This window comes from Hibiscus syriacus, unplaced genomic scaffold (genome assembly GCF_006381635.1).
Source record: "Hibiscus syriacus cultivar Baekdansim isolate YM2019G1 unplaced genomic scaffold, ASM638163v2 tig00116954_pilon, whole genome shotgun sequence".
NCBI lineage: Eukaryota > Viridiplantae > Streptophyta > Magnoliopsida > Malvales > Malvaceae > Hibiscus > Hibiscus syriacus.
Genome location: NW_024063483.1, coordinates 375,528 through 516,571, shown reverse-complemented (window position 1 = coordinate 516,571; position 141,044 = coordinate 375,528). Strand labels below are relative to the sequence as shown.

Below are 141,044 nucleotides of genomic sequence, written 5' to 3'. Positions count from 1 at the left end.
AGCAAAATCGTAACTGATAATTTGAGAAAATAAAAATGAAGATAAAAGAGACACAAAATTTACGTGGAAAACCCCTAAAAAATTTAGGGTGAAAAAAAACGGGCAACGGCAACGGTAGAAGAATTTCACTAGAGAAAATAGGAATTACAACCTCTCTCGATCTACCAAGGAGGAAACAATGATAATTCTCTGATAAAAAAAAAGGAGAAAACAACTCTCAAGAAACTCTCTAAATCTCTCTAGTATTGGAAGAAAGCTAGAAGCTTGGGATGGTTTGAAGCTAAATGAGCTAGGGTATTTATAGTTGAAACTTAAGGATTAATCTTATAAATACCCTAAAGTTTAGTGACTAAAGTTTATAATTTACCCATTTAATTTTCAAACATTATTACACCTAATTTTGACATTGTTGCACCTAATTTTGACATTGCATATTAGGTGCCTAACTTGAACCAATTTTCTGCCGCCCAAGCTTTGACATTCAACAATCTCCCATTGAAGATTTGATTGGAACATCATATCTTCACACCATTCTTTCTACCTTGTACCATCATGTTGCTACGTCTCTGACAGACCACAGAGGATCGACACCAGGTAAATTTATCAACGTTGATCGCCTTCGTCATGAAATCTGCTATGTTGTCTTTGGTATGGATCTTCTGTATATCTACCGTTCCTCTTCCTTTCACGAATGAAATGGTACTAACTGTATGTGCTTAGTCCTGAATGAAATGATGGATTCCTGCTAATGCAAGGCGCTTTGACTGTCACAAAACAGAGACTACTCTGATTGTGCCCAAGCTCCTCCAATAGCATCTTCAACCAAATTGCTTCTTTACTGGCTTGTGTAGCTGCTACATATTCTGCTTCTGTTGTGGACGTAGCCACAACTGACTGCAATTTTGAAAACCAGCTTACAGCTCCACCAGCAACTTTGAACACATATCCTGTAGTAGATTTGCTTTTATCCAAATCCCCTGCATAATCAGAATCTACATACCCAATTAGTAAGTTTGATCCTCCGTAACATAATGCAACATTTGAGGTCCCTTTGATGTATCTTAGGATCCTCTTTACAATATTCCAATGCTTTGCATGGATTCGCCATGTACCGACTAACCACTCCCATTGCTTGTGCATGTCTGGTCTTGTGCATATCATAGCGAACATTAAACTTCCCACTGCTGATGCATACGGTACTCGAGACATCTCCATCCTCTCTTCACTGCTAGGACTCATACTGGAGGATATTTGAAGTTATAGGAAGAGGGGTAGAAATTGGCTTACAATCTTGCATGCTAAATCGTGACAAGATTTTCTCAGTATTCTTTGTGAAAGACAAATCTTCCTATTACTTCTGTCTCGGTGAATTTGTATCCCTAGAATCTTGTTTGCTGATCCCAAGTCCTTCATTTCAAATTCCCTAGCCAGTTGTGCCTTCAATTCTTCAATATGATCTTTGTTGCCCTACAACCAACATGTCATCCACAAACAGCAATATAACAAAATCGTTATCACCAGACCTCTTGAAATAAGCACAAGGGTCTGCATTAAGTCTGTTGTATCCAAGGCACATAATGAAGGAATCAAATCTCTTATACCAACACCTCGGCGCCTGCTTTAGACCGTACAGAGATTTGTTCAACCTGCAAACCAAGTTCTTCTTTTCATTTTCTTCAAAACCTTCAGGCTGGAGCATGTAAATCTCTCTTCAAGATTTCCATGAAGAAAAGTTGTTTTAACATCTAGCTGCTCTAGATGTAAGTTCAATGTAGCACACATTGCCAAAACTACTCGAACTGTTGTTAGTCGAACCACAGGAGAAAATATTTCATTAAAATCAATACTTTCTTTTTGAGCATATCCTTTGACCACCAGTCTTGCACGATACTCTCAACTTGATCGTCACCATTTCGCTTGATTTTGAAGACCCATTTTTACCAATTGGCTTCATTCCTTGTGGTAGTGGCACAAGGTCCATGTATTATTTTTATGAAGGCTTCGATTTCTTCTTGCATCGCCATCATCCACAGTGAAGCATCTGAGCTGTTTATTGCCTCCTGGTATGTTGATGGCTCACCGTCCTCTGTTAAAAGACAGTATGCAATATTACCTTCTATAACATAATCTGAGTGCCAATTGGGACGTCTTCTCACACGATATGATTGACGAGTTGTTGGAGCTTCATAATTATCTGGTTCTTGTTCATCATGTGCTGGTTCTGCTTCAGAAGAATCTCCTTCTTCAAACTCTTTTTCCACATGTATCTGTATAGTCTCTGACTTTTCAGTGCTATCATCGTTTCTTTCTTTGTAGCTTATCTTCTACAAAGATGAATCCTGCTGATGATCACTTTACGGCAGTGGGATCCCACAAGCGATACCCCTTTACTCCATCAGCATACCCCAAGAATTTGCATTTCCTGGATTTTGGATCTAGCTTTGAGATTTCTTGGGAGTTGTACATCACGTACACAATACTTCCAAATATATGGAGGTTTGAATAATCAGCTGGTTTACCAGTCCACATCTCCATTGGTGTTTTCAGCTCTATTGCAGTTGATGGAGCTCGATTCACCAAATAACAGGCGGTATTGACTGCTTCTGCCCTGAATGATTTTTCTAGGCCTGCATCCCTCAACATTGCTCTTGTTCTTTCTAACAAGGTTCTGTTCATCCGCTCTGCCACTCCATTTTGTTGAGGAGTGTTCGCCACTGTGAACTGTCTTTTGATGCCTTCTTTCCTGCAAAAGTCATCAAATTCTTCACTTGTGTATTCTCCTCCATTATCTGTTCTGAAACACTTGATCTATTTCCATAATCAAGTTCCACCGCGCTTTGAGTTTTTGAAAGTTGAAAACACGTCTGACTTCTTCTTAATAGGGTACACCCAACATCTCCTGGAGTAGTCATCAATAAATGAGACAAAGTATTTTGCTCCACCTAGGGACGTTACCGGTGCTTGCCATACGTCAGAGTGAACCAATTCTAGAACACTTTTGCCTCTAGAATTTGATGTGTTGACCGGTGCTGCCTACTTGTTATGCAATGCTCACACAAAGGAAGTGATACCTTTGTTAAGCCTGAAAGTAGCTTTTGCTCCACAAGGACTTTCATTCCTTGTTCTGACATGTGTCCAAGTTTCTGATGCCATAGCATTGCCGAATCTGAACTACATGAGGCAACAGAGGCTTCTGCTTCTACCAAAGTCTCTCCCTTCAGCATGTACAAGTTTGCAACTATTTTTCGCCTTTCAGTACCACAAGCGCTCCACGTAACACTTTCATGATTCCTTTCCGTGTTTCAATCTTGCTTGCATTATTATCCAACAATCCGTAGGATAATAAATTTTTCTTTAGGCCTTTCACGTGCCGCACATCTCGAACAACTTTAATTGTTCCGTCATACATCTTTAATTTGATGGTTCCCACGGCAACGATCTCTAAGGCATGATCATTGCAACTATAAACAGATCCTCCTGAGACATGTTCATATTGATGGAACCATTCTCTTCTTGAGGTCATGTGATATGTTGCTCCTGAATCAATGAGTCATATATCTGCAAATCTTTTTCTTCCTTCCACGGTGGTTGACGCTTCACAGCATAGAACATCTCCATCATCTGAAGTGTTGCGGTATTACCTTGTGGATTGGAATTTTTATTTAGACTCCAATAATCCTTCTTCAAGTGACCCTTCTTTCCACAGTGGTAGCACTTTAAATTCTTCTTGCTCCTCGACTTCGATCTACCATGTTTATGACTGATGCTTTGACCACGTTCTGTTGATCTCCCTCTCATCGTTGTCAACGCTTTTGCTTGTTGCAGATTTACTTGTCTGTCTTCCTTGTGCTTGCGTCGATTTTCTTCTTGTAGGACAACAGCTGCAACGTCATCGAAGACTAGACTGGTGACATTACTGTTTGTCAAGTTGATGATGAGTTGATCATACGAATCCGGTAGACTTTGAAGTAGAAGTTCAGCACGTTCTTGTTCTCCTATTTTACAGCTTAAGGATGTAAGCTGAGAAAATAAGGTGTTCAGTATATTTAAGTGCTCCGTCACTGAAGTAGATTCTGGCATACGGAGAGTGTACAATTTCCTCTTAAGGAAAATTTTATTGTGCAACGATGTGGCCTCGTATAATTTGGTGAGATGATCTCATATCTCCTTAGCTGTCTTTTTCTCCTCGATGCTTGACAATACTTCATCTGCTAATGCTAGATGAAAGTTTTCCATAGCATTCCCGTCCATCTCGTTCCATTTGATGTCATATGCGAAATCCACCGGCCTTTCATTGATAGCCGCTAGACACCCGTCTTTCCTTAGGATGGCCTTCATCTTTAATTTCCACAATGAGAAATTTCTCCCATTGAACTTTTCAATGTCAAATTTTATTGTCATAGCTTCTATTATTGATAGCTCCCACTATTTTACTATTGTGAATAGTTCTCTAGAACCTCAAAGAATGGGTGATAACTTCTTATTTTCTAATGTTTGAGGATCCACCTTTTAGTGGCAACCACAAAGATAATAAGCAGATATTACATACTCAAATCTGGCTCTGATACCAATTGTTGCAGAAGACGGCTATCGGATAGAGCAAAATCGCAACTGATAATTTGAGAAAATAAAAATGAAGATAAAAGAGACACAAAATTTACGTGGAAAACCCCTAAAAAATTTAGGGTAAAAAAACCACGGGCAACAGTAGAAGAATTTCACTATGAGAAAATACGAATTACAACCTCTCTCGATCTACCAAGGAGAAAACAATGATAATTCTCTCTTGATAAAAAAAGGAGAAAACAACTCTCAAGAAACTCTCTAAATTCTCTCTAGTATTTGAAGAAAGCTAGAATGTTTTGGGATGGTTTTGAAGCTAAATGAGCTAGGGTATTTATAGTTGAAACTTAAGGATTAATCTTATAAATACCCTAAAGTTTAGTGACTAAAGTTTATAATTTACCTATTTAATTTTCAAACATTATTACACCTAATTTTGACATTGTTGCACCTAATTTTGATATTGTAATATTATGTGCCTAACTTGAACCAATTTTCTGCCGCTCAAGCTTTGACATTTCAACATTCTTTTCCCGTTCTTTGAAGTTTCACATCTCGGACTGCAATTTTCATCACAAATCTCCATTTCTTCTTCGCGTCGTGCATCATTTACTCTGCCTATTTTGTCACAAAACGAAATGATTAGTTTTAAATTTTTGGGTTTTAGAAAATAGTGTAGAGAGCGTAATAAAAAACATATAAATATAAAACTTATGAATTAAAAATCTCAATAGAAAAAATGCTTAGTTATAGTGGAAAAACAGTACTTGAGGTGAAGAGGAGAACGATGACAAGAATGTAAAATACTTGGATGAATTTAGCCATTTTTTTTCAAATTTTGTTTTCAATTTTCAACAAGTTTGGTAGAATATCTTTTTATACGCAAAATATAATTGTGATATTAAATAAAAAATAATAATAATTTTTTGGAATTTAGTTAATATTGAGTGACCTCAATAATAAAAGAGAATGTTATTCTCATTAGAGGACCCGAGTTAAGTAGCGTGTCTGCTGGATACGTTGTCAATTGATTAAGAAATTTCTAAACATTTACTCTCTTTTAATCATCATAGACTAGATAAACCTATTAAGTGAGCTTTAAATGATTCATAAATGAATTTAATGTTTGGATTTGATTAAATCCAAAACAAAAAAAATGCAAAAGATTTAATATATCTAGTTATATATAAAATTGATAGGGACTTAATAAGTATTTAAATCAAAAAGATGAGAGGATCCAAAGATTAATTTGCTAAACTTCAACATTGATAGGTTCCTTAGAAAGAATTAAACCAAAATTTCAACATGTAATGTAGTTTGTTCATAATTTTTTGGGTAAACTATGTATATAAGTCACTCAACTATTTCCACAATTCCATTTTAGCCACCCAACTTTTTTTTCAAAATCATCACTAAACTTACGTTTTATTCCGTTTTGGTCACCATACGTCAAAAAATAAACAGAATTATTGATGTGACATTTTTTTCATTGATGGCATGACATTACCTATGGTGACACATTAACATCACCGTTAATTTTTTAAAGATTGGTGACCAAAACAAAACAAAAACGTAACATTGATGATTTGGAAAAAGAATAGTTGGATGATCAAAATGAAACCGCAAGAATAGTTGAGTGACTAAATAAGTAGAGTACCTTATTTCTTTTTAACATTTTAATACGATTACAAGATAACGTCTCGTGTCCAATTTTGAATGAGTAAACTCACGCACACCTACACACAAAATTACTTGAACTCGAATAACCTAAGGAGAACAACACCCACATCCCCGTTGAGACCACTTCCTGAATTTATAATAATTTGAAACATTTACGAATAATTCATTCAACACTAATTTTATTCGATTGTAAACAGGGAATTACAAAACAAAATCTAGATATGCTTTGTTTCTAACAATTATAATAGCAAACACATTGATTTGAAATAGGTATCCCAACAACACCAATGCAAACGCCATACCCATCCATAGGGTCCGGGCATTTCGCTGCACAATTTTGGTTACAGCAGACATCATTGCAACGCTCACTGCATGTTCCAATTGCCACACTGCATTTTTTGTTTTCCGGCTACGGATTTTCGTCGTCGTTACCGTTGCCATTACCACTGTCGTATAAGCATTTGCATGTTCCCACCTCATTCGACGACGACTTCTCACATTCTCCTTTCCCATTCCTTGAAGCTTCACATCTCGAACTACAATTTTCATTACAGATCTTCACATCTCGAAATATCAATATGCTTGGTTTTATGGGGAAATAGTACCTGAGGTGAATAGGAGGAGGAGGACAAGAATATAAAATATTTGGAAGAATTTAGTCATTTTTTCCTGGAATTTTTAGTTAATTTTGTTTTTAGTTGTGTTGGTAATGATCTTTTTATATGGAAAAAAAGAATTGTGGTCCTAAATGAAAAAAATAATATTGTTTGGAGTTTAGTGGTAAACACTAAATCTTCTCTTTAATTGTATTTATTAATACGAAATCTATTTGAAAATTGTATTTATTATCATTGCATAAAATGATATTTTCTCACGATACTACATAAACTAATTTTGGATAATTTTATCTAGCATAATAATACCTTCAATAAATAAGATAAGGCATACCTATAAAAATTAAATAAGAGTGTTTAATCCTTGATTATATAATGAAACCAATTCAAAGGAGTCATGGGTCGGTCAAGTTGGATTTTTGGTCCATCCGAACTGAAATATTAAACTTCTCAACATACATTCGATTTGATTCAGGTTTAGGAGGATCCAACTCGATCTGAAACTGACCCAATTTTTAAGTTAAAATTCACATCTAATCCGATCCGACCCAAACCATATATATACATGTAAAATTTATTTTTATTAGGTAAAATATTGGAAAATATAATATAAAGATGAATATTATTACAATTGTCCCTAAATATATAAGAGATAATTATAATATTTTCTTGAGTCGAGTCGAATTTTTTCACCCTAAACCTAAATTTGACCCAATCTCACTCTTTAAAAAACCTCGACTGACCTGAACCCAAATATTTTAATGTCAAAATCCATCATATTCGAGTTAAATACAAATCCCAATATATAATAAAACTGTCTTAGTTAAGTAATGAGTCATTTTATGATGATAACAAGAGCCACCAATCGTGATAAACCACTAATAACACCTTATATTTGGAATTTTTTTATAAAAAAAAACTAAATTTAGTTAGCAATGGCATACCTTGTGGTGAATCCTTATAATATAGTTTCCCTACTTTGTTAATTATCATCATAAACCAATCCCTTTCTCATTCTATCTTCTCTCTTATCCTCAATAATTTCTTTGATTCCATATCATCCATGGAATCAAAGCTTAAGCCATCGGAGCTGATGGCGATTTCGGTGTTGTTAGCATTGTTGAGCCTGCAAAATTGGGCAAATGCAACTCCCCAAGTGCCATGTTACTTCATATTCGGGGACTCGTTATCGGATAGCGGGAACAATAATAAACTCTTGACGTCAGCTAAAGTAAACTATCCACCTTACGGGTTTGATTTTCCCCAAGGACCGACCGGAAGGTTTACCGATGGTCGAACCATACATGATTTTATTGGTATGACATTTCTCTCTTCTCCATCTCGATATGTTCTCGAAGTTTTTTTAATGATTGTTTATCGATGTTTTGTTCGAAATGTTTATGATGATAGTTAAGCGTTTGGGGTTCAAAGATTATATGCCTCCTTTCGCCGATTCGGAAGGGAAGAACATTCTCAACGGTGTCAACTATGCGTCCGGTGCCGCAGGCATTCTTGACGCAACTGGATATCATCGGGTAAATTCAAAAAGCCATCCATCATCAGATACTGGTACAACGAACTCGATCCAGCCCGAGTTTCGAATATATGATTCGACATTCTTATTATTGCATATAATGATATAATTTCTGATGTGTCCTGCAGGGTGGTCGGATACCTTTTAATGAACAGATAAAAAATCACAAAATTATAATCTCGAGAATTACAGATTTAATGCGAAATGATTCGGCGACGAAATTGCATCTAAGCCGATGCATTTACTCGGTTCAAATCGGAAGCAATGATTACATCAACAACTATTTCAAGTCGGCGTTGTACCACAGCGGCCGACGCTACACTACGCAGGAATTTGCTAATGTACTCATTGAGCAATTCTCTGTTCAACTTAAGGTAATCAACATTTAAGCATTTAATATATGCGTGTATTGAAATTTAAATATGAACCAATTTCTCCATATACTATACCAGACTTTGTACGATACCGGTGCAAGAAAGTTCGCCGTGTACGGGCTGGGGCTGATCGGTTGCACTCCGGATGCACTCTCGGTGTACAGACCTGATGGAATGCCTTGTGTGCAGAAATTAAATGATGGTGCAACCCCTTTTAATGAAAGACTCAAGCCACTTCTCGATGAATTCAACCGCAATCTAACCGATGCTAAATTCACCTATCTCAATCCTTCCGGAAATCCGGCCGGTCTCGGTAAACATCACTAGCTTTGCCTCTAGTAGGAATTTCGGTAATCGGATGGATGATTTAATTAACTTGTTTCGGATTTCGGTTGCATGTTGTTCATGGCATTCAGTGACGAATAGTTCATGCTGCCAAACCGGGGGTGGTGACGGTGAGCTCTGTCATCCCAATTCGAAGCCGTGCCGTAACCCGAGGCAGTACTTATTTTGGGACGGTGCCCATCCGACCGAAGTTTGGAACGAGATGATCGCGAAAAGTGCTTACGACTCCGAGAAACCCGAGGAAGCTAATCCATTTAACATTCGAAAACTAGCAATGCAAGTCATGCCCTTAAGCTTTGAGAAGCATCGATTGTAAATTTGAGAGGGGAATTCAATCATTTACTGAGTAAAGAATAAGAAAGGGGATGAAGTAAAGAAATATATGTATTGTCGTTCGTATTATTTTTGTGTTTAAAGTATTAAAAATCACATCTTTATATATTAATAATCCTGAGTATTTATGTCATGTTAATGAATTTCATGTAGCTTACTTTGAACATTAGTTTCTCATGAATCATTTTGAATATATTATACATTGTTTAGGTCACGTTGAGTAGAATATAAATTATAATTTTATTATTCCAACATCCAATTTTATCAACTAATAGCATATCTCAAAGTTGAAAAAAATTCATTATTTTTCAATAAAAACAACACTTACCTACACTATTTGTGTCCTCGTCGTCTTCGTTGTCCTTATTAAGCTTTATTTCTCTGCTAATTGTTGAATGTTAAAAGGAGAAGCTTCGAGGGGGGACTTGGAGCTATAAGCACTTTCGGCGATGATCTGATTCCAAGCCTCGGCTGGATGGACGCCATCCCAAAATACGTATCGCCTTGGCTTATTGCACGGTTTGGAATTACGAAGGCAAAGCTCTCCGCCACCTCCTCCGATTTTGCAGCACAGACCATTTGTCACTAAATGTCCCAACAACATGCAACCAAAATACAACACCACCTTTAATTTGTTTTTCATTAAAAAAATTAAAATAGAAATTTTATATTTTCATCCTTGTGTCACATCGACGCTGCAATTATCATTATCTAGAGTCTTCTCTAATCACTCAACATATCGATGAACTCGCCTTATTATCTACTACCACTCTATCAATTCTGATTTTACCTAAATCACTTTAAACTCAACCCTAAACCCAAAACTCATAAAACCCCAAACCAATCTAATATATAATATCCACCATTTGATCAATGTATAATTAATATATACAATTCACTTCCTCCTTCTCCATCTCCTCACCATTGAAATTTGGAATAAGATGTTTCATTATCGAGAGATCAAAGGAAATTTGAAGCTATGAGTTTTTTTTCTCAAAATAATGAAGAAAATTTTGAGATCATTTTATAATTTTGAAAAGAAAAATATCCAATCATAGCAATGTTCAGTATTTGACGGTTAATTGACCAAAACATGAGCAAATTGAAAAATTTTAAATTTTAGTAATCAAAATAAGAGTAAGAAGAAAGTTGAGTGATGAAATTTACAATTTACTCTGAAGATAAAATTGATTCGGCTAATGGGTATTTGAATTCAAACCTATTATTTGCAAAGGTAGGTTTGGATAAGGGACATTCTAGGGTAGAGATGGATACGAGATTTTATATTAGGAAATGCATATTTGTAAGAAGTTATATTAAAAATTTAGAGGGTGAAAAATTACAAAAAAAATCAGAGATACAAAATTATAATCAACAAAAAAAAATTCTTAAATGATATGTGAATTTAAAATTTCTAAGGATGTAAATATCTACAAATATCCGAATTCATACTAGAGGCAAAGCTAGTGATGTTTACCGAAACCAGCTGGACTTCCGGAAGGATTAAGATAAGTTACTTTAGCATCGGTTAGGTTCTTGTTAAGTTGATTGACCAGTGGCTTGAGCCTATCATTGAAATAGGTTGCACCCTCATTTAATTTCACTACACAATCTGACCCATTGGTTCCGTACACCGAAATTGCATACGGGGTGCAACCGATCTCTCCTATCCCGTACACAGCAAACTTCCTTGCACCATGATCGTACAAAGCCTGGCATTTACTTCCTTTGATTAGTCTTAATTTGATTAGAAAAACAGGAGAAAATTTAATACTAATCACCTTAAGTTGAAGTGAAAGTTTTTGAACGAGCAGCGTAGCGTACTCTGGCAGAGTGTAGAGTCGGCTGCTGTTGTAAAATTCGGGGTTGAAATAATTGTTGAGGTAGTCGTTGCTTCCGATTTGAACCGAATAAATGCATTGGCTCAGAAGCGAATTCATCGTTGAATCATTTCGCGTTAACCTCGTCAGCATTGAGATTATAGTTTTGTGATTTTTTATCTGCTGGATGAGAGGTATCCGAGCACCCTGCACAAGAATATGTTCAAGTGTTGGGTTAAATTTTAGGTGTTTAAAGGTGGAATTGAATCAAAACTATCGAGAATTTACCAAATGTTTTCCGCTTTCGTCGAGAATGCCGGAAGAACCCGACGCATAGTTCACACCGTTGGAAATGTTTTTCCGTCCTAACTTGGCAAAAGGAGGCATATAATCTTCAATTCCGAGTCGTTTAACTATCGTCACACAAAAAATTATAACTTCATCCCTGACCGTAATACTAACATATAATCGTAAAATTTGTGTATATAAAGAAACGGGAAAAAAGAAGGTTGTACCAATAAAATCTTGCATGTTTCGGCCGTTACTAAACCTTCCTGTTGGCCCTTGGGGGAAATCAATCCCATAAGGTGGATAGTTTACTTTGGCCAATGTTTCGAGGTTATTATTGTTCCCGTTATCCGATAACGAGTCCCCGAATATAAAGTAGCATGGCACTTCGGGCTTTGCATTCACCTTGTTCGGAAAACTCGACAGTGCTAACAACACCGAAATTGCCACCAGCGCTGATGGCTTAAGCTTAGATTCCATGGAAGATATAAAAAGAACGAAAAAAATGGAGTTTTTTTGTTTCACTAAAATGGGTGAGTTAAGGAAATATAAGGTTGGAAGATAATAACAAATTAAACAAAGAAACTATATAGGGAGAAACGAGTTTCGATGTTATTTAATCACTGGGACAATGAGATTATCGATTCCGTGTCAAAAATTTTAAATATATCTATCTATATATTAAACTCATGCATTGTGAATGAGTTCGGTTCAAAATTTTAATGAAGTGGAGAACTTGATCGTGCACGTTATAATCAATGGGGATGTTTTGTTTAATGTTTTTAGGAGTTTTTTTAATTGTTTTAAATAATTATTAAGGATACGTACTGGTTTAGAATTAAAAAAATATTTTATTGAAAAATAAATATCGAAATTATACCTTTTGGATGCTTAAAGGATGAGGACACAAGTCGTGTATGTAAGTGTTGTCTTAGCAGATGATTGAATTACCCTCTCAAAATTACAATTGATGCATCTCAAAGCTTGAGGGCACTATTGCATTGCTAGTTTATGAATATTAAACGGATGAGCTTCATCGGGTTTCTCGGAGTCGTATGCACTTTTCGCAACCATCTCGTTCCAAGCTTCGGTTGGATGGACACCGTCCCAAAATATGTACTGCATCGGGTTACCGCATGACTTCTAATCCGGAATGCAACCGATCAGCCCCAGCCCGTGCACGGCGAACTTTCTTGCACCGGTATCGTACAAAGTCTGGTGTACATGAAGCAATTGGTTAATGTTTAAATTTCAATACATGCATATATTAAATGTTTAAATGTTGATTACCTTAAGTTGAACCGAGAGTTGCTGAACGAGTATATTAGCAAACTCCTGCTAATTGTAGCGTGGGCCGGTTTGGTACGACGCGGACATGAAATAGTTGTTGATGTAGTCATTGCTTCGACTTGAACAGAGTAAATGCATCGGCTTAGATGTGATTTGGTCGACAAATCATTTCACATTAAAGCTGTAATTTTCGAGATTATAGTTTTGTGATTTTTTATCTTCTCATTTAAAGGCATCTGAGCACCCTGCAGGACACATCAGAAGTTATATTGTTATATGCAATAATAAGATTGCCGAATCATATATTCGAAAGTCAGGTTGGATCGAGTTCGTGTATAGTATCCGATTATGATGATTTCCAGTCACGTCAAGAATGTCACTGAATTAGGTTTTTCTTTCTCTGAATTAGGTCTTTTATAACAATTAATATTATTTTATAATTTACATTTATGTAATTGTATAATTACAGTTTATACATCAGCTATGACCTAAAGAACTAAGAATGTTCTTCCCTTTTGATTCGGCGAAAGAAGGCCAATCATCAACAGAACTTCGAAAATATATGGAAATGGAGAAAAAAGAATATCATACCGATAAAATCATGCATGGTTCAGCCATCGGTAAACCTTCCGGTTGGTCATTGGGAAAAATCAATCCCATAAGGTGGATAGTTTACTTCGGTCGACGTGGTAAGATTATTATTGTTCTCACTATCTGACATCGAGTCCCTGAATATAAAGTAGCACGGCACTTTGGGACTTGCATGTGCCCAGTTTTGCGAATTCAACAATTCTAACAACACGGAAATCGCCACCAGCCCCGATGGCTTAAGCTTTGATTCCATGGAAGATGAAGAACTAAAGAAATTAAAATAGTATAAAATTTTGAAAAGTTTTTTCTTTATAAATCGAGTTCACTGTTCATTGTCTCACCCAGTTATGATTCATATTTTAAATTTGTCCCTAAACTATGGTCTCATTCTTATATTAATTCTAAAACTTAAAAATGCTCTATATCAATCCTTAAAATGTTAGTATCATTCCATTTGATCGTACCGTTAATTTTATTGATTTTTTAAGGCCGTCGAAATTGAAGTTGTTACGTTCTGAACAGATAATTAGGATAAAAATTACATTTTGCTATCTAAATATATTTCGGGAATTAGAATTCAATATAATTACACAAAGAGTGTAATTATTATTAAACATTACTGCGTTGGTAATTTATGATTGCTAAATGGAAGACCCTAAATTAAGTTTAGGGGTTGATTTTTTTATTTAAAGGTGAAGAGGTGACCGTTGAATATATTTGGGTCTCTAATGTGTCTAAGTAAGCTTTAAACAGTCAACTATGCATTTTGTCACGACTGTTAAAGGCGAATAACGGCGAGTGACCAATTTGTAATAAATCGATAATATTAATGACCAATTTCTAACTTCTAAAACTTCAATGGGGAAAATGAAAACTCACTCAAACATTAATGATCATTTGTGTAGGTTACCCTATTTAAAAAGTATAGGTTAACATTGTTAGTAAATTAGTGCTAAAAACTAATTTATGCAACGACAATCATAAATGCAATTAGATATACAATAAAACTAAATGACTATAATTACAATTAATCTGTTGTGGAATTCGGGTTAATTTTCACAAATAATAACAAATTCACTTTGAAAACTATTATCAAGGTGACTAGTGTGAAAACGATTGTACTAAAAATCACCCCAAGGTAGATTCCCAGGAAAGAGGAGGGGTCACAATGGTCCCTCTTAAAATCCACTTTCCTTAGACAGAACTACCAAGACAAGTAATTTTAATAGGACAATAATTAACAACTATACCCGACAATAGCTATTAAATAGACATAAAGAGAACACCAAAATTTAACGAGGTTAGGCCAAAATTATGCCTACCTCGTCGAACACTACTAAAATAATATTTCACTAATAGAAGAAATATTACAAAGAGAGAAAGAGTACAAATAGCCTTTAATAGTGAAGAAGGCTTATATTTGTGGGATGCAAACTAAGGAGGATGAGGGCTCTATTATAACAAAAGAATTTTCACTCCTCCTTATACAAAACCAATGTGGGATATTTGCCAAAAACCAACAAATCTCCACCTTGGCAAATTCCACACATGTCTCTCAAAAAATCCAATCTTCAGTAGTGTCTGCAAATTCATCTTTCAATTTATAACAATATTGACCAAGTCTAAACAATGTTTAAACTTGATCGCAGTTACCACTTTTGTCAAGATATCAGCAAGATTCTCAGTGGTCTGAATCTTCTGGATTATGACTCCATCTTCTTCTAGAATCTCTCGTATAAAGTGATATCGAACATCGATGTGCTTCGTCCTTGCATGGTAAACTTGGTTCTTTGCTAAATAAATAGCACTCTGACTGTCACAGTGCACTTTGATGTGCTTTTGTTCCATTCCCAATTCACCAAACAACCCTTGAAGCCAAATTGCCTCCTTCACAGCCTCTGTAACTGCCATATACTCTGCCTCTGTAGTAGACAAAGCCACTGTTGACTGTAAGGTGGACTTCCAACTGACTGGTGCTTTTGTAAATGTAACACATAACCAGTAGTTGATCGACGCTTGTCCAAATCACCTGCATAGTCTGAATCACAATACCCAACTATACACTGACCATCTTGTTTGTCCTGCTGAAAGACCAAACCAACATCTACGGTGTTCAGAATATATCGCATAATCCATTTCACAGCTTCCCAATGCTCCTTTCCAGGATCATGCATATACCTGCTCACAACCCCAACTGCCTGTGAAATATCGGGTCTCGTACACATCATTGCATACATTCAGCTACCAATAACACTTGCATACGGAACCTTTGATATGTATTCCCGTTCTGCATCATCCTTAGGTGACATGGATGCACCGAGCTTGAAATGAGGAGGAAGAGGTGTACTAACTGGTTTTGACTTCTCATTCATGCCAAAACATTTTAGTACCTTCCTCAGATATTCTTTCTTAGACAAACAAAGCCTCCCCAATTTCTTATCCCTTGATATCTCCATGCCTAGAATCTTATTTGCTTCACCAAGATCCTTCATCTCAAACTCCATGTTCAATTAAGTCTTTAGTTTCGCAATTTATATCTGACTCCTGGAAGCTATCAGCATATCATCAACATAAAGAAGAAGATATATATAGGATCCGTCATGTAGCTTGCGTAAATACACACAATGATCATATTTTCTTTTTGTGTACTTCTGCCCTATCATAAACTTGTCAAATCGCTTGTACCATTGCCTTGGAAATTGCTTCAATCTGTATAGCGATTTTTCTAATTTGCACACCATCTCTTCTTTTTCAGTAACTTTGAATCTATCTGGCCGAGTCATGTAGATTTTTTCATCCAAGTCTCCATGTAAAAATGCAGTTTTTACATCCATCTGAACTAGTTCCAAATCCAACTGTGCTACCAAAGCCAACAAAATTCTGATGGAGGAATTTTTACAACTGGAGAAAATACTTCATTATAATCAACTCCCTCCGTTTGAGCGTAGCCTTTAGCCACCAATCTTACTTTGTAGCGGATGTTAGTTTTGTCAGGAAATCCATCTTTCTTTGCATATACCCACTTGCACCCAATTGCCTTCTTTCCCTTCGGAAGACTAGCTAGTTTCCACGTCTGATTCTTTTGAAGGGATTTACATTTCTTCATTCATGGCGATCTTCCACTTTTTATGTTCTGAACTTTGGAATGTTTCATTAAAAGTGGCAGGAACGTCATCAATTGCAATTGGTGATGCAAAAGAGACCATATCAGCATAACGAGCAGGTTGTCTAATGATCATCTTTCCCTTTCTAAGTGCAATTGATTCATGTTGTTGTGGAGGTTCTTGGGTCTGAACCTCTTCTTCATCTGACTCTTCTTCTACCATAGAAGAGTCAACATCAGTTTCTTTACTGGCTGAGTCAATTTTGCTTCCTTTAAACTCCACCTGTTTGGGAGTTCCATCTGTCTGCTCCAATTTTTCTAAAGTCACCTTTCTCAACATGGTAGATTCATCAAAGGTAACATCTCTGCTGAAGATTATTTTCTTTGTTTCTGGACACCAAAGACGATAACCTTTCACACCAGAGGTGATCCCCATAAAGATCACATTCTTTGCTCTTGGATCCAGCTTTGACTCCTTAACATGGTAGTATGAAGTAGAACCAAACACATGTAAGGAATCATAATCTGTAGCAGGTACTCCAAACCATTTCTCTAATGGTGTTTTACCACCAATAGTAGTCGATGGTAAACGGTTAACAAGGTGACAAGCATAGACCAAAGCCTCAACCCAAAATTCTTTGCCTAACCCAAGCATTAGACAACATACACCGAACCTTCTCCACTAATGTTCGGTTCATACGCTCTGCCACCCCATTCTGTTGTGGTGTACTTCTGACAGTGAAGTGTCTGACAATACCTTCTTCTTCACAGACTTTCAGAAATGGATCATTTTTGTACTCTCCACCATTGTCTGTACGAAGACGTTTGATTTTTCTGTCTGTTTGAGTCTCCACCATCTTTTCCCATTTAAGGAAAAATCCTAGCACCTCATCCTTTGTCTTCATTGTATACACCCAAACTCTCCGGGAAAAATCATCAACAAAGGTGACATAATAGTGTGTTCCTCCCAATGAAGTTGTCTTGGAAGGCCCCCATACATCTGAATGAACATAATCTAAAATACCTTTAGTATCATGGATTGTTGTTCCAAATTTCACCCTCATCTTCTTCCCTTTGATGCAATGCTCACAAAAAGCTAATTTGCAAGCCCGAGCACCCTTCAATAATCCTTGATCTATCAGCAATTTCAAGTATTTTTCACCAACATGCCCCAAGCGCATATGTCATAACCTGGTTGCTTCTGACTCCTGTTCATCAGTAGAAGCTGCCACTGCTGCTGTCCCAACAAATGTACTACCCAGAAAGTAATACACATTGTTTCTTTTCCGGATTCCCTTCATTATCACCAGTGCACCAGAGATAATCCTCATAATCCCATCTTTTGCCCTCACTTCTAAACCTTTTGACTCTAAGGTTCCCACAGAGATGAGATTTCTCATTAAATCTGGTACATAATGGACACCTGTTAAGGTTCTGATTGATCCATCCTGATTCCTCAAGCAAATTGAATCAATCCCAAGTGTGTCAAGAGGGGAATTATTTACTGTGTAGGCAATTTCACCTTTTAGTTCTTTAAAAATCAAAGAACCATTCTCTATTGGGGGTCATATGGTGGCTACAAGCTGAATCTAACAGCCATGAACTGGAACAGTTGGTTGACGGCGTAGCAGCGAATGCGAAATCTGAATCTGCATCATCATACTCGACCACATTTGATTCTGATACAGTCTTTCCCCTTTCAGGTTTGCCTTTGTTCTTTAGCCTGGGACATTCTTTCTTCCAGTGCCCTTTTTCTCGACAAAAGGCACATTCATCTTTGCTCAATCTGGACTTTGACTTCGATCTTCCTCTCCTTCCTTTATTCTGACTCTTCGAACGACCTCTAACAAAAAGAGCTTCTGCTTCGAAACTTATGTTTTCTTTTTTGTCTTTCTTTCTCAATTCATAACTATACAAGGCATGTAACATCCCCAAACTATGGGTTAGTGACCAAATTGTAAAGTTTTAGAATTTGGTGACTAAAGTAGAAGAATGGATTAGTTTAGTGATTTATTTGGAAGTATTTCCTAAAAGTTGTTAGTAATTATTAAAGGAACTAAAGGGTAAAATGGTCATTTGATCATTTAAGGAATTAAAAATGTGATAGTGGGGATATATATATTTTTACACGTGGGTGTGTAGGAAACCAAAAACAATGTTTCCAGAATTCTCTTCTCCTCCTTTCTTCTTTGTGCGTGAAGTTCCAGATCAAAGGTGAGTTTCTTAATTAGTTGGTTATTTGTTGAATTAAAAGTTGGGTTATTATTCTTAGGTGATACTTAAGCTTAAGGAAAGCTTAAGTTATCTTAAAATCAAAAGATAAATGAGTTAGGGAAGATTAAAGATTTGGAGTTCTTGAGTGAATTTCCGGAATGGAGTTGATAAGTTGAACTTGAAGCTAAATTTGACTTGTTATCAGCTTAATTAAGAAGTATTAAGTGTTAGAATTGGATTTGAAACATGTGGAAAATAGGGTATGATTCTTGATGTTCCTAAAGAGGAGAGGATATTAAGGTTAAAGATGAGATAAATGAATATTAATGAGTTTAAGTATGTATATGTAAGTTAGGAATATGAAAGGGGTTGAAATATGAAGGATTTAATCCAAAAAAATGAATTTTCGGGTTTAAAAAGGGGATTTTGGGCAGAGCGCATCGATGCATATTCATAGTGCACCGATGCATCAAGGTTAAAACCCATAAATTGTTTGAAGGTGTATCGATGCACTCTTTTAATCTAAAAACATCGAATGCAATTGGTGCATCGATGCATAAGGCATGCATCGATGCATCCCAGTAATAAACAAACATCGAATGTATTTTGTGCACCGATGCATAAGTAGTGCATCGATTCATCGGTAGGGAATGCATCGATACACTGTGCAGTGCATCGATGCATACCTTCATTAAAAGATGAAATGGGCTTTTCTTTTAGCCTAAGAAGTGACAATTTAGAAGATATCAATTAGTTTACTGATATGTATCAATGTATTTTTTATGATGTAGATATAGAATGAAGCTTGTTCCGGAACAATCTAAGAATTAAGATTGATTCAAAGCAAACAAGGCTAAGGTGAGTGCACATTCTCTAGTATATGAGGCTCAATGGAAAATAAGACTTGCGATAAGTCTATTTCCAATAGTGAAAAACATGAATTCATAGAAGTATGTATTTGTTATGATTTATATGTGTGCATGAGTATATGTGTTATTGATATGAATATGGTAAGTAAAAGGGATTAATGGTGATGATAAGAATAATAATAAGGATAATGAAATGATAGGTATATGTGAATATATGTATTGAGGTGTTTTTGTATGTATTGTAAGATTATATGTTTATGTGATAACATGATGAGATGACAGTGATTTACATATCATATGAACACATGAGAAATGTTATGAGCTATATGAAAGAGAAAGTACATGTGATACGTGAAGGTGAATCATATGTTTATATAAATATGAACTCATATGAGAATTGACATGAACTACGTGATTACATGTATATGTGAATGAAACCATGAGCTTATATGAATATATGATATGGTTACATGAATATGTAAAAGGATATAAAAGATAATGCCCATGTTATGTGTCATGAGAGCTAGGGGTATAGTTGGTATGCCAAAAGTTCGAGGGTCTATGTGGTCCTTCAGGACATATATATATTCTTTGGAATATGTGTGAAGTCTGGTGAGACACATACTTGATCCTTGGCATATGTATATGATTCTTAAGGAATGATATGCGGTCTTTCGGGACATATATGTATTCTTTGGAACATGTGTGAAGTCTGGTGAGACACATACTTGATCCCTAGTATATGTATATGATTCTTAAGGAATGATATGTGGTCCTTATGGACATTATTATATGGCACTACGGTGCAATTCTACGTGGCACTCCGGTGCAATTATATGTGGCACTTCGGTGCAATTATATGAGTTGTGGTGACAATATTAGTGCACAACCTCTATGTACTCGCATATCTTTAGTTCTCACATGTGTATCATGGGCTATTAAATAGATAATATTAATAAAAATGAGATGATTATAGTTGCCTGGGTGTACGTGTTTTATGATAGTATATATGGTATATGTTATATGATATACATGAGTACAGGTTAAGGTATATGTGAATATTATAGTTGCCTGGGTATACGTGTTTTATGATAGTATATATGGTATATGTTATATGATATACATGAGTACATGTTAAGGTATATGTGAATGAGTATAATTGATTGAAATGATGATATAATAATAAGTTTATAAGATATATGATATGGACATAAGAGATCATAGGAACATGAGATAAGAGATATGAATGATAATGACATATATATATGTATATATATTTGTTACATGTAAAAGTATGAGTTGTATGAAATGATAATAGTAATTGTTTATGTATGATTATTAGTTACCATTTACTTTATATGTTTATTGCCTCACTAAGTCTTTGACTTAGCGTGTAAGTGATTTACACGTAGGTTCCGATAAGAGTAAAGAGCAATGTGGAGCAAGACAGGTCAGTTCTCCTTACTAAAGGTCAGATCAGAAAAGAGGTGAATAATATGTATTTTAGTATATAAAGTTCTAGTTGGCATGTTTTCAAAAGAATGTATTGTTTAAGCTATGAACAATTTTATAAATGTTTTGAATAGTTATATGTAAATAAATAAGTGAAATATACACGCTCTGATTGGTTTTGTAATAATGAAAATGTCTTTTATGTAAATTAGTCATTTATATGTTATAAAAGTTTTAAATTACTCACTATTTTATACAAGTACATGTTTTAAAAGGTCAATGTGACACCTCGGATTCGTATCCGGGACCTCGGATTCGTATCCGGGTCGAATATGGGTTGGGGTGTTACAAGGTAACATTTACTTCACTGAGAGACACAACAACTTTCCCATGAAGTAGAGTCGTTTCAAGATACTCAAACTCATCAGGAAGTGATCCCATCAACATCAGAGCCAGATCTTCGTCTTCAAAAGTCACGTCCATATTCATCAGATCAGTCACCAACTGATTAAAGCTAGTAATGTGATCATTCATAGTGGTATCTGGTACATAGTTGAAGGGAATAATCTCTTTTTCATGTAGAGCTTGTTCTGACCGCTTTTCTTCAAAAATTTCTCCTCCAGTGCCTTCCACAATTTACTTGCAGAAGTTTCCTTAGAAAATGCATACTTCTGCTCTTTAGAAAGACACGATCGAATAGTACCACATGCCAATCTATTGATCCTCTTCCATTCTTTCTCCTCAACATCATCTGGTTTCTCTCCTTCAATAGCAATGTCTAGACCCTACTGAAATAGGGCATCTAGAACCTCACTTTGCCACATGCCGAAATGATCGGTGCCATCAAAAATCTCCACTGCAAATCTAACATTTGTCACAGCTATTGACGACGATGTGGATGTTTTTGTTGCGTCTGCCATTTCTGCTACAAATTCTATTTAATAGTTGTCAATGCGGAATGCCAATTATCCCAAGGAAATTTTTTCTGATGTGGAAGATCAGCCTAAGCCGCAACCACAGAGCATACTAAAATAAACCAAGAGCGCTGATACCAATTGTTGTGGAATTCGGGTTAATTTCCACCAATAATAACAAATTCACCTTGAAAACTATTATCTAGGTGACTAGTGTGAAAACGATTGTACTAAAAATCACCCCAATGTAGATTCCCAGGAAAGAGGAGGGGTCACAATGATCCCTCTTAAAATCCACTTTCCTTAGACAGAACTACTAAGACAAGTAATTTTAATAGGACAATAATTAACAACAACTATACCCGACAATAGTTATTAAATAGACATAAAGAGAACACTAAAATTTAACGAGGTTAGGCCAAAATTATGCCTACCTTCTCGAACACTACTAAAATAATATTTCACTAATAGAGGAAATATTACAAAGAGAGAAAGAGTACAAATAGCCTTTAATAGTGAAGAAAGTTTATATTTGTGGGATGCTAAACTAAGGAGGATGATGGCTCTATTTATAACAAAAGAATTTCCCTCCTCCTTATACAAAACCAATGTGGGATATTTGCCAAAAACCAACATAATCATTACATTCAAACCGATAATCAAAATTTATTCAGACCTAGACCAGAATAAATATGAACATATAGAAAGACTTAAACTAAAATAAATTTAAAGAAAACTCAGACATGATTTACACATGTTAAAACCCGAACATAGAACCTTATAGTTCCTACGACGACAACGTTATCATTAAACTAAAACCTCATCGGTAATAATACAAAACAATACTAAACCGATCTCCAAACTAAAATTATTATTAAATCAGAGCATTGCTAAATTATGAATGTTGTATGGAGAAGCACAAAGAGTAGAGTTGGAGCTATAAGCATTTTTGGCCATGATCTCCATTTGATACTCGGTAATATGGACTCCATCCCAAAATATGTGCTTCTTTGGGTCACTACATGGCTTTGAATTACGAACACAAAGTTCTCCGGCACCGCCTCCGGTTTTGCAGCATGCACCGATTTTCACTAAATGCCCACAACAACACCTTAATTAGTTTTTTCGATCGTATCATGTTGTTCGATCCATGAAAAAAATCTAATTGTAGTGATTATAAGAGAGGCAAAGCGATGGTTGTTTACCGAATTCCGCGATATCGACCGGAGCTCCGGGTGGATTAAGATAGGTAAATTTAGCTTTGATTAGAGTTCTGTTAAATTCACGGATGAGTTGTTGGAGTCTTTCATTGAAAAGGACTGCAGCCTGGTTCAGGATGTCTACACAAGGTGACCCATTGGTTCCATACAGCGAAATCGCATTCGGGGTGCAACCAATCGGCGGTACTCCGAACACGGCGAACTTTCTTGCACCGTTATCGTACAGAACCTGGTAGTATGTCGAAATTAGATCCGAAAATGAGTTGATAAATCAAAATAAATAAATAAAACATTGGTAAATAACCATAAGTTGGCGCGAAAGTTGTTGAACGAGCATTGTGGTATATGCCGATAGACTATAGCGTCGGCTGCTGTCGTAGAATTTCGGCAAGAAATAGTTGTTGATGAAGTCGTTGCTTCCGATTTCAATAGAATAAATACATTTGTTTAGAAGTTTTTTCGTAGCCGATAGATCGTATCGCATTTCCTTAGTAATCGAAGAAATTACAGCTTTGTGATTTTTCAAGATTTGCTCGTTCAAGGGTATTCGATCACCCTGCACGAGACATCAAAAGGGTATGTAATGTTATAATAAACATTGTTTCCATTTGAAAAATTATGTAACGGACGCATCTAAAATTACCATATTATATTTTCCGGTTTCATCGAGAATGCCCGCGGAACCGGACGCATAGTTCACGCCATTAAGCATTTCTTTTCCTTTCCCCACTGCTTGGGCAAAAGGTGGCATATAACTTTCGAACCCCAAAAGTTCAACTATCAGCATATACATATATAAATGAATAATAATACATAAACTTTGATTAATTAAATATGTAAACGGAGAAGAGTGGAGAACAAACCAATAAAATCTTGTAGGGTTCGGCCATTGGTAAACCTTCCGGTCGGTCCTCCAGGGAAATCAACCCCATACGGTGGATAGTTCACCTTGGCCAATGTCTTAAGGTTATTATTGTTTCCATTATCCGAAAGCGAGTCTCCGAATATAAAGTAGCATGGCACCTCGGGTTTTGCATTGGTCGAGTTTGTTTGATTTGCATTTGTCGAGTCTGTGTGATTTATTTTTGTCGAGTTAGAGGGCTTTGCATTTGTCGAGTTAGAGGGCTTTGCATTTGCCCAGTTTTGCAAACTCGACAATGCTAACAACACTGAGATCATCACCAGCTTCGATGGCTTAAAATGGGGATCCATGGACGATGAAGGAAAAACGAAGAAAAGAGGGTAACGTGGGAAGATTATAATTAACAAAGGAACGGAAGTATATATAGGGAGAAATAAATAGGCATATTTTTTACTTGGACTAGCGTTGATTCCTCGCTAACGCAAGGGGGATTTTTTTAAAATATATTATAAATTTTTAAAAATGTGGATGTGAAAAATGAAAACAATTTCATATCGCTTGTGGAAACAAGAGAAATAGTTCTTTATATCTATATAGAGTGTAACATCCTAAAATCCTTTTTTAGTCTTCTAATTGAAAGGTTCTTTAAAAGATTTAAATATTAACTTAAATCTTTAGAAAGGATATCATGTTCAATTGATGTTAGTTGGTTAAATCATTAGAAAGCAATAAATGAAAGTATAAGGACCAAATTGAAAAGAATACACTAGAAAAATTAAAAGCTTAAGGACTAACTTGTAAATTTCTTAAAAAGAGAGTCTTGCATGCCAAATTTTCCAATAGTTATATTAATGGGAATTTGATGAATATGTGCCCATCATTGAATGTTTAAACATTCATATGTGCCCATAGTTCTATAATTCCCTAGTGACTATCTATCATTTTAGTACCTTTCATCATAGTATCAAGGTTGGGTGAGCGAACCCTAAACCCTAATTGAAGTAAGGGATTCAACAATGTTAGTTTTAATGTTTGATTTTGGTTTTTGATGTTTTGAATTACCTTTGGCTGTGTTCTTGTCATTGAAGCTCAAGTGAATTTAGTGGAATCCTTCAAAGCTCGGGAAAATCGAAGGTTATCGAATAATCGACAATTCGAGGCATACTATAAACTCGGATTAGGTGAGTATAGCCTAAACCGAGTATGTAATTGTGTTTGATTTTAATTTATACAGGAATGCATGTTTAAAACTGTCTAAAATTTAAGTTCAATTCAATTCGAACAACTGTATAACACGTCACTTGCTAAGATATGCCTTGATATATTTCGTTATGTAGGTTCCATGTTTCGGTTTTTCTGAGTATGTTAGCAAATTTTGTAGAATTGATATCCATATGTTAACTTGTTAATTTTCTATGGTTCAATATGAAAATTAAGCTAAAAGCTTTATCCGAGAAACTATCATGAGCTATGTGCTAGTGATAATGTAAATGATAATTTCCAATATTTGACTATATGTTAAAGTGAGCCCCGGTTATCAGTTAGTTCCATTTGTAATTGGCATGTCATAGAGTTTATAGCGCTTACGGGTTAATTTAAGACTTCAGTCTTGACGAGATGAATAGATGTTATGTATTTGGACTATGTGTCCCGACGAGACGGAATGATGTCTATTAAATTTGTATGGTATAGATACTTGATAAGAAGAGAAGATTCAAGTATCCATAATTTACTAATAAGCCATCGAGCTAAAATAGATAACACTAACCCTGATTACTTTGCATACATGGATTTCTTGTTATGATAATGTGCTTATTGCTTATGCTTTAGTTAGATTGCATACATGGATAAATTAATTTGTTTTGCTTTGATATATTCGGATATAGATCGGAATAAATACAAATATTGTCGACACATAAAAAGATTAAAACTATAATACATTCAGAGAGAATTCATACATGATCTATGTAAGGTGAAATCCGAACATAAAATCTTAACGTTCCTACGATAATAACCTTATCATTAATCTAAGATCTCATCGGAAATTATTATTATATCAAAGCATTGCTAATTTATGAAGGTTAAATGGATTAGCACAAACAGGAGAGCTGCAGCTATAAGCATTGTTGGCCATGACCTGCATTTGATCCTCGGTAAGATGGACACCGTCCCAAAAAATGTGCTTCTTCGGGTTACTACATGGCTTCGAATTCCGAATACAAAGTTCTCCGGCACCGCCTCCGGTTTTGCAACATGTACCATTTTTCACTGAATGCCCACAACAACATCGTAATTAGTTTTTCGATCGTAATGTTCAGTCCATGAACAAGTCTAATTGTAATGATTATACCATGCAGAAGCAAAGAAAGGGTTGTTTACCGATTTCTGCGGGATCGATTGGAGACCCGGAAGGATTGAGATAGGTAAATTTAGCATGGGTTAGATTGTTGTTAAGTTGGTAGATAAGTGGCGTGAGTTTTTCATTGAAGATGACTGCAGCCTGGTTCAACTTGTCTACACAAGGTGACCCATTTGTGGTCCCATACAGCGAAATCGCATTCGGGGTGCAACCGATCGGCGGTAGTCCATACACGGCAAACTTCCTTGCACTGTTATCGTACAAAACCTGGTAGTATATCCAATAGTTAGGGTTTAATTTCTCAGTTTAACCGATCGATCCGGATTTTGCAATCGTACAAATTAACAGAAAATAAGTACTAATTACCTTAATTTGGTTTGAAAGTTGTTGAATGAGCAGGTCGGTAAATGCTGATAGACTATAACGTCGGCTGGTGTCATAGAATTTCGGTATGAAATAATTGTTGATGTAGTCATTGCTTCCGACTTGAATCGAATAAATGCATTTGTTTAGAAGCTTTTTTGCCGCTGGTAGATCGTTTTGCATTCCCTTAGTTATGTCTTGAATAATAATTTTGTGATTTTGTATAATCTGCTGGGTCAAGGGTATCCGAGCACCCTACACACGACATCAAAAGTGTATAGTGTTTCATAATATTAGAATAAACCTCATTCCACAAGACACAATATACGAGACAGATATATTGAATCAGAACGAATAATTAACTCATATAAATTTATAATACTCGAATTATGAACGATTTTTGAAATTACCACATTATATTTTCCGGTTTCGTCGAGAATGCCTGCAGAACCGGACGCATAGTTCACACCTCTAAGGATGTTTTTCCCGGTCTCTTTTACTTCGGAGAAAGAAGGTATATAATTTTTGAACCCCAAAAGCTCAACTATCATGATACACATACACATATACATACATAAATGAAATGTTAATTTTAAACGAGATAGTAATATACATAAACTTTGATTAAATGTGTAAATCGAAAATGGACAAACCGATAAAATCTTGTAGGTTTCGGCCATTGGTAAACCTTCCTGTTGGTCCCAAAGGAAAATCATTCCCGTACGGCGGATAATCTACCTTGGCCAATGTTTTAAGGTCATTGTTGTTTCCATTATCCGAAAACGAATCCCCGAAAATAAAGAAACAGGGCACTTCGGGCTTTGCATTTGCCCAGCTTCTCAACCTCAATAATACTAACAACACTGAAATCGCCATCAACTTCGAAAGCTTAAGATTAGAATCCATGGACGATAAAAAAAATAAAAACGAGGAAAGGAATGTAAGATAATTAAGCAAGCAACGAAACTATATATAAGACAAATAAACAATGTTAAAATGGGAAATATTTTTACTTGGAGAAGCGTTGATTACTCGCTAATGTTGGGGTATTATCAAACATAAAAACATATATTTAGTTAAATATCATTTGGGGATGATTGCTTGTCGGAGTCGCGTCATGTTCATCTGTTATTAAATAGTTTCAAAGGCTTCAGTATATGCTCGTTGCCCGTTCTTTGGATCCCTGGAGTGTTAACTAGTTAAGAATTATCACGGTTATTATCCTCTTCTTAGAAAATGTATAATGATAAAATTAACCTCGACATTCGTATAAATGATTATTTTAACTCATAACGTTCTAATTTTTTTATCAAAATAATTCATGTCGAATGAAAATTATTAGTTGACTAACGATCAACACTTGTTGTTGACATGACATTTTTATATACATTTAATTGATGATAGTTGACTAACGATAACATAATATTTTCACATGTATTTAATTGATGACATGACATTTGACACGTCATCAAAGTGATGATATGACATATGTCACATCACCCAAAATGATGATATAATATTTGTCACATCATCCATGTGATGATGTGACATTTATCATGTCAACCAAAATGACTGTGTGATATGTGTCACATCATTCAAAGCGATGATTTTGGATATACCACATCACCAGTTAAGCATATGTAAAAGTGTCACATTAGCAATAAGTGTTGATCATTGGTTAACTAACGATTTTGCATTTTGATCTTAATGTTATTTATGATTTTATTTTATTTAAGCACTTATATTGTTATGATACTTATTTTTGGGTATTTGCTTTTTTATTGTGTTTATATTTTTGTCATTATAGTTTAAACTTTCATCATCTAGCATGATTAATATAAATTGGATAAATTGGTTTAATTTCTTATTTTGGTCGAATCAAATTATCTAATTTCGAATTCTTAAGAGAAATTATTATATTCCTTTTATTTCAGTTGGAAAGAGAAATATTTTTCCTAAAGTATTTTAGGGATTATTTTCTCTTCAATTTGAAATATTAGAATATTTTTATTTATCTCTAGAATATTTCGTTAAATAAATCCAACATGGATTATTTTAACTAAAATTAAAATATAATGTCATCATGCCTTATATATATAATGACATTATTTTTACACTTCAAACCTTCTCATTTCCTCTAAAGGGAGGTTAATGCATTTCATCTTCCTCTTTTGACAATTTATCTCCTTTTAGAACATAAGATGTAATATTCTTCATCATTTAATTTTTTTCTAATTTATTAATTTATTGTAATGTGAATGTTGGACTGAATTATCACGCCGTCCTAACTTTAAATTAATATAAAAAAGTTTAATCATTATTTTAACAACAATAATTAATAATTTTAGACGAATTGTGATAAATTAATGTGAAAGAATTAAATTTTGAAATTCAATGTAAAACATAAATTTTAACATAGAAAATAGAGTGAATCTTATTTAAATCAATTAATAACAGTTTGAGACGACAATAAATATAAATATAAATATAAAATATAATATGAATAATAAAAATTAAAGTACATCGTTAACTATTAAAATTTATATAAATATAAAATGTTTTAAATAATATATAGAGTTTAGTTTAATGGGGAGAGTGAACAATTATTGCCTTTGCCTTTAAGAAAATAGAATCCAACTTTAGACTTGGCCACCCTGTCCGGGGTTGGCGGTGGTGGTCGGTGTAGGCGGCGCTGGCCTGACCGATGTGGTTGGACTTGGACCAATACAATACCGAGAAAAAATAGGAATTTCTATTTTCCATTTTCTTGTTTAAAATCTATATTACCGTTATACCCTTATTCTCCCTTTAAACTTTTCAAGTAAAGTGAGAGAAGACAGTATTCCTCGAGAAAGAAGGGTTTCACGAGATTAAGGCACCAAAGTAAAGTATACACATGAAATATCGATTATTATATATTATTTTATTTAATCTTCGATTATTAAATATTATAAAATAATATTTAATTATAAGATATTATTTTGTTAAGTATCTCGATTATTAAAAGTTATAAAATAGTAACTCGACTATTTTTATGTTTTAAACTTTTTTAAAATTGATTCGGCGACATAATATTTCAAGAATTGACACAACGACATAATGTAAATAGAGATTTGATCTATAAAATACAACTTAAACAGTTCTGAGATTAGATTTTATCATATCTTAATGAGTATGTTAACGTCTAACTCAAACAACCGTTAATATTTTTAAAAAAATGACGAATTTGGAACATATGAATAATTGGACGAATATTTTATAACTTTCAATAGTCGAATGACCATTTTATAACTTTTAATAATAAAAAGACTTAGCAAAACAATATCGTATAATTGAGACCATTTGTGCATTTTATACTAAAATCTTATTATTAGTATCCCGTTAAAAAATTTCTCAAATTAAAAAAATTAAACCTGGACTTGAGCCTTATTAGATATAATTGCCGTATATGATATTTATATATCAGACCTTAAATTATAATTAATTTTTTAAATTTTTAAATATTTTATAAATTATAATTGCCGTATAATTATTTTGTCATGTTGTTATTTTTTTTCTGTTACAAAATTTATTTTATCCATAATATGTTTATTTATTTTTTATTTGTAGTTTTTTAATAATATAAAATAATTACAAGATAACATATATTTAAATTTTTTCTTAATTTATTAATAACACACATAATATAAATATAATTACTTAAATTTAAGTATCTATATAGAACAACATTCTTTCTTAGAAGTTTTTCCATTTTTATTTTTATAGGTTTATAATTTATTTTTAAAAAAACAATATATATTTTATATTTATATTGTATTACATTTTTATAAGTTTTTACTCTCATTATATTTTAAATATTTCTTCTGTATTCTTTTGTTCAACGTCTAAAATTGCTCGATGTGAAAGTTTTTAGCATTTCTTGGACCGTTTCCTTTCAGTTTCTTAAAATATTTAAAAATCAAATGAAAATATTAAATTCAAATTGCCACGTGTTCTGTACTTGTCGAGCATTTAACCATAGTAAGAGATTTTTTTATTAATGTATGGTGTAACACCCCAACCCGTATCCGACCCGGATACGAGTCCGAAGTGTCACATTGACTTTTCAAACCTTGACTCTTAAGAAAAATCCCGGGAAATTTAAAACTTTATTTAAAACAAAATACAGACTTTATCAGAGTGCTCGTACTTAATGACTTATTACATGCCAACACTTTATACATAAACAAATACATACTTTGTCAAACATTTCTGATCTGATCTTTTGGTAAGGAAACTGACCTGTCTTGCTCCGCATCACTCTTTACTCTTCTCGAAACCTACGTGTGAAACAATCACACGCTAAGTCGAAGACTTAGTGAGGCATAACGACTTATAATACACTTTCAAACATATATCGATACATGCATGTTCTTTTCTATCATGTTATAGCAATTCCATGCATTCTTCGTATCATATAAAATCATATCAGATTAATTACAGTAAATACATACAGACACATAATTCATCATATGGTTCACGTAACACATTTCACATATACACTTTCATATCACATGCCATATAAGCTCATAGCTTCTTTCACATATACATGTAGTCACATAGCTTCTTTTCATATTCTCATAGGATCACATAGTTCATATCTTATACTTTGTTTTCTCATGTTCACATATATCATGTCGTATGGCTCATATCTTTCTCATGCAGTCACATAGTTCAGTTTCACATATGTTCATATATATACATTACATAGCACATACTTCTCGTAACATTACATTCAAAAGCATGTTAACACATATAATCATGCATACATACAATTCATGTCATTCATATACGTATAATCATATATTCATGCATTCTAACAGAGGAAATAGACTTGTCGCAAGTCCTGTTTCCATTTAGCACCATAAACTAATTAATATGCACTCACCTGGCCTCACTAGTCAATTCCAATCTCTTATCTTTCCCCTTGATCGATCTTACTTGCCAAACGTTCCGGAATTCTTTATGCGTAGAATCTACATAAATGTACATTTCGAGGTAATCATTAGATACCTACACCTTGTAATTGAATACTAGCAACTTAAACGAACTTATTAAACCAATATTAACATTTTTCTTTAGGGGGAATCGGTTCCCCCCTATGGGGTATCGATTCCCTCCAGACATTCTGGAATTCTGTCGTTTGAAGGGGTATCGGTTCCCCTTGAATGGGTACCGATTCCCCTTGCCCAGAAATCATATTTTCAACCCGAAAATTACTTCATTTCCTCTCAAACACTTCATATATCATCCCCTTTTCATTCTTAACTCTAGTACACATACTTAACCCAATCTATATTCATTTATTTCATCTTAAACCTCAAAATCCTATCTTCCATATGAGATTCAAAAATCATACCAAATTTTCAATATGTTCTAAATCCAATTATATCACTCCAAATCTCTTAATTTAACCATTGACAAGTCAAATTTAACTTCAAATTCTACTTATCAATTCTTTTCCAAAGTTTCATATAAAAACTCCAAATCTTTAATCTCTCATAACCCCTCCATCATTTGTTTTTAAGATGATTTAAGCTTTCCTTAAGCTTAGTTATCATCTAATAATCAAAACCCAACCTTAAAATCAACAATTCATTTACAAACAAAGAAACTTACCTTTTGTAGCTAGCCCCACGTGAAGAAGAGAAAGCAAGAAGAAGAAAGCTTCCAGATAGCTCTCTTCCCACGTTTTTCACTCTTATAAAAGGGGGAAGAATATATTTTAAAGGAAAAGACCATAATACCCTTAATTTCCTTTAATAATTACCAAATAACCTTCAATATATATATTCAAATAATCATTGAATTATTTCATTCTTCTACTTTAGTCATCAAATTCTGAAACTTTACAATTTGATCACTAACCCGGTATTGAGGATGTTACATATGGTGCATAGATAAGATGAAGAAGTTAATATGTACCAAGAAAAATAAAGAAATTAATTTTAAATTGAAAAAAAAATAAATTACCGTATAATGAATTAATATACATAATATATTATATTTTATCTTAAATATCTTATTTTTTATACTGATAAAAAATTGAATTTTAGATTATATTGTATTTTTATAATAATTTTACATTAATACAAAAAATAATAAATTTACAATAACCTAATACAACTTATACATGAAACAAAAGTTATTTATTAGCTAAAAATTAAATTATGAATTAATATTTTATTTCTGATGTGTGTGTATACATATACTATATACAAATTAAATATCGAGGTTCAATAATGGTGTTTTTGGGATTAAATTTTAAAATAATATTGTTTTATTATTATTTCACTAAACATTTTTTTACGATGAATTCAATTACGGTGATAACCGATATGTTTAATGTAATATTTAAAATTATTATTTTACGATTAATAAAACAAATTTTATAGAGGATAAACTTAATTATGATGAGAATCGAGTTTTTAAATATAATATCCAAAACAATGATTTATCATCACTAAATAAATTTAACTATGATATTAATCGTATTCTTTAATATATTTGTGAAGTATTCGACTATGATTATAATCGTATTTAAATAATAATGCTTCAATAAATTTTAGTTGCCTCTTAAGTTGAAACTACAAGAAATATTTTTCCATAAAAATTATATAAATTTAAATTTAATCAGAGTTAAATTTTCAATAAAAGGGACTATTATGAAAATAATAATAAAATGATTCTACATAAAATTATATGTAGTATATATTTTAAATTAATATATAAATGTTGAATTAAAAATAATCAATGAATTATCTATTATTAAAGCAAGTTAATCAATTTTTGTAAAAGAAACAAAGTACTATTCAATGTTCTTACCGAGCACAAAGATTCTGAGACATAAAACAAGGAAATATGTTTGTAAAACGATTAAAAAGCCGTCGAGAAAGGCAATAACCCTTTTTGATTTGCATATTCCATTTTTAATGTGAATTAATTGCTATTATCATATTTTTCCTGAGAAAATTTTAACTCTGTTGTCACTGTACTCTTAATTCATCTTTTAACTTTTTCTACTTGCATTATTAATTAATTAATTATTAATGAGATTTTACAGTTCATTTTGAGTATTTTTTTATAAATAATTTTGGTTGCCATTAGTGATAAGCACGACTGGCACTGGCAGTCATCATTCCCTTTCAATTCCCTCAACCCTTTTCTCTCTCTTTTGTTCCTTTCCCTATCTTCAGTTCATGCGTTGTTTCGCCGTCTAAAGCTTCCATTCCCCTTTCAATCTACTCCTTTTTGGGTTTGTTTTTTTACCCCCAAAACACTCTCATATGTTTTTTCTTTGATTTTTTTGGATCTGGGTTCTGCTTGCTTTCAGATTCTCATTTTCAACTTCAACACCAGGTAATTGTTATTTTTATCGTTTTTAATTTTTGTTCTGCTGGTTTTTGGTATCTGGGTATTTTGAATTGAAGTTCTATCTGCTAAATTCAAGAAGATATATTAGCTTCAATTGTGTATTTTCTGGACTGGGGAGTTTTTATAAAGTTGGAGCATTTTGGTGTTTAAAGATTTGATCTATTGGTTGATGGTGTGGTGGGGGTTTAAAAGAGCAGCTCATTTTTGATGAATTAGCTTCATTTATATGCCTGATTTTTGCTGAGTAGGAACTGATTTTAGGGAGCGTAATTTAGCTATGTTTTTATTTTCTTTTCTTTTGTGAATTTTCAATAAAAATATGACCTTTTTTTCATTTCCATGACACTGAATTTCGATATATGGGGAACTATAAAATCTAAAACACAGTGATGGAATGTTGGATTTCCCAAAAAAAAAGGAAATTCTTTTTTTTTTCCTGGGTTTGGGAAACATGGATCTAGAGGACTGAACAGTCAAACAAACGGTCTGCTTTATCAAATGGAATTCCATGACAGCCTAAGCTTGGTCTTAGCTGATTTATTTATGAATATCTTTGAGTTGATCGTATTCGAATGCTACCCAAGCTAAAATTAGCTCTATGGTTTAAAATGGGACTAAAAATTCCAATTAGAGCTGATAAAGAAAAGAGAAAGGGGGATTTATAGGCGTTGGAACTTGGGATTATGAGTCGTTAATGTCTGAACTAGTTCGACAGATTTAACTATTGTTACTCTTACCGGCCAGTAGCTATTTTGGGTCCATAATGAAGAATTTTGTAGATATTTCACCTTTTTCAGAAAAAAATAAAAAAAAGGAAAGAACAATGAAGCTACATGCTCGTCCTTTTGTGGCAATCAGATAAGAGATGTGGGTGGTTTCTGTTAATTTTTTATAAAGTGTTTGATGTGAAAGTGTAATACAGTGACAGATTCTGTACATTTAAGAATTGGCTTTGTAGAGTGGTACAAGACATTCTTCCACTTAATGAATAACTAATATGAATAGAGGATCCAAATTTAACTGATGCTTAAATTTTTTGCTTCTAAAATCATGTTGAAATCCCATTTATCATGATCGGATGTGGTGGGATATTTGGTCATTAGAAAACATTGCTTCCAACATAATCAGGAATCAAGTGTATCTGGATTCTATTATCTCCATGTTTGATTTTTTATTCAATAAATTTGATTACTTTTTCGATAGCAATACCATGAACAATGTCGTGAGAGAATGTTATTTTTTTCTTTTCCATATAATTAATGGTGAAAATTATGTTTCAGGTTAAATCTATTACTTCCTTCAAACTTAAGACCCAGAAGATCAAAACATAAATTTAAAGCTGCATAAGAAGTATGGCGGTTTCCATGAGAGATTTAGATCCTGCTTTTCAGGGAGTCGGGCAAAAAGCGTATCCTTTACTTTTGAAACTTGCTGTGTTACATGGATCATCATCCTGATTGTTTATTGTTATTTAGATCGATATTCAATATACATTTTTTGTTTAGGTTGTATGCTTAGTGTAGGGTTAGAGTTTATAGATAGCAATCTGCTGCTGTTTTAATCTTGGGTATATTTGCTTTTGAGTTGCTCTTCTTCATGAATTATTCTCCTTAACAGTGTGAAGCGGAATTGAAATCTGGCGCATTGAGAACTTCTGCCCTGTTTCAGTTCCGAAGTCATCTCATGGCAAATTTTTCACAGGCGATTCCTATGTTATTTTGAAGGCAAGTTATTTTGTTAGGAAGGATCGTATTAGATTTTAGATATTGCATGCTTCTATTGGCACCAAAATTTGAAGCTTTTGGACTCATTTTTATTTTTAATGCAACCACTAAAGGCAATGGTAATTCAGAAAACAATCTGTTGGAGGATTTTAATGACCATGTTATAAGCATTTGGCTAATGTTCTAGTTTCATTCCCATTGGGTTTATTTATAAAAACAAAGTACTCATATATACTTGAATATACTTGTAGTTTGAGGCTTTAATATGCATCTAAGTTTTCCTTATCAGATTAATGTTATTTTATTTTACTATTTTTTTCTTGGCCCAGACAACTGCCTTAAAAAGTGGTGCCTTGCGTCATGATATCCACTACTGGCTCGGTAAAGATACATCCCAGGTAAACCTTGTTCTCTCTAAAGTCATTTTTCTTGTTCAACTCTTGACATTTTAGTAAGTACGGATTGAATTTCAAAACTAAAAGGAAATAGTAGATAAATTTTTTGACCACAACTCGTTTAACATAGGATGAAGCAGGTGCCGCTGCAGTCAAGACTGTTGAACTTGATGCTGCCCTTGGAGGGCGTGCTGTTCAATATCGTGAAGTCCAGGGCCATGAAACTGAGAAGTTTCTTTCCTATTTTAAGCCATGTATCATACCCCAGGAAGGTGGAGTAGCATCTGGGTTCAAACATGTTCAGGAAGAGGAACATAAGATACGTTTGTTTGTCTGTAGAGGCAAACATGTTGTCCATGTAAAAGAGGCAAGTCTTTTGACCTCATTTATCTTCTAAGGACTAACGATGCTCTTTCTTGAGTGCAATTCAATACTTTTCTTTCAAGAAGTTGGATGACATGTGTCAAATGGCAGGTTCCATTTGCTCGATCCTCACTTAACCATGATGACATCTTTATACTGGATACAAAGTCTAAAATATTTCAATTTAATGGCTCCAATTCATCCATTCAAGAGAGAGCAAAAGCCCTAGAAGTTGTACAATACATTAAAGATACTTATCATGATGGGAAATGTGAGGTAGCTGCCATTGGTGAGTAAACCAACAGATACAGATCTTGAAGGAAGGGAATAATTAGATAAATGGAGTGAAAAGTGGATACTTGTATATAAACTAATAGATTCTGTCCTATTACTCGATGCAGAGGATGGAAAGTTGATGGCCGATGCTGAGACTGGAGAATTTTGGGGATTCTTTGGCGGCTTTGCTCCACTTCCAAGGAAGACTGCTAGTGATGAGGATAAACCTATTGAGGCTCATCCTGCCAAGCTACTTAGGTAATTTTTATTCTTGGTTTGGCGATGGTGATTATGGCCATTCAATGTTTGGTTGATTACCTCAACAAATGCAATTTTTTGCTTTCTCTAGATAGACCAACTAGTTATCTTTGAGTGAAAGAAAATAGGGCCTTCTTTTGGGTCCTATGATTTTGTAGTTTGAAAAATGCTCTCATTCTATCATGTTTGCTTTTCAAGTGTTGAGAAGGGGCAGGCAAAGCCTGTTGAAATTGATTCCTTGACGAGGGAGTTGTTGGACACAAATAAATGCTATGTTTTGGATTGTGGGTTCGAAGTGTTTGTATGGATGGGGAGAAATACTTCTCTTGATGAAAGAAAGAGCGCAAGTGGAGCAGCTGAGGTAGTAGCTGTCTAAGGTGATTTAGACTAACTTTTATTAGGATTTCTCATTCACTCCTTTTGCATTGTTGGTGTTACCGAGCAGGAGTTAATCCGTGGTTCTGATAGACCAAAATCCCAAATAATTCGTATAATTGAGGGGTTTGAGACTGTTTTATTTAAGTCAAAGTTTGAGTCCTGGCCCCAGACCACTAATGTTGCTGTTACTGAGGATGGTAGAAGCAAAGTTGCTGGTCAGTAACTGAAATATCTTGCAATTTTGTTGTTTTTGCAGTACAAACTGTACTTGCTTAATATTTTTACCATCTTAGTCATGACATAATAATTATGTTTCCACTTGAAACATCAACATATTTCAATGGTTTTTGTAGCACTTTTACGACGCCAAGGGCTGAATGTCAAGGGTCTAGCAAAAGCTGCTCCAGTGAAGGAAGAACCCCAACCGTATATTGATTGCACTGGAAATTTGCAGGTATGTTTATACTTATATTGTTTATGTATATTTTCCTATGTGCTGAATCTTTGTATGCATCGTGATCCTTTACTGCGATGCTTCCCAGAAAGTGGAGCTAGAAATTTTATCTTGGGGGGTGTTGCACTGACATTAAAGTAATACATACTTGAATATGATTGAAGTTAAAAATAAAAACTGAAAACAGTATTTTTTTTTGAAATAAAACTGAAAAAAGTAAATTCAGATATAAGGTAACATTTTTTGTTATTAACATTAGTAAGAAACTGTCTTCCTAAATATTTGTCATCAATTTGTTTATTTGATTTGATTGGAAAGAACAATTCATGATACGAATTAATGGTCATGTGCATTAATATTTATACTATACAAATGTAGAAAAAAAAGCTACCATTTGGTTGTTAGACTGAAGATCTGCCGCCATTCGAAGCTGTTGAAGAACATTACTAACTCATCTTTTTGGTTCTGATGAGGGGCTTATATCACTGTTAAGAGTTTTGTTTGTTCTGTCTTTAGGCATGTTATCTTGCTTAAACATACAGCAAGCTTAGTTCCTATGTAGCAGTTTCCCACCCTCCTGCATTTGGATTAATAAACATTTTACTTATCCAAAAAAGGTGAAAGAGGAAGTTAAATAATTATTTTTTTGAAGGAAAATGAAGTTGGTAATTGTGTATGACAAATTATGAATTACTATGTCAGTTACAAATTTCACATGAGCTTTGAATTTTCATACTGTGAAGTTGGGAATACATCTTGCTGAGTCTTCAAAAGATAAGGGGCAGGGTTGGCCCCCACCAACCCCTTGTATAGCCAAATGTCTTGTATAGCCAAATGAGTGATATTGGTATCTTATTTCATGGAAAATTACTGTTCTACTTTTGCAATGATCGATGGTTTTTTTGGACTGCATTTAATGGATAATCTCTCTTTCTTATATACTAACCATGATTAGATAATGGTTCAAAATGGTGCGGCTGGATTCGTAAATGTGTTACTACAGCTTCGGTGTCTGTTTTAGTTAATGGTGTCCCTACGGATGAATTTGCTATGGCTAGAGGTCTTAGGCAGGGCTGTCCCCTTTGTTGTTTAATGTTGTTGGAGAGCTCTTAAATTTACTGCTTGTAAAGGCAGTTGCTGAGGGTTTGTTTTCTGGTCTGGTGGTTGGCAAAGATGAGGCTTTTCTGAATTTATCTCATCTGCAATTCGCAGATGATCTTATAATTTTCTGTAATGCTTCGAAGACACAGATTCTTAATGTTAAGATTATTCGGGTTTTCGAAGTAATGTCAGGCCTTAGACTTAATCTCACTAAGAGCAAATTATTTGGTATTAATATCAGTGAGGATGAGTTAACGTAGTGGGCTAATGCTGTTGGGTGTTTAGTTGGGCACTTCCCTTCGGATTATCTGGGATTGCCGCTTGGTGCTAGGAGGAATTCTATTCTTTTGTGGGATCCGATCGTCCAGAAATTTTATAAAAAGTTAACCGGATGGAAGGCTAAGACTTTGTCTTTGGCAGGGAGAGTGGTTTTATTGAAGTCCGTCTTGTGCTCCCTACCCATCTATTTCATGTCCTTGTTCAAAATTCCTTCCTCGGTAGTTACAAAACTAAATTCCATCATGGCCAGTTTTTTATGGGGAGGAGGGGCAGTGGTTAAAATAATTCACTGGATTAATTGGTCTACAGTATGCTCTGCTAAAAAAGTTGGTGGTCTTGGCGTTTTGGATCTTAATCTTATGAATAGAGCCCTACTAGGTAAATGGTCGTGGAGGTTTGCAAATGATAGGGAGTCGGTGTGGAAGAAGGTAATCTGCAGTAAGTATAATCTGGACATTGGATCCCTGTTTTTCAAGGATAATCTCCCTTCTCATTCTTCTTGAATCTGGAAATCAGTAGATCATAACCATTTCAATGAGGATCAGTTTGGAGCCAGGCTTCGAAATCAGTTCAAAGTTCGAGTGGGGAATGGTGAGAGAATCAGTTTCTGGTTTGATAGTTGGGCGCTTGACTTCCCTTTAAAAGATGTTTTCCCGAGACTGTTTGTCCTCTCTTTAAACAGGGATGGGAAACTTAATGAGTATGGAGAGTTTCGATCATCTATTTGGTCTTGGCATGTTCAATTGAGAAGAAATTTGAGTGACTGGGAGCTGAGTCAGTTTACCGATTTATTGGCTATAATTCACAATATAACTCTTTCTTCTGAGTTGTCTGATGGGTTGGTTTGGAGAGGGAACAGAGAAGGAATTTATTCTGTTAAATCCAGTGTGAAGTCTTGCTGTCCTGTTTCGACATCAGACCCTTTTTGGATGAATAACATTTTGATGGGTTTGGTGCCTCCTAGGGTGGAGGTCTTCTTGTGGAAGGTGGTGCACAACAAACTGCCTGTTAAACAATAACTTCTAAGGAGAGGAGTCTCCTCTATTGTTGATGTTGCTTGTCCCTTTTGTAAAAAAGGAGGCCGAATCTTCTTCTCATTTATTTTTCACTTGTGTTGTGGCATGGACTCTTTGGAACAAGTTTTTGAAATTCTGGGGAGTGTGTTCGGCTTTGCAGGACAATGCTAAAAGTTTTATGGTTGCTTGGAAAGATATGGTGTTAGATTCTAAAATCTGGTCCTTCATTCCGGGAGTGGTTATATGGACTATTTGGAAAAGTAGAAATGACATTGTGTTTGATGGGGGAAGGGTAGATCAGACTGATCTGTTCTTTATGGCAAGGTGCAGATTGGCTAATTGGTTTTTAGCAAAATTTAATGATGTTTCTATTATGAAGGACTCTCTCATTTCTGATCCTACTCTTGGGGACTATTGCTTCTCTTCAAGGTCTTCGATCATCAAAACTGTGTCTTGGTCTCCTCCTCCAAATGGTTTTATAAAACTGAATGTGGATGCAGCAGTGAGTGGTGATTGGAGGAAAAGTGGTGTTGGTGGCATTCTTAGATTGGAGGATGGCTCGGTGAAGGGCTCTTTCCTAGAGGCTGCTGGTCCAGGTCCTCCGCTGTTGGTGGAGATTTTGGCAATTAAGAATGGCTTATCTTTCTTTGTCTCTTTTCTTCCGAGGGTTCAGGATCGTTTAATTGTTGAATCTGATAGTAAACGAGCAGTGGAGTGGGTCAAGAACTATGATCGATGTCCTGTTGTCTACAGAGTTTTAGTGAGAGATATTGGTCTTTTGCTAAGAGATTTAAATGGTATTATTAGATGGGTTCCTAGATCAGCTAATGTTGAGGCTGACAGTTTAGCTAAGGCCGGTATCGGTTAGTTCTCGTTTCTCTAGATTCTATTAGCCTTTGGGTTTATTATTGTAAGGGAGAGTTTTGTTGTTAAACATTATGTAACTTTTGATTATTTATGGTTATTAAGGCACTCTTTTCCTCCTTCCGCTGACTAATTAACGAGGCCTAACTTCTTATCAAAAAAAAAAACCATGATTAGATAAGGCGGCAGTGGTGCTTGTCTTTCCATGCTTGGGACATAATATATGTATCTCAGTGACTTTGGGTTTGAAGCCAGTTTAATGATGATAGTATTGATCTGTGGCTGTGCAGGTTTGGCGTGTGAATGGCCAGAAAAAAGTTCTCCTTCCAGCTTCTGATCAGTCAAAATTTTACAGCGGGGATTGCTATATTTTTCAATATTCTTATCCTGGAGAAGACAAAGAAGAGTATCTCATAGGAACATGGATTGGAAAGCAGAGTGTCGAGGTAATTAAGTATTCTTTGACTGTCTTTTGTCTCAATTTTCAAAACTGTTGAGTGCCATAATGCTTTCACTTCCTGTGACAAAACTATCTTTTGTCCAAAACAGGAAACACGCATATGTACCATGGATGATAATTTTCCTACTATAAATATATGTTATTTGCTGTGTGTTTGTCTTTATCATGATTCCTTTTCCTACAATGTTTGTGTTAGGGTTGTTACTCTTCTGATCACGAGTTTTTGCTTAACAGGGAGAAAGAGTTTCCGCAATCTCTTTAGCAACCAATATGGTTGAAGCATTGAAGTTCCAGGCTACCCAGGTAGCTTTCTTTTAAATAGAGCATTGTTCTTTTGCTGTATGTTTCTATTTTCCTTCTGATGTTATCTTAACTGATTAACAGGCTTGCATCCACGAAGGAAGTGAACCCATTCAATTCTTTTCTATCTTCCAGAGTTTTATTGTGTTCAAGGTTTGAGAAATTTTGATTCACAACTTTTACTTCCTTCAATAGATACTTATGTTTTTAGGTTTTCCCTAGATGATTCGGTTATGTAAAATTCATCAGGGTGGTCGTAGTGAGGGATACAAGAATTATATTTCTGAGAAGGAAATTCCAGATGGCACATACACAGAAGATGGTCTTGCACTGTTCCGGGTTCAGGGTTCTGGACCTGATAACATGCAAGCAATACAAGTCGAAGCAGTATGTCCAAATTTCATCTACTATCTTTGTTTCCTTAAGAACTTGTAATACTATGATCCTGATAGAACTAATTTTTATGGGAAGTGTAAAATCTCCACCTGACTACGGTTGGGTACTTGTTTTTATTGTTTTTTTAATTCTAAAAAAGGTGACTGTACCTTGTTTTGCCTTTTCCTTGACCGGACAATGTGAAAGCACAAGTCCCAAAACAGTTGCTATTATAAATGCAAAAATATAACCTGTTCTGCAGTATGTTAATTGTTTGTAGGATGGAACTTATGCTCTCTTCCGTTTTTTCTGTATTTGACTTCTATCAGGTCGCGTCATCTTTGAACTCCTCCTACTGTTACATATTACATAGTGATTCCACCATATTCACTTGGGCTGGAAACCTAACTTCCCCTGATGACCATGAGCTTGTTGAGAGAAAACTAGATATCATAAAGGTATGTTTTATATTTTGAACTTCCTTCCTGGAACTTCATTTTATTAGTGTGGGTAAATGGGTAGTTCCCCTTTATTGTTTTGAATGTTATGATTCACTTTGGGTTCAGTTATTTGAGTTTTTGATTTGATTAATGTTCATGTTTATTTCGTTGATATTCCTTGGGTTTTTTATTGGCTTATGCTACCCTTCTGATAATCTCCAGCCCAATTTACAATCCAAGCCACAAAAAGAAGGATCGGAATCTGAACAGTTTTGGGAGTTGCTCGGAGGAAAATCCGAATACCCGAGCCAAAAGATTGCAAGGGAACCTGAAGGTGATCCTCACCTATTTTCCTGCTCAAAAGGTATGGATAACTCTTTAATTGTTATATGGTTATTCATGGTATCTTAATTCTAGATAAGTAAAATGTTTATTCATATTATAATTTTCTAATTTCTTGTCTTTCTTCATTGCCATGTTTAATTGCAAATTGTACCTCAATCTGCAGGGAATCTTAAGGTGCGTATCTACGTCTCCACTACTTTCTAAACTTGCAGTATAAATCCTTATCCCAAAAAAACAATGCTAAAATATGGAAAACAATGTTGTACATTCTTGTCTTTTGTTTGCACCGTTGGCTTCAACTTAAATTTGTTTGCAGGTGACGGAGATATATAACTTCACCCAAGATGATTTAATGACTGAAGATATATTCATCCTAGATTGCCACTTGGATATCTTTGTCTGGGTCGGACAAGAGGTTGATACCAAGAATAAATTGCAGGCCTTGACCATTGGTCAGGTAAGATCAACTGATATATAGGTGGACTGTTGTTGCACTGTATTTTTTGAGTGCAACCACATATGCTTAAATCGTAAAACTTAAATCCTAATGTAAATAGACTTTTCCTTGGTCAGTTCATACAGTATCTTTTAGGAACTTGAAATAGATTGTGGCAGAGTATTGCCACGGGTGTTCTTACTTTTCCTTCTGTTGTTGCTCAGAAATTTCTTGAGCTGGATGTTCTCCTAGAAAATTTGTTCCATGAAGCTCCGATCTACATAATCATGGAAGGGAGCGAGCCACCCTTCTTCACACGTTTTTTTGCATGGGATTCTGCAAAGTCCGCGGTAAGTATATTTACCACTACTCCGGAAGTGCTCATGATTGATATAATATCTTTGCAAGGATCTTAGTGTTTTTACTTCCTTGCAGATGCATGGAAACTCGTTTCAAAGGAAACTTACCATTATGAAAACCGGCGGTACACCAGCAATTGATGTAAGACTTCACTTTAGTCTGTGTCATAGTAGTTGAAGTTTCACTGCTCTCAATACCGAGTGACCAGTATCCATGTTTCACTCTTCGTTTTCCTTGGAAGTATTCATGCTTGACACTCGTGTCCAAAGCGTATCCAGATATAGATATGGGAATATGAGTGTATGACTCTCAAGAGACTTTCTAATTACATGGGAAAACTTAAAAAAAAATAAACATACTCATATTCGACATTCACATTTAATGGAGTCCGAGTAACATAGCATGTTTGTACGTTTGTGTTCTTGTTACTACTTTAACAATTGTATTTGGAGTTAATTCTCTGATTACCATCATATTACATGTTTAGAAACCCAAGCGGAGAACACCTGTATCACATGGTGGAAGGTCTAGTAGTGTGCCAGATAGATCACAACGTTCGAGAAGTATGTCCTTCAGCCCTGAACGAGTTCGTGTGAGGGGAAGGTCTCCTGCTTTCAATGCACTAGCTGCTGCATTTGAGAATCCCAATGCTAGAAACCTTCCTACTCCACCCGTGGCTAAAAAACTGTATCCAAAATCTGTGACTCCAGATTCTGCAAAGAAATCTGCAGCGATAGAAGCTATTACTGCATCTTTCGAACGACCACCACCAGCTCGAGAGACCATCATACCTAGAGCCGTGAAAGGTATGCGATTTCTATGTTTGGAGATAAAATCATGTTATTTTCTTATTTGTACTCAAAACCGCTAGTATGTTTCTTGGTGAAGTGAGCCCACCAACACCCAAATCAACACCAGAGCCTAACTCTAAGGAGAATTCCATGAGCAGCAAACTAGAATCCCTTACTATACAAGAAGATGCCAAAGAGGGTGAGGCTGAAGACGAGGAAGGCCTTCCAATATACCCTTATGAACGTCTCAAAATAACATCGACTGATCCCATTTCTGAAATAGATGTGACCAAGCGAGAGGTATAGTTTTAAGATGGCATTATGTTCTAGGCATTTATGAATCATTTCTTCTCCAAGACTCATAGTCGAAATATGCACAGACGTACCTGTCATCCAAGGAGTTCAAGGAGAAGTTCGGGATGAAAAAGGATGCATTCTATAAGTTGCCTAAGTGGAAACAAAACAAGCTAAAAATGGCTCTTCAACTGTTCTAAGGCCCTTTTGATTCATCATCTATTTATCACAACTCCCTGCAAATGAGAGTGCAGGTGGAACAAAACATGCTTGCAAATTTGCACAAGTTCTTTTCATTTTTCATCAAGTTTGCTTCTTTTTTTTAATCTTAAATTGAATCCGCATATCACTCTAACTGCACCATTTTGTTCGGCAGCAGTGGGAAAAACCCGAACCCCGTTTTCGCAGGATCGAAAAAGTGGGACAGCATCAGTGCATATTTAGCTGCTTCTGCTCCCCTATGAAGCTTTTGGTTTTCTTTTTTGGTCATTGATAGACATATTTGGATTTCAACCCTTCCCCCCCCTCATGTGGTGGTTTGAATGTCTAGAAAATTCTTCCCTTTTTTTCATTTGTTGTCTCTGGTTGAGTTAGCTTATGGGTATTCTTTATGATTGTGAGGTTTGTATTTTTGCATTTTTTTAATTTATTTTTTTGGGTGTCCAAAATAATAAAAAAATAGAACAAATATTGGGAGTTTGCAAATGCCAGACAATTTAGGTTGTATTTTTGTAAACTTTGAGGATGAAAAGTTTGTACAGCAGAGTGTAAGAACCAAGAACTAGTTCATTGTCTTTTGTTTTGAATAATAAAAGTGTGCTTATTATTATTATTACTATTATTATTTAGATTTAAAGAATATATCTTTGGGAGGCCTTAAATTTCCCAATTTTAAACTTCTTTAAGAGAGAAATGTTGCATGTTTACTACTATGTTAATCTTGTTCATATATTCGAATTCGAGTCGCATAAAATCATCACATTTAGCTTAGTGGTCATTAAAATCAGGCTGAACCTCTGCATCCATAATGACACCAACCATAACTCGCACATGTTTTCCTCTTGGACTTCACACCTTTAACAGCAGAGCTCCTCCAACATAGCTCGAAACGAACAACTCGAACTGCTACAACGAATCATATTATACCTCTATTGACAGGCACCATGCCTAGCATGCGAGGGATCACCGCACATGTATCATTCATCTTCTTTCTGATGAGACTATCGTCCATGTTAAACTTTAAATTGTGTTCGAAAGTAGTCAATGGTAATACCTGCGTGCGAGAGACTTTTGAGCACGATTTGAAGTTTAATAATGTACCTAACACACGAGAAATCACCTGGCACGTGTAGTGTTCATCTTCTCTCTAAGATTGGATTTTAGAAGCATGAGACAATGGTGATAATGGGATTTTAGAAGCATGGGACATAGAATGATGGCCAGAGACCTTGGTATTAGGATGTTCTGATGGTGGCATCGAGGAAGAGTAAGAGAATTGATGGTGACTCGAGGTGTTAATGAAAGATGGCATAACAATGGAGTATTTGTAGATTAAATTGATAGTCTGTAAATAAAAGATTAAATTAATTGAATTATTTTTAATAAGGGTAAAATACACGTTTGGTAACTGAACTTTCTCCTATTTTACTCCTTGTACTTTCAATTTTTTTCATTTTACTCACTGAACTTTATAGATTGAATTTTTCTAGTCGCTCCGTCGTTAAATAATTAACCCGCGTTATGACACGAAGAATTGCATCAAAACGATGTCGTTTTGAATTCTTAAAAAAATTAAATTTTAGACTAAAACGATGTCGTTTTGATTAAAATACGACAATGTCATAACGAGGTTAATATTTTAACAGCAGAGTGACCAAAAAAATTCAATCTATAAAGTTTAGTGAGTAAATTGAAAAAAATAAAAGTACAATGAGTGAAATAGGAAAAAGAGTGAAGTTCAGTTACAAACGTGTAGTTTACCCTTTTATTAAAGATCAAATTAATCGTAAACAATAGGAATTAAATGTATTATTATATCAAGTTTAAAATCATGTCAATAATGAACAGTGATTTGATTGATATCAAAATAAAAATTGATGACTTAATTGATTATTATTTTTATTTAATGAAGAATAAAAACGACGTCGTAATCTAAATAAGTAATTTATCTTCAGCCAGAGTGGATTGGGTAGGCTGGGGTATTGGGCCAATGGTGGCCATTTAACAGTTCCGCCAAACCTCCATGGGTGGCGGCCAGTTGTGTAGTAGATTCAAAGCTTCGTCGTTATCGAGTAAAATTATAAATCAAGAAATTCAAGCAAAAAATAGTGTAAGAGCCAGAAGAGTAAAGCGTAAAGAAACAAGATTGACATAGTTGAAAATTTCCTGGCTTCCACTACTTAAATTCAACCAGTTCACAAGAAGGCAAACCACCAGACTTCGATTTTCTTTTTCAATTTCTCACCAGCAGAGATTCTATGTCGAGCGAGAGAGTAGCTGTTGAGTTGGCCAAGGGCGTTAATGGCCTCGATAAGATCATCCTCCGCAATACTCGTGGAAGCTCTGCCGAGGTAATTTTATAAGACTTTCGGTTTCTTTTTCTTCTTTTTTTTGGCAGATTTTATTTATTTATTTATGGATCTGTTCAATCTGATCTGCGTTAGTGTTTTTTTTCTTTCATTTCTTTGAATTTTTTTTTCATAGATCTTTCACTGTTTAATACTGTTTCGAGTTGCCTCTTAGGTGTATCTGTATGGAGGCCATGTGACATCTTGGAAGAATGACCATGGAGAGGAGTTGCTTTTCGTCAGTAGTAAGGTGCTTTTCAGTGACAGTAATTTTCTTGTCTAAATATGATGAATAGTGTTTATAATAAATTATTCAAGTCCTTTGAATCGATGCTTCATTTAGACCTAATCTTTTGTTTGTTCCAATGAAATTCCGCGTTTAATGCCTAATTGTTGATATTGCGAAAGAAAATCTTCATCTGTGGATTTATACTTTATTAACTTGTGAGTACTAGATTTAGGTGTAATGGTTCTAACGTCTCAGCCTCTCACGGATACTTATTTTTGTTAGTGCATTTATGGATATGATCTACTTCATCCTCTAATGGAAGCATATCTGCTTCCCCTGTTGCCTGTGGCAACTTGTGATCCGTCTATTTTTATTGTGGGCAATTGCAAAAGTTAGATAGAGTATGTATTTTATAGATTGTAAACATTTACGAACTATTTTTTAAAACATAAAGAGCTGATTCGTTGGTTATCGCAATAACATGAACCCATGGATTAACTGTTCAGAAAAACCAGATTACAGTAATGCAATGTTTAAAGAAATTGAATGAATTATATTACTTTCCTTGAAACTCCTTGCGCTATTATGAAATGAAGTGTTTCTGGAATTTTTAGGAAAACTTGCTGTTCAATAACTTATTTTGTTTGCTTGTCTTTCTTTTTCATTCCATTCAGTGACTATATAAGGTAGATGGGAGGAAGACATTTTTTGGTTTAATGAAATATAAAATGATAGTTGACTTTAAATTATTTTGGTGAATCTGCTTAACAAATAAGAAAAATGCATTAATCTATAGTTGCTGTTTAAAGTGATCACTTGCATGTGCAAATGCAAGTGTTTAAGAAGACAACAGTTGGAAGTTATGTGAATTTTTGTTTCTGATGTACTAAATACTTTTCTTCTGCAGACACTGTTCAAGCCTCCGAAGCCAATTCGTGGAGGAATTCCTTTGTGTTTCCCCCAAGTATGTGCAGATCTTGTATTGACCTACTTGTTTAGACCTTTATCATCCTGGTCATGAAAAAATGCTCTGTGTTTGCAGTTTTCAAATCTTGGTCCTCTTGAGTCTCATGGTTTTGCCAGAAATAAAGTTTGGAGCATTGACACAGACCCACCTGCTTTTCCAACAAATTCATCCAGTAAAGCACACATTGATTTGATCCTTAAGCCTTCTGAAGAAGATATGAAAATTTGGCCTCACAGGTAGTGTCATTTTTTAATATTTTAATTTCATTTCACAAAGAGAGATCCATATTCAAATCTTCATGGCATTATTTTCTTGATCAATTAACTTGTCCTCATGGCTGTCTTTTTTCTCAGCTATGAGTTTCGCCTGAGGGTAGCTTTGGGACCTGGAGGAGATCTAATGCTAACATCTCGCATCAGGAATACTAATAGTGATGGGAAGCCGTTTACATTTACATTTGCGTATCACACGTATTTTTCTGTTTCTGATATCAGGTAATTAGAAGGATTTGTTTTATATTTTAACTTTTCTGTGATAAGATGCTCTTTGGTGTTACTACTTTCAGGTTTATATATGCATATCTTGTAGTCATTTTTGCATAGGTCACACTATCTTCTTCCTTGTCTCCTTTTCATATCACAGTTCATTAACATCAACCGTTGACAGCTAAGCTATTATACTCCATCATTAGTGAGTTCTAACGAGTCAACTATCATTACTAGTGACGTCTTTCCTATTCCTAGTTCTAGTTTATTTCGGTCTAAAATTCCGTCTTCTATTGCAAGCATGTCTTCTTACTTCCAGTAGTGAAAGTAGCAAACGTTCTTCTGCCTGCTTACTTTTCAATTATGAATTTTCGCACGATTCTTAGTGTCAATAATAAGGTTTTTGGTAATGTAACAATAACACTTCTTAGTGTCCGCCCCCCCCCCCACCAAAAAAAAGAAAAAAAAGGAAAAACATTTCTTAGGTTTAAATCACTAAAATAAAATATTATTTTTCATAATTTCTTTTTGGATATAAGTTTTGGTTGCTTGTTTTGTTTTCTTGATCCTTTATTTTGAATTTATTATATTCAGGAAGTCAACTGTGGATATATAAAATCATTTAGTTTGTCTTTTAAATATAACTGCTTTCTAAATATTGATATGGGTGCTAATTTAAACTGCACTCTTACATTTTCTCTTACTATTGCATTGCACCTCAACTAGTAAAACTGATTCTTGGTATAATATGTTTGTTGGTGACTTGACGTTTGTCTCGTGATGATTATACCATTGCTATTGAGCAATCAGGGTTTAAAAAAAACTATGTTCCTTCTGTACAGTGAAGTTCGTGTTGAAGGATTGGAGACACTTGATTATCTGGATAATTTGAAGAACAGGGAGCGATTTACTGAACAGGGAGATGCGATAACATTTGAAGGAGAAGTGAGTTTGTGATTGATTTGCCCCTCAGTCTGCTCACATTTTAACCTAGTTTACTGTTAACATATTCTTATTTCTGCTTAAAAGGTGGACAAGATATATCTCGGTACTCCTACAAAAATTGCAATTCTGGATCATGAAAAGAAGAGAACCTTTGTATTACGCAAAGATGGGCTCCCTGATGCTGGTGAGGTTTATTTTCTCCAAGTTTTTAATTTATGTTCATACTATTTATATGGAGTCTGATTATGCAAGACTTCTATTTATACTCTCAAATACACACACACACACACGTGTACTTCATTTTTACATCGAGTTGGAAAATATTATCATTGCTGCTTAATGGTAGAGGTACTTTTTTACACTTTTTATAGGCGTAAATCTATGAAACCCGTCTATAATAGAATTATGGATTATTGTTGGATCGTTTCAAGTGGTTGGATTACAAGTATCCCGAAATGCCTTTCTGTATGTTAATATGAGTTGTTCCCTGCTTTAATATTGTTATTTCTTTTGCCTGCAGTGGTATGGAATCCCTGGGATAAAAAGGCAAAGGCTATGTCTGATTTCGGAGATGATGAATACAAGCATATGCTGTGTGTGGAAGCTGCTGCTATTGAGAAACCCATCACATTGAAACCCGGTGAGGAATGGAGGGGAAGGCTGGAACTTTCTGCTGTTCCGTCCAGTTACTGCAGTGGCCAACTTGATCCTCAGAGAGTCCTCCAGGGTAGCTGAAGATCCCTTACTGTGGTCGATATATGTACAGGTAATCATGCTGAATGTTTAAAACCTGTACTTTATTTATTTACAAGTATCAGGTGATGCTACTGATGCAACTGTAAACTATGATGCTACTTCCATGCTGCTTCTGTTTTTTCGTTTCTGGTCCGGAATTTAATTTTCAACCTAAAATAGGAACTGAACCTCGAATTGTGAAAATCAAAGAAAACTTTTTCTAAATGGATCAAAGCGAATTTCAATGTTCAGTACATGCATCATAGTTCTTTTTCTTCGATGTGTTTCAGCGGAACGGTTTTCATTTCAACCTTGCATAAAGAAACTAAAATGTGTAGAATACATTTAACATGCCGGTTCTTAGATGGCTGTAACCTTTTGCGTCTGGTCATTTGCAGGCGGTGTCCTTTTTTACTGGTATGTATAAGTAAATTTTAGAACAGTTTTTGTCCTGTCTCTGATCACATTGTCGAGTACAGTCCTTATTGTTGGCCCTGTTTTTATTATCCACTGCAATTTATGCTGCTTCACCTATTCGTAACCGAGTTGAAAATACCTTTGGTGGTGTTATTGGTTTTTATTTTAGCGAAGTGAACGGAATCGTTTATAATTACGATGCAACATGCAGGTACCATGAGGCAACATGTTGTGGATGAATCCTGGATTTTTGGTGGATGAATGAAATAATAAGGAGCTTAGTGCATTGTGGAACAATGTTATAACTGTTATCAATTACACTATTAGAAAACGACAATATTATTTTGTTGCTGATATTGAAGCACTGTTGGTTATTTCAGCTGTGGATGAGCTTTTATTTGTCTATGGGCTGCCTTTTGATTTGTAAGAACTTCCTTATTCAAATTGAGTTGGATTTTCCCCTTTATTTTATTTTTATTATAATTTTAGTTTAGAGTTTCTAATGGGGACTCTGCATAAATTATATTTTCATGAATTAGTAAGGGAATTACATTAACATATATTATAGATTAGATATATTAGATAAGAATTGCTTTTGTTGGTTGTGTAATTTGGTGTCGCATTTATTTATTTAAAGTCTATCAAATAGGAGGGCTACAAGGATGATTTTTTTTTTCTTCCATTAAGTGTTTAAATTGAAATTTTTATATATTTTTTATTGTTATAACTATCAACATCCGATTTATTAGTCGATTAATTTGGATTGAGAACTGTAAAATTTATTACAGATCAATCTTCTCAATCCAATTTGTTTTTTTTAAATCCAATTTTTTTTCTTCATAATATTAGAATTTGAATTCTGACTTTATTTAAACGATTTAATCTCATATTAAATCTGTTAATATATTTTATGGTTGTTGATCAAAATTAAAATATGTTAAAAGTAGTGAAATTATAGTTTACTCTTATAATGTTGGTTAAATGTTTTCAATGCCAATATCTTAACAATGATTTTAAAACTTTTGGGTTGTTAGAAATTTAAAGATAATAAAGAAATAAGAACATTGCAAAGAATGATGATAAAACAAAAAGACGATGGATTGAATCGAGAAATAATTGGTTTGATAGTTTAATTATACATGTTGGGTTTGATAGTTTAATTTTTTTCATGAAAAATAAATTATAATTAATTTATTTATTTTAGAATAATTCAACGGAGAACTAAAGATACTACTGTTTAACCTTCAACCTGGTTCTAACAAAAAATTGAATCTCCCTCTCGAATCTAATGCCAATTGGATTGATCGTTTCCATTTTTTTTCCCCGTGAAATTCTGATTACATTGCTGAAGAAAATTGTTTAAATACTTTCGAATTCGGGTATTTAATTAACATTAAAAACTGAGATAAATTAATTTAATCAGATATATCTACGAATGATACAAACAGTACAAACTAAATATTGTTCAAAGGTGTCAAATCTTGTTTATGCTTAAACCATGGAGAACTCAATAACGAAGTGTCAGGTCCATTGAAATCTTCTCCTTTCTTTGATTTAAACGAACCTGGTGAACCAACTTCCCTGATTTCTTCACCATCGGATTGATTATAGGCCTTGGATTGGGAGTTTTTCACCGTCTTCTTCTTCTTGCTTGAACCGCCGCCGATGCTTAATGTCAGCTCGATTTCACTATCTTCGTCGGAGTTTTCTCCGACCGGTCTCCCCAGATCGAACCCCATTTCCGTTTTCGTGACTCGGATGTGATCGTCGGAGCAACTGCCACTCTTGCCCCTGGAGTGGGTCGTTGAAGTTGCCCACAATTTGTTTGTGCTGATTTCCCTTTCTAGTTCATCCATCAGCATCTTTTGAACATTGTACAGTCGATGAAGTTCTCGTACCTATAATTTAGTTGGTAACCCTTGCTTAGTATAATAGATATGCTCGATTAATTCGATTAATTTTTTTGAAAATATATAATTTAATATGTTTATATAGAGTTAGTTGTTTCGGTTATTGGTTAAAAAATAATAGTCATTGATTGATTTAACAAGTTTTAATCGTTAAAGGTAGAAATATTGCTGATAATACCTTACTTGCCCAGGAAATTGTTAGGGTTACTCTAGGAAAAATCTCTCCTAGGTGCTCCATTAAAATAGATTTGCAAAAGGCTTTTGACTCAGTCTGCTGGGATTTTTTGTTAGTTGTTCTGGATGCTTTGGGGTTGCCTGCTACTTTTTGTAGTTGGATTAAAGCATGTGTTACTACCCCTAGGTACTCTATTGCTCTTAATGGCACATTGGTTGGGTACTTTGAGGGTGCTAGGGGAGTCAGGCAAGGAGATCCCCTATCTCCATACCTCTTTGTGATTGTGATGAATGTCCTTTCTTCTCTATTGAACATGGCTGCTAAGAATGGCATTTTTAAATTTCACCTGAAATGCAAGAGAATTTCCCTCACCCATCTGTGCTTCGCTGACGATTTGCTCTTATTCTGTCATGGGTCTCTGGATTCTGTATTGGGGGTTGTTAGCGTTTTAGGTAAATTTTATGAACTTTCTGGCCTAAGACTGAATGCTATGAAGTCTGAATTATTTGCTTGTGGCCTGCCTATGAATATCTTGGAGCATATTCAGTATGCTGCTGATTTTAAAATTGGCCAACTCCCTGTTAGATATTTGGGAGTGTCTTTGGTCACTCGTAAGCTTACTAGTAAAGATTGTTCAACACTTCTTGTTAAAATCAAAAGCAGAATTGATCAATGGGCTAGTAGAAAACTCAGTTTTGGAGGTAGATTACAGCTTGTCAAATCAGTTATGTTCAGCATTTTTGGTTACTGGAGTAGGCAGATTATTCTGCCTAAGGGTGTTATTAATGATATTGAAAAACTGTGCATGCGGTTCTTCTGGAAGGGCTGTGATATCCCAGCTCGTGGTGCTCGAGTGAGCTCGAACCAGGTTTGTGCTTTAAAGTCTGAGGGTGGTTTGGGTTTAAGGAAGCTAACAGATTGGAGTAAAGCTTGTTGTCTTATGCTTGTCAAAAATATTCTGGCAGATGAGGGTTCTCTGTGGATAGCCTGGATAAAAGATTATTGTTTTAAATATGTGGACTATTGGAATGTTGATTCAAAGCCTCATTTCAGCTGGATTCTGATTAAGCTGGTTAAGTTGAGGGATGAGGTTAGGAGGCTGTTTAGCCTGGTTCCTATCTGGTCACAGATCAAAGGCGGTTGGATTTGGGATAGCATTCGTACAACAAGAGACAAAGTTGGGTGGCATAAGCTCATATGGTTTCCATCTCATATTCCTAAATTCTCTATTATTGCATGGATGGTGATTCTTGATAGATTGCCAACTAAGGATAGACTTACCCGCTTTGGCATAGGAAATGATAATATTTGCGGACTGTGTTCTGGTAGTGTGGAATCTCGTAACCACCTATTTTTTGAATGCTCGTTCGCAAGTGAGATTTGGAATGCTATTTTGCGAGATTTTGATCTTAATCCTCAGGCGTTAAGCAGCTGGGATGAGGCCCTGCGCTGGTTGATTTCGAATCTGAAGGGTAAGCCACTTCTTGTTCACATCCTTAAGTTGGCGTGGACTGGTTTTGTTTACTTTCTTTGGGAGGAACGTAATCACAGGTATTTTAGGGGCGTGATTCGTTCGACTACGGTAGTTGTGAATAGGATTCAAGAGGCTGTTCGAATTAAATTGTATAGTCGTTCCATGAATAGGGTAGATGATGTAAATAGGAGATTATGTTTAAATTGGGGACTGGTTTAGGCTATTTGCCTTGTTTTTGTAGCAGCTTGATGCTTCCTTTGGATATATAAAATTCTACTTATCCAAAAAAAAAGTTTTAATCGTTTCTTTAACTCGATTTAAAATCGAAAATTGACCCATACAAGAATAAAATTAGGGTTAAATTGTCTAATTTTAAAACTGAAGGAGGTTTAAAAAGTGTTTAAACTAACCAAAAAAACGAGATCTTAATTTGTCTAATTTTAAAGCTGACGAGATTTTTCATGTGTTTAGTGAATGGATAAAGCAACATTTAGTCCTTAAACTTGGTAATTTCCCAACTTGATCCTTGAACTTCCTTTGTCCACATTGATCCATGAATTTAGATTTTGTTACATTTTAATGACATATTACAGTGAGGTTGTGCAATATTTTATAATCTCATGGTCTCATGTCATCCCAATGAATAAAATGGAAAGATTGTCAACTTTAGGACTAATGTGGATTAAGAAAAGGTTAATGGACCAAATTGAAAAAAGTTAGCAAGTTCATGGACAAAAATGGAAAAACATGATGTTTTCATAGTCCATACCTGGTGTTTGAACATATCTTCATGCATTTGCATCGTCTTCTTGATCGACTCCATGTTAGTAACCCTAATTTTCAGCACCCCATCCATGGAACTTTCTTTGAAATAATCATCCATGAAATGCAGAGAAAAATTGCGGCCGCCCTGTGAATTTGCTATTGTGGTTATCCCACGGTACCCGACTTTGGTTCCCATGGCCTGAAAATGGTATTCAGAGGGTGAGCTGATATACACGGAACATACTTAGAATTTTATGCTAGAGTTTGAATTTGTAAAATTTTAAAAGAGAATTTATAAAATTTTAAAAGAGGTAAATTTATAAAATTTAAGAATAAAAATAGATCATTATTAAAAATAAAATATATGAAAACTTAAAATTTTAAAATTTTAAGAGTGACTCTTCTCACCCGAATATAGATATATATTTGATACCGTGAATAGAGTAAATTAAGTTGGTAGAATTGTTTTCATTATGAATATTTATAATATTTGATCTATATTAGTCCACTAATGTCGATTATACTAAGAAAAAAACTATTAAATAACTCAACTAAGAACAGGGTATAGAAGCAGAGAGATTGAGTTTCATGCAGTAATTTGCAGAAGTTGAAAAACATGGCTAAAACTACTATGTAGTGTTTCAATTCAACTGCAAATAAATCAAACGATCAGAGACAATTAATCAAACATTTACCGATCAATCAAAAACTCTAAGAAATCGGCTATCAGCCAATCTCCATGCAAAAACAACCATCAAACAAGAGATTAACACAAGAAGAATTGCGGAAGCATCAGTCAGAAGAGTGGATGAATTCGATATTCAAAGTGAGTTTATACCTGCAAGAGAAAATCTCTTCAAAGAAGCAATTCATTGAACAAAAGTGCTCAGAGCTGAAGCATCTGATATTTTCCCATCCGTATAAGTAGATCTATTGATGAAGAAGCAAATGCGGAGAACACCCAGATTAGAAGGGCTAACAACGATGAAACCCTTTTATTTCGAGGACGGAGATAACTAAAAACACGCAGCCAAAATGGATTGTATTGTTTAAGACATGGAAACAGCTCTTCAGAGTTTTCAAAGTTTGTTTTCTTAGTGAAAAGGATTCAGGGTTTGACAGGCTGTGAAAGAGGCAAGAGCAAGAAAAAAGCTGGATTAGTAGCAATAATATTATTTTTCTAGGAGAGAGAAACCTATATACGTGGGAATCTCTGGATTAATTTGGTTGATTCATGCAATTATATATAACCCTATTAAACAAACATTCAAACTAAATCACAATACATATGAAAAGAGTATTCATGTTGATAAAGTTGTGTTTTTCCATATTAAATTTTAGTGTTTTTTATTTTACGTTTATTATTATCGTGCTTGTATTATTAGTTTATAGTCTCGAACCTGAAATTTCAGATTTCTTAACATATCATCGTCATCAATCTAAGATTTCATTGGACAACATATTTGAGTTGCTCGTAAGTCATATGTGCAATTCTTGTGTTATTCTTAATATTATGATTGTTATTGATTTACAACTAGTGGGGAGAAGGTCGGTGGTGTTTAATTGAGTGGAGAGTCGTTGAGAAATGATTTTGAGACTTCGATCGGTGACAAATTAATCTTTCTGATATAAACGGAAAATCGTTGAAAAATGAAGACGATCGAAAGCAAGGATTCCATGAGAATAAGGATTTTACCCCTCTACATGAGAGATAAAGTCTGCTTATATACTTTGACCAAAGATTATTCATCAATGTCGCATAATTATTGACAGACTAATTAGATATGATTAATTTCGGCAGACAATTTACGATTTATATTATATATAGATATATAAATAAAAGGAAAGAGGTGAGGTGAGACAATGCCTCTGTGTTTCGAAGGCACTACTTTGACTAAGATATTGCCAATCTAACCACATTTGCACGTTCCTCTTAAAGCTGAAATATGCTGCATTTCTGGGTCCACAATGTCCACCATTTGCTATTCAGTATTTTGAAAATACATTAATAATATATTTTAAAAATAAATAAATAAATATAATTATCTGTTCATCATAAAATATAAAATAAAGGTGATAATTATTCTTCCTTATCGTACAACACAAGTGAAGATGATGAAGCGTTCACTTTGTGATTTTGACATCAACGAAGGTAAGTTGATTAGTAAGAGATTCTTTCAAGGGTTGCTCATCAAAACCACCAATATTCCACTCTTATGTTTAATCTGTAGGTAGGCATGTTATGCCTTTAAACCTAATTTCCACCTACACTAATTTAATAATTAATATTTCGATTAACAATTTACATTAATTCAGTTGGAGATTCGACAATGAAATAAACACCAATTATTATTTATAAAAAAATTATTTTAATTATTTTTTAATCAAACTAACATTTTCGATTAATAGATGATACCATCTTCATGAAAGACTTAATAATAATATGAATAGATTATATATATTTGAATATAATATATTTAATTTAGGTCTGTGGTTTAATCTTGAATAACTTCTTTCTCTCTTTTTATAAAAAAAAATATTATATATTTATATAAATTTCAAGGCCACTAAACCACTATGGTTGACTAATTAAACACTTTGATCGGTCTTTTTAAGCATAAACTTTTTATGAGATGATAAAAGTTGGTAAACGTCTCTTGTTAACCCATTAATGGATGCTTTAAGCATATTGTTAATTAATTAAACCCCAAATTTATTTTAATGCCAAACATGCTCTCGTCTTAGCATATTCTCGATTGTCGATCGAGTATTAGGTCGCATGTTTAAGCATGTAAATCTTCAGTTTTAACTCAAATTAAATTTAATACGATTAACCCGAATTTAAATCTAACACAATTAGATTAGATCATAATAATTTTGACAATTTAAACTCGCTCTAGTAGAAAATGACATCGACCTAAAATGACTTAGACCCAAATGTCAAATCAAATAACAATTGAAATGTCTCGAGTCTAAATGACTCTTACCGAGAATGATTCAAATAAAAAATGACATAACACGGGACGTTAAACCTAAATGATAGTCCAAAATAACATGAATCTAAGATGATTCAGTTCGGAAATTGACTATTATAACATCAAAACTATACCTAAAATTGTCCCCAAAAAATATAAAGATTAAAACTAAACCTTAATTTAAATACATTCAATTCAACTCGACTCGAAATAGATCAATCTCCGTCTAATTCATAGCAGCTTGTTTTTATTTAATTATAGCATATATAAAACAAGCAAGTTAGGGTAACAAGGGAAAGATTCTTGCAAGGCATCAATGTTAGAAAAAGGCTAAAAACATGTTGCATCCACTTCCCCTTCATTGCATCAGATTCCGAGTATGACTCCTTACTTAACCAATCAAAAACATAATATAATTAATTAATTAAGACTTTGATTGTTTTAATTTCACGACAAACCAAAAACATAATAAAATAAATTAATCTTATCTTGTTGCGATCCCATCCCATCATTTTAACAACAATATCTTCTCATCCCACGTTCCTCTACTTCATTTATTATTGGGTTTCTCATATTATTATTGTTATTATAATTTTGATCATTAAGCCATTATGACTTAAATCTCGGGTTTGATCTGAAAATTTTATAATATGACTCGTTTAGTGAATAGATAAATAAAAAGAAAAAATAATATAATTTTATTCAATTAAAATAATTGTGTCCATACAATTATATATATGAATAAAATTTTTAAGACTTGATTTTTTTCTTGTAATATTAGGAATGGAGTCTAAATCAAACGTCATGAGAGATCAAATTATTAAACTTAAAAGATATAATGAGTTATTAAGTATTTAATTTCAAAATTTAGGACACAAGACCTAATTTATCTTATATTTAGACTTACAGAAACTTAATTTATCATTAGATCAAAATATTTGAAGGACACGAGTCTCTCCCACTCTTTTTTTTTAATTCTGTCAGTGAAAGAACTATCTTATAATTTATTGTCAATTATAATGAAAAAAAATTATCAATATTTTTATGCAAGATTATGTATTCTTATTTTTCTTTATTTTTATTATTTAATGATTGTTTGTTTATCGTTATCCATAACATCGTTTAATTTTAACAATTTGATAATTTTGTGAATAGTCTAAGAACGATCATAAGACAATATTTGTTCAAAATCTTTTTAGTTAATGAACAATACACACATGACATATCATATAAACGTAGTTACTCAAACCTAAAACTTCAAGAAACAATAACACTTTTTTTGAATTAATCACTAGTATTCGATCTATTGACCGACTAATCCAGATCGGATATTACATAGGCGAGAGGAACTCTCCCAACCCAGTTTGTTCCATTCGCAAACGTCAATATTCAAACCCCTGACCTTGCTTAAAAAACTTATTGTCTCATCCCACTCGATCAACTGGTTGTTGATAATAACATTTTATTTTATTAATAAGATAGATTGATTGATTTGATATTTTAAAATTTACAATGCAAAAAAATGGGCATAACATCGCACCGAAATAAATACAAATAAAAAAAGAGGAGGCTAATTAAAAGTGGAAAATTATTAGTTGTTAGATATAATTAAAATAAGGAGGAGCACATGGAGGCGGCATTGCTCTCCACAAGTACGTGTAAAGTATTAAGGAGGGATCAAGCAGACAACAATCTTAAATTCCGATTGCCTTGTTCTTAGCTACACATACATACACACAATATAAGCTGATACGTAGTATTTTTTTTCCTTTCTAAAAATATAATAATTCATATTATTTTATAATTTATGATTATTTATGTTATAATTTTAATAAACAATATTAATATGACTCATCTCAACTTTCATTCATCATTGTCATCGATAATCATTTTATAACTGTCATTCTAGATCAAAATACAAAATTATCATTATGTTAATATGAAGCTTAAGAGGAATTAATACACAAACTAACAATTTATGGAGCCATTGCAAGTGTTTATAGGATGAGTAATCGGTTGAGTCGAGTGGAAAATAGTTCAATTAGTTAAGTTTTCGAGTATTGTTTTATTATTCAAATTTTATTTAAGGTATTTTAGAGTCGAGTTAAATTTATGAAATTCGAATTGAAATGAATATATTTATTCGAGTTTATGTTCAATTTTAAATATAACGTTATAGTACTGAATGTCTCCAATTTAAACGACTCTCTCTATTTATATCAATGTAGATATATTTTTTCTTACACATATAATATTTATAATGTTATTTATTAAATTAAATATCATCAAAAAAATATACAATATATATGTAACCCCTAGACCCGGTCTGTAAGTTAGACCCAAACCTAAGTGTTCACATATCTCATTCAGAGATTTTTTTTAAACAACTTGTAATACATTAGATATAATACATATATATCCAAAACGATAGCAAATACATGTCACCAAACACAACTGAAAAACATATAGAGATATACATTCGTACAAAATAAGTAGTTGATCTCCCCTGATGCCAAATCTGCTAGCTTACGGTTTGTTGTTATCTGAAAAAGGTAAAAACTATAGAATGAGCTAAAAAGCTCAGTGTGCCCCATACAGTGTATAAAACATACATATAAAAAAAATTCAAATAAAATAAAACAATTTATCAATTTCATTTTAATAATATGCACACTACCCCATCCAATCATCAAAATGTGTAAGTTCATATGAACCATACACCACCTATACACCAGTAAGGCTTAACCTGTGCACAAAGTAGAGGAGCCTAGGAAAACTGTAAGGTTTACCCTTGCACACAACAAAGGGACTTGGGAAATTGTAAGGCTTACCCTTGCACACAGCAAAGGGACCTGGGAAACTGTAAGGCTTACCTTCGCACACAGCAAAGGGATCTGATAATACTTCCTTCAATCATACCTCCAATGACAAAAAAATAACATGTATGCATTAGAGTAAAAACGGTAATTAATCCATTAAATATGGAAATGTTCCATATTTAGAAATCATGTACAAAAATACTATAACTATAAACCATATAAAAAATATATGGTAAATCAGACATTAAATAAACATTATTCAAAACACCAGATATTTTCTCATAAAATATATTATATTCCCATAATATAAACCAGTTCAGATATATAGTTTTAAAACTGTAAGATAACACTGTCAGGAAACACACTTGTAATAGTCTGAGAAATCAGATAGAGAAGCCTATTACTGGGTTTCTCGATCACGCTCTGCTGCAGCGCTAGATCCTACGAATTGGAAAAATCCATATTGGAATCATAATATAAATAATATTAATCTTTATTTAAAAAATATACGAAAACCTACGGGTAATTCTTGTAGTACGCGGTTCGGGCTGATCTGACGAACGAACAACTCCAGACCTAACTGATCATCGCTCAGGTGAAACACAAGTACCTTCATAAAATGTTTTATTGAATCAATTCCTTAACCAAAACTCAAATAAATAATCAAAATATTAAAATACTAAGCCTTTTGGTTTCACATGCTCGATTCAGGGATTTCGGGTCAGAATTTGGTAAAACGGACTTCGGAATCAGATTCAGAACGTCGAAAAACATAAAGTATGACATTTCAAAATTATGAATTCTTGGTCAAAATTAAAGTCAACGGGTTTAACTGACGATTTGGAGACTTCCGGGTTTGAATTTGGTGAAACGGACCCCAAAAACAGATTTAAGACGTCAAAAAATATTAGGATAGGAATTTTCGAAAAAGATTAACGGTTGTTTAATAGTGTGGTCAAGATATGAACAACCATTTTACGAAAATAGCATCATTTTCAAAAAAATTACCAAAATATCACAATTTTCAAAATAATTACTAAAATATCATTTTTTTTTAAATTACGAAATTATATTTTAAAAAAAATAGAAAATTAGCACCCTTTTCAAAATAATTACCAGAATAGCATCCTTTTCCAAATAATTACAAGAATACCACTCGTTCAATGGTCAACAGTCAACGGGTCGGGTCGGGTCGGGTTGTAACCGGTCAAACCGGTCATTTTGACCTTCCCCACGCGTAGTGGCGGCGCGTGGGAGCGCGTGGGACCACTTCCGGCAGCGTAAAATTCACAGAAAAATTTCTAAAAATTATTTTGAGCGATTTCGAGATACTTACAAAGCTCGGTTCAAATTTTTGAACGGCGGATAGCTCGATTTCATCAAATCGGAAACTTTGACCGCTTCACCTCCCCACGCGCCGTCGTCGACGGAGACCAAGGATAACACCGGCGGACTCGGAATGACACAAGGAACACGATGGTGCGGGAGGTGTCGTAAACGGAGCAACGATTAGCGATGAATTTAAGATTTCCTCAGCGATGGAGCTAAAAAAAGTCGAGACTTTGACTTAAAATTCACGACGTTTGGCAGCGTTTCACTTCAATTAATTTAAGGGATTTGTTCCTCGCTCGATGATGAATACGGTGGTGTTTTCAAATCAACGATCAGAGGTCGGACGGCGTCGGGATCGTGGTTGGAAGATGGGAGTTGGGAAGGGAATTTTGGGAATGGGTTTCTATTTGGTTTCACATGCTCGATTCGGGGATTTCGGGTCAAAATTTGGCAAAACGAACTTCGGAATCAAATTCAGAATGTCGAAAAACATAAAGTATGACCTTCCGAAATTCTGAATTCTTGGTCAAAATCAAAGTCAACGGGTTCGAATTTGGTGAAACGGACCCCAAAAACGGATTCGGGGCGTCAAAAATGTCAGGATAGGTATTTTCGGAAAAGATTAACGGTTGTTTAATAGCCGGTCAAAGTTCGGGTCAAAGGTGGTCAAGATATGAACAATTTTACGAAAATAACATCATTTTCAAAAAAAATTACCAAAATATCAACATTTTCAAAATAATTACTAAAATATCATTTTTTTTAAAAAAATTACGAAATTATCTTTTTTTTTAAAAAATTACGAAATTAGCACCATTTTCAAAATAATTACCATAATAGCATCCTTTTCCAAATAATTATCAGAATAGCACCCGTTCAACGGTCAACAGTCAACGGTCAACGGGTCGGGTCGGGTCGGGTCGGGTTAACGGGTCGGGTCGGATTGTAACCGGTCATTTTGACCTTCCCCACACGTAGTGGGGGCGCGTGAGACCACTTCTGGTAGCATAAAATTCATAGAAAATTTTCTAAAAATTGTTTTGAGCGAGTTCGAGATACTTACAAAGCTCGGTTCAAATTTTTGAACAGGAGAGAGCTCGATTTTATCAAATCGGAAACTTTGACCACTTCACCTCCCCACGCGCCGCCTTCGACGAAGACCAAGGATGACACCGGCGGACTCGGAACGGCACAAGGAACACGATGGTGCGGGAGGTGTCGTAAATGGAGCAACGATCGACGATGAATTTAAGATTTCCTCGGCGATTGAGCTAAAACAACGTCGAGACTTTGACTTGAAATTCACAGCGTTTGACAGCATTTCACTTCAATTAATTTAAGGAATTTGTTCCTCGCTCGATGATGAACACGGTGGTGTTTTCAAATCAACGATCAAAGGTCAGACGACGTCGGGATCGTAGTTGGAAGATAGGCGTTGGGAAGGGAATTTTGGGAATGGAAACCACGTATATAACATGGTTTTCATACACTTCCAAGGTAAATTCAGGACTTAGTCCATGAATTTATCTCATCTCTAAAACATGCTACAAGTTTTGAGAATTTTTAATTTAGTCCCCAATTTCACCTAATTACTTAATTAAATCCTCAAATTCCAATTAAATATATATATTTTTCAAAATTCCGGGTTGGTACAATATCTATAATGCTATTTCTAAAAGAATAGATTTTAAAGAATAAATATTGATGAGAGTGTAAAAAATCATAGAAATGTTGAGAAAAAAATATTTGTAGCTATTGTAGTCGAAGAGAAATTGAAGATATACAAGTACTTTAAAGTGGGAAGCGTACGTAATTCAATTTAAATATTATTTTTGAAAAGTGATTTTGAAAAATGTTATAAAAAGTACTTTCAAAAGTATTTTTAAAATTTATAATTTAAAATTTGATTGTTTGAAGATTCCAGATGAAAAGTTATTTTTAAAAAATAAAATATTAATTTTAAACATTATGTCCGTAAATTAAAAATATAATATTTGAGTATAAAAATATAATTTTACCTTAATATTGATTTTCCACAACAAAAATTAAAAATTTGAGCTTTTGAGATTAAATTGCAAATCAATTTTTCAACCATAATTTTAAATAATACTTTTTCATTGCCAAAAGTATTACCGAGTTGAAACGTAAAAGTAAACTGCTAAATTATTTAACTAAAGATTAAAATAATACCGTTTTAATTTTTAATTTTTCGACTATTCTAACTTTACATATTCAAACTATTTCCACTAATATTCATCATCATCTTCATTTCTTGATCCGAAAAATTTCCTTGCAACAGCTGCAAAAGCACCCAGAAACAAAAAGAATAGGAGTGTATCGAATCCGCCTCCGACGCCGACTGCAACACTAGGGCCAGGAGCAAAGAAGGAGAATGGTGACCAGCCCCATCCGCCATAGAACGGAACACCGTAACCGTATCCATAGCCTCCGACTAGAGGTGGGGCAACCGGTGGATTAATGTAAATGTTGGTCCTGAACAAACATTAGTTTAAGCATTAATTTCAAAATTATTAAACATATTTATATCCGACACTCGCATGCGTATGTAAACAACATAGTTGTCCGTAAAAGCAAATAATGAAGGTAATTAACTCCTTATTTTTCTTGAAGTATTTGTGTGCGACACTCACATCTGACCCTTATTTTGGTACGAGGATATGAACTTCTAAATTTGTAAGATTTTTTTTAAAAAAAATGGATATATTCGTATAAGACACATATCCGTATGAACACCAACATTCAAATTAGACTTACGAACACATAGCAAATAATCAGAATCTTGGCTCAACTAGTTCATGTAAATGATCTCAAAGAGGTAGCATCTAATAGGTCCGGTATTCGAAACTTAATATATGTGACTCTTTCGTCCGAACTTAATCATACGTATTTCTAACCTATGTCAATTGGATTCGGGTTCAAGTGTCAATACGAGTATGTCTTCGAGTATAGTCAATAATGTTAAAGACAATAAAATCATACATACACAGTGGACGCCAGGGCCAGTGGCCTCAAACAGAATCACAACATAACTAAATAGCTCAAGCCGATGAAATTACCTAGAATTGCTTTTGGCTCTCGGTGCTGAGCGAGGAGCCGATGACCGGAACGCTTGACCACCAACTCGACCGCCGGTTTTGGCAGCAGACGCGTCGTCCACCGAGCCGAGAGTCAACACTCCAGCAGCCAATGTCACTATTGCTAGCTTTGCTAACTGTTTCTCATTTCTCCTGTAAAAAAAAAACACAATCCAACACCCCTAAAGACAAATCCTCGGTCACGTAACACACAAAAAAATCATTTAAAATCAACATATTAAATATTTAATCATTTTAATGGCAGGAACAAACTAATAGTATTATCAATTTCATCTTACTGATAACCTAATTATCAATTTATGTAAAATTAGAGTAGAAGGCTAAATTCTAAATGAAAAACACGATATAGGGACAAAAACCATAATTAGACCCATATGAAAAATTCAATCCCAAACCCTAAAGTAACAGCTAGACTCGAAGAATAAAGTAAAAGGAAGAAGAAAGGGCTTATACCCCATGGAAACGAAGCAGTACCAGGAGGAATCTTCGTGGTCATCTGACTGAAACTTGAAGGAAATGAAGGCAGGGGAGCTGGGAAGCTTAGCTCTGGGTTTGTGAGTGAATGTGAAAGCGTTGGTAAGGAAGGTTTGATGAGAATTTGAAGATGATGATGCTAAGGACATGTTTGGTTTGTTTCCGAGAAATTTATGGGATTCAGCTTCTGGTGAATTCCGGCAAATATAATCACTTAATTTTTGTTAGTTCTTGAAGCTTACATTTTTTGGATGAAGCGAGTGTTGCTGAGATTTTTGTTCATTCCTTAATATCCAGATTGCCACGTGCTCGAATATTTATGGCCCTACGTTTCCAGACTATATATTTATCTGATATCACTTATTTTATTTTAAATTATCACAAAAATAAAAAATAAGAGTGCATTAAAAAAACGTGGCTAATTTATATAAATAATATTTTTTATTGCACAAATCAAATAATATCAGAGAGAGAGAGAAATCATTTTTATTATTTGAGGTCTATTATTCGAACATCATACATGTTAGGGATGTGGTTGTTCAATTTTAAATGGTTAAAGAGCTATCTTTGGACAAATATTATTTGTAATTACCTCATATTAATCAAATAACAAAAATAATAATAAAGATGCGTCACGTAAATAATATTATTTATAAGATATATTTTGTGGGATTAAAAAATTATAATAAAATTAGATATAAACAATATGAAAAATTTTATAATTAAATTAATTGATTTTGAGCTATTATTTTTTTTTAAATTAAAGAAAAAAATACATTTTCGAACTTTTAACACAGATTCTATGTAGAAGAGAATAAGATCATAGTTAATAATTAAAAAAAAAATACTTATAGAATAGGATCAAACTGCAGATAGATGGAGTTTGTATTATTTTCTTGTAATTTGAACATGTAGTTATAAGAAAAACAAAGATTACTTACAAAAATAATGAAATTGAAAGAAAGATTTACAAGTAAATTTATCCGATTTTTTAAAAACCAGACATATTCGAATGCAAATATCCAAATTCTTGTTCCCTAATATTTAACCACGGACATGTTAGACTGTTCCGGTAACTAAATTACATTCTCCTTTCCCCCTTCACAATCTTCTGTAAATGACATTGAAACGCCGGTCTTCAATTTTATACGGGTAACCGGTATTGGTTTCCTAAACGGTGTAATGCTGCTGGATCGTATCAATGCCGATCCCCTTTAGCTTCACCACCGACTCGACATGTCCTTTGAGCGTGTGAAGCTCTCGAAGCCTGTAAACAGATATCAGTAATTCGTAGTCGTGTCATAGAGCGAAAGATCATGGCTTGTCATGTTAGTGAATGTTAGGCGTGATAATGATTTACCTAGTAACCTTGGCTCGTCTCTTGGCCTGCTCAGCGATCTCAGGATAAAGGTACATGTACTTACAAGCTGTGCAATAAGGAAGGCAGATACGAATAGCATCCCGGGGCGCTCGACGAATGACCAGCTACGTGATCGTGTCACAAAGATCAAAGCCTGGCTCACAATGCTTACTTGCAAGTATAAAGCACCAATCATCTCATGCTCCGAGCCCCTTAGAGACCTAACACCGAATTTGTCCTGCATTCATCAATACGAACTGTTACGAGACTAAATTCAAATCGAATATGAACTTGAAATCCTTTCAGAACTACATACCGAGAAGAAATCAGTATCATGCATTACCCAGAAGAATATGGCAGTCATCAATGCAAAGTAGCCTCCAAGCACGATTTCGGTAGCGAAAATTTCTCAGTTTCCAGCTATCGGGCTAGGGAGATGGCTTGACTCGGTCCTTCGAGATTGTCATGATAGTTCCTGGAGTAATATTCGATTTGATCGTCAATACTCAGATTCGAGCCGATAAAGCATGGAAGAGCAGAAGAATCATGTGCAACTTATGTAATAATCCACTTACCATCGTTAAGAATGGCAATGATCAGAACCATGAATGGAGAAAAATCAAACTTCCAGATAAGAGCAATAAACAGAAATTCAAACTACAAAATCAGAAACAAAAGATCGCATAAACAAATCGATACAAGTAGGGTAATGAGTTCGATAATCAATTAGTATAAAATCATTTAATCATGTACTAACCACAATACGTATTGTGATCGAAACTGCATAGATCTGTAAAAATAAAAAATCAAAATCAAAAGGGTCATGCATTGCAAAATATAATGTATAAATCTTAAGAAATATTATTAGAGAGAAGAGATCAATTTACGGTATAGTTCTTCATCCTTTGGAAAATAGCTCTGCTAGTCAACACTGTCAGGGCCGTGGCTAGGTTTTCGGGGGCCTGTACAAATTCTTATAAAGGGGCCCTATTTTTTAGATATATTTGATTTCGGGGCAACAATAGTAGCATTTTTTTGAAAAAACGTCGCAATAGATCCATCTATAGTGGTGTTTATTGGAAAAACGCCACTATATATTACTTTTTTTTGGTATTTTTTGGGCCTGCATAATAATAGTGGCATTTTTTGAAAAACGTCGCAATAGGTCCATCCATAGTGGCGTTTATTGGAAAAACGCCACTATATATATACTTTTTTGGGGCCTTTTTTGGGGGCCTTGTGCGGTCGCGCAGTTCATGCCGCCCCAGCACGGCCCTGACACTGCACTAATTATAACACTCAGCCTGGGTTATGTGAGAACAATGTCGGAAGCACTTCCTGCAGCATCAGTAGCATCTGCTTCAGCAATTTCGATATCTGCCTTCTTTAAAGTAGGAGCGTCCTTAACACCATCTCCGATCATTCCACAAATGTGCTTTATTTCCTGCAACTTCTTCACAATTTCGTATTTGTGCTCTGCATGGTAAGTATGGTAAGAAAGCGTCGTGTTATTCGAGACCCCGAAACATAAAAGAAGAGTTTCTATTTGCAAATACCTGGAAATACACCGGCAAATCCATCGGCCTTCTCGATCAACTCTTCCACAGGAATGGCAGCTATGTTTGCATCCTTATCTTGACCTAGCAAAGACAGATGGATACATGTTGGTTCCCATTCCAAGCCTGCGGCCAGTCTCCTTTGCAATTGCGAGTTGATCACTTGGACAATAGAACGAAAATATAAGTACTAAATTGTCACAATGAACATTTAAAGAAATCCTTCAAAGGATAGTTTACCGGTGATCATCATCTTGACATTCACAACGAGATGAAGAACTTGTCAAATGGTTTCGGCACTGTCATGCCTTGGAGGATCAAACAGAGACAACAAACCAGCCAATTGTCATGGAGTATCCGACTCTTAAGTTTTAAGATAAAAATTTGCATATGCACCCGACATGAAAGATATATATATATATATTCATTTTTTTTAAAATCAAGTTGAAAAAAAATACATAAATATTATTATAACTATCTTTATATGTATAAAAGTCAATTATATTATTATTTTCGAGTCAAATCCAGTACTATTACCCTAAACTTGAACTCGATTTTAATTCAACCTTATGCTTAAAAGAAATTAACCCAATCTAATTCAAATTTAATTATTTTTTAAATTAATCATATAAAATCAAATCAGATCAAAATCTGTTGAATTCAAATCAAATATTTATCTTTATTTTTAGATAAGTCTGACATCGGAAGGGAAACCCTTTCCCCTAATCAAAAGTCCCTAAACTTTCCAGTAATTGTCTTTTCGATTTAATTCAATAATAAATAAGAAGTGTTTTGTTTTTTACCCAAATCCTTAAATAAAGTCTTTTTGTAACACTGTAGGGCTAAAACTAAGTATGCCTTAATTTATTCAATTTGGTATAAATATATTTTTTAAAATTCAATACTTTAATGGTTTATATTTGAGATAATTGCATTATTTTTTTTATTCAGATCATATTTAAATTATTTTTCATTATTATTTTCCTTTGAAGGGAATGATTACGAGGTTTACAATTTATTTTCTCATATAATATCTAAGTGTATTCATAATTCTTTTACCATTAAATTAGAAGTTATTATATAATTAAATATGCTTAATATTTATATATTAATAATATGAATTGAATTAAGATTCGATCAACTTGTATTAGTACGAAATTAAGTGAAAAATAATGGTATATTTATATATTAATAATATGAATTGAATTAAGATTCGATCAACTTGTATTAATACGAAATTAAGATCGAAATAATGGTATATTATATCTTTCAATTTTTAATGAAAAAAAGATAAAATATGATGAGAAGATTATGAAACCAACTGGGATTTATTATTATAAAACTATTATTATTATTATTCTAAGTATTACATGCATTATATAATTATATAGGAGGTTCAGTCATAGAACCAAATTATTTGACTTCATGTTGCTGATAAAATTAGATGTGTGTACGTTAATTTATCTATACTTTTTTTTGTTTGTTATTCGATTCTTCAGAGTTTTGTGTTGAATAATTCAAATCGACTTATGTTGCACACTTAATTTTGGTAGATGAGTCTTATATCAGGGATATTTTGCACACATAAGATTTCAAACTCGAGATCTGCTTAAATGATATTAAATTGATTACATGTATTTATTTAATTTGTTGTAAAGTCTTCTTCTATGTTTCTTTTATTTATTTATTTCGAGAAAAATATATGAATAAAAAGAAAAAATAAAAATTTTATATATTGATAATGAAATTTCAAGAAATAGAAAATATTTCTATATATGTCAGATATAATAATAAAATATATTATATTTTTAAAAAGATAATTTAAGTTCAAATATTAAAGATAACACTGTTAAAAAAATAATCATAATTTTAAAACATAAATCACAAAATCAACATAAAAATAAAAAAACTGTCAAAGGTCCATAAATTATAATAAAATTAGAAAAATAGAAAAATAACATGAGACGGCCATCTAAATCAATGTGTGTAATTTGTTAAATATATGTGTAAATTTTTAATTTGAATAATAATAGGATAAATTATACTATTGTTCATCAAACTATTGTCATTTTTCTACATTGGTCATTGTACTTCCTTTATAAAATCAGCATTAACTTTATGTTTTTTTTAGTTTGGTCCTCAATTGTTAAAATATTAATGATGATGATGTTAATGTAATATATTTTATTTTCACGCTATTTCTTCACATCAATATTATCTTCTTATTCAAGAGTATAAATGACATGATAATAATGACGTGAAAATAAAAAATGTATGAAAAATACAAAACATCATATCAAAACCGTCGTTAACTTTTTAAATATTGATGACCAAAATAGGAAAAAAGTGTAATGTTATTGACAATTTTGTCAAAAGAAAGTTTGATGACATGGTAAAAACGATAATAATTTAGTGACCAATGATGTAATTTATCCTAATAATTAATATAAATCTTAAAATAAGGTTGGATGAAAATTAAAGGATTAAGATTATTTCATCGACCTTTCTATGATGATTGAGCCATAGGAGTCAATTTTGCATTTATATTATTATTAGGATAAATTAACTTTTAATACATAATTTTTTTTTGTTTTGGTATCTAAATTTTATTTTTTTTGAAACTATATATAACGTCTAATTTAGGCTTAATTTTGGTATATTGAAGTTAAAAACGTAATGACGATATTGACGTGTCACTATATAGTAATGTCACATCATCATTGAAAAAAATGTTATGTCAATAGTTCTATTAATTTTTAAACTACATTTACCAAATTAAGACCTAAACTAAATGTTAGACATGATTTTTTTTAAAGAAAAAGTTAGATTCCAAAACGAAACACAAGTAATAATTTAGATATTAAACTTATAGTTTACCCTTATTATTATCATCGATACGTATTTGTAATTGCACGACAGACTCTATAATGTATAAATTTGTAATTGTTTCTATAAGATCAGGATTTTATGAGACAAGATAACGTACCGTTTATCTAAATGTATACATTATTGTTTACTACATATAAAACCTCTAATTACATTACATGGAAGTCTATGCTTGCCAAGTATTTACGGGGATGGGGATGGGGATGGGTCAGGTTAAGTCAGATTTTTAGTCCACCCGACCCGACCTGAGAACAATGACTCCTATATCCAAAATCCGATCCGACCTGCATAGTATATACCCTCCACCCGACCTGATTCGACTTTTTGAGATAAAATCCGAACTCAACCCGACCCGAAATAATAAAAAATATTATTTTTATTCAATAAAAATAATGATTTAATTGAAAAAATAATATATAGAGGGGTATTATTGTAATTATTTCTCAATATATAAGATAAAATTATATTTTTTTGGGTCGGGTCGGGTTGGGTATTTTCGTCCTAAACCTGAATTTGACCCGACTCGAACACTACCTTTAAAAAATCCCAACCCGACCCGATCTCAAATTTAAAAAAAAAATAACCCGATCGGGTCGGATCAGAACACATTGAGTTTGGATCACATGCCCATACCTTAAGTATTTATGTGAAATAAAGAGTTTGTGTGTTCTAGTCTAATATGAGACACATTCAACCCAGTACTGTATACAAAGTTTAAAGATTTAAACATGTACTTATGTCGGTACTTACAAATTAGATCGAAAAATTTTATTGTTGTTGGAACTTGCAATGCATAGCACTAGAGCATGTGGGAAATTACACAAGAATGGATACAAAGCTTGAATTGGTGAAAAAGCCCATGGAATGCTATGCTTGATTGGTGGAAGTGGGACGACACCCAATGACCCACATCTAGTCATCCACAACAACTTCATGGACAGGTAGAAATCCCTTCAAAATACACACCCAGTCCCTGTACTTTCATTTACATTTGAAAAGTTCAGAAGGCAAAACTACCTGACAGGTCCCTCTATTATAGGATCGGGTTTAATTAGTCCGTTTACTACTAAACGAATCAATTCGATCTTTCTATTATAAGGATCGGTTCAAATTAATCACTTTATGATTAAATGGATCAAAGTACATTTTAATTACAAATAATAAAATATTTGCAATAATAGAGGGACTAATTTGAACCAATCCTAAAAGCTTTTAAATGATTGTTTCATTTTAACTACCCATGCACGGCTGTTGTCATAGGTATGTGCTACCGACCTGGTTTGGTAGGTCCTGCCTATCTAAATAAAACTTTATTTTTCAGATTCATATTAATTTTGATTTGATTTCAATAAGTATTTATATTAATATAAAATGTTTTATTTAAATTTTATCACATCTTGCATAAATATTTGGACTAACTCCAACAAGAATCCTCAACTATCGCTCAAGTTTTAAATTGGTCCCTAAACATCAACCATTTTAATTGAATCCTCAATGCACAGCATTGTACCAATTAGGTATTTCCATTTTATTGAAACATTTGAACGTTAGCTTGAATAGGATGCAAAGAATATTTAAATAATACATATTTAATTTTAAACAAGTATATACTTGTTAGACTACTACAAGGATAAGATAGTAAACATGTTATCATATATGTATTATCGTATTCTAAATACAAAATTTAGTAATAATACTTCATATACACTTGATATGCATGTTACCATTTATCGTCTTAAGTTGATGATTAGGCTGAAAAGATCTGATTGATATAATACTAATGCTTCAAATATTCAATCAAAAACTTTAAAATGCAGTGATTAATTTAAAATTCATGCCATAATTTAGGGACTTATGGGTAAATTAACCCATCGGGTCAACCCGACCATGAAAGAGAAAAGCATGTGCAGATTTTTATGACACAAAGCAATAAAAGATGGCGGTGACAGAGGACTGCACAGAACTATCTGTGCAACTCTTTCGTTCTCTCTTTCTCTTTGTCTTTGGCCCTTCCCCTTTTACTTTGGCGTTTAGCTTAAAAATTTCACACACAAAAAAGAAATACACCGCTCACCACTCAAAATATCTCTGCAACCACCTTTCAGAACATCTCCAATTCTCTCTATTATCATTCTCTTTCATTTTCCCTTTTATTCACCAGCTTCCATGGGTTTCCCTCCTGGTTTAAGCCCTTCTTAGAGACGTGTATATACATATATATATAGATGGAGTGGGATAGTGATTCCGATCTGAGTGGGGACGAAGACGAGGGCTTCGTCTTCAACGACGGCGACCCACTTCCTTTCCCTGTCCAAAACTTGCTTCAAACGGCTCCTTGTGGCTTTGTCGTCACCGATGCCATCGAACCCGACCACCCCATCGTTTATGTCAACACTGTCTTCGAGATGGTTACTGGGTATCGCGCTGAGGAGGTTATTGGCCGCAATTGGTTAGTCCTTTTTATTGTTTTTTTTTTGGCTTGGTTAGGTTGGTTTAGAATTGTTACTGATTTTTGTTCCCTTCATTTTTGGCGGTGTGTTACTTGAGATTTGGAATGGTGTTTGGTTTATAGTTTTGTTTTCTGGGTGGTATATGAAATGAGAACCGATTACAATGTGTTTTTGGTGACTGGGTCATGGAGTTTGTTGGATGATGAAAGCCCTTATTGATTTTTGTTCCTATTTGGTTAATTACCACCCTTTAGGAGGGATTTTAGTTATGCAGTAAAGGTTTTCGAGTATATTCGAGATAGGAAGTGTTAATTTTCCTTTTCTGCAAAGAGAAAGCAAAATTACTTTGCAGTATAATGAATTTAGGTTTGGGAATCCCCTTTTGAAGCTCCCAAACAAGGGTTTTTTCAGTTAAGATAAATGTTTCATGCGCTCAAACGTTTATGTTGCTCCAATTCTTCATTTTGGTTCTAGTACCCAACTACCCATATCTGAGATCCGTTTCTGTTACATATTCGGATATGGGTATGGACATATCATCCTCTAAACACGTGGGAAAACTTAAAGAAAGTTGAAAAAACACATGTGGACTCACAATGGAATAAAGTAATGTACCTAAGCATCTACATCATATCAAGTGTTTAGTGAAGCCCTTTATCATCTATCCCAAACTGACTTAAAATTAATGGTGGTCGAATTGATTCCCTTAACTTAGAATGTTTGAAGTGCTGCAAAGTAGATATTAAATAGGAAGCAATCTGCTGTGGGGAATTTCTGGCGTGAACTTTGAGTTCCTTGTATACTTGGTATCAGCCATAATTCACTGGGATGTTCTGTAGTCTTAGTAAGAAAGGGGAGGGTTGAGGATTCCCATGGCGTGAGATATCACATTGCAAAGATTCCTTGATGCTTGAGTCAAGCTACAATTTTCGATTTCGAGTCAAACTTGAAAATTTTAAGCTCGCGAGTTTTCCAGTAGAGTCTCAATTTTTTTCGAGTTCGAGTTGAGCTTGACAATTTTACGCTCGTGAGTTTTCAAGTCGAGCTCAGTTTTACATTTTTCGAGTCTAGTCGAGCTCAACACTACTCGAGCTCGATTTTACTCGTTTACAGCCCTATGTGCGTCAAAACTATCTTGGTAGTATCATATGAGACTGAAATTCATGATTGCTTGAGGAATCATAATGATGTGGTGAAACATATTTTTTAAAATTTGGTCAGCCTCTCATCATTGACATATTGTGTATCTCAACAAGAATTTGGCTTTGGTTTGGGGCTGTAAAAGAGAAATTGCTTGGGGTTTGATATTGAAAGCTTAAAATAGATGTAGTTTATATTCACTACCACTCGGAATTTTTTTTTAAATCGCATTTGTACTTGTCAGCCTGTGAACAAATGGTTTTCTGGAGAATTTTTATAAATATTTTGAAACAGAAAATCCTTAAATTCAATGTTGTTTTGATAGTGGGACAATGAGTTTTAGAGATGCTGCACATCTCTTGACAAGGAGAACTTCCCCTTTTCTTGTTGAAGTTGTCGGCGAGTATCTGAGTGTATTATTATTGAATCTTTATTTTGTTTTTGCATATCTTAGCTACTGCTGAGTTAAATGTCCTTTAAAATGTGTTGGTTGTACACTGAAATTGGATGGACTTAATGAATCAATCGACTTCTGGTTAATTTATACTTTCTTTGTTGATGCTTAGGTCTCTAAAGTTGCATATATGTTTACTTCAGTTATGCTCCTTACAATTCTTAACATTTCTTGTAGAAATAGAAAAATAATATTTAATGTTCACCTTGTGATCAGTTCTGCATTGTTCTGACATCTGTGTGATTTTGTTTCAGCCGGTTTTTACAGTATAGAGGGCCATTTGCTAAAAGAAGACATCCTTTGGTAGATTCCTCAGTAGTTTCAGAGATACGGAGATGCCTTGAGGAGGGCATTGAATTCCAAGGCGAGTTGTTGAACTTCAAAAAGGACGGGACTCCTTTGATGAACAGACTGCGCCTTACTCCTATATATGGAGATGATGCAATAATCACTCATGTTATTGGGATCCAATTCTTCACAGAAGTGGACATTGATCTAGGTCCAGTGCCTGTATCTTCAATAAAGCAATCTATGAAGTCAACAGACAGTTCTCGTACTGGTTTTTCTGCTTTTCGGCCTGTAGTGGCTGGGGACCGAAATGTGTATCATGGGTTTTGCGGGATACTGCAATTGAGTGATGAGGTATTATCTCTCAATATACTTTCACGACTGAGTCCAAGAGATATTGCATCTGTTGGTTCTGTCTGTAGGCAACTAAATGACCTGACAAAAAATGAAGACCTTTGGCGGATGGTCTGTCAAAATGCATGGGGTTGTGAAACTACACGTGTTTTAGAGACAGTTCCTGGTGCAAAAAGACTTGGGTGGGGTAGGCTGGCTAGGGAATTGACCACTCTTGAAGCAGCTGCATGGAGGAAGCTTACTGTTGGAGGGACTGTTGAACCTTCAAGGTGCAACTTTAGTGCGTGTGCTGTCGGGAATCGAGTTGTACTTTTTGGTGGTGAAGGAGTAAATATGCAACCGATGAATGATACCTTTGTATTGGATCTAAATTCGAGCAACCCAGAGTGGCAACATGTCCAAGTGAGCTCTCCTCCACCTGGTCGTTGGGGTCATACACTTTCTTGTGTGAATGGGTCTCATCTGGTTGTATTTGGTGGTTGTGGAAGGCAGGGCCTGCTCAATGATGTTTTCGTGCTAGATTTGGATGCAAAGCCTCCAACCTGGCGAGAGATCTCGGGATTGGCTCCTCCACTTCCAAGATCGTGGCACAGCTCCTGCACTCTTGATGGAACGAAGCTCATAGTTTCCGGTGGTTGTGCAGATTCAGGAGTACTTCTTAGTGACACCTTCCTGCTTGATCTTTCAATGGAGAAACCTGTCTGGAGAGAGATACCAGTTGCATGGACCCCACCTTCTCGTCTGGGTCACACACTGTCAGTATACGGTGGTCGGAAAATATTGATGTTTGGAGGTCTAGCTAAGAGTGGTCCTCTCCGGTTTCGTTCTAGTGATGTCTTCACAATGGATTTAAGTGAGGAGGAACCGTGTTGGAGATGTGTAACTGGTAGCGGCATGCCTGGTGCTGGAAATCCAGGGGGAATAGCTCCACCTCCAAGACTTGATCATGTTGCCGTGAGCCTTCCCGGTGGAAGAATTCTCATCTTTGGCGGGTCTGTTGCTGGTCTTCACTCTGCTTCCCAACTTTATCTCCTGGACCCAACCGATGAAAAACCTACATGGAGGATACTAAATGTGCCCGGACTGACACCTAGGTTTGCTTGGGGACATAGTACTTGTGTTGTCGGTGGAACAAGGGCTATCGTACTCGGTGGTCAAACAGGCGAGGAGTGGATGCTAACCGAGCTCCATGAACTATCGCTGGCAAGTAATGTTGTCTGATTACTTGCAGTCATGGCCAAAAGATGATTCTGCAGATGCATATGATCCATGTTATTAACGAGTCTCGGTAAAAAAAAAGGAGCAACTCCACAAGATGAGATAGAATTCTGAGAACAAACTGGATTGGTGAACATAATTGGAAAATAACAATCCTGACAAACATTCTTCTGGTCGCTTGAAGCATGTTCATGTACTGAGGCTGTTCCGGTCCGGCTGGCTGGCTCGGGGCAAAACTTGCAAACGAGTGGCTTGAAACATGTTTGGTTTTTTTTTTTTTGTTTTTTTGTAAGGTTTTGTATGAACCGTCTAACAATGCTCACAATGGTTTATTCTTGATTCCTAGGATGCTAGTATTTGATACAAGACAGACTGAAACAACCTAGGTTATTTACATATATTATAGTATATATATATATATATATATATATGTGTAGGCTCTGTAGTTGAGAACAAAGGATGCTGCATGTTTATAGTAATCTGTTGCTTTAATATTTGATTTTGTAAAACCAGCATCGGCGAAGTATGACTAAACTCGTTATTAACCAGAAATTATAAATATAATCAATGCATCCTTATATGCATAAATGAATGAGTTAATAATCATAATATATTCAAAATGAAGTCTACACATATTAGGATTGAGACTTTATTCCTTCTCGTAGCTTGCTATCGTTGATTTTTGTGTATTATTTTTTTCATGTTTATTTTTTTTTAAATTTATTCAGGTCTTATGTTTCTGTCTATATGCAGAGATTTTTACATAGAGATTTATTTGCAGGGATTACTTCCTATTACATACCTGTATCTGAAAACTGCATAAAAAGACTGTTCAACTATGTATTTATTTATTTATACATGAATTGTGTTTTATATTTATTTTTAATTTTCTGACTGTCGGAGGTCTTCTACGGAAGTTGTTCTCAACCTGACGTTGGAGGTAACTTACTACCCTACCTTCCTTTATCCTATTGCATATGAGAATAGTGTATTGTTGTTGTTGGATAAGACTCAATCTTTTTTTGAAACAGTATATTTTTATGACTCCACGTTAAAAAAATTGATTTGACTTTATTTCATATTTTGAATTGATTTTTAGTTTTTCAATTATGTATCATGTAGTTATATTATATATGAAAAAATATAAATGTATATTATATATGATTATAGAAAATCATTTAAATTATAATAAATTAAATCATAATATTATAATTATTTATAATTAAATTTAAATAAAAATTCAAACAACTTGACTTGACTCACATTTCAAAAATTTGATTTAATTCAAAAAAATTAAATAAACTTTAAGTTGTAAAATCACATTTATTAAATCGAATAATTTTTTTTAATTCAAATCCATTCCATGGAGTACTCACCCCTGAATTATTTATGTATAATGGGACTCAAATTTAAGTATCAGGGATATTAGTCCCTAACTATTAATTGGCAACAATTGATTTTCAGTTATTATAAAATTAAGGAACTAAAATTGTAATTAAACCAAATATCTTAAACAGTGAAAGTACAATAATGAAAAGACGACATTAAAACAGCAGCTGTTCTTCTCCACTTGGGTTTCGTGACATTGACACTCCCTTCTTCTCAGCTTTACTTTTCTCTCTCTTTACACACACTTTCACTCTTCCTTTCCTTTATCACAATGCCGATCATAAAGGATCCGTCGATTCCTCCGCCGACGATCGGCAAGATCGGCCCTTACACCGTCTTCATTACCCCTCCTTCCACCCCTTCTCCCGCTGAATCCCCCGTTTTTCAATCTCCCACCAAGGCGCCGCCGCCTTCTCCCCTCACTCCTCCTCCCGTACAACCGCCGCCCCAGCAGTTCGACAAGTCTCTTCTTGCTTCTGAATCACATTTCGATGGCTCCTTTCTGGGTTTCTTCAAAGACGCTGCCTTCAAACTCCAAAACGGTATCTACTTTATTTATTGGAAAGAAGTATATGGGTTTAAAACCATAAAAATAATTCACTTTTTCTCTCCTGTTGTGAAGTTTAAAGAAGAATCGAGATGGGTTTATCTATGGAAGCTTAAGAAACAGCTCAATTATGTTCACACTTGGTTCATTTTGTTAAACAATAAACAAAAGAAATTACTGGGTTCTTTTGTTGGCAGCTCATTCAAGCTTGGATGATCATTTAGCGCGCTGGTTTGGTTTAAATCAATCAAAATATCAATGGGCATTGGATGACTATTATGAGAGCAAGGGATTGGTAAGTGTTTATAGATTTTCGTTTGTTGATTCTTTTTCTCGGGAAAATTTTAGGTTTGAACTCTTTTCGACTATGCTTTTTCTCGGGAAAATTTAAGTTTCCAGATCATAACTTTTAAGCTCTTTTTAGTTTGGTCTGCGTTTGGTGAAATCAAAGTACTGCTGAAGTAGCTTTTAAGCAATTGCTCCTTTTGTTATAAACAATGATATGTCTTGCATTATAATAATGTCAATTGTCATACACATAACATTTGACAGTTCGGACTCATATCCGTATATGACACACTACTACTTGAACCAAAGTGGCATAGTTTCGAAGTACTACTACCCGAACTCGAATAAGTATATGATTTATACGATCAGCTTAATGTCTAAAGGTGTGATTAAGCCTATTGAAGTGCATGGCTTTTTGTTATACTTTGGAGATGCACCATGGAAGTAACATCGAAGTATTGAAGTGAAATGCTGTTCATGTTATAGTTTTCTCCATTTTGAGTTCACTTCTTGTCATATCCGTCGCAGCTACGCAATGCATAGGATATTGATGTTGTTCAACTTTTTACATCATTTTTATTTCAGGAAAAGGAAGGTAAGGTGAAAGATAAATCGAGCAAAATACAGAGTGTGTAGCATATTTGTTCTGGTAACGAAAAAATTTCGACATCCCTGTCCTTTTCCTTTTCTATTTTCATCATTTCTCAAATTTGTTTATACATGTAGTGTGGATGTTCGAAGTTCTGATTGCCATGGTTTTTTCTGTTTCTGCAGAAATTGCACCAAGGATGGTTGTTGCTTCAGAAAGACATCTGGGTTTCTGAAAGGAACTTTGTTGAAGTTTCGGGATCGGATCAGATTGTATTCCCTTCTCTTCCTTTGCTAGTAGCTAACTGAGCTTGTTTTTGTGTATTAGGGTTGGAATTGTGTAATATCCTTTACCTAGTCAATCTCTAGCATAGAGATTGTTATATGCTTTGCAGGACACACTCTGTCATGTGTTGTTATTTTATTGAAAGCATTGTCTAATGTCTTGCTGCCTAAGTTTCTCATTCGTGTATACGTGCAATTGAGACTATAATCTTATCGTATGTTATTTGAACTGCGATGACTGGGACCATGAACTAGAATGAAAGGGAGAACAGACACACACATGAGTGGTTTCCCATGAATTCCTCCTGTCGCATTTGCTGCATTATATGAAACACGAGCAGCTAATGGTGAAGTGTAAAATATCATTGACAGTCTACATGAAGAATGTAATGGGTCTAAAAATTTACTGTTTACATCAACAATGTTATCCGTATCCTTGGAATATATGCCGTAATTCTCTGCCCGGTCATCATTTTGATCACCGTATGGAGTAATGTTATTAGTTTCATCCTCAACCGAAGATGAGGACTTCATTCCCACTGCAGGCTGTTGAAATCGGAACTTCCCATGGACCAAACTCTCTCGTACGACTTTGAAAAGATATTCTGTAGCTGGAGTCAGTCCCATGACAACAAACCTTGTGTTCGGCACCAACATGGTACAAGTTGATTTAATAGGGTAATCCCGATCACAAGCCTTGCGATGCCATAAGGTGTAACCGATAATATGCCATAAGGTGTAACCGATAATACTACCCTGTAAAGGTTCTTCAAAACCCACAATCACAGTAACAGAAGTTGGACAAACATCTTCGAATCGTACTGTTGCTGGAGAAATTGAACATAAACTTGCTGAAAAAGGATGAGTTGATACATAAATCAATAAAACGAAATCCCTTAGAAAAATTATTTTGATGGTTGGAAATTAAAGAAAGGCACATGATTAGCACTTCATCTGAGATTACGGAAAACCATTCAACCATGTGTGTTGTAAGCTAGAGATTACCTGGTATTGAATGATTTGGTGAAGAATGTGAAATAGCATCGAAAAGCATGTTGTCCAGTGGTTCCACTGCAGAAGAACAGAGTTTCTGAACTTCGGGGCCCAAAGAGAGCCTGTTGATACCCCTACTTGTCTTCATGGGCACACCAGTCAACAGACGAACCTCAGCTTCAAGCTTCTGAACAGCTTCATCAACAATCTCATAAAGTTTATGCTATTTTTCAGTCCTATTAAGAAGATTTTGGCCTAAAGCGACACGATAACAAAGAATGTCCACCCTCCTCGTATCTTTTGCGGCCATCATTTGTTTTCTCCAGCATCTAAATGAATAAACGAACTCATTAATCGGACTGTATATCGGCATTAATAGTAAACACACAAGTAACATTCACTAGTAGTGAATAACTCCTATATATGTAGTTCATTTTAATGGGTGAGAAAGAGTGAACATGCAGTAGTATTTACCCGAGCAAATCATTTACTTTCCCACATGGCACACAACAAAAGCTCCCATCAAGAAAAACATGTCGTTTATCTTTTCTAATGCTGGACTTTTCTTGTTTTAAAGCACACTCGAGATGACACGACATGGCACAAGAATTTCCTAGGAAAGGAGGCTCCGATCTGCAAATTAACCATAGACTAGGATCCTTGTTGTCATCAAACTCATAACATATGCAGCAGGAACACCTCTTGCAAAATATATCGTATTGTCTCAAGGTAGCTTTGCAAGCATACTTTTTGCAATAAAAAGCATTGATCGTATCATTGCCACCATTACCGATTCCGGGATCATTCACAGGAATGGGCAGTCGGGAAGGATAATCAGCTTTCCACTTCCTTTTGGCTGTTCTCTGAACACCTGTTGGGTACGAAGGCAATTCAGGATCTGTTACACCTGAATTCTTTTCAGCTACAATTTTCAAAAGGTTTTCAATAATTTTCAGCTTGGTCAAACCCGTATATTTCCTTTCCTTCCCCATCTCGGCACATAGGACCTGTAAAATATCCTGACGGCTCCATGATTGTAGCATTTCAGAAGCTCTACTTGTTCTCTTTGACAATTCATAAACGAGTTCTCTCTTTTCATCCATGCTCAATCTACTACATTTGGTTGGATCGAGCGCAACTCCCTAAAGCCAAAGGAACATAAAATTGCAGGTTAACAAGTAGAAGCATGAGAAAGTTCGAGCGGAATAAGAGATCCTAACACTAATATCAACTTGGCAAAATGTCGGGAACGTTAAACAAGAAATCTTTCTATTTATTTATGCAAATGAAAAGGTAAACGACATTAATACGAGAGGAAACGATTAAAACCCCTCATAAAACCAAAAAAAAAAAAATCAACAATATCCTTGAGGCCTATCTTTATCCGAGTTCGACTAGGAAATAACAGTCACCGTTCATCCCATGCACTTGACATTCAACAATGACGAAACCAAAAAGATTACCAAATTAAAAACAATTAGAAAGAAAGAGAATAAAACTCCAAAATTTGCCCAACCAATTACGAAAGCCATCCAAGAACGTCTAATGAACTTCATTAATCAAAGTAGAACGGGAAAACTCATAAGTCATAATTGACTTGCATTAACTAAGGATGTTCCGAACCACACCGCACTCCAAGGATTGTTTACTTCACAATTCAACAAAATTGGACATAAGAACACTCATTGCCAGTTCCAGTAAGGGATTGAACACAATGCCATTTGACTTTTAAAACCTCTGGCCATTCATATGTAGGCGGACAAGGGTATGGGGACAATAACTCTCCAAGGATCATCCAAATACATGGGAAATTTCCGAAGATAACAGTGTCGGACACACCAAGCCCAATTCAATGGCATACATATATGCACGGGAAAGTCACTGCTTGCATCATCCATGATGAAAGGAAGCAACAGTTGGATTCATCCACCAGTTCAACACGATGAATTTGTTCGAAAATGATAAATCAGAATGACAGAATAAGGTCAACAGACAAGATGATCCCAGATATCCACCAAAAACAATTTGTTCAGCTGAAAACTATGTTTGAAGTGAAACTCTTTACTGGTATGCAGACCAACCCAATAAAATCTAGCACGCAAAAGATTAACCTTTAAGACCTTCAACAAACTATTAAATCATAAGCAAAACAAAACATTGAACCCCAGATTACATATCACTCGGGAAAATCAAAATCCAAAGAAGGAAAAATAATACCTTCAAAAGAGGAAGTCCATGGCAATAGAACACTCAAACCCAGATTCTCTGTCACTCAAAAAATCCAAATAACAAGAAAGAAAGTACTTTCAAGAGAGAAATCCAGTGCAAGACCGACGGAAACTCAAACTCGAACCCTGCTTAAACGATATTAAATTGTACTTGAACCAATCTCTTTGGTATTAAAGTTATATTTTGATTCTATTATAATCACTCATTATTAAAAATTTAATGATAAGAGTAACATGATATTTTAAAATTAATTTTAATATTAACTTGGGTAAAAAATATATATTTTTAAATATTTTTAAAAAATAATAAAATATATGATATTACCTAAAATCTATTTATAAAATTATTTTGTCTCCCAGTAATATATTATATGATAATCCAAAATAATAAATAAAATATTTTAAAAAAATTCTCAATATTTTTTATTTCATATATATATATATATATATATATATATAATTATACAAAAATGTCTCAAAATTCAATTACAACTTTTAATAGTTTTCCCTCCTAATTGTCTCACATATATATAAAATTAAGAACTCCCTCCAAAACCCTCAAAAAAAAATTCGCTCTTTCTATGGAGAACTTCGACGCACCATCATTCTCTCTTGGGCTCGATCTCGACGCCGATTCGGAGCCCAGTTTACCGGCCGACGACCATCCCGGACCCATCTTAGCCCTTAATTCTTCTCCGAGCTTCAACTCCCTCGAAGAAAATGCTGAAGAGCTCGAGTCTCGACAAGTTATGGATTCGGATCCTGATACTCGGCCCGATCCTCCCCGCGTCTTAAAGCGGTTGCGCCGGGCCGCTGATGCATATTCGGCGACGAAGAAAGAATCAGAAAAGACAATGCCTCGGAATAATGTGGACGATGAGATTGAAGAGTTCTCTTCTTCTCAGGAAACAAATGGTATTTAAAAAATATATATTTAGCTGATTTTGGATGGTATATTGATTAATTTAAAGTGGGTTCTCCTTTTCTTAGTTTGAATATAAATTTTCTGGGTTTCCTTTTTGTTTCAAATTTATTACGTATTCCTTAGTTAGTGGGAAATTTGAGGTCCAGTAGGGCTTAATTTTGGAAGGGAAAGTGGAAATTTTAGTTCTTGGGGGTAAAAGAGATGTACTGTAAAATTAAGGATTGAGGTAAAAGGAAAGTTAAAATATATTTTTTAATTGTAATTGTTTTTGAGTATAGTGATTCTTCTAATATTCTGAGATTGATTATGGTGGAATGATTGTCATTTGTAGAACTGTAGACCTGTAGATACGATTGTAGTCAATTAATTTTAAAGCTGTGTACTTGGCTTTAGTTGATTGTTGTATATGGATACATGTCCAATATGGGAGTACTCAAGCCTTTAAAGTTTTTTGATATATTTGGAAAATTGTGCTCCTATACTCATGTATTAATGTGCAGCAGAAATGGTACTTCAAGAAAAACAAAGAGCTCAAATATCATAGTTTTGAAGCATGTATTTTCATTGTTTATTTCGGGTTCTGATCTTTGTTTAAAATCAGTAATTTGTGCGTGTGTTCCCTGCTTCTGTAAACGGATTGCTGACGAGTTTGTAAAGTTTATCTTTGTTAGCAGACATTGTTTCTTCAACAAAGTATCATTCTGTATGTAGCAGTTCCAAGGTCCCATTGAAGAGATTCAGGCTTTTAACTACTCAAGCATCCAGCCAATATAGTACAAGGAAAAAGGAAGAACCGGTTGCCCCAGCTTCTGCAAATTTAAAGGCCAGACGTGATGGGTTGACATTTCCGAAGTTAACCATCAGTCCTCTTCGAAGATTCCATTTACTTGACTCTGATTATGATGACCCCTCAGACCACGAGGATAGGGGCAAAGGAGCTCATAAAATTGATCCACTGTCTAAGGAACAACAATCTGTAGCCAGTGATGAAAAGAGAAAGACATCCTTTAGTACACCTCAGAATGAAGATTTCTGGAAAGATTTCTCTCTAATGGGTAGTTCTCGTATTCAAACACCTGCATTTGATGAGGTATGTAAAGAATATTTTCATTCTTTGCATGATAAGAGTGCTTCTCAGATACTTGGGAACGGTAAGAGTGCTTCTCAGAAACACGAAAGCCAAAAGGTGGAGCAACTCCAGGATTTAGATGCCTCCTTACCTCCGGCACATTGCTACTTTTTCCATGCCGATCCAATGATCCAGAAATTAGTCCGTAGTCGCCTACCCTTTTTTACCCCCTTGAGCATGGTCAACAATGAACAACATCAACAACCTAATGTCTTAATTATGGATTTCACGTGAGTAGCTTTTATATGCATCAGTTTTTCTACATTGAACTTCTCTTTGTTTACTTTGAGTTATATAACATTACTGCAGGAGTCAATTCAACAAAGGAGAATCGTCAAAACAGAGAGGAGCCCAAAAAGCAAGTGGTAATAATAGCTCAACAAGTAGAAGAAACAAATCAAAGAAACCAAATGCTGAAAATGGTGCATTTGAAGGATGGGTAAATCCAAAAAGCAGCGGAGCTATTCCGAAGAATGCTGGGAAGAGAAGAGTTCATGCTAATGGCAGTCAATCTGCTGGCCACTGGTATACATCTCCTGAGGGGAGGAAGGTATGCTGAAATGCTTACCACTTCATCTTTTAGCACACTTCTTGTAATACATCAATGCATAACTATAAATGTGCAGCTCATGCACTTATGATACTAGTCATTTTCAACTCTGTTTAGGAAATTTGCTACAATTTTTCTTTTCTGTTGTGGTAAAAATTACGAATGAATTTGCTGCAATATTTTGGTTTTGATAAACGTAAATCATATTATAATCTTCTCTTATGCTGCAGGTTTATGTTACCCGGACTGGTCAGGAATTGTCGGGTCAAATGGCCTATAGGCATTATCAGAAGGTAACATATTGAAACAGTTTTACTTTTCTCAAGTTTAAGCCCCTAGCCTGCCCTTAGCTGAACTCTACCATCAAATAGGCTAAGGCCTATTAAGCTTTTGAATATTGATTTTAATGTTAAAGAAATATGACTCTTAAGTGAATAATTAACAAAGCTATATATATTTGACATAATTGTAGTCTTAAATCGGTTTTTTGCTGATTAAGTTAATGAGCGGTTTCATATAGTATATCGGACTTGTTAAAGAGCCGATTCTTGGTCCAACTAGATAATTTGTTTTATTTAACAAACATTGGTATCCTACTTAAATCCGGTTTTGTTGGTAATAGGAGAGTGGAGGTGGCTCTAGGAAGTCGAAAAAGAAAAGCAACGCCAAGAAGAAGAAAGTATGAATATTTTTTGTGGTGTAAATTTTGTAACATACTAACATGATTCAAATGTGTTTTACTTGCTTTCTTGTTCGTCGCTTGAATGATATGGTGATGCGGTTCTATATTTTATTTTCTCAATAAGTCAATTCAATTAGGAAAGACAAATGTTAATGCTATTTTTTTATGTAGCATAATACTAATAAATTTAAATTTTTTTTAATCAATTTATTTGTTACTCTAAAATAAAATGTTACAAAAGTGTTGACTTTATTCATTTTGAAAAATAAGTCCAACTCAACCTACATATAGACTTAGCTGTATTAACTGGTTGACTTTTTTTTTTGTTCCATGAATTGGTTGACTTGAAGCGGGTTATAAGCATATAGGAAATTTAAATCTACACTCTCACCTTAACGTTCCTTTGATTCTTACATTTGTTTGTTTCTTGAGGGGAAAAAATGGGAATTATTTGCCTGGTATTGTGTTAGCGTTGCATCTTTCATGCATTTTCTCTTCCATTGTTCCTCCATCCTCTCATCTTTGTCTCCCAGACCAGAGGGCTGTTCTGCTCCAATTTAAAAACTCCATTTCTCATGATGATTACTGTGGTGATGATTACCCCAAGACAGAGTCATGGAACAAAAACATCGATTGTTGTTCATGGGACGGAGTCAAATGTGACGAACTGACTGGGCATGTAATTGGAATCGATCTTAGTCAATTGCCTTACCGGTTATCACTTTGCAAACAACAGCCTCTTTCGCCTTCAAAGCCTTCAATATCTTGACCTGAGCTCCAACTACCTCTATGGTTCTCTTCTTGAGAATACCAGCAGCCTGCTTCACTTTCATGGACTCCGGCGACTCAACCTTGCCTCCAATGATTTGTATGGCACCGTATCATCAGAGCTGTTTAGTCAGTTGGTGAGTTTAACCCATCTTAATCTCTATGGTAATGAATTCTTTGGCAAAATCCCGAATCAAATCAGTCTCTTGTCGAGTTTAGTTTCACTCGATATTTCCTATTCATCTGCTGATTTCAGATCATTTGAAATTGATGGTCAAGCTTTTGACATGCTTGCAACAAACTTAACCAAATTAAGATACCTTGTGCTTGAGGGTGTAGATATGTCTGATGTTGCAGCCACTTCCTTTCTAAAACTGACTTCATCACTAAAACAGTTGAGTCTCTCTGGTTGTCGATTAAATGGGGAATTTCCAAGTCAAGTTTTTCAGCTTCCGAACCTCAAACATATAGATTAAAGTTGGACTGAAAATCTCACAGTTCATCTTCCTAAGACAAACTGGAGTAGTGCCCTTGTGTCGTTGTACCTTCCCTATTGTGGTGGTTTCAAAGGATCAATTCCACCATCGTTTGGAAATCTCACTCAAATCGTTTCCGTAGATTTATCTGGAAATCGGCTTCGAGGATGGATTCCAGATGTTTTTGGGAACCTTACCAGATTAACTTCCTTGAGAATTTCTCGCTGTAATTTGAGTGGTCCACTTCCATTAGCCATGTTCAACCTCCCAAAAATTACCACTCTGGATTTGTCACATAATCACTTGGAAGCTCCCTTTCCAAATCATGACAGTGATTGGCTGTTTAATCTCCCATCTCTGCTAGATTTAGACCTCAATCATAACAAACTAGCCGGTCCCATAGATCGAATTCAGATGCCTAGTTCTCTCCAACGTATCAATTTAAGTTCTAATGACTTTCATGGTCCACTACCGCATTCTATTTTTGATCTTGTCAACCTTAGTAAACTTTATTTGTCATCAAACAACTTGAGTGGCGTCATCGAGTCGGGTATGCTTTCGAAACTCTTGAGTCTTGAAGTTCTTGATCTTTCGAATAATAGTTTACTATCATTAAGCACAAGGGGCAATGATGTGAACTGTTCCTTCCCTCGGCTCGAAATAGTGTCATTCTCTTCTTGTGGCCTAAGACAGTTCCCGAATTTCTTTCGAACCTCGAAGTTGAAGTCTTTAGATCTTTCCTATAACATGATTTCTGGTGGAATTTCCAAATGGGAAGCTCAAGGGTGGGAAGAATTGCAAGTGTTGAACATTTCCCATAACTCTCTGACCACACTGGAGCAAGTTCCAGGAAAGAGATTGGCATCTCTCGACCTTCGTTCCAACTTGCTTGAAGGGCCAATTCTCTCAACTTGGTTGGATCTTCAAATACCAGATCCACTGTGGTTTCGTGTGTTATTAATTTCAAAGAATAAATTGGCAGGAAACATTCCTTCTTCCATTTGCAGTTGGACTTCACTTTTTATTCTGGACTTGTCTAGAAATAGCTTGAATGGAACCATTCCTGAATGTCTCGGAAGCTTCATTTCTATCGAGTTAATGAATTTGCAGATGAACAACTTGTCTGGCAAGATCCCTGATTCTTTTGTGAGTACTGTATTGACCTATCTTCTCCTCAATGACAATCGATTGGAAGGAGTAGTACCACCATCTTTGTCTAATTCTACTTCATTGGAGATTTTAGATTTAGGAAACAAGAAGTTAACTGATACGTTTCCCCATTGGTTAGCTTCACTCCCAAGTCTGCAAATTCTTATCCTGAGACATAATAGATTTCATGGATCACTGCCTCATTCTGCAGCTTCGACTAACTTCTCCGCATTACGAATGGTTGATCTCTCTGGAAATGAGTTCACCGGCATCTTGCCCTTGAAACTCTTTGGAAATCTGAGAGCAATGATAGATAAACCTGAACACAGACTTTCAAACATCTTATATGCTGGTATTGAAGTTTATGCTGTTGATATTCAGGATTACCACACTTCTGTGAAAGTAACAACGAAAAGACGGTAGCTTGAATTTACGAAGGTCATAAACATTTTTGTGTCCATGGACTTGTCCAACAACAAATTCTCTGGACAAATTCCCGAGGAAGTCGGACAACTTATTTCCCTGAAAATGCTCAACTTCTCTCATAACAACTTCACCGGTTCTATCCCAGCGTCGTTCGGAAATATGTCGGCACTTGAATCATTAGATCTTTCATCCAACAAGCTTGGTGGGAGGATTCCTTCTCAAATGAAGAAGTTGACATTTCTTGCGGTGTTGAATCTTTCAGAAAACGATCTTGTTGGACCAATTCCCCATGGGAATCAATTTGATACCTTAGGTAATGATTCCTACATCGGTAACTTGGAATTGTGTGGTTTACCATTGTCCAAGCAATGCAACAATCATGGGGAGGCCGAGCCACCTGCACCATTGGTGGCGGAAGATGAGGATGCTCAAGTACCCTTTTGGCAGGTGGTAATGATGGGGTATGGAAGCGGAGTGGTGCTAGGGCTGAGCCTTGGTTACATTATATTCACGACCGGAAGACCATGGTGGTTTGTTCGAATGGTCGAGAGAGATTTGCAATACAGATTCACAAATTGGATCAGAAGAAACAAACCAAAAAGAAACTAGCTATGGGTCCAACATCGGTGAGTTTTTTATAAGTATTAGCTTGTAATACGTATTTTGTTTTTGTAAGGCAAAGGAGTATGTGAGGCTTTTGTACTTTAAAAAAACTAATGTGGTCCTCGTATTTATTTTTGCACCTAATGTGACTCTCAAACTTAGAAAGCGAATCTAATGTAGTACTTTGACCAATGATTTTTACCGTTGACCATTTTGATACTGACGTGACAGTCTATAGTGTCTGGTGACATGACAAATGAATTAAATTAATTATTTTAGTAGAGTTTAAGGGTCAGATTGTGTTTTTTAAAGTTCAAGAGCTTATTTGATTTTTCAAAAAAAAATATTTTAAATTTTAAATTTAAACTATACAAATAAATAAAAAAAATTAAATATAAAGATACTAAAAATAAAAGTTAGATATTAAAAACATTAAAAATATAAATATTAATTAGAATGATTGAAAAACGATGGTTGTGTAATTTTCAAACTTGTCACGAAATTTGATTCATTTGAAAAGTTGGATAATTTGAGTTATGGATGATATGCTAAAGCAGAAGGTACAAACGGTATAAAATGTTTAAAGTTTGTGATAAAAAAAATGGAAGAATTTGTATAAATCGGCTCGAAACAATAAAAAACATAATGTTAATATCAATTTATTTCTTCGAGTCATTTTATTTAATTATTATTTGGATATTAATTTAGTTGACATTATTATTATAATTGAAAAATAAGTATTTATATGTATTTAAATTTATCATTTTTAATTTAAAGATTGGGATTTAAAAATAATTTAAGTATCATAATTTAAAAAGAAATATTCCCGAGCAAGTATATTTGGTTGAGTGGTCAAGTTACTCATTTTTATTCTTCATATTTCTATAGTAATTTATTTTTTTTAATTTTTTAAAATTATTTTAGTAATTTAATTTTTATTTTTAGTGTTTTTATATTTATTTTTTCCATAGTTTAAATTTAAAATAAAAGTTTTCTAAAAAATCAATAAACCTTGAACTTTAGAAAACCCAATTTAACCTTCGAACTCAACAAAAAAAAATCAAGTTAGCCCATTTGTCACATCATCATCTACTGTAAACTACCATATCAGTATCATAAAGTATCACGTTAGCACCGTAAAATGTCACATCAACACCATAACAATCAACGACGGAAAATATTGGTCAAAATACCACATTGAATTTGATTTTCTAAGTTTAAAGACCACATTGGATGTAAAAAAATTACGAGAGCCATATTATTATTTTTTTAAGTACGAAGGGCTCACGTACCCTTTTGTCTTTTCGTAATTTCTTCTTGTCCAAATTCCAATGTCAAAATCTAGCTATTATTTATCTTGCTGATTTCAATTTCAAAGTGAACTAACCATTGTGCTTAGAATTTCATAATTTAATGGATTAATAACTAAATCAAGATAAATATTAGTTGAAGTTAATACCTAAGCTCAAGTTCGGACAAATTTGGGTGATGACAACCCTAAAGAGAAATGCACTAGGAAAAAGGTCTTGTTCATCAAGATTGTGTTTCATACAGTCATGTGCACTGACTGCAAGTTGATACAAATAAGTTGTTATCTTCCTTAAGGTTCTGGATTCGAACGGTCGTTATACAGGATATATGCACGTTATTAATAGCTATGTATGTACGTTATCTTGAGACACAATAGAAAGTCTCGAACTGAATCCGATTTTTTTAAAAACCCAACCCTATAAAATCGAATTGAATTGATAATCCATCTTTAATTTTCATCCAAACAAAAACATGCTTTGGCACATGGATGGGGAACAAAAGCAGTTTGTACCAGGCAACTTTAGCCCTTTTGATTCTAATCTAAGATCAAATCTCTTTCATAAACAAAAAAAGAAAAAAGAAAAAAAACTTCGTTCTTTATCTTAAATAGTTTCTTCAAGATCCAACTCATGATATTCTTACTGTTCATATGCCAAAAGTCTTCTACATTGAGGAATAAAATAACATGGTATAAAGTGTTGACTTTATTTCTTTTTGAGAAATTATTCCAACTCACCTACAGATAGACATTTGGTTGACTTTTTTTTTGGGTTCCATGAATTGGTTGAATGAAGCGGGTTATATAAGCAAGCATATTGGAAACTTAAATCTGTACTCTCACCTTAACGTTCCTTTGGTTCTTACATTTGTTTGTTTCTTGAGGGAAAAAAATGGGAATCCTTTGCCTGGTACTGTTGTTCATGTTGCATCTTTCATGGAGTTCCTCTTCCACTGTTCCTCCTCCATCGTCTCATTTATGTCTCCCACGCCAGAGAGCTGCTTTGATCCAATTTAAAAACTCTATTTTTCTTAATGATTACTGTGGAGATGATTACTATAATGATTACCCTAAGACAGAGTCATGGAACAAAAGCATCGATTGTTGTTCATGGGAGGGAGTCAAATGCGACGAGCTGACCGGACATGTAATCGGCATCGATCTTAGTCACAGTTGCCTAACCGGTTCTCTCTTTGCAGATTCAAACAATAGCGTCTTTCGCCTTGACAGACTTCAATGGCTTGACCTGAGCTCCAACCGCATCGATGGCTCTCTTAGCAGCCTGTTTCACTTGCATGGACTCCAACGTCTCAACCTCGCTTTCAACAATTTCGATGGCGCTATCCCTTCAGAGTTATTTACTCAATTGGTCCGTTTAACTCATCTTAATCTCTCTTTTTCTGGCTTCTCTGGCCAAATCCCGAATCAAATCAGTCTCTTGTCGAGTTTGGTTTCACTTGATCTTTCCTCTTTTTCTTTTCCCAACTTTACATTTGATGGCCGAGGTTTTGACATGCTTGCAACAAATTTAACCAAATTAAGATACCTTGTGCTTGACCGTGTAGATATGTCTGATGTTGCAGTCACTTCCTTTCTAAACTTAACTTCATCACTACAACGTTTGAGCCTCACTATATGTGAATTACGTGGGGAATTCCCATCTCAAGTTTTTCAGTTTCCAAACCTCAAACTTATAGGTTTAGGTGGGAATCAAAATCTCAGAGGTTATCTCCCAAAGACAAACTGGAGTAGTGGCCTTGAGTCGTTGGACCTTTCCTATTGTGGTGGTTTTAGAGGGTTAATTCCATCATCATTCGGAAATCTCAATCGAATCGCTTCCATATATTTATCTGGAAATTTGTTTGAAGGACAGATTCCAGATGTTTTTGGGAACCTTACCAAATTAACTTCCTTGAGAATTTCTCGCTGCAATTTGAGTGGTCCACTTCCATTAACCATGTTCAACCTCCCAAAAATTATCACTCTGGATTTGTCACATAATCGCTTGGAAGCTCCCTTCCCAAATCATGACAGTGATTGGCTGTTTACTCTCCCATCTCTGCTAGATTTAGACCTCAGTCATAACAAACTAGCCGGTCCCATTGATCGAATTCAGATGCCTTCTTCTCTCCAACTTATTGATTTAAGTTCTAATGACTTTCATGGTCCACTACCCTATTCTATTTTTGATCTTGTCAACCTTACTTCACTTCGTTTGTCATCAAACAACTCGAGTGGTGTCATCGAGTCGGATATGCTTTCGAAACTCACTAGTCTTCAATTTCTTGATCTTTCCAATAATAGTTTACTATCCTTAAGCACAAGAGACGATGATGTGAACCATTCCTTCCCTCGTCTTGCAACTGTGTTGTTCTCTTCTTGTAGGGTAAGTCAGTTCCCCGGTTTCTTTCGAACCTCGAATTTAGAGGTTTTGGATCTTTCCAATAACACGATTTCTGGTGGAATTTCCAAATGGGAGGCTCAAGGGTGGGAAGCACTGAAAGTGCTGAACCTTTCTCATAACTCTCTGACCACTTTGGAGCAATTTCCAGGAAAAGAGTTGGAACTTCTCGATCTTCGTTCCAACTTGCTTGAAGGGTCAATTCTATCAACTTGCATGAATCTTCAAATTCCAGATCTACATCAGTTGCGTGCGTTGTTAATTTCAGAGAATAGATTGACAGGAAGTATCCCTTCTTCTATTTGCAATTTGACTGTACTTCTAATTCTGGACCTGTCCGAAAACAGTTTCAGTGGAACTATCCCTGAATGTCTTGGAAATTTCAGCTATAATCTCCGGTTGATAGATTTGCAGATGAACGACTTGAATGGCAGGATCCCCGACTCTTTTCAGAATAGCGAGTTGACTCATCTTTTCCTCAATGACAATCGATTGGAAGGAATAGTACCGCCATCTTTGACTAATTCTAGTAAATTGGAAGTCTTAAACTTAGGGAACAACAAGTTAACGGATAGGTTTCCTCATTGGTTAGCTTCACTTCCAAGTCTGCAAGTTCTTATCTTGAGACATAATAGATTTCATGGATCACTGCCTCATTCCATTGGTTCAAGTAACTTCTCTTCATTGCGAATGATTGATCTATCCGGAAATGAGTTCACCAGCACCTTGCCAACGGAACTCTTTCGGAATTTGAGAGCAATGAGAGAGAAACCTAAAGGGAATCATTCAGATTTATCATTTTACAAATATGAGGATGGTAAATATATCACCGAGTATTACCAAACTTCTGTGAATGTAACAACTAAAAAATTGGAGATTGAATTGATAAAGACTGCAGCCATTTTCGTCTCTATGGACTTGTCAAACAACCAGTTCTTTGGACAAATTCCTGAGGAAGTCGGACAACTTATATCCCTGCAAATGCTCAACTTCTCTCACAACAACTTCACCAGTCCTATTCCTTCATCGTTCGGAAATTTGGTGGCGCTCGAGTCATTAGATCTTTCATCAAACAAGCTTGGTGGCAGGATACCTTCTCAAATGACAAAGTTGACATTTCTTTCAGTGTTGAATCTTTCAGAAAATGATCTTGTTGGACCAATTCCACATGGGAATCAATTTGACACATTTGGTAATGATTCCTACATCGGCAACTTGGGATTGTGTGGCTTACCATTGTCCAAGCAATGCAACAACCATGGGGAGGCCGACCCACTTGCACCATCGGTGGCGGAACATGAGGATTCTCAAGTACCCTTTTGGCAGGTGGTAATGATGGGATATGGAAGTGGGGTGGTGCTAGGGCTGAGCCTTGGTTACATTGTGTTCACAACCGGAAGACCATGGTGGTTTGTTCGGGCGGTCGAGAGAGATCTTCAATACAGATTCACAAACTGGATTAGAAGAAAGAGACCAAAAAGAAACTAGCTCAAGGTCTAGCATCTTACTTAGGTAAGTTTCTAACAAGTATTTCAAAAGTTTCATCTTCGTAATATAATAGTTAAGTTATAATATTCTTTTGTTTTCTTAATTTCTCATAGAGGCATTGGAACTTCAAATGGAATTCGATGGGAAGGTTCAGCTTGTTCAGTTTACTTGGAACCGATTTGAATAAATCATTGTGGTGCTCTCAATTTAGCAGATGGCTAGCTTTACTTGTTCAGATTTGAGTACATAATACGAGTGCCTTTATCTTCATTATTTCTAAGTTTGTATTTGTGGGTCTCTTGTAATTCTGAAAATGTTTTAAGTACTGTATAAACCTAGACTGTTCTTGTAACTTTCAACTTAATGTAGTCTAAATTTCAATGCCAAATTCTATTTCCATTCTTGCATTGCACGCAAGCTTTATTCACAACGGCCAATCAAATATGTAAACAAAATTTAGACAGGAAAAATTAGACAGAAATATAGCACCTATTATGTAGGTTGAAGCTTTAGTATATATCATTCTTTTGTCTGTTCGTTCCATTGTCCGGTCCTGTTGCGTCAACTTGATATCTTTACCTTGAGCTCAACATTAGTTGTTGTACCATTAATGTTCTCACAAACCAACTACTGGTTGATCTAGTGAGATGATACGTTAGATCTTTTATCATGGTCCATGGATCTGATATTGAGATTGTGAATGGAATAAACTGGGTTGTGAAGGTTGCCCTTGTAATCATAGTAGGTATTTGTAGTATCCGATCCAAATCACCAACGAAATATCCACCTATAAAGATAAAAAAGATTGTACCTTGGGTGGAAGAACGCTTCCAGCTTTCTCACAAGTCACATACCATAGTGTCTACAGGCGCATCTTTTGAGGACCTCATATTACAGATTCCGTAGGAAGATGCTTTGCCTGCATCATATTACATATAGAACAAATCAACAGTAAATGCATCGGCTTTTCTGTGCTTTAACCCTCAAAAGAAATGCGTTGGGAAAACAGTCTTGTTGATCAAAATTGTGTTTTATGCAGTCATGTGCACTGCATGCGAGTTGGTGCTAATAAATTATATTTCGATACCATGAGGAATTCCAACTCAACTACAGATAGACTAATAGCTGTATCGATTGGTTGACTTTCTTTTTGTTGTTTGATTCCATGAATTGGTTGACTTGAAGTGGGTTATAAGCATATAGGAAATTTAACTCTGTATTCTCACCTTAACGTTCCTTTGGTTCTTACATTTGTTTGTTTCTTGAGAAATATGGGAATCCTTTACCTGGTATTGGTGTTCATGTTGCATCTTTCATGCAGTTTCTCTTCCACTGTTCCTCCTCCATCCTCTCATTTATGGCTCCCACGCCAGAGGGCTATTCTTATTCAATTTAAAAAACACCATTTCTCATGATGATTACCGTGGTGATGATTACCCCAAGACAGTGTCATGGAACAAAAACATCGATTGTTGTTCTTGGGAGGGAATCAACTGTGACGAGCTGACTGGTCATGTAATTGGCATCGATCTTGGTCACAGTTGCCTTACAGGTTCTCTCTTTGCAAACAACAGCCTCTTTCACCTTCGAAACCTTCAATATCTTGACCTGAGCTCCAACTACCTCGATGGCTCTCCTCTTGAGAACACCAGCAGCCTGTTTCACATTCAAGGCCTCCGACGACTCAATCTTGCCTACAACAATTTCTATGGCACCGTATCATCAGAGCTGTTCAATCGGTGAGTTTAACCCATCTTAATCTCTCCTTTTCGGGCTTCTCTGGCCAAATCAAATCAGTCTCTTGTCAAGTTTGGTTTCACTTGATCTTAGCTTTTTCTCTGAATATCTTACCACGTTGACACTTAATGGCCAAGGTTTTGACATGCTTGCAAGAAACGTAACCAAATTAAAATACCTTGTGCTTGACGGTGTAGATATGTCTGATGTTGCAGTCATTTCCTGTCTAAACTTAACTTCATCACTACAACATTTGAGTCTCTTTCATTTTCAATTACATGGGGAATTCCCAACTCAACCTTTTCAGTTTCCCAACCTCAAACATATAGATTTAAGTTGGAATGAAGATCTCACTGGTTATCTTCCTAAGACAAACTGGAGCACTGCCCTTGAGTCGCTGTTCCTTCCTTATTGTGGTGGTATTAGAGGGTCAATGTTGGTTTTTGGCAAATATCCCACATTGGTTTTGTATGAGGAGGGGAAATTCTTTTGTTATAAATAGAGCCTTCCTCCTCCTTAGTTTAGCATCCCACAAATATAAGCCTTCTTCTATATTAAAGGTTATTTGTATTCTTTCTTTCTCTTTGTAATATTTCCTCTATTAGTGAAATATTATTTTAGTAGTGTTCGAAGAGGTAGGTATAATTTTGGCTTAACCTCGTTAAATTTTGGTGTTCTTTTTATGTCTATTTAATAGCTATTGTCGGGTATAGTTGTTATTAATTATTGTCCTATTAAAATTATTTGTTTTGGTAGTTCTGTCTAAGGAAAGTGGGTTTTAAGAGAGACCATTGTGACCCCTCCTCTTTCCTGGGAATCTACCTTGGTGTGATTTTTAGTACAATCGTTTTCACACTAGTCACCTAGATAATAGTTTTCAAGGTGAATTTGTTATTATTGGTGGAAATTAACCCGAATTCCACAACAATTGGTATCAACGCTCTTGGTTTATTTTAGTATGCTTTGTGGTTGCGGCTTAGGCTGATCTTCCACATCAGAAAAAATTTCCTTGGGATAATTGGCATTCCGCATTGACAGCTATTAAATAGAATTTGTAGCAGAAATGACAGACGCAAAAAAAACATCCACATTGTCGTCAACAGCTGTGCAAATGTTAGATTTGCAGTGAAGATTTTTTATGGCACCGGTCATTTCAGCATGTGACAAAGTGAGGTTCTAGATGTCCTATTTCAGCAGGGTCTAGACATTGCTATTGAATGAGAGAAACCAGATGATGTTGAGGAGAAAGAATGGAAGATGATCAATAGATTGGCACGTGGTACTATTTGATCGTGTCTTTCTAGAGAGCAGAAGTATGCATTTTCTAAGGAAACTTCTGCAAGTAAATTGAAGGCACTGGAGGAGAAATTTTTGAAGAAAAGCAGTCAGAACAAGCTCTACATGAAAAAGAGATTGTTCCGCTTCAACTATGTACCAAGTATCGTTATGAATGATCACATTACTAGCTTTAATCAGCTGGTGACTGATCTGATGAATATGGACGTGACTTTTGAAGACGAATATATGGCTCTGATGTTGATGGGTTCACTTCCTGATGAGTTTGAGTACTTGAAACTACTCTACTTCATGGGAAAGTTGATGTGTCTCTCAGTGAAGTAACTGCTGCCTTGTATAGTTATGAATTGAGAAAGAAAGACAAACAAGAAAACACAAGTGTCGAAGCAGAAGCTCTTGTAGTTAGAGGTCGTTCGAAGAGTCGGAATAAAGGAAGGAGAGGGAGATCGAAGTCAAAGTCCAGATTGAGCAAAGATGAATGTGCCTTTTGTCGAGAAAAGGGGCACTGGAAGAAAGAATGTCCCAAGCTAAAGAACAAAGGCAAACCTGAAAGGGGAAAGGCTGTCTCAGAATCAAATGTGGTCGAGTATGATGATGCAGATTTAGATTTCGCATTCGCTGCTACGCCATCAGCCAGCTGTTCCAGTTCATGGCTGTTAGATTCAGCTTGTATCCACCATATGACCCCCAATAGAGAATGGTTCTTTGATTTTAAAGAACTAAAAGGTGGAATTGTCTACATAACAAATAATTCCCCTCTTGACACACTTGGGATTGGTTCAATTTGCTTGAGGAATCAGGATGGATCAATCAGAATCTTAACAGGTGTCCATTATGTACCAGATTTAACGAGAAATCTCATCTCTGTGGGAACCTTAGAGTCAAAAGGTTTAGAAGTGAGGGCAAAAGATGGGATTATGAGGATTATCTCTGGTGCATTGGTAATAATGAAGGGAATCCGGAAAAGAAACAATGTGTATTACTTTCTGGTAGTACAATTGTTGGGACAACAGCAGTGACAGCTTCTACTGATGAACATGAGTCAGAAGCAACCAGGTTATGTCATATGCGCTTGGGGCATGTTGGTAAAAAATCCTTGAAATTGCTGATAGATCAAGGATTATTGAAGGGTACTCGGGCTTGCAAATTAGCTTTTTGAAAGCATTGCATCAAAGGGAAGAAGACGAGGGTGAAATTTGGAACAGCAATCCATGATACTAAAGGTATTTTAGATTATGTTCATTCAGATGTATGGGGGCCTTCCAAGATAACTTAATTGGGAGGAACACACTATTATGTCACCTTTGTTGATGATTTTTCCCGGAGAGTTTGGGTGTATACAATGAAGACAAAGGATGAGGTGCTAGGATTTTTCCTTAAATGGAAAAAGATGGTGGAGACTCAAACAGGCAGAAAAATCAAACGTCTCCGTACAGACAATAGTGGAGAGTACAAAAATAATCCATTTCTGAAAGTCTATGAAGAAGAAGGTATTGTCAGGCACTTCACTATCAGAAGTACACCACAACAGAATGAGGTGGCAAAGCGTATGAACCGAACATTATTGGAGAAGGTTCGGTGTATGTTGTCTAATGCTGGGTCAGGCAAAGAATTTTGGGCTGAGGCTTTGGTGTATGCTTGTCACCTTGTCAACCGTTTACCATCGACTGTTATTGGTGGTAAAACACCATTAGAGAAATAGTTTGGAGTACCTGCTACAGATTATGATTCCTTACATGTGTTTGGTTCCACTGCATACTACCATGTTAAAGAGTCAAAGCTGGATCCAAGAGCAAAGAAGACGATCTTTATGGGGATCACCTCTGGTGTGAAAGGCTATCGTCTTTGGTGTCCAGAAACAAAGAAAATAATCTTCAGTAGGGATGTTACCTTTGATGAATCTACCATGTTGAGAAAGGTGACTTCAGAAAAATTGGAGTAGACAGATGGAATTCCCAAATAGGTGGAGCTTGAAAGAAGCAGAATTGACCCAGTCAGTAAACAAACTGATGTTGACTCTCCTATGGTAGAAGAAGAGTCAGATGAAGAAGAGGTTCAGACCCAAGAACCTCCACAGCAACATGAATCAATTGCACTCAGAAAGGGAAAGAGGACCATTAGACAACCTGCTCGTTATGCTGATATGGTCTCTTTTGCATCACCAATTGCAATTTGATGACGTTCCTGCCACTTTTAATGAAGCAGTCCAAAGTTTAGAACATAAAAAGTGGAGGATCGCCATGAATGAAGAAATGCAATCCCTTCAAAAGAATCAGACGTAGAAACTAGCTAGTCTTCCGAAGGGAAAGAAGGCAATTGGGTGCAAGTGGGTATATGCAAAGAAAGATGGATTTCCTGACAATAATAACATCCGCTACAAAGCAAGATTGGTGGCTAAAGGCTACGCTCAAACGGAGGGAGTTGATTATAATTAAGTATTTTCTCCAGTTGTAAAACATTCCTCCATCAGAATTTTGTTGGCTTTGGTAGCACAGTTGGATTTGGAACTAGTTCAGATGGATGTAAAAACTGCATTTTTACATGGAGACTTGGATGAGGAAATCTACATGACTCAGCCAGATGGATTCAAAGTTGCTGAAAAAAAAAGAGATGGTGTACAAATTAGAAAAATTATTGTACGGATTGAAGCAATCTCCAAGGCAATGGTACAAGCGATTTGACAAGTTTATGATAGGGCAGAAGTATACAAGAAGCAAATATGATCATTGTGTGTATTTACGCAAGCTACAAGACGGATCATATATATATCTTCTTCTTTATGTTGATGATATGCTGATAGCTTCCAAGAGTCAGACAGAAATTGCGAAACTAAAGACTCAATTGAACAAGGAGTTTGAGATGAAGGATCTTGGTGAAGCAAAGAAGATTCTAGGTATGGAGATATCAAGGGATAAGAAATTGGGGAGGCTTTGTTTGTCTTAGAAAGAATATCTGAGGAAGGTACTAAAATGTTTTGGCATGAATGAGAAGTCAAAACCAGTTAGTACACCTCTTGCTCCTCATTTCAAGCTCGGTGCATCCATGTCACCTAAGGATGATGCAGAACGGGAATACATGTAAAGGTTTCATATGCAAGTGTTGTTGGTAGCTTGATGTATGCAATGGTGTGTACGAGACCCGATATTTCACATGCAGTTGGGGTTGTGAAATAGGTATATGCATGATCCTGGAAAGGAGCATTGACAAGCTGTGAAATGGATTCTGCGGTATATTCTGAACACCGTAGATGTTGGTTTGGTCTTTCAGCAGGACAAACAAGATAGTCAGTATGTAGTTGGGTATTGTGATTCAGACTATGCAGGTGATTTAGACAAGTGTTGATCAATTATTGGTTATGTGTTTACATTTGCAAAGGCATCAGTCAGTTGGAAGTCCACCTTACAGTTAACAGTGGCTTTGTCTACTACAGAGGCAGAGTATATGGCAGTTACAGAGGTTGTGAAGGAGGCAATTTGCTTCAAGGGTTGCTTGGTGAATTGGGAATGGAACAAAAGCACATCAAAGTGCATTGTGACAGTCAGAGTGTTATTCATTTAGTAAAGAACCAAGTTTACCATGCAAGGACGAAGCACATCGATGTTCGATATCACTTTGTACGAGAGATTCTAGAAGAAGGTGGAGTCATAATCCAGAAGATTCGGACCACTGAGAATCATGCTGATAGGTTGACAAAAATGGTAACTGCGGTCAAGTTTAAACATTATTTAGACTTGGTCAATATTGTTATAAATTGAAAGATGAATTTGCATACACTACTGAAGATTGGATTTTTGAGAGACGTGTGTGGAATTTGCCAAGGTGGAGATTTATTGGTTTTTGGCAAATATCCCACATTGGTTTTTAAAGGAGGAGAGGAAATCTTTGTTATAAAGAGCCCTCCTCCTCCTTAGTTTAGCATCACACAAATATAAGCTTTCTTCTATAGTAAAGTCTATTTGTATTCTTTCTTTCTCTTTATAATATTTCCTCTATTAGTGAAATATTATTTTAGTAGTGTTCGAGGAGGTAGGCATAATTTTGGCCTAACCTCGTTAAATTTTGGTGTTCTCTTTATGTCTATTTAATAGCTATTGTCGGGTATAGTTTTAAGAGGGCTATTATGACCCCTCCTTTCCTGGGAATCTACCTTGGTGTGATTTTTAGTATAATTGTTTTCACACTAGTCACCTAGATAATAGTTTTCAAGGTGAATTTGTTATTATTGGTGGAAATTAACCCGAATTCCACAACAGTCAATTCCAACATCATTTGGAAATCTCACTCGAATCGTTTCTGTAGAAATTTGTTTGAAGGACAGATTCCATGTTTTTGGGAGTCTTACCAAATTAGCTTTTTTGAGATGTTCTTCATGCAACCCGAGTAGTCCACTTCCAATTACTATGTTCAACCTCACCAAAATTATCACTCTGGATTTGTCATATAATCACTTGGAAGCTCCCTTACAAATCATGTTAGTGGTTGGCTGTTTACTCTGCCGTCTCTGCTAGATTTAGACCTCAGTTATAACAAACCAGCCGGACCGATGGACCGAATTCAGGTGTTGAGTTCTATCCAACACCTTGATTTAATTTCTAATGACTTTCAAGGTCCAATACTCGATTCTATTTTTTATCTTGTGAACCTTATTGAACTTCGTTTGTCATCAAACAACTTGAGTGGTGTCATCAAGCCAGATATGCTTTCGAAACTCACAAGTCTTGAAGTTCTTGATCTTTCGGATAATAGTTTAGTATCATTAAGCGCAAGCGATGATGATGCGAACTATTCCTTCCCTCAGCTTATATTCACGTCGTTCTCTTCTTGTAGTGTGAGTCAGTTCCCGAATTTCAGGTTCAACCCTTGCAATCCTTCCCACCCTTGGACCTTTCTTATAACTTTCTGACCACATTGGAGGATGTTCTAGGGAAGAGATTGGATACTCTTGACCTTCGTTCGAACTTGCTTCAAGGGTCAATTCTGAATCTTCAAGTCCCAGATCCACTGCGGTTGAAGGTGTTCTTAATTTCGAAGTAAATTGACTGGAAATATTCCTTCTTCCATTTGCAGTTGGAGTTCACTTATACTACTGGACATGTCTAGAAACAACTTGAGTGGAACTATTCCTGAATGTCTTGGAAATTTCGGCTCTAATCTCCAGTTGATAGATTTGCAGATGAACAACTTGAATGGCGAGATCCCCGACTCTTTTTGGAATAACGAGTTGAGCCATCTTTTCCTCAATGACAATCTCTTCGAAGGATTAGTATCACCATCTTTGGCTAATTGTACTAAATTGATAATTTTTAATGTAGGGAACAACAAGTTAACTGATAGGTTTCCTCATTGGTTAGCTTCACTTCCAAGTCTGCAAGTTCTTATCTTGAGACATAATAGATTTCATGGATCACTGCCTCATTCCATTGGTTCAAGTAACTTCTCTTCATTGCGAATGATTGATCTCTCCGGTAATGAGTTCATTGGCCCCTTGCCAACGAAACTCTTTCGGAATTTGAGAGCAATGACAGAGAAATCTAAAGGGAGTAATCCAATTTTATCATTTCAACGAGACGAAGATGGTAGATATATGACCGACTTTTACTGACTCGCTGTGAATGTAACAACTAAAAGATTGGAGATTTAATTGTTGAAGACTGCAGCCATTTTTGTATCTAAGGACTTGTCAAACAACCAGTTCTTTGGACAAATTCCGCAGGAAGTCGGACAACTTATATCCCTGCAAATGCTCAACTTCTCTCTCAACAACACCACCAGTCATATCCCAACATCGTTCGGAAATCTGGCAGCACTTGAATCATTAGATCTTTCATCAAACAAGATTGGTGGCAGGATACCTTCTCAAATGACGAAGCTGACATTTCTTTCAGTGTTGAATCTTTCAAAAAAAATCTTGTTGGACAAATTCCTCGTGGGAATCAATTTGGTACCTTTGATAATGATTCCTACAGCGATAACTTGGGATTGTGTGGCTTACCATTGTCCAAGCAATGCAACAACCATGGGGAGGCCGGACCACCTGCATCATCTGTTGACGAAAACGGGTAAAGAAAACAAAAGAACACGAGAATTTTACGAGGTTCGGCAATGTGCTTACGTCCTCGGTGCCTAGGCGGTGCTAGAAGTTTTTATTCAATGATATTTTAGGTCTAGGTTACATCTCTATTTATAATAGAAAACCCTGGTACATAATTACAAAATTAACCATGTACCGTACCACAGGGGCTGCGCCCCCGCACCCCCAACCCACATAATTCGTAACCCCACAACGAGACTTTCTTTGTAAGGACAGTTGATGTTCGCTGCGTTCGCTTCGCTCACTCCGCTCCATCTCCTGTCCTCTTTACTGGTATATTTATGAGCCATACCTAACAAATCTCCACCTTGGCGAATATCCTGCCTCTTGGAAAATTCAATGTGGGTTGGGTTACCTTGATTCTTTAACAACTCGAAACATTCAACAAGTCCAAGCAATGCTTGAACTTGTCTGTCGTAACTGGCTTAGTGAACATATCAGCGGCATTTTCATCAGTATGTACCTTCTGAAACAAAACCTCTCCAGATGCAACCAACTCTCTGATCTTGTGGAACCTTACATCAATATGTTTAGTTCTAGCACGATACACCTGATTCTTAGCCAAGTGAATAGCACTTTGATTATCACAAAGCAACTGAACTCCACCTTGTTGAACACCCAACTCCTTCACTAAACCAGTAAGTCATAAAGCTTCTTTTGCAGCTTCAGTCGCTGCCATGTACTCAGCTTCAGTTGTAGATAGAGCCACAATAGATTGAACAGTAGACTTCCAACAAATAGGCCCTCCACCAAGTAAAGACATACCCTGTCGTAGATCTTCTATTATCCAAGTCACCTGCATAGTCTGAATCCACATATCCTACAACCAAAGGATTATCCCGCTGACTCCCAAAAACAATTCCATGTCCCACAGTACCCTTTAAGTACCGAAAGATCCACTTGACTGCTTCCCAATGTTGCTTACCAGGTTTAGACATGTACTTACAAACTTGACTAACAGCATGAGCTAAATCAGGACGAGTACATACCATCGCATACATCAAGCAGCCAACAGCATTAGAATACGGAACCTTTGCCATATCTTCAGCTTCCTTATCTGTCTTGGGGCACTGTTCTGATGAGAGCTTAAAGTGATTCGCCAATGGAGTGCTAACTGGTTTCGCGCTGCTCATCGCAAACCTTTCTAGTTTTTCTCAACATAACCCCGTTGAGATAGCCACAGTTTCCTTGAGTCCAACAGCATTAGAATACGGAACCTTTGCCATATCTTCACTTCCTTATCTGTCTTGGGCACTGTTCTGATGAGAGCTTAAAGTGATTCGCCAATGGAGTGCTAACTGGTTTCGCGCTGCTCATCGCAAACCTTTCTAGTATTTTCTCAACATAACCCCGTTGAGATAGCCACAGTTTCCTTGAGTCTCTGTCCCTGCAAATTTCCATTCCAAGAATTTTCTTTGCAGCACCTAAATCTTTCATATCAAATTCCTGACTCAATAAAGTTTTCAAACCGATAACATCATCCATGTTCTTCGCAGCAATCAGCATATCATCAACATACAGTAATAAAAATAAAAGAACCATCATCAAGGCTCTTAACATAGACCAACAATCATACACATCGGTTGTAGCCAATCTTGATCATATAGGAGTCAACCGTTTATACCACTGTCTCGAGACTGTTTCAACCCGTACAAAGATTTCTTCAATCTGCAAACTACATGCTCGTTTCCAGGTTGAGTGAAACCTTCAGGTTGCCGCATGTAGATCTGCTCCTTAAATCACCATGCAAAAAAGCAGTTTTAAACATCCATCTGCTCTAAATGCAAATCCCACTAGCCACCAATGCAAGTACTGCTCGGATGAAGTGTGCCTGACCACAGGAGAAAAGATTTCATCATAATCACTCCTTTCTGCTGTGAAAACCCTTCGCTACCAAACGAGCCTTGAATTTCCCCCCTCTTTTTCTTTACTACTGGTTTCTTTATACACCCATTTGCAACCAATCGGCTTCTTACCCTCAAAAGGGGAACTAACTCCCATGTGCGATTGTGATTCAAAGACTCCATCTCCTCAACCATGGCTGCCATCCACTTGTCGTTTTCCTGACTAGTAACGGCATCATGAAAAGTAACCGGAGCATCACTGCTAACAATAAGTGCAAAAGATACCAAGTCTTCAAAACCCAATCTGTTCGGAGGCTTTATATTCGTCCGTCTCACCCTGTCTCTGGCGAGACTATATCCTGCAAATCATCCGTAGTGGAACCACCAGAATCGGTTGAGAAGTTTCTGGTTCTCAACTGGAAACTGCTCGAAATCCACCACTGTCGTGTCTTGCTTCTGCTGCAACATGGATTGTTCATCAAAAACGACATCTCTACTAATCACAACTTTCTTCGCAACTGGATCCCAGAACTTGAATCCTTTGACACCTTTCTTGTAACCCAGAAAAATGCACTCCTTCGATTTTGCATCAAGTTTGGATCTCTCATCAGCAGGTACATGCACATAAGCAGGACAACCAAAAATCCGTAAGTTATCAAAACTAAATCATGACCAGTCCATACCTCTTCTGCAACTTTCCCAGCAGCGATGCCCTTGGCGATCGTTGATAAGGTAACACGCCATGTTAACAGCCTCAGCCCAGAAGTGTTTGGGAAGCCCCGCATTCAACCGCAAACATCTGGCTCTTCATTCAACGACCTGTTCATTCGTTCCGCAACACCATTCTGTTGTGGTGTCTTGCGCACTGTAAATGCCTCTGAATCCCATGCTCCTTACAGAATTGTAGGAACTGTGAATCTGTGTACTCTGTACCATTGTCAGACCGCAAACACTTGATTTTTCGTCCTGTTTGGTTTTCTACCTCAGCTTTCCACAGCTTGAACTTCTCAAAAACTTTAGATTTCTGTTTCAAAAAATACACCCAAACTTTCCGTGAAAAATCATCAATAAAAGTAACATAGTACCTAGATCCACCCAAAGACGATGTCGTGGAAGGCCCCCATACATCAGAATGCACATATCAAGAATCCCTTGAGTTGTGTGCTTCGCAGTCTTGAAACGGACTTAGTCTGTTTACCAAGAACACATACTTGCAAAAGTCGAGCTTACAACTTTTGACACCATGCAACAAGTTTCTCTTGTGTAATTCTGCCATACCACGTTCACTAATGAGCAAGGCGCATATGCCACAATTTTGTCGTATCATCACAGACTCAACAGAGTGAACTCCACCTGCAACGGTACTCCCTAACATATGTATATATTCCCTGCAGTCATCTTGCCTTTCATCACAGTCAATGCTCCTTTAACAATCCGAATGGTTTCCCTATCCTCGTCAGCCTTAGGGATAAAACCATTCTTGTGCAAAGTGCCCAAGGAAATCAAATTCTTCTTCAAGTCTGGGATATGTCGAACACCACTCAACGTCCGAACGTCGTGCATCTTAATTCTGACATCACCAATACCAACAATATTGCAACATCGATCATCACCCAAATAACCGAACCAGAATTAACCGCCTGTATGTCGAAAACCATTCCCTATTTGGCGTGATGTGATAAGAACATCCAGAATCAAGAATCCAAGCATCCGTCAATTGTGTCGTTGAAATAGAAGCATATCACCTCACTGCAATCAGAATTATCATCCTCGACCACGTTCACAGACTTGGATGAGCCATCACGCTTCTCATCTGTCTGCTTTTTCAACTTCGGACAGTCTCGCTTCATATGTCCCGCCTCCTTGCACTTGTAACAGTGAATCGTCTTCTTATCCCTGGATTGGATCTGGAATTCCGCTTCCCGGACCCTTTCTCTGGCTTCCGTCCACGATCTCGATTACCCTTGACATATAAGCTATCGGCTTGAGAGCTTTCCCCTGCATTCTGCTTCCGCTGGTTGTGAGCCAACAAGGCTGTAGTAATCTCCTCAACATTGATATTCTCTTTCCCATATGTAAGAGTAGTCACCATGTGTTCGTAAGAGGGAGGCAACGAACACAACAGAATCATCGCTCTGTCTTCATCCTCAATTTTCACATCAAGCCGAGCCAGATCAGAAACGATTTGATTGAAGACATTCACGTGTTGCGCCAAATCGTGATCGTCCTGCATCTTCAGCCCATACAGCCGCTGCTTCAGATACAGTTTTGTCGTTAAGGATTTGGACATAAACTGACTTTCCAACTTCCTCCAAATTTCGTCTGGAGACGATAGATGCATGACGTGATGCATGACCTCGTCCGCCAAGCATAATCGTATGGTTCTTGCCGCTCGCTGCTGCAATTCTTCCCAATCTTCCTCATCCATCGACGCCGGCTTTGTAGATCGCAAAGCCTTCAAGATCCCTTGCTGCGCCAATAGATCCTTCACCCTCGTTTGCCATAATCCGAAGTTACCCTGACCATCGAATTTCGCGACTTCGAATTTTGCTCCTGACATCTGATACCAATTGTTGACGAAAACGGGTAAAGAAAACAAAAGAACACGAGAATTTTACGAGGTTCGGCAATGTGCTTACGTCCTCGGTGCCTAAGCGGCGCTAGAAGTTTTTATTCAATGATATTTTAGGTCTAGGTTACATCTCTATTTATAATAGAAAACTCTGGTACATAATTACAAAATTAACCCTGTACCGTACCGCAGGGGCTGCGCCCCCGCACCCCCAACCCACATAATTCGTAACCCCACAACGAGACTTTCTTTGTAAGGACAGTTGATGTTCGCTGCGTTCGCTTCGCTCACTCCGCTCCATCTCCTGTCCTCTTTACTGGTATATTTATGAGCCATACCTAACACCATCGATGGCGGAAGAGGAAGATTCTCAAGTACCCTTTTGGCAGGTGGTAATGATGGGGTATGGAAGTGGAGTGATGCTAGGGCTGAGCCTTGGTTACATTATGCTCACGACCGGAAGACCATGGTGGTTTGTTCGAATGGTCGAGAAAGATTTTCAATACAGATTCACAAACTGGATCAGAAGAAAGGGACCAAAAAGAAACTAGTTTCAACACCAAATGTAGAAAAAAAAATTGAGGTAGATCTCACTGTATAATTAAGACTTGATTGACTTGGAAATGAAGTGTTGACTTTTTCTTTTCTTTTTTGTCCATCAAAGTGTTGACTTTACTCTCTTCTTTATCTTTTTGAAAAAATAAAATAAGTCCAACTCAACTATGGATAGACTTTTGACTTGAACATTAAAACCACTGCTGAAACTTTCATCGAAACAGTTTGGCATTGAAACGAATGATAATGAACATCTTGGTCATGATCAGGTGAGTAGATATCATAATGTTGCATTGATTTCTCATAAATTACAGTCGGAGAAGATTAAGAATCCGGGAAATATACAGATTGCATGTTGAATTTGGAGATAAATTGTGTTGTTCATGGTAATCAGCAACATCAGTTCTTTTGTTCCAGTGATTCATTAGTTGGAATCTAAAACATACCATCTTCCTTCATATGTTAATATGAAGTTATGGACCAAGATTTTGTGTCACGAGTTCATGTAGTATATTAAAAATCTAAAGGGTACGAATTAAAAAAATTCATGGACTGCGAAATTAAAACATAATTTAAAGGACGCAAATTACAAAATTTTACGAAACTAAAATATATATATAAAATAAAATATTTAAAATATATGATGATTTGAAATTTCCAAATGAGCCTCGATGGGGTGTTTACTTTTGGTGAACGTCAATGTTCATAATTTCTCTTTAATTAAGGACAAGAAATCCATCTATAATGTGGTTAGCCATGGTCATGGATCGGGTCGAGTTAAGTCAAGTTTTTGATCGATTCAAACCTAATTCGAATAAACCGAAGAAGTGTTGTTAGTTTAGCATACATCAATATATACATGTTCAGGGAGTGGTGATACGAGTGCCTTTGTATTCGTCATTATTTATAAATTTGTATTTATGAGTCTTCTGTAATCTGAATATGTTTTAACTTGAACATTTGATCCCTGTTGATTTCTTCTGTAATCTGAATATGTTCAAGTATTGCACAAATCCATACCTACTCCTTCCTGAAGCTGCATCGATCTTGGTATGACCCAAATCCTGTGAACCATATTAATCGGTGAGTTGTAGAGTGCTTTTAAGTGGCTAAGCCATTCTGGAAAATAGGTTATATCTGGGTCAACTGCAATGGGGAAAGGTAATGGGAACTAGTGGAGCTCATGGCCTTCCATCCAAAAAAAATATATTATAAATAATAAATAAATATATATATATATATATATATTAAATTATTAAATTTGGCCTTCAAAAAATATTTATAGTAAATTATAAAATTTGATATTACTTTGAAATTTATAAACCACTTAAATATCATTTATTAAGAAGAGTTAATATCTAATTTTTATATTATTATTTAATTTTTAAATGAATGAAAATCTATTTTTATTTGTTATTTCTGATTTCAATATATATATTTTTTGTATTTCTCTATGTTTGATTGTTATCTCCTTTAAGTTGAGACTTTTTTTTTTTGAAAATACTTTAAGTTGAGACTTGAATCAAGTGATCAAGTACTTCATTTCAGTTGGAAGTAAATATTTTTTTTTAATATTTTTTATTTTTATGATTTTATTCCATATATCTATATTTATTAAATGGGTTTGAAATTTCGTCTCCAAAAATAAAAACTTAGACATAAATTGATATATATGTGTATAAAAGAAAATATTTTAAAATGTCTCTAAATATCTTGATTATATAAATATAGATATAAATTTTAAAATGGATTGATTACATTTGTATATTATATGAATTTACTATAAAACTAAATTGATATATTTTATGGTTATATGTAAATTGAGTGAAATTATTGGGGGGACTAGATGAATTTTATTTATTTATTTATTTGAATTTTTATGTAAACATGTGAATTTTTAGAATTTATAAAATTTTATTTTATTAATATGATATTTTGATATATAATTTACATTACAAAACACTAAAATATTTTAGTTAATATATAGAATTTTTTTAAATGATCCCCACAGGATAATATTGAATTTCGCCATTGACCAACTATTATACATATAACATTCATAGGATCACTACTTTGAATTTAGAACGGTACCAAAATTTTAAATTTTCATATAATTTAAATATATTTTTTATGTTTTTAATTGCTAAAATTAAAATTTTATAAGGTAACTCTTTCTAGAATTTTATAAATTCTCTTTGTATAATCTTGCATCCGTCATGAATATAAAGTTTAGAACTTCATCGTATCTCCTCCAAAAAAAAACCATCCAATCTGGAAAAGACACCGACAAGGGAAAAGAAAGTATCTCAGTTCAAAAGAAAGTATCCGAGTTCCGACGCATCACTCTCAACCAAAGATGGAAATCTGGGCATTTGCATAACGTAGAATTCCACACAATTTGCAAATGTCTGGACCCATTGTTGTACTTTGAACCATCAGTCAAGCTAACTAGAATTCAACCAATAAATTCTAACCAAAAAAGAAGCCTGTATGATAAACGCTAGTATATGAGAACCACTGATACTCACAAAGTTGGTCTACAAGCAATGTGGAAGTTCGGGCATTTGAATAGCCAGCCGAAGACTTGACTTTGTTTTGGTTAGAGAATGGTCCTACGGTCCTACCTTTACCATGGATTGTATTAATATTCACATTCAATGAATTACTATATATGAAATGCTCTCACCATAATTTTCTTACCTTCTCTGTTTGTTTCTTGAGAAAAAGGAAATGGGAAGGCTTTGCCTACTATTGGTGTTGTTGCATCTTTCATGGAGTTTGTCTTCCTCTGTTCCTCCTCCTTCCTCTCATTTATGTCTCCCACACCAGAGAGCTGCTCTGCTCCAATTTAAAAACTCCTTTTTTCTGAGAGATGGCTGTGGGGATGATTACTCTGATGAATACCCCAAGACAGAGTCATGGAACAAAAGCATTGATTGCTGTTCATGGCAGGGAGTCACATGCGACGAGCTGACTGGTCATGTAATCGGCATCGATCTTAGTCATAGTTGCCTTACCGGTTCTCTCCATGCAAACAGCAACCTCTTTCTCCTTCACAACCTTCAATGGCTGGACCTCAGCCGAAATTACCTCCGGGGCTCTCCTCTTGAGAACACCAACAGAAGCCTCTTTCATCTCCACAACCATCAATGGCTTGGCCTCAGCTACAACCACCTCATTGGCTCTCCTCTTGAGAACACCAGCAGCCTTTTTAACTTTCATGGACTCCAACTACTCAACCTTGCTCAGAACTCTTTCCATGGAGCTATCTCATCCGAGTTATTGAGCCAGCTGGTGAGTTTAAACCATCTTAATCTCTCTTATAATGAGTTCTCCGGCTTCATCCCGAATCAAATCAGTCTCTTGTCAAGTTTGGTTTCACTTGATCTTAGCCAGTACTCACAAGATTTTGCCAAGTTGAAATTTCATGGCAAAGGTTTTGAGATGCTTGCAAGAAACTTGACCAAAATAAGAGTCCTTGTGCTTGCCAATGTAGATATGTCTTATGTTGCACTCACTTCCTTTCTAAACTTCACTTCATCACTACAAAGTCTGATTCTCTATGATTGCCACTTACATGGGGATTTTCCATCTCCAGTTTTTCAGCTTCCGAACCTCAAACTTATAAGTTTAGGTAACAATGAAAATGTCAGAGGTTATCTCCCTCAGACAAACTGGAGTAGTGGCCTTGAGGCGTTGGACCTTTTCTATTGTGGTGGTTTTAGAGGTTCAATTCCGCCATCATTCGGAAATCTCACTCAAATGGCTTTCATAGATTTATCTGGAAATTCGCTTCAAGGACAGATACCGGATGTTTTTGGAAACCTTACCAAATTAACTTATTTGGCATGTTATTCATGCAATTTGAGTGGTCCACTTCCAACAACTATGTTCACTCTCCCATCTCTGCTACGTTTAGACCTCGGTTTTAACAAACTTGCCGGACCAATCGACCGAATTTGGATGTCAAGTTCTATCCAATATGTTGACTTAAGATATAATGACTTACATGGTCCACTACCCCATTCTATTTTTGATCTTGTGAACCTTGGTTTTCTTATTTTGTCATCGAACAACTTGAGTGGTGTCATCGAGTCGGATATGCTTTCGAAACTCACAAGTCTTGAAGTTCTTGATATTGCGAATAATAGTTTACTATCATTAAGCACAAGCCGGAATGATGTGAACTATTCCCTCCCTCAGCTCAAAGCTGTGTTATTCTCTTCTTGTGGCGTAAGGCGGTTCCCGAGTTTCTTCCGAACATCAAAGTTGGAGTATTTAGATCTTTCCAAGAACATGATTTCTGGTGGGATTTCCAAATGGGAAGCTGAAGGGTGGGAAGCATTGCAAGCATTGGACCTTTCTCATAACTTTCTGACCACTTTGGAGCAATTTCCAGGAAAGAGATTGGAATCTCTAGACCTAAGTTCCAACTTGCTTGAAGGATCAATTCTCTCAACTTGTTTGAATCTTCAAACTCCAAATCGACAGTTGCTCAAGGAGTTGTTGATTTCAGAGAATAAATTGACAGGAAATATTCCTTCTTCCATTTGCAGTCGGAGTTCACTTACACTACTGGACTTATCTAGAAACAGCTTGAGTGGAACCATTCCTGAATGTCTTGGAAATTTCAGCAGTTCTCTCAAGTTCATGAATTTGCAGATGAACAACTTCTCTGGCAAGATCCCTTCTTTTGTGAACAGTCAGTTGACCCATCTTTTCCTCAATGACAACCAATTGGAAGGAGTGGTACCACCATCTTTGGTTAATTCGACTTCATTGGAGATTTTAAATTTAGGGAACAATAAGTTAACTGATAGATTTCCCCATTGGTTAACTTCACTTGGAAGTCTGCAAATTCTAGTCTTGAGATCTAATAGATTTCATGGATCACTGTCTCATCTATTAGCTTCAAAATACCTTGGGTTACGAATGATTGATCTCTCCGGAAATGAGTTCACGGGCTCCTTGCCAACAAAACTATTCCAAAATTTGACAGCAATGGCAGATATTTTTCAATGGGGACTTTCATACCCAGAAGGAGGCGACATTTACGGTATTGACAGTATTCATTATGACATTAAATATTACCACCTTTCTGTGAATGTAACAACGAAAAGATTGGAGCTTGCATTGACGAAGACGGTGGACATTTTCGTATCTATGGACTTGTCAAACAACAAATTCTCTGGACAAATTCCTGAGGAAGTCGGACAACTCATTTCCCTGCAAATGCTCAACTTCTCTCACAACAACTTCACCGGTCCTATCCCCGCATCGTTTGGAAATTTGGTGAGACTTGAATCATTAGATCTTTCATCAAACAAGCTTGGTGGCAGCATTCCTTCTCAAATGACGAATTTGACGTTTCTTGAAGTGCTGAATCTTTCCCACAACAATCTTGTTGGACAAATTCCCCATGGGAAGCAATTTGATACCTTTGATAATGATTCCTATAGCGGTAACTTGGGATTGTGTGGCTTACCATTGTCCAAGCCATGCGTCGACCATGGGGAGGCCGAACCACCTGCACCATTGGTGGTGGAACATGAGGGTTCTAAAGAGCTATCTTTCTGGCAAGTTGTAATGATGGGGTACGGAAGCGGAGTAGTACTAGGATTGAGCTTAGGTTACATTGTGTTCACAACCGGAAGACCATGGTGGCTTGTTCGAATCATCGAGAGAGATTTACAATACAAATTCATAAAGTGGATCCGAAGAAACAAACCAAGAAGACACTAGCTATGGTTCCAACATCTTGTCTAGGTGAGTTCTTAACAAGTATTTCGAAAGTTTCATCTTCATAATCTAATATTTCAATTATAATACGTATTTTATTTTTGTAATTTCTCGTAGTGGCATCGAAAACTTCGAACTGAATTCGATGTGAAGATCGTGCTCGTTGAGTTTCCTCGGAATAATGAATAAACCAGGGAGGTGATGTTAATTTAGCGTATAACTATATTTACTTGGTCAATAGTTTGGTGATATGATACGAGTGCCTTTGTTTTGTAAAATTGTATTTGCTGGTTTTCTGAAAATGTTGAAATACTGTATAAAAAGTTAAAACTGTTGCGCAAATATTACTTTTAACCATCAACTTCTTGTTTAGCTTCCAATGTCAAATTCTAGCTAAATTTATCTTGTTGATTTCGACTTCAATTTCAATGCGAACTATTGCTAAAACTCAAATAATTTCTTGAAAACTTGCTTCAAATATAAAACTTTGAGTGTTCAGGGATGCTACCAACGTGTCAGATAATATTACTGTTAATCTTATTCCCAAAGATGATATAACATCATGTGAACCAAACGCCCCCTAAGTACTAATTTGGTAGATGAAATGAAAATAGAGGGGACAAACTCACAAAAAAAATGTAGGACCAAAATGAAAGTTTTACTAGTGTAAGGGACAAAATAGGTATTAAGCCGATGACTAGAGGAGGATGGGTTTAATGGGGTGGTTCAAAATGCTGTGCATGATCTAAAAAGGGAGAATGCCCGAAAGGGTATGCTGAGTATTCTTCAGGGAACAAAGAAAGCGATTAAAATGTGGCCAAATAGTAACAATATGGGAATTTCAGAACAGATATCAGAGCTGGAAAACAGGATAAATGACTTGGAATTAAAGTCTCAGGGTAGGGGAATTTCTGCACAAGAATGGGGTCAACTATTATCTTGGAGGAATGATTTGTGGAGTTTGCATAGGAAGGAGGAGAGTATTTGGTTCCAAAAATCACGTCTTAAATGGATTAAGGAAGGGGATAAAAATATCAGGATTCTATCACATATGTGCTCTTAATAGGAATAGAATTAATGTTATTTCGTCTTTGAAAGTGGCTGGATAGATATCTCTGATCCTACTCTGATTAGATCAGCTATCTTTGATTTTTTTAAAGTCAATTACAATGAGAAAACTTCTCTGGAGGTGGATGAATGTAATCTGAATTTCGCAAAATTGACAGAGGAACAAAAGACTGGGTTAGAGGCTGATTTTTCTGAACAGGAAGTGTGGGATGTTGTATTTAAGTCGGACAGTACTAAGGCACCTGGTCCAGATGGGTTTACAATGGGTTTCTTTAAAAATTTCTGGACTATATTAAAGGACCAGATCATGCAGTTTGTTCAAGATTTTCATAGAGGGAAAAAATGGGAAAAAGGAGTGAATCATTCCTTTATTACTTTAATTCCCAAGAAGGTGAATCCTCAAGGAATTGAGGATTTCAGACCTATTAGTCTTGTTGGCAGTCTTTACAAGATTATTTCTAAAGTACTCTCCAAAAGACTTGTCTCTGTTATTAATGGTTTAGTAAGCCCTTCACAGTTCGCATTTATTCCGGGTAGACAATTGCTAGATTGTGCTCTTTTGGCAAATGAAGGCATTGAATATTGGAGAAAACTAGGGAGAAAAGGAGTTGTCTTTAAAGCTGATTTCCGTAGGGCCTATGATTCGGTTGAGTGGCCTATCTTATTCAGAATTTTGAAGGTTATGGGTTTTGGGGAAAAATGGATCTCATGGATTAAATGTTGTGTTTCTTCTGCCTCTATTTCGGTGTTAGTTAATGGTTCACCTACTGAGGAATTCAATATTAGCAAAGGGCTGAGAAAAGGGTGCAGTCTATCCCCTCTCCTGTTCAATTTAGTGGGAGAATTATTAAATCTTATGTTGATTAAGGTTGTTAATATAGGTCTGTTTCAAGGGTTCAGTATTGGTAGGGTTGGTAATTCCTTTCAGTTGTCACACGTGCAGTTTGCAGATGATTTAATCCTTTTTTGCAGAGATACTCCAATGCAAATTCTAAATATTAGGAGAGTATTGAGGGTTTTCGGCGCTATGTCTGGGTTACACTTAAACTTGTCTAAGTGTTCATTATTTAGGGTTAATATGGAAGCTGACAGAGTTAAAGATTGGGCTATGAAAGCGAGCTGTGGAGTGGGGTCTTTTCCAATGTCTTATCTTGGTTTACCGATTGGAACTAGGAAAAATTCAGAGGGTATGTGGAAACCAGTTGTCCAGAATTTTAATAAGAGATTAGCTGGGTGGAAAGCTAAATCGCTGTCGCTGGCGGGCAGACTTGTTTTGGTTAAATCTGTATTATCATCCTTGCCAATCTTTTTTCTATCTATTTTCAAGATCCCTCTAAAAGTGACTCAGAAGTTGAACTCGTTGATGGCTAACTTCCTTTGGGGTGAAGATCTTGATAAAAAACGAATTCACTGGGTGAATTGGAAATCGGTTAGTAAACCAATCGAAGAGGGTGGTCTGGGAATTCTTGACTTAAGGTTGATTAATAGGGTCCTACTTGGGAAATGGGTTTGGAAATTTGCTAATGAAAATATACTATGGAATATGATTGTTGCAATTTCAATTTCAAACGCGGCTTACCTTTAGACTCTTGGATATGGAGAGGTATCCTCGTAACTATGCTAAGAATGATCATTGGTGATTGTTTGAGACAAAATTCAAAGATAATTGGGAAATGGTCGGTCATTGCTTTTGGAGTGATGTTTGGATTACTAATCTGCCTTTAAAAAACCATTTCCCCAATGATTTGCTTTGTCGACGAATAAATGGGGGATGGTTTCTGAGTTTGGGATAAGATGATGTATGGTTTGGAACATTCAACTTAGAAGAAATTTGTGTGATTGGGAATTGGACCATGGATCGCTTTAATGTCATTGATCGACAAAATTTCGCTGGAACGATCTGTGGATGACTTCATGGATGGTCAGGGAAAGGGGATGGCATGTTTCGGTCAAATCCTGTGACAGTCGTTACAAAGTAGGTCGAAAGAGATTATGAGTGAAGAAGTGGGTTTGGGGATGGATTGACACCTCCTAGAGTACAAACTTTTCTATGGCAGATCTGTCATCAAAATTAGCTGTTAGAGTGGAATTGAAGAAAAGAGGGATTCAGATTTCGATGTTTTGTGTCCATTATGTCTTTCTCAGGATGAGTCTATTGCACACCTATTCCTATCGTGCACTGTTGCCTCGGATTTGTGGAGCAAATTCCTAAGGTTAGGAATATCTCTTCGGTGTTGCCTCAAGAACCTTCTGCTATTCTGTGCTCGTGGTCAACCTATGTCTAATTCACTTATTTGGAGGTTTATTCCGGCTGTCATCTTCTGATCTATTTTGGAAGGCAAGAAATTGGTTGTTTTTTAAAACGGCAAGTGTGACTCTAATGTTCTTTCTTTATCACTAAATTTAGATTGGCGAAATGGTTCTTAACTAAATACCCTGGGGTTCGGATCGACCGACCTTCTAATAGGGGATCCTACGCGGGCTGATAAACTCCTCCATAGTACGATTACTAAAGGTTATTGGCTGGACTCCTCCACCATCGGATATGTTCAAACTTAATGTTGATGGGCAGTGACTGGAGATGGGATGCAGGGTCGTATTGTGGTGTTTTGAGAGACTCCTTTAGTTGCTCTTTAGCTAATTTTTCTTCTACAGTAGGGTCAGTCTCCCTATAGTGACTGAACTGAAAGCTATTACGAATGGATTGGTTTTTTTTCTTTTCTTCCAATTGGGCTAAAAAGGGTAGACTTATTTGGAAAGTGATAGCAATGTGCAGTGGATGGATTTTAAAGCTACAACCTGCTCCTACTTTTTTCAGTGATTTGGTGAGGAAATTGGAGTTCTTGTACTACTAAGGGCGTCGTTCTTAGATGGGTTCCTAGGAGTTGCAATATGGAGGCCGACAGGTTAGCTAAGCAGGGGATCGGTTGAGTGTTGCAGACTTTCTGTTGAGTCTGATGACCTAGCTGAGGATGGGTTAGGCTAAGGGGTCTTTGTTTCCCAACGCTATTTGTATTAATGTCTTGTTTTATTATCGAGGGTTAGAGTGTTATGTATATCTTATGTTATTCAGGCTAGTATTGTGTGTATCTTATGTAATTCTGGTCTATTAATAAATTGAGGTACTCTTTTCCTCCCTCAATTAGTTGCCACTTTTCAAGAGTCAACTATGAGAGAGGTTTTTAATGAGACCTCCTATTCCTATATAAAAAAAAAAGCCGATGACGTAATACACTAGTACTCTGATACTTGCATATCATTCCTCCTGTATATATATCTAACAAAAAAAGCTTAAAATTTCTATTGGAAAACTCCATTAAATCACGACAAACTCTTGTCTTGCAATGTCAAAACTAGATTATGATCAATGTTCTAGCATAAGTGTAATGTGTGAACTGTAAACTGTAAACTCGTCGATGATTCTTATGCATTCAATCTTATCCTCGATGGTCCTAGTCGTTGTTGTCGACATCCTGATCAAGAGCCTTCCGCGTTACGATTTGCTTGCATTTCCTGAAATCCATTAAAAAAAGATTATTATAATTGTTCCAACAAGCCGGACTCTAATCGGAATCAGACCAAGAAAAATTACATGTTTAGATCCTCTGTCATGCTCCGAATCTCACTTGACCATAAGAGTGGGTCAGTGTTCTTAGGTAAATAGTCTTGCTGCTGAGTTTTCTCGGTCAGCCACTGCTCGGCTTTATAGCACTCATTCATTATCTGGAAAACCGAGCATTGTGCAATGAATTCAAACTTTGAGTAAGTATCGCACTTATAATGTGTAAACCAGTAATTAACTTACCGCTTCTCTATCCTCTTTTGGCAAAGATTTCGTCGACATTCGTAAATCCGCAATGCACTTGAGTAGATCTCTTGAAGCCTGTGTTCTTGCTTCTTCATCTTTATATCGAATCTCAATCGGATCCACCAACTATAACAAAGAAAAATAGCAGAAGCAAGATGAAGTTGGCCACAACGGAGTAAACCTTTATGATTATATAAAGAAACAACGATAACCTTCTTAAGAGATTCTAATTTGGAAGTGTAAGCGCCTTCAGTTTCATCCTCCCCTTCATCGTAAAGCCACTCCTCCGTCTCCTGTAGGCTCCTGGAAATGCCCTCTCTCTCATTTTCAGATGCAAAACCCCGATACGTGTTGAAAAGCTTCACATAAATATTATTAGACTGATATCAGTATGTCGAGAAAAAAAAAGACAGATATGTATAACACCTATTGTTTAGATCAACCCTATTTACATTATTCCGCATTTCATAGACGTAAGCCTCCAAGGCATTTTTTTTCTCTTTCGTTTGTTCCATAGTCCGGTCCTGTTGCGCCAACTTAAGTTCTTTGTTTTGAGCTTCCATCAGCTCAACCTTTGTCATTGTACCATTTATGTTCTCGCAAACTGGTATCTCAAGCCTCTTGGCTGTTTTATCACCATCACCCTGCATCAGAAAAAGAAACACGAAAAGACTAAGAAGTTAGAACCTACACAGTTTTTCCACCATAAATATTGAAAAAGAGACCGATTTATCTACATGCTCATTGAAAACATGACATGAAAAGTGAAATATCATGAATTACTAACGTATCAAAACCCTAAACCATAGGGATGACACATAAAGATCAGAATCGAATGACGATACAGACTTACTGAAGCATTTGAGGTACCATCTTCACTTCCATTCATTACGTGTCGGGCATCCTTTGTGCTAATCCCGGAATCATCTACGTGTTCCTTGATCAGCCGAAAGCAAAATTTCTCAGAAACCATATATCAATAAGATGTTCAAAGAGAACGTGGAATCCTACTTACCATAGCCGACACAACAGTGGCGATGCCATGAAGGTTTAGTTCAACTTTGACTTTAACCCTTGCCCTTTCACTATTGGAGCCTTGGAAAGGGCCAATCTGTAAAACCAAATGATGATTCTGGTCAATTCCATCGGAAACAAGAAACATTCGTTAAAGGTTAGACATACCGTGAAGGATCTTATTTTCAAGGGTACGCTGAAAGGGAGTTCATTTGGATTGGCATAGAAGGCTTCCAAATGGAACGTACTACTTCTCTGTAATTGCAGAACTTTAGCACTAGGGATTGGCTGGCCTCTAGGGAACATCACGTTATTTGTGCCTTGCAAAATTTGGGTTTCATCCAAAGATAATCCTATGGAGAATGGAATACAATCTTGAACCTCATAATCTCTAACCCGAAAAACAGGACTGAGCATTGCACATTGGAGAGCACATCCTCGTGCCACACACTCACTTGCATTTATGGTCCGGCCAGGTTCTCTTCTAAATAAAGAAGCTAACTGCCTTGTTATAGCTGGTATCCTGGACCCCGATCCCACAAGCTCAACAGCATGGATTTTCCCCACAGTTAACCCTGCATCAGCTATAGCTCTAGCACAAGGAATGTTGATCCTCTCCAACAAACCCGTAGCCAACTTCTCGAATTCCTCCCTCTTAATGAAACCTTTGACATCCTTTTCATCCATCAGACACTCGATATTTAGAGGTGCCTCTGCATTTGCACTCAAAACCTTCTTCAGTTTCTCACATGCTACCCTTAACCTGATAGCAGCCCGGATGTTAGAGTATACATCTATGTTATACTGTTCTTTGAAACATGCCGCAAAATATCCAAACAATATCTCATCAAAGTCCCTTCCACCGAGGCTGCTATCAAAAGCATGGGACAGTATCCTCATTTGCCCAGCCTCAAACGACACAATCGAGACCTGGGTATCACAGTGGCCAATATCCACAAAGGCAACATATGTCGGACCAGCAATGGAGAAATCTGTTTTGTAAATCCCATAACCAAGTGCAGTCGCAGTACAGTCATGGATCAATCTCAGGGCCTTCAACCCGGCAATTGTAGCAGCATCCAAGTACGCACGTCTCTGCAAGTCGGTAAAGTATGAAGGAATCCCGATAACACAGTCCAAAACAGGAAGTCCCAGATTCGTCTCCGTCATATATTTCAAATGTGCAAACAGCATCGCCATGATCTGCACCGGAGAAAAATCGATGTGTCTCACCTAAATACTTCAAGTGAATCAAAATGCAACCATCTTGACCCTCTGACGTTTCAAATGGTAACATTCTTAGCTCATTTTGAACATCAGGTTCCTGAAACTTCCTACCAATCAACCTTTTCACTTGGGATACCGTAGTTTTCGGGTGCATCATGGCAGAAGCCGCTGCCGAAGAGCCAAGGAATCTCTGCTTCTCTCCGAAGCATACCAAAGCCGGGGTTTCACGTTTCGATTCATCATTCAGCAACACATCTACACCTCTTTGCTTTACAGCAGCAATTACACACTTTTCATTTCCAATATCAAAACCTACAACACTCATTTTAACAAACTAAAAGCAACAATTTTATCAAAAATCCTTAAAAGGAAAAATCAAATCTGGATTCAATTAAACTCTACAGTAAAATTGCAAAATTTCCTCCTTAAACCTTAAAGCATCACCGGCAGAAACTACAGAGAAGAAAACAAACATTAGACAATGGACAATTTATGTATTTTCTATAAAACCAAAATCACAACTTTTGTTGCAGAACAGAACAACAAAGCTTCAATGACCCAATCTTCTATTTTCTTTCCATTTAATCATAAACCAAATAAAATCCATTCTTAAACAGAATTAAACGTAAATAAATCCATACCCAATAAAAGAGAATTCAAACAAAAACAAAACAAAACAGAAATCCCAAGTTGGAAGCTTTTTTGCATCCTTTTGGCCATGAAACAACGAGTCTCAGCGACCCAATTCTCCATTTTCGTTAAAATTTATATCTTCAACAAAACTAAACGGGGAAAAACTCAAACCCATCAAAGTTTTTTCCCCAAAAACAAAGGTCTCAGCTTTAAGTAACGGGACGATGATTTTACCTGACAGAGGAATAATGTGTTGATAAGAATGAGAGGAGAAATTCAAATTGGTGAAAGACAAAGAAGCTGAAAGTGGAAGATCAGATGGAATAGAGAGAAAATCTGCTATTTGCTCGCTTAGTTTTAAGCCAAATAAAAATAGCCGCTTTTGAGAAATCAATATTCCATTTTTGCACGTTGTGCGAGATAAGATCAGGCAAGGTTTTATCTGTTTAATAACTGGTTTTACATGAACTAATATCAATTATTATAATAATATGTAATTAATTTTTTGACGGATTAATTCAGATAAAAAAACGTTAATATTCTTCATCAAACCATCTTTTTAATTTAATTTTTAGATTTATTATAATATTTCGTGTATATTAAAATATTGCATAAATAATTTCAAAACTCTTCTTTATTACACATTTATCTTATTATTGGAATTACACAAAGGTCACTCTGTAATTTAGGTTGGTTCTATTTTGTGTTATGATGCAGAGACATCAAAGAGAATAAACTCTTCAACAAATAGGAATGATCAATGGGAACCTCAATTCTCATCCCAGAAACAAGAGGTATGAAATCCTCATACCAAAAACAACGGGAGAAGGATCACAGTCAACAAGCAAAGATTGAAAGTATTCACCAGATTAATCAAAATTCAAATATGATTTAATTCCATTTAATCATAAAATTTAATAATTCAAACTCATTCTAAAACAATGCAAATATTGAAGGAGGGTAATGATGTGTTTAAGAACTAACATTAATAGAATTTGAAAATGTGAGTTTTTTTGTTAAATTCTTTAGAATTAGTGTAGTAGGTGTAGATTCAGATTCTTGAGGTGGCAAAGTGTAATGGGTTTCGACTGGTAAGGTTGAGGAGGCCGGGGCGAGGTAGAGTTACACACTTAACTTACCAGACTTGTCTCAGCTCTGGGTTAGAATGGAACCCAGGTTGGGGTGAACATGGTTGTAAACGAAAGAGTTGAACGAGTCTTCTGTGAAAATTCATTAAAAACTCACGATCTTAAAATTACTATATTCAACATGAATTTAAAATCAAAAATTAAAACTCGAGCTCGAAAAAACTAAATTTAAAACATTTCCAGACTTAATCCGATTCAGACCCGAACTCCGATTAATGTTCAGACTCGAACTCAAGCTGGGTTCAAATTGAATTTGCCGGTCTGCTTATAGAGATCCAAAATTTCGAAGATCATGAGAGTATATTTAAAAACCTTATTTGAGGGATTTGATAGAAGAGGTTGACCGAGTGAACTGGGGTTGGATCTGAGTCAACATATTCAAATTCGAGTCTCTTGATGGTCAATAGGCATGGTATAATTGGGTCTAGAGATTTTAAATCATATTGCAATATTGTAAAATAATTAAAACACGATATAAATAAATATTGAATAGTGACAATCCGTACAACTAGTACTATAGAAATATATCCAGAGATATATAATATTAGAAAAATAATTCAGTAGCAGCGTATCACAGTTGAACTGAAAAGATGTGAAAGAACCCAAGAGAAGGGAAGCCAAAACAAACCATATATATATATAATGAAGAAGGGTAAACAGGGAACAGAACTCTCTCCAAAAACCAACCACCACGAATTCTACAACAGATGAAAGACTCACAAACCTTCAAACATGTCTGATCAAACCAACACCGCCTACAAGTGCCCCGGAACGAGCTGAGACCGGTTCCGAATGATGGTTAAAGCAACTGCAACTCACTACAATAGTACAAAGAAAACAAAATAAATTAGCCGTGCTAATAAATCGTTTGTTAAATGAATGGGCAGATTGTTTTTCAGATTTCAAGGCTTATGAGTGATAAGGTTCATTCAGTTAGGTTGATTCCTAGGGAGTGTAATGGAGAGGCAGATATCTTAGCTAAGGAAGGGATTGGGTGATTGTAAGGGTCTTTTTATGATTTTCTTCTTTTGTGTGTTTTTATGATGGGAGGAGTGTTTCAGTCTTATGTCAAGCAATTTAGTGTTATTTTTAACTATTATGTAACTTTCAATATTTATAAAAGTTCCAAGGCACTCTTTCCCTCCTTCCTATGATTAAAGACCTTTCTATAAGGTCCTTAGTTAAGAAGGGGGGTTTTAATGAGGCCTTTCTTTCCTATAAAAAAAATGAATGGGCAGATGTTGTAGAAGTCACTTTCACCTGTTGCGGTTGTTGATAAGCCCCTGGCTGCTGGTAATTCCCATATCCGTGATAGCCTCCATAGTACATGTTAGGATCCTGGGGAGGAGGTGCATATCCATATGCTTCATATCCTTGAGGATATCCATAATATCCGCCATTCCAATGAGCTTGATCGGGTTGAGCCTGAAACATGAATGGGTTCCCATCTTAGTTTGCAAAAATATGTGTAGTCTGGTTTTAATTGCGAAAGAACTACAGTTCAAATACACAACCTGTTTTGTTGAAGGACTCCGTCCCCATGAAAGTCGAACATTCCTTCCTCCAAAACTGGTACCATTCAGAACTTGCAAAGCTTGCTCTGCACTAGCCCTGAAGAACATATTGTCGAATATCTTAATGCCAAGCAAAAATATATCACATGCCAAAATCCATGAAAGTATCTAACATTTACCTGTTAGCATATTGAACAAAACCACAATTCTTGTTAGCAGGAATTTTTACATGAACAACTTCACCAAGTTGGCTAAATATTTGTTTTAATTGGTCTTCTGAAACACTGGGATCCAAACCACCAACAAATATCTGGCATTTAAGGATTTAAGGTTTCAGTTGGTCATATCATGAAAAAATGCAGTTTAAAATTTAAACAAAAGCTACCCACAGTGGTATTATTTGGATCATTCTCACCAGTATTTCCTTGCGCATTCTGGTAAGTAGCTGCAAATCACACACACGTTTAAAACACAATAGCATGGGATGACAATAATAGATCATGAAATAAAATGTAAAGGCATGCAAGTGCCATCCCTGAATTATGTTTTCATATTGCTATAATAAAGCAAAACCGATTCAAGGGGAAAGGGGGAAAAGAATCATCTAAAGAGCATATTGCATGTTAACTATGAAAGCTCCCAGCCTGATTACAGATATCATGTAAACTCAAATTAGACATTTTTTGAAATAATAATAATGCATTGAAATAAGGTAATATTCTAACGGATACAAAAACTAATTTAGTAAGCAGTTCAAACTAATTCCCTCCATGGCACGGAAAAGATAAAAATCCAGCCCACCAGATCCTTTGGGCTACATCAAGACTTTCCATCACCAGGAGGAGACAAAAGTATATTAGAAGAATTCAATAATAACTGAAAAATAAAATGTTAATTACATTAAACACGAGGAACAACAAAAGTTTCTCCTATAACCTTTGGGTGAAAGGGATGAGAAAATGGAATCAGAAACTCATCTTTTCTCCTTAATTGAGATGAAGTATTTCTCTCTTCCTTTATTTATTCCCTTATAACTTAAAACAATATTCTTAACTAGATAAAACCTATATTCTAAACTAATTTCAACAAAGCTTCAACATTCTCTGCATGCCATCCACATTGACCTAGTGTATGTAGCCAAATAATGGCAAGATGAAGCACCTATTAAGAACCAACGAAATTTGTCTAAACTTGAAATAATTGCAACCACAAATGAAAGGTGGAAAATAAAATGTCTTCAAGAGGCAATTAGTATTGTAGATTCATGGGCATCTGATCCATTATTTAGGCTTACGTAACATAGAAGGATCACTCGATCACTTCCATTGAGATTAAATCCGGTAACTGGATAAAGGACTTCAACTACAATTTCTGGGTTTCTTTCTGGACTCATTATGTCGTCAAGTGCAAAAGAACAATAGAATGAGGACAAAGGGGTTACTAAAACTGTAAAAAGCAGAACAAATTGAAATAAGGTTCCTCAGCAAAACGGTGCATGATAATATGCATGGAAACTTTAAAAGACACAAAGGACTGTGTAACCATATGCAAGTACAGAAAGGTAACTGATCCATGAGGAAAGAAGTTTCAGGACTTGTAAAGAAAGTAAAACAAGAGATAAAGGAAACGTGTTGGGAAACTGAAACAAATTGAACTTGACTGGAAACTTAATAAGGAACTGGAAAATTAATTTACGAGCGTAGGACAAATACTGCCGGGATAAAAATGAAGCTTACTACATAAACAAAGTAACTGACCTAAAATGAGGCCATGCATTAAAGTGGAATCATTTCAGCTGATATCACTTCCAGGCCCCCCAAAATGAGAGCCTCTCGGTGTCCTGCTTTAAGACAACATGAGTTTTATATAAGTTTTTGCCTGTTCTAATATAATTAGATGTGCCCAACTTTACAGAGGTACACTGGAATGAAACAAATTTCTGTAAATTCCGCCAATCTTCATGAGCATAACTTAAAGTACTCTAATTTTAAGGAAAATGAAACAACTGCACCTTAGAAAAGTAAAGGTTGCAAGAAAAAGCTAACCAACTAGCATTCAATTTGGCAAGTCAAAGTACTCTAGCATAATCGTGGCCAACAAAACCTATATACAGCAACAAAATTCATATGGAATTCGAGATGAAGATAGAACATAAATAAACCACAGGGGAGTACCTTCCTGAAACTGCTGACCAGTTACAGCCTTCTTATTAGAAGCTGGTCCAATCCGCATTGCCCTCGTTGAACAATACATCCCATTCATTTCGGTCATGGCACGAATCTGTTCAGATTCATCACCAAACCTCACAAACCCATAACCTTTTGAACGTCCTGTAGTCCTATCAGTAACCACTTTTGCACCCTTAACAGAATGGTAAACAGACTTAAAAGTCTCTTGTAACACATAATCCGAAACATCTGAAGCTAAATCCCCAACAAAGATTGTGTAGTCAGGACCTTCATCTTGCCTCTTTTCCCCGGATCCAAGAGATGCCCAATTCAACCTAAAATTCTGCTCAGCACTTGGCATTGGCACGCCGTTATATGACTGCAAAACCCTCTCAGCTGCCGCTCGAGACACAAACTCAATAAATCCATATCCTTCAGGTAAAGCCGTTTGCTTATTCCTAATCACCTTAGCCGAAACCACCTAAAAAACCAAAAGATTAAGTTCTGTTGAATTGTAACTTTTACTATATAATTTTGCTTTCCTAAGAGCAAAAGGAAGGAAATTCATTCAATTATTAAAAACTATAAACATTAACAATAGACTATAGCATGCGCGCTCCTAATTAAAAATGATTTTTAATTTGTTTCTATTTAATTGGGACTTCTTTAATTTTAATAATAAAACGAACAAATCAGTTACTTCTCCAGTTTGAGCAAAGATACTGATGAGGTAATTCTCATCCATCCACGGCTGAAGGCCACCGATCCAGAGAGATCGAATCTCGCCGGAGCCAGCAGCAGCAGAGACGGTGGAGTACTGCTGCATCTGAGTTGGCGGAGGAACGGGCTGAGGAGTCCAACCAGAAGGCGGAGGAACCGGCTGTTGTTGTTGTTGAGGCATCATCATCCACGGCTGCGACTGCGGTTGTTGCTGGTACTGATGAGTTTGAGACTGGTCAGCTTCAATAGACGGCCGTGGAGCCACACCTCCAGCTGCTGGTTGTTGCATCATGTTCGATAAAAACAAAGAGATGATATTTGGGAGATTTCGAAGAGGAGAGGAAACCCTAGATTAATTTTAGTTCGGCAATCGAAGTTCGTGGAGGGTCGCTCGCTTTAAAAAGAGGCGATCCTCTTTTATTTTAATAATTCTTTTAGGTGACACGTGGATAATGGAAATTGAATTGGAATTTGAAGGAAAAGTAAATCATATAAGGGTAAATCATATAAGGGATTGTATTTAGGTCTCTTAACGTTTAAAACTTGTAATACAGTCCCTTAACATTTATTTTATTTACAATATGGTCCCCTAACTTAAACCATCATTAGAAAATTAAGATAAACTATATAAATAGTCATTAAACTTTTCAGGCACTTGAATTTAGGTCCCCCAACTTTTAAAACTTACAAAACATTCCTCAATTTCATTCTAAATCCCAAATTCCAAAGTAATTCAATTTTATTTTAAACCCTAAATTCCAAAATAATTCAAACAAATTTTAAATCCCAAATTCTAAAATACTTCGATTTAAGGTTTAGAATGTAATTGAATTATTTTGGAATTTAGGGTTTAGAATGAAATTGAATTACTTTAGAATTTTGAACATGAATTTACTATTTGACAGTATCATGTTCGTGTCGTCGGAATAAAACATGACATCGATACACTACAGTTTTTGCAATAATAACAAACTTTACATTCAATATTCGGTCAATTTTAATCAGAAACTATACATATTTTGAAATATTATGGTAATCTCTAATTTGTCTAACCTCATACGTAAGCATACCACCGGAAGCATCCGGCTGACGAAGTGTAACGCTAGATATTACTCCGTTAGCAGATAGGATGCAAATGGCTCTTGGTCCTTGTTGAGAAAACGACATCACCTTCATTGTTACATCCTTAAACACCAAAGAAAATCAAGATGATGAAAAATAATTTAGATTCATTGATAAGTGAAAAAGAAACAATCCTTTACATCAATCTCATAGTTCTCCTTTACATCAATCTCATAGTTCAAGAAGCATATAACGATGATAGGAATGAATCATAAGATTGTTTGCTTAGATAATTAACAAAACCATCTCTTTCCCGTATTGGAACATACCTCACCGGGATTGACAGTGATGATATACGGCGTAAAATTTGTTCCGGCAGAAGTCCCAGCCAAGTCACCTACAAAACAATATGTAAACATGGAATTTTGCTGCTAAAAGTACAAAAATTATTTGTTGATATACACCAATCATTCCCGGAACCAGCATTGTTCTTCCAAATCCGAACAACGACATTTTCAATAAATCCCCACGAAATCACAAATTGAACTTAGTTTGAGGCATACCATGAAGAAACAGAAATCAGAAACATTAGCAAATCTATAACATGGCAAAACTTGAAACCGAAAACAGCTTGCAAAAACCTGAACTAAAAGAAACAAACTTTCTTCGAAAGGGTGACCTTCATTACCTAAGTTTTCCATGTCCATTCCCTTATGATGTTTAATCTGATAACCACTGCCTCGGCCTCTCCCCTGCTTTCCACCACTTGAGAACTCACCCGAAACCGACAGGATAGAGGACAAAATATGCATAGGTGACAATGCCCTTGTCATTGTCCCATCCGGTCCATATTTCCTAGGCCTACCTCTTTTCTTCTTCTCTATACTGCCAGTTAACCCATCGCTAACTGGCGGAACATTGACAGCCGTTATTCCACCAGCGATCTTGTAACACCCCCAACCCATACCCGATCCGGATATGAGTCAGAGATACTACATTAACTTTAAAACACAACTCTTAACAAATAATAGTAAAATATTTGAACTTATATTAAGAAAATACAATAATATACATATTGTAATATAAGTTTACCAAAATATTCAGAGCATACACAACTTAACCCTTTAATTACATGCCAACTGCTATTTACATAACAAAATGACCTACTGATTAAGTTGCTTCTGATCTGATGGTTGCAGGAGTAATACTGTCAAGCTGCTTCACCTGTCGTATTTCCTCGGATCCTACGTGTGAAACACTCACACGCTAAGTCATCGACTTAGTGAGGCAATAATAACAAGGCAATGTAAATGAGATGCAAACATGTACTTAATCAATGTAGTATACATCATTAATATCCATACCTGTAAGCGTATGACTGTAACATTCATGAATCTGTATTAATAAGTTTATTGGCCCATGATAGCATATTGAGAACCTAAGGTATCAGAGTAATGTGAGGTTGTGCACTATGTTGTCACCACAGCTCGTATAATGCACCGAAGTGCCCCGTAGAATTGCAACCGTATGCCATATAATGATGTCCATAAGGACCACATAGATTCCTTAAGAATCATATACATATACTATGGATCAAGTATGTGTCTTTCAAGACTTCACACATGTTCCAAAGAATATACATATATCCCAAAGAACCGCGTAGAATTGCACCGTAGTGCCATATAATAATGTCCATAAGGACCACATAGAATTCCTTAAGAATCATATACATACTAGGGATCAAGTATGTGTCTTTTCAAGACTTCACACATGTTCCAAGAATATACATATGTCCCAAAGAACCGCGTAACCCTCTACCCTTGCATGCCAACTACCTATAGTTCTCATCTACATAACATGGGCTTTTACATTTCACGTAGTCTATATCGCGTAGACATGTAATTCCTTACCTTTTCACATAGCTCATAACTTTTTCCACATATTCATGTTATATAATGCATTTTATATGAACTCATGTCATGCCTCATAATACAGAATATGCTCATGTACCAAGATATAAAATCTAGACTTATCACAAGTCTAGAATGGAGTATATTTCTATAATCATGCTATGCATATGCACTCACCTATACTTCTTTGCCTTTTCCTCGATCGATCCTACTTGTAGATTGTTCCCGACTCGTGTAGGCTCGGTATCTACATAACATTTTTCAAGATGATCATCAGATGTCTATGTCTTGAAATTAAGCTTTAATAGCTTACTAATTTAAGGAATTAATAGCTTAGTCTTTCTTTCTTTTCTTCTTTTTTTTCTCATGGGGGAATCGGTTCCCCCCTCTGGGGGTATCGATTCCCCTCTAGCATTCTGGAAATTCATATTCGTTGAGGGGGTATCGGTTCCCCTTGAATGGGTACCGATTCCCCTAGCCCGAAAATCCTATTTTGAGCTCGAAAATCCTTTCCTTTCAGCTCAAATATACATATTTCACTCCCTTTAATACTCTTAGCTTTCATACCCTTACTTAAACTAATTATTATCCATTCAATACCTCTAAAACTAAGAAAACTACTCATCCATATAGAATTGAAGAATCTTACTCCAATTCCAACTTGTTCTAATTTCAATTCTATTACTTCATACTTCTTAATTAACTTATTGACAAGTCAAAAATCTTATTCAAACTTCAAAAACTCATCCATATCAAAATTTCTTCTAAAAACTCATTTTCTAAATCTATCTCTAAACACTTATCTTGTGTTTTAATGTCATATAAGCTTTCCTTTAGCTTATATACATCCAAACTTTCATTTCCAATCTTAAAAATCAAAGAAACTACCAAGGTTCAGATTCTTACCTTTACTTGCAAGCTCCACGTTTGGAGAAGGAAGAGAAGATAAGAAAGAAGGAAGAAAATAGAGAATTCTGGAAACCTAATGCTCCACGTGGGTTCTAATATATCCCCATAACATTTTTTTAATTATAATTTTTCCTTACAAATGACCATTTGGTCCTTACATCTATTTCATATTTACTAACCATTCTTTTTAAACTATATAATTATTCTACTTTAATCACCAAATGTTAAAACTTTGCAAATTAATCACTAACCCGACATGGAGGATGTTACAGATCTGGTCGGCATTTTCAGTCCTTGGTGCCATATGACAAGCTGATGAAGCTTCTGCTCCTATCAATGTAAAACCTGAATTTGTTTCCATGCATATATTGCAAACCATAACTATGCACTATAACTATGTCAATACTTGCAGATTCAAGGCCAAACCACCTACAAAACATAAATTCATCAATAAAAAACCACATATATATATATTCTCAAAAAGGGGAAAATTAAGTCTAAGGCTTTTTTTTTGGGTGGGGGGGGGGAAGCTAAAACCTCTAATACAAAGATCATCTGAAGAAAAAAAATAAGAGCATGCAAGATACAAGTGAAACTGCTAATACTTAAAGCTCAACTTTTTGTTTAGTTCACAGATCAGTTCCTTAACCCATATTAAAAAAAAGACTAAATTTTGAAAATATACACCGAAACAAATTACAGACATAATAACCTAAGAAATATTTCCCTATCTTTTCAAGCATTCAGTTTCATCTCGAAGAAAGAAAGAAAAGAATCATTAAAACATGGATTTTCCTTTTCAGAAAAGAAAAAAAGTATATTAAGAAAACTTTGAAGTTAATATATGTTTACACGTAGAGATTTGAGCAGCTAAATATTGCTACTGAGCTTGGACTGTTTTAGAATTTGGGGTTTATAATCTAATTGAATAATTTTGGAATTTAGGGTTTGGAATAAATTTGAATTACTTTGGAATTTGGGGTTTAGAATAAAATTGAGGACTGTTTTGAAAGTTTTAAAAGTTGGGGGACCTAAATTCAAGTGCCTGAAAAGTTCAATGACCATTTATATAATTTACCCTAATTTTATAACTGTGGTTTAAGTTGGGGGACCATATTGCAAACAAAATAAATGTTGGGCGACTGTATTGCAAGTTTTAAAAGTTGGGGACCTAAATGAAAGCTTCAGAAATATTCAGTGACCATTACTATACTTTACCCATCATATAATTTCGCATTCTTACCTAAATATCACCTTAAAAAAATTAATAATTTGTTTAATATTTAATATAAATTAATTTATGAATTAAATTTTTTTAATAAATATACGTTATGTAATACACGCTTTAAAAAAGCGAGTATGTTTTATTTAAGTTGCAGTAAAATGGTAACACGAATTAAGTGATATTCGTAATAAAGTAATTGTTATTATTTTTTGGGAATTTGAATTTGAGCACCATAAATGTTAGAGATGTGAAAGTTCAATATCGAGAGATTGATAATTTATCTTTGAACAAATACTACATTATATTTATCTTATTTTAATAAAAAAAACAATAAAATAGTAAAAAGAAATTATAAATGTAAAAAAATATAAATTTTGTCTAAATACATGCCAAAGGCATAATTTGTACAAATCAAGAGACATGACATGTGTGACACATGTTTTTAAATTTTATCTTTAATTAGTTAATGATTATATATTTAAAGTCTATGTTTAAAAATTAAAAAATACACATCTAAATAATATACGATTTGAGAATCTCATTACTAAACATATTAATAATTAGTATCAAAGAGAAATTGTGAACTTAATAAGAATCAAATCTATACAATATCTAAATATAATTTTAAATAATGAGATATCGAAAATTTAAAAGATAACAATAGACTAAGTTTAGGATCTAGTCTACTAAAGTTCATGATATCTTTGAGAGCTGAAAATCAACATATTTAGTTATTAGATTCTCAAATATCATGTTGTTTAGATACGAGGTTTTCATAAATATAAATTTTTAAATATATATTTATTAAGTGATTAAATATAAGACTTATGCATATGCATTGTCGGTGTTTGGCTTTGCTCATATTTGAGTAAATATGTGTTTCGATACGTACCACACGTGTTTATTTTAGACAAAAAATCATTTTATATTTTTATGTTTTGGTCCATTTTTTCTTTCTTTCATTTTAACCCAACATTCTCGCAACAATAATACTATGTGGGTAAAAATATTTTTGATAGGAAGCGCCTTCGAAGGCACATCCTACATGGAGTGCATTTGTACACATGGCATAAAATAGTGCCAATACGATAAATAAATTGAAACATGTATTATTTTAGGTACTAATATTTTTAGAGTGACATTTGGATAAAAAACAATATTATTTAGGTTTATTTGTTTAAAATCTTTACAAATTTTAAAATAATAATTAGTTTTTTTACTCAACTGAATCTCGAATTAAGTAAATAAATCAAATGACTTATTTGATCAATTTTGACAATAAGACTAACAAATTTTTCTAGAATATTAGGTGGCGTTTGGTTCGTTAGAATATTTCTGAGTGAATTGGAATCTGTGAAGGAATTAGAATCTGAATCTGAAACCTGTTTGGTTGGCAGAAAATTGAATTGTAATCCAATTTCATATTCTGTTTGGTTCGCAGACATGTCAGATGAATATGATTTCAGTAATGTAAAATGATAGAATTGTCATTCTTATTTTTTTTGCTTAATTTTAGTTTGTTTTATAACTTACATGTAACAATATATTATAAAAATTTAAAAAATATTAAATTTTCATTTTATTGATTGATTATTCATTTCAAATAAATTATAAAAATCATACTAATAAACATTATAAGTTAAAATCATCCTAATTAAGGAAGACCATGGGTCGGGTTAACCCGACCCGAGAACAAGAGAACCTCCACCCGAGACCTGACCCGACCCGACCCAACCAAAATAAAGTTTCACCCGACCCGAATATATGAATTAAAAACACAACCTGACCCGACCTGAAATAATAAAAAAAATATTTTTATTCAAAAAAAAATAGTGACTTAATTGGAAAAAAATATATATAGAGGGGTATTATTGTAATTATTTCTAAATATATAAGGTAAAATTATATATTTTTTTCGGGTTGGGTTGGGTATTTTCACCCTAAACCCGACCCGACCCGAATACCACACTTAAAAAACCCGACCCGAACCCAAATTTTTTTTAAAAAAATCCAACCCGAATACCAAAAGATTGATGAGGGTAGTAGGTCAAATTTCACATTCCCTCCTCCAAAACCAGACATGGGAAGTGGTGGAATTAGATTCCAATTCCCCTTAATTCTAAAGGATTCTAGCGTACCAAACGCCACCTTACTATCAAATACAAGGATCAAAATAATAAATATATAGAGATTAAAGATTAAACTCATAATTATATAAAAAGTCGAGGATCATCAATGAGAAAAACTCTCCGATTTGTCAGCAACTTCAATCAATAAAGTGCTCACGCACGTAGTCGATTAGGGATTTTTAAATTAACAAAAATATGAGGGGAAAAAAAGAAAAAGAATTCCACGTATGAATTGAACGAGAGTTACACACTTACACTCGCAATTGCTTCGCTCTCACAAGTACCAAAGAAACTGTCGCAACCGTCTTTCGGTTGACCCCGAAATTGGGCTTCGACTTGAATGAATTGGGTTAGAGTCGCCACCGATCATTTATTTAAAAATAAATGGGTTGATCGGATACCTTTTCTTACCTGATCTGCGTCTTACCAAAAATGTGTCGGGCTCGGGAGTCGGTTACGGTTAAGGAAGGATTAGCACCCTTGAACCGTCCTTTCGGTACTACGTACTTTCCAGTTGTCTTTGATTAAGAAAATTGCATTTTAAATTAAAGGTAAAATAGCGTCCAAAACTTACCTTTGACGGATTTAAATCATGCCTTTTAAAGAAAATCATAAAATGTTAGATGAAAATAGGAATAAAATAAATAAATAAACCCAAGCAAGAAGGAAGATAGAATTAGTAAAAAAAAGCTAAGATAAATAAATAAATAAGATAATAAATTAATAAAATGAAAATAAACACATAATTAATAAATTAATAGAACAGATTAGAAAAACTAAACAAAAGTAAAAAATACAAATACAAATACAAATACAGAAAAAGAAAAAAAATGGATAAAAAAAAATAGTATAATACGAGAAACTAAAATAATCTATATAACTATTAAGTAATAATAATAAATAGGAAAAAAACGCCACTCCACCGAAAATAAAAAAAAAGGGATACAAATTTTAAAAAAAGGGATACGGATTTTAAAAAAATAAATAAAGGTTTGGTCATTTCCAAGAGGGGGTAGGGCCTAAAGGAGTGATAATTCAAAACGTTAGGTTATATATAATATAACATGTATATAATAATGAGATATGGTTTTTTAATACAAAGCAATGAGAATGATGAAACGTGTAACATATAATATTAGAGAAGAAACATATGTATATATAGTTAAAAATAAAATAAAACTAGAAAAGCTAATAATTTAAAAAGTTTACATATATTAACGTATATAAAAAGAATAAAATATAAATAAAAGAAAATGATAGTAATATAAATAAATAAAATATTAAGAAAAATATACATATAAATAAAATAAAACAAATAGATGAAATAATAACAATTAAAACTTAAATACATGGGACCGAATTGAATGAAAACAGAAGTGTGTATCGATTTTAGGAGGAATTGGGGATAATAGAAGAACTAAAGAACGGAGGACTAAAACTGTGGTTTACCCTATTTAAACGAAAACACGTGGGTCGTTTGCAGGTATGGGTCGAGTCATGGATCAGGCGTGGGTCCTGATGGTTGCAAATATGAAGGCCAAAAGAAAAAGAAAATTTTAATGTTCTTCATTTCTCTCTTCCCCAGACGAAAACCCCTCCTCTCTCTCTCTCGTTTTCTTTAGTTTGTTCATCCAAAACGATGAACGCCGCCACTCTTTCCAGAAAACTGGCTTTCACCTCGCCGGCCGCCGGTCATGGTGATGGTATACAACAAAAAACCGCATGGGTGATGGTATACAACAAAAAAACCGTTTTTTAAAGAGCTCTTCTTCTTCTCTACTCAAAAGTCCAAGTGTGTTTTTAAAACCCGAGCTTTAGAGAATATTAGATCTAAAAAATATTTTCGAAAATAAGGGCCTCATCTCATTCATCGGCCGAAAACTTTGATGTTTTTGAGCGAAAACAACACAACAACGCATGCAAGTCACAACGAAACGAAAAAGGTTCTACCTTGTTATATTTCTTTGCTGTTCGAAAAGGTACAGTGCTTCCTTTCCTCTGTATTTTCCTAGTACTCTAGTAAGATTTCTGGGGTAATCTTTTATGTATCCTGGATCCTCCTGAAGATGTTCACTTACATGTATTATAGTCTAAGAATACTAGTCTTAGTGAAAGGAGGCGTGCGGCGTGAAACTCGGGAGTTGGACTGCTGCGCGGCGCTGGGTCTTCAACGGGGGAGAACGGCGCTGAGGCGTGTGAGGCTAGGGTTCTTTGGAAAACCTAAGTATGCGCGGGTTGGGTTTTGGCTGGGGCCTTGGGATTCGGGCTTTTATTGTTGGGCCTGTAACAGAAATGTAAATAATTATAATTTATAACAATATAATATTATATATTGTATTATGATGGGCGAATTTCAGTGTCTTCAGCTGCCCCTCTTTGCTCATTATCGTGTAATGAAAATAGAGCAAAGATTAAAGACACAAATTTCGTCCATATCAACTATCCTCTGTCACAGAGTTGAAATTTGATCAAGAAATGACTCCCTTGTCGTGGGGTTGAGTCAAAACTGGAAGATTCTGAGCACGAAATCTTTTGATGCGAAGTTGAAGACGAGCTCAAAGCTTTTGACAAGTGGCCTCTGAATCATCTTCTGGTTCAAGGTACTTCGTCGTGAAGGTGACCCTTGATCTGAAGACGGCGGCGTTGTGGTGTTACAGATGACTCCTTCGTCGCGAAGTTGGATCAATCTATTTGTGAAGTTGGTATTGTATATGGCTCTTTCGTCGTGAATTTGAGCCTGAGAATTGGAAATCCTTCGTCGTGAAGTTGAAATCCAAGTATTGTTTCGAGTCCAATATCCTCCGCTGTGACGTTGGAACTGGTTTTGGAACTGGGAAATTGCTTGTTGACAACCAGCGGTCCCTTCGTCGTGAAGTTGAACTTACGTTGTCTGGAGTCCAATATCCTTCGTTGGGAAGTTGAAATTGGCTCTGAAATGGAGAAATGTTTGGTGACAACCAGCGGTCCCTTCGTCGTGAAGTTGAACTTGCGTTGTCTGGAGTCCAATATCCTTCGTTGTGAAGTTGAAATTGGCTCTGAATTTGAGAAATGTTTGTTGACAACCAGCGGTCCCTTCGTCGTGAAGTTGAACTTGCGTTGTCTGGAGTCCAATATCCTTCGTTGCGAAGTTGAAATTGGCTCTGAATTTGAGAAATGTTTGTTGACAACTAGCGGTCCCTTCGTCGTGAAGTTGAACTTGCGTTGTCCGGAGTCCAATATCCTTCGTTGTGAAGTTGAAATTGGCTCTGAAATTGAGAAATGTTGTTGACAACCAGCGGTCCCTTCGTCGTGAAGTTGAACTTGCGTTGTCCGGAGTCCAATATCCTTCGTTGTGAAGTTGAAATTGGCTCTGAAATTGAGAAATGTTTGTTGACAACCAGCGGTCCCTTCGTCGTGAAGTTGAACTTGCGTTGTCCGGAGTCCAATATCCTTCGTTGTGAAGTTGAAATTGGCTCTGAAATTGAGAAATGTTTGTTGACAACCAGCGGTCCCTTCGTCGTGAAGTTGAACTTGCGTTGTCTGGAGTCCAATATCCTTCGTTGTGAAGTTGAAATTGGCTCTGGGTAAAACCTGCAAAGATATGCATATATGTGATGTTATGGATGTCATGCTCTTAGGTATGCCTAAAATGCATATGCAACATATGTTATTCTGGGCTCTGGAGAGTAATCTCGATCTCCGGTGGCCTGTCGTTGTTGACTCTTGAGCTTGAAGTTCCGATCTCTGATCTTGAATTCTTCAAATGTTTGATGATTTTTTTTTAAATGCTCCTCAACCATCTCAAGAATGTGCATGAGCCTTAATCGGCTTCTGGGTACCTGTACTTTTCAATGAATCTTTGTACAGTAATATGCGATTATCTTTCATAAAAATAAATAAACATTAGGTTTAAATCTAATTCAAGATGCTCAAAAGGAATTGGAGGAAAAGGTCTTTATTCATAAGGGAGAGAAGAAAATAATACATGGCAACATTCTAGAAAACGAATACACATGATGTGTAATGAATGTCTTAGATCTTGATAACGTGGGCACTTCTGAGTTGAAAAGCCGTTTGGTGACTTTGAATGCAGCCTTTGCCAAAGGATCTTGGAAAATGCGACAACGTTTGGGAGGGTGCAACATTTCTCCGATTTGTTGAGTTCGTAGAAGATTCATGTGCCGGGATGTTTCCACCGTTGATATCCAAATCGCCCTTTCCGGGTTTTCAATTTGGACCCATCCTTAGCTGCAAGACGCCCTTTGCGGGGT

At 35.4% G+C, this 141,044-nt stretch overlaps 17 protein-coding genes and 2 pseudogenes across 19 annotated transcripts; 10 read left to right on the top strand and 9 right to left on the bottom strand.

Annotated features, from left to right (window-relative positions):
* Positions 1-7,879: 7,879 nt before the first annotated feature.
* On the top strand, positions 7,880-9,481 carry LOC120189245 (GDSL esterase/lipase At5g45670-like). The gene is made up of 5 exons (XM_039192557.1): positions 7,880-8,173; positions 8,268-8,392; positions 8,520-8,765; positions 8,844-9,078; positions 9,182-9,481. The coding sequence occupies exons 1-5, from the start codon at positions 7,921-7,923 to the stop codon at positions 9,424-9,426; spliced, it is 1,104 nt and encodes a 367-aa protein (XP_039048488.1). The 5' UTR covers positions 7,880-7,920; the 3' UTR covers positions 9,427-9,481.
* Positions 9,482-9,812: 331 nt separating this feature from the next.
* On the bottom strand, positions 9,813-12,040 carry LOC120189219 (GDSL esterase/lipase At1g29660-like). The gene is made up of 5 exons (XM_039192537.1): positions 11,779-12,040; positions 11,552-11,676; positions 11,225-11,470; positions 10,921-11,155; positions 9,813-10,028 (listed from the first exon to the last, which is right to left on the bottom strand). The coding sequence occupies exons 1-5, from the start codon at positions 12,029-12,031 to the stop codon at positions 9,817-9,819; spliced, it is 1,071 nt and encodes a 356-aa protein (XP_039048468.1). The 5' UTR covers positions 12,032-12,040; the 3' UTR covers positions 9,813-9,816.
* A 10,823-nt stretch (positions 12,041-22,863) lies between these two features.
* LOC120189342 (GDSL esterase/lipase At5g45670-like) lies at positions 22,864-24,416 on the bottom strand. The gene is made up of 5 exons (XM_039192647.1): positions 24,068-24,416; positions 23,848-23,981; positions 23,509-23,760; positions 23,190-23,433; positions 22,864-23,075 (listed from the first exon to the last, which is right to left on the bottom strand). Exons 1-5 carry the CDS (start codon positions 24,414-24,416, stop codon positions 22,864-22,866), a joined length of 1,191 nt encoding a protein of 396 aa, XP_039048578.1.
* A 1,706-nt stretch (positions 24,417-26,122) lies between these two features.
* On the bottom strand, positions 26,123-27,694 carry LOC120189340 (GDSL esterase/lipase At1g29660-like). Its single transcript, XM_039192646.1, has 5 exons — positions 27,442-27,694; positions 27,202-27,332; positions 26,792-27,043; positions 26,446-26,692; positions 26,123-26,334 (listed from the first exon to the last, which is right to left on the bottom strand). Exons 1-5 carry the CDS (start codon positions 27,692-27,694, stop codon positions 26,123-26,125), a joined length of 1,095 nt encoding a protein of 364 aa, XP_039048577.1.
* A 6,286-nt stretch (positions 27,695-33,980) lies between these two features.
* Positions 33,981-45,942, top strand: LOC120189214 (villin-4-like). Of its 2 annotated transcripts, XR_005522493.1 has the most exons (24): positions 33,981-34,186; positions 35,482-35,609; positions 35,826-35,925; positions 36,255-36,323; positions 36,451-36,687; positions 36,795-36,972; positions 37,085-37,217; positions 37,416-37,578; positions 37,663-37,810; positions 37,949-38,049; positions 41,600-41,755; positions 42,004-42,072; positions 42,154-42,222; positions 42,319-42,456; positions 42,774-42,902; positions 43,107-43,248; positions 43,393-43,403; positions 43,546-43,686; positions 43,890-44,015; positions 44,101-44,166; positions 44,513-44,831; positions 44,914-45,116; positions 45,197-45,364; positions 45,490-45,942. XR_005522493.1 is itself a non-coding variant. In XM_039192532.1 (23 exons), the coding sequence occupies exons 2-23, from the start codon at positions 35,554-35,556 to the stop codon at positions 45,308-45,310; spliced, it is 2,868 nt and encodes a 955-aa protein (XP_039048463.1). In that variant the 5' UTR covers positions 33,981-34,186; positions 35,482-35,553; the 3' UTR covers positions 45,311-45,942. The 2 variants fall into 2 exon arrangements, 1 of the variants encoding a protein (XP_039048463.1); XM_039192532.1 differs by having other exon boundaries at positions 45,197-45,942.
* On the bottom strand, positions 40,816-56,925 carry LOC120189216. Its single transcript, XM_039192534.1, has 4 exons — positions 56,618-56,925; positions 55,784-55,978; positions 52,907-53,353; positions 40,816-40,826 (listed from the first exon to the last, which is right to left on the bottom strand). Exons 2-3 carry the CDS (start codon positions 55,973-55,975, stop codon positions 52,910-52,912), a joined length of 636 nt encoding a protein of 211 aa, XP_039048465.1. The 5' UTR covers positions 55,976-55,978; positions 56,618-56,925; the 3' UTR covers positions 40,816-40,826; positions 52,907-52,909.
* Positions 47,442-51,921, top strand: LOC120189215 (putative glucose-6-phosphate 1-epimerase). The gene is made up of 9 exons (XM_039192533.1): positions 47,442-47,680; positions 47,853-47,927; positions 48,814-48,870; positions 48,949-49,109; positions 49,227-49,367; positions 50,201-50,303; positions 50,388-50,487; positions 50,824-51,069; positions 51,667-51,921. The coding sequence occupies exons 1-8, from the start codon at positions 47,588-47,590 to the stop codon at positions 51,036-51,038; spliced, it is 945 nt and encodes a 314-aa protein (XP_039048464.1). The 5' UTR covers positions 47,442-47,587; the 3' UTR covers positions 51,039-51,069; positions 51,667-51,921.
* Positions 56,926-65,136: 8,211 nt separating the features above from the next.
* Positions 65,137-66,736, bottom strand: LOC120189217. Of its 2 annotated transcripts, none has more exons than XM_039192535.1 (3): positions 66,475-66,736; positions 65,983-66,153; positions 65,137-65,398 (listed from the first exon to the last, which is right to left on the bottom strand). In XM_039192535.1, the coding sequence occupies exons 1-3, from the start codon at positions 66,642-66,644 to the stop codon at positions 65,152-65,154; spliced, it is 588 nt and encodes a 195-aa protein (XP_039048466.1). In that variant the 5' UTR covers positions 66,645-66,736; the 3' UTR covers positions 65,137-65,151. The 2 variants fall into 2 exon arrangements, with proteins under 2 accessions (XP_039048466.1, XP_039048467.1); XM_039192536.1 differs by having other exon boundaries at positions 66,496-66,735.
* Positions 66,737-74,331: 7,595 nt separating this feature from the next.
* LOC120189298 (adagio protein 1-like) lies at positions 74,332-78,649 on the top strand. Its single transcript, XM_039192610.1, has 3 exons — positions 74,332-74,390; positions 74,424-74,746; positions 76,596-78,649. The coding sequence occupies exons 2-3, from the start codon at positions 74,523-74,525 to the stop codon at positions 78,202-78,204; spliced, it is 1,833 nt and encodes a 610-aa protein (XP_039048541.1). The 5' UTR covers positions 74,332-74,390; positions 74,424-74,522; the 3' UTR covers positions 78,205-78,649.
* Positions 78,650-79,777: 1,128 nt separating this feature from the next.
* Positions 79,778-81,337, top strand: LOC120189230 (YLP motif-containing protein 1-like). Its single transcript, XM_039192547.1, has 4 exons — positions 79,778-80,132; positions 80,335-80,432; positions 81,011-81,074; positions 81,200-81,337. Exons 1-3 carry the CDS (start codon positions 79,862-79,864, stop codon positions 81,059-81,061), a joined length of 420 nt encoding a protein of 139 aa, XP_039048478.1. The 5' UTR covers positions 79,778-79,861; the 3' UTR covers positions 81,062-81,074; positions 81,200-81,337.
* Positions 81,338-81,508: 171 nt separating this feature from the next.
* Positions 81,509-84,189, bottom strand: LOC120189339 (annotated as a pseudogene).
* Positions 84,190-85,100: 911 nt separating this feature from the next.
* On the top strand, positions 85,101-87,819 carry LOC120189338. The gene is made up of 5 exons (XM_039192645.1): positions 85,101-85,434; positions 86,116-86,803; positions 86,883-87,123; positions 87,354-87,416; positions 87,746-87,819. Exons 1-5 carry the CDS (start codon positions 85,101-85,103, stop codon positions 87,806-87,808), a joined length of 1,389 nt encoding a protein of 462 aa, XP_039048576.1. The 3' UTR covers positions 87,809-87,819.
* A 1,095-nt stretch (positions 87,820-88,914) lies between these two features.
* On the top strand, positions 88,915-90,621 carry LOC120189337 (receptor-like protein 33). The gene is made up of 2 exons (XM_039192644.1): positions 88,915-88,981; positions 89,072-90,621. Exons 1-2 carry the CDS (start codon positions 88,915-88,917, stop codon positions 90,619-90,621), a joined length of 1,617 nt encoding a protein of 538 aa, XP_039048575.1.
* Positions 90,622-93,428: 2,807 nt separating this feature from the next.
* LOC120189336 (receptor-like protein 33) lies at positions 93,429-96,425 on the top strand. The gene has a single exon (XM_039192643.1). It carries the CDS (start codon positions 93,429-93,431, stop codon positions 96,423-96,425), a length of 2,997 nt encoding a protein of 998 aa, XP_039048574.1.
* A 669-nt stretch (positions 96,426-97,094) lies between these two features.
* On the top strand, positions 97,095-102,800 carry LOC120189335 (receptor-like protein Cf-9 homolog). Its single transcript, XM_039192642.1, has 4 exons — positions 97,095-97,170; positions 97,747-98,164; positions 98,256-98,601; positions 102,726-102,800. Exons 1-4 carry the CDS (start codon positions 97,095-97,097, stop codon positions 102,798-102,800), a joined length of 915 nt encoding a protein of 304 aa, XP_039048573.1.
* A 10,415-nt stretch (positions 102,801-113,215) lies between these two features.
* Positions 113,216-116,544, top strand: LOC120189407 (receptor-like protein Cf-9). The gene is made up of 2 exons (XM_039192696.1): positions 113,216-116,286; positions 116,377-116,544. Exon 1 carries the CDS (start codon positions 113,251-113,253, stop codon positions 116,260-116,262), a length of 3,012 nt encoding a protein of 1,003 aa, XP_039048627.1. The 5' UTR covers positions 113,216-113,250; the 3' UTR covers positions 116,263-116,286; positions 116,377-116,544.
* A 4,055-nt stretch (positions 116,545-120,599) lies between these two features.
* LOC120189408 lies at positions 120,600-123,893 on the bottom strand (annotated as a pseudogene).
* Positions 123,894-125,804: 1,911 nt separating this feature from the next.
* On the bottom strand, positions 125,805-129,940 carry LOC120189409 (polyadenylate-binding protein RBP45C-like). Its single transcript, XM_039192697.1, has 7 exons — positions 129,540-129,940; positions 128,846-129,320; positions 127,061-127,116; positions 126,851-126,981; positions 126,672-126,768; positions 126,418-126,582; positions 125,805-125,975 (listed from the first exon to the last, which is right to left on the bottom strand). The coding sequence occupies exons 1-7, from the start codon at positions 129,849-129,851 to the stop codon at positions 125,973-125,975; spliced, it is 1,239 nt and encodes a 412-aa protein (XP_039048628.1). The 5' UTR covers positions 129,852-129,940; the 3' UTR covers positions 125,805-125,972.
* Positions 129,941-131,253: 1,313 nt separating this feature from the next.
* On the bottom strand, positions 131,254-133,824 carry LOC120189334 (AT-hook motif nuclear-localized protein 1-like; the record flags this gene model as incomplete). Its single annotated transcript, XM_039192640.1, has 2 exons — positions 133,713-133,824; positions 131,254-131,563 (listed from the first exon to the last, which is right to left on the bottom strand). Coding segments are annotated over exons 1-2 (417 nt in total), but the record flags the coding sequence as incomplete, so codon positions are not given.
* Positions 133,825-141,044: the final 7,220 nt, after the last annotated feature.

What these genes read in the sequence shown, in the direction of transcription:
- LOC120189230 (XM_039192547.1), top strand. Translation starts at nt 79,862, where the DNA reads ATGCCGATCATAAAGGATCCGTCGATTCCTCCGCCGACGATCGGCAAG. An exon ending in TGCCTTCAAACTCCAAAACG is followed by an intron (nt 80,133 to 80,334) that starts GTATCTACTTTA and finishes TTTTGTTGGCAG; the next exon opens with CTCATTCAAGCTTGGATGAT. An exon ending in ATTATGAGAGCAAGGGATTG is followed by an intron (nt 80,433 to 81,010) that starts GTAAGTGTTTAT and finishes TTTTTATTTCAG; the next exon opens with GAAAAGGAAGGTAAGGTGAA.
- LOC120189219 (XM_039192537.1), bottom strand. Translation starts at nt 12,031, where the DNA reads ATGGAATCTAAGCTTAAGCCATCAGCGCTGGTGGCAATTTCGGTGTTG. An exon ending in AAACATGCAAGATTTTATTG is followed by an intron (nt 11,677 to 11,778) that starts GTACAACCTTCT and finishes GTGTGACGATAG; the next exon opens with TTAAACGACTCGGAATTGAA. An exon ending in ACGAAAGCGGAAAACATTTG is followed by an intron (nt 11,471 to 11,551) that starts GTAAATTCTCGA and finishes ATTCTTGTGCAG; the next exon opens with GGTGCTCGGATACCTCTCAT.
- LOC120189409 (XM_039192697.1), bottom strand. Translation starts at nt 129,851, where the DNA reads ATGATGCAACAACCAGCAGCTGGAGGTGTGGCTCCACGGCCGTCTATT. An exon ending in TCTTTGCTCAAACTGGAGAA is followed by an intron (nt 129,321 to 129,539) that starts GTAACTGATTTG and finishes TTGGTTTTTTAG; the next exon opens with GTGGTTTCGGCTAAGGTGAT. An exon ending in TGGTCAGCAGTTTCAGGAAG is followed by an intron (nt 127,117 to 128,845) that starts GTACTCCCCTGT and finishes TGTGATTTGCAG; the next exon opens with CTACTTACCAGAATGCGCAA.
- LOC120189298 (XM_039192610.1), top strand. Translation starts at nt 74,523, where the DNA reads ATGGAGTGGGATAGTGATTCCGATCTGAGTGGGGACGAAGACGAGGGC. An exon ending in GAGGTTATTGGCCGCAATTG is followed by an intron (nt 74,747 to 76,595) that starts GTTAGTCCTTTT and finishes ATTTTGTTTCAG; the next exon opens with CCGGTTTTTACAGTATAGAG.
- LOC120189216 (XM_039192534.1), bottom strand. Translation starts at nt 55,975, where the DNA reads ATGGGAACCAAAGTCGGGTACCGTGGGATAACCACAATAGCAAATTCA. An exon ending in AAGATATGTTCAAACACCAG is followed by an intron (nt 53,354 to 55,783) that starts GTATGGACTATG and finishes ACTAAATTATAG; the next exon opens with GTACGAGAACTTCATCGACT.
- LOC120189335 (XM_039192642.1), top strand. Translation starts at nt 97,095, where the DNA reads ATGGTCCATGGATCTGATATTGAGATTGTGAATGGAATAAACTGGGTT. An exon ending in TGCCCTTGTAATCATAGTAG is followed by an intron (nt 97,171 to 97,746) that starts GTATTTGTAGTA and finishes TCTTTCATGCAG; the next exon opens with TTTCTCTTCCACTGTTCCTC. An exon ending in GTATTAGAGGGTCAATGTTG is followed by an intron (nt 98,602 to 102,725) that starts GTTTTTGGCAAA and finishes TTGGTCTTTCAG; the next exon opens with CAGGACAAACAAGATAGTCA.
- LOC120189217 (XM_039192535.1), bottom strand. Translation starts at nt 66,644, where the DNA reads ATGTCCTTAGCATCATCATCTTCAAATTCTCATCAAACCTTCCTTACC. An exon ending in TACTGCTTCGTTTCCATGGG is followed by an intron (nt 66,154 to 66,474) that starts GTATAAGCCCTT and finishes TTTTTTTTACAG; the next exon opens with GAGAAATGAGAAACAGTTAG. An exon ending in AGAGCCAAAAGCAATTCTAG is followed by an intron (nt 65,399 to 65,982) that starts GTAATTTCATCG and finishes ATGTTTGTTCAG; the next exon opens with GACCAACATTTACATTAATC.
- LOC120189337 (XM_039192644.1), top strand. Translation starts at nt 88,915, where the DNA reads ATGTCTGATGTTGCAGCCACTTCCTTTCTAAAACTGACTTCATCACTA. An exon ending in AAAACAGTTGAGTCTCTCTG is followed by an intron (nt 88,982 to 89,071) that starts GTTGTCGATTAA and finishes AAAATCTCACAG; the next exon opens with TTCATCTTCCTAAGACAAAC.
- LOC120189407 (XM_039192696.1), top strand. Translation starts at nt 113,251, where the DNA reads ATGGGAAGGCTTTGCCTACTATTGGTGTTGTTGCATCTTTCATGGAGT.
- LOC120189342 (XM_039192647.1), bottom strand. Translation starts at nt 24,416, where the DNA reads ATGGATCCCCATTTTAAGCCATCGAAGCTGGTGATGATCTCAGTGTTG. An exon ending in AAACCGGAAAATATAATATG is followed by an intron (nt 23,761 to 23,847) that starts GTAATTTTAGAT and finishes TGTCTCGTGCAG; the next exon opens with GGTGATCGAATACCCTTGAA. An exon ending in AACTTTCGCGCCAACTTATG is followed by an intron (nt 23,434 to 23,508) that starts GTTATTTACCAA and finishes ACATACTACCAG; the next exon opens with GTTCTGTACGATAACGGTGC.
- LOC120189340 (XM_039192646.1), bottom strand. Translation starts at nt 27,694, where the DNA reads ATGGATTCTAATCTTAAGCTTTCGAAGTTGATGGCGATTTCAGTGTTG. An exon ending in AAACCTACAAGATTTTATCG is followed by an intron (nt 27,333 to 27,441) that starts GTTTGTCCATTT and finishes GTATCATGATAG; the next exon opens with TTGAGCTTTTGGGGTTCAAA. An exon ending in AACTTTCAAACCAAATTAAG is followed by an intron (nt 26,693 to 26,791) that starts GTAATTAGTACT and finishes ATATACTACCAG; the next exon opens with GTTTTGTACGATAACAGTGC.
- LOC120189215 (XM_039192533.1), top strand. Translation starts at nt 47,588, where the DNA reads ATGTCGAGCGAGAGAGTAGCTGTTGAGTTGGCCAAGGGCGTTAATGGC. An exon ending in CTCGTGGAAGCTCTGCCGAG is followed by an intron (nt 47,681 to 47,852) that starts GTAATTTTATAA and finishes GTTGCCTCTTAG; the next exon opens with GTGTATCTGTATGGAGGCCA. An exon ending in ATGAAAATTTGGCCTCACAG is followed by an intron (nt 49,110 to 49,226) that starts GTAGTGTCATTT and finishes CTTTTTTCTCAG; the next exon opens with CTATGAGTTTCGCCTGAGGG.
- LOC120189245 (XM_039192557.1), top strand. Translation starts at nt 7,921, where the DNA reads ATGGAATCAAAGCTTAAGCCATCGGAGCTGATGGCGATTTCGGTGTTG. An exon ending in AATTCTCTGTTCAACTTAAG is followed by an intron (nt 8,766 to 8,843) that starts GTAATCAACATT and finishes ATACTATACCAG; the next exon opens with ACTTTGTACGATACCGGTGC. An exon ending in CGGAAATCCGGCCGGTCTCG is followed by an intron (nt 9,079 to 9,181) that starts GTAAACATCACT and finishes CATGGCATTCAG; the next exon opens with TGACGAATAGTTCATGCTGC.
- LOC120189338 (XM_039192645.1), top strand. Translation starts at nt 85,101, where the DNA reads ATGGAGAACTTCGACGCACCATCATTCTCTCTTGGGCTCGATCTCGAC. An exon ending in TTCTTCTCAGGAAACAAATG is followed by an intron (nt 85,435 to 86,115) that starts GTATTTAAAAAA and finishes TATCTTTGTTAG; the next exon opens with CAGACATTGTTTCTTCAACA. An exon ending in CCTATAGGCATTATCAGAAG is followed by an intron (nt 87,417 to 87,745) that starts GTAACATATTGA and finishes TGTTGGTAATAG; the next exon opens with GAGAGTGGAGGTGGCTCTAG.
- LOC120189336 (XM_039192643.1), top strand. Translation starts at nt 93,429, where the DNA reads ATGGGAATCCTTTGCCTGGTACTGTTGTTCATGTTGCATCTTTCATGG.
- LOC120189214 (XM_039192532.1), top strand. Translation starts at nt 35,554, where the DNA reads ATGGCGGTTTCCATGAGAGATTTAGATCCTGCTTTTCAGGGAGTCGGG. An exon ending in AGAGTTTTATTGTGTTCAAG is followed by an intron (nt 42,223 to 42,318) that starts GTTTGAGAAATT and finishes AAAATTCATCAG; the next exon opens with GGTGGTCGTAGTGAGGGATA. An exon ending in GGGATTCTGCAAAGTCCGCG is followed by an intron (nt 44,016 to 44,100) that starts GTAAGTATATTT and finishes ACTTCCTTGCAG; the next exon opens with ATGCATGGAAACTCGTTTCA.